Consider the following 144179-nt stretch of genomic DNA (forward strand, 5'->3'; position numbering starts at 1 on the left):
TTTCTTCCTTTCTTTTCTCTCTCCTCTTTACTCTTCTCACCAACTCCTTAATGCATTAAATGAGAAAAGGAGAAACATAATAATTACTATTTATACTTAGAGAATATCTAGTAACCACATGGGTGGGTCACTCAGGTGGGCGGGTTCGCCCGCTTATGATCGCCCACCTGTTGGTCAAAACTTAGCCAAACAATTGAGATTTTGATAGAATTCGACTCTCAGCATGTATCTCACTCTCGGCACGAGATATATAATACGTATACACTTTAGGATACGGTTACGTACCAGCATTACCCATACATGACCTTATGATACGTGCATGTACACGGCTTGGGTACACCCGTCTCCTCTGGCACTGACTTGGACTTGTCTGGCCAACCTGTGTTCAAATTCACCCTTGTCATCATGGTCCATAAGGAACCCGCCTTAACCCTCTCTGGTTCGGGTCCTGCATGATTAAACCTGGTCAACCGTGTAATTAAACTAGGGTTTTAAAAGTAAGGTATCACAATTACTCCCACAGGAAGAGCCTCCTAGTGGAAGTAAGGGGGCTGGTGATTCGGTAGAATTTGTCACCGAATAAAGCGAAGATACGTGGAAACCGAGGGAGGGACGCGTGTCGCCCATCCGATAAAGGGGCAAGGCTCCTAACCATGTGAAGGGAAGGTTCCAGAAGGGACAAGGCTCCTAACCACGTGGAGGGAAGGTTCCAGAAGAGGCAAGGCTCCAAACCACGTGAAGGTAAGATTCCCGAAGGGGGTTTCCGAAACCCTAGGCCCAGCAACCCTATAAGAGGAAACCGAAAAGGGACACCAGGAGGTAGGCCGACACCCACCATTACTCCTGTGAATATACTGTTCCACCGGTCACTAACTGAGGCATCAGAGGACTAATCCCGGAAATACCTCCGGGCCTCTACCTTCTGTGCTTGTGCAAAATTAACTCAGGGGATTTTGGCAGTAACACCACCCATTTTGGTTGCGGCTGGCCACGATGCATCTGTATTAAGCTTGACAGATGGGGCACAAGGGGGAGACCATGGGATCAATGAGATCGCACCAATAAACATCAATTGGGGAGTTCTTTTTCATTTCATTTGGTGGAGATAGAATTCGTTGCTCGTACGATCACCTGGTCATACGAATCAACGATCAACATCTATTCCACTTTATGCCATTACAAAGATAAAGAGGGGTATATCTGAGAAAAAAAAGGACAAAGGTTGGTCATTGACTCCTACGACCAGGTGATCGTACGAGCAGCAGATCCGGTGGGGTCATCATTTTGCCTCCAATGTATTTGGACACAGGGGATCATGCTGCCTCACAGAAACCATTTTTCCCATTTCCTTTTTAATTCACGCACACAAATAGGAAAAGCATTGCTTTCGGACACCCCAACCACACCTTAACCCTTCAATTGTTAACCACGTACATAATAATTTTCCGCCAACCACACCTTAACCCTTCAATTGTTAACCACGTACATAATAATTTTCCCCAACAGCAATTAAAGTATCACAGATCAATATTTTTACGATCTACTGCCTTCTTCCCTCTTGGCTCTCTCCAATATCAGATTTTGCTTCATCTAAAACTATTTTCTCACCTATTTTAGAGTACTTTTATGTACTATACGTCGGTGAAGTAAATAACATTCTGTAGAATCTAAGGTTTAATTAGAACCCCGATCAGATATGGGATCGTCCTCCATTTATTCTGATTAATCAAATCAAAATCAGCCAAACCCCTAGAAAATTGAAATGAGAAAATAAAAAATAGATTTCTATATATATATATTGGAGTTTTTTATTCAAAAATCTTGTAGATATTGCTAAAGCTTATGGAGATAAATTTCGTTGTTTTTAGCTATTCTACTGACTTTAAATGCAAAAGAATCCTACAGTTACCAGAAATGAGAAAGATGGGGTGGAGCCCACATCCTCTACAGAGAGCAATGAGGTGTGGTGAACATCGGATGACTGAGAACATCTGGGCATGTGTCCCAAGAGGCTCCCAGCTATCCGATGCAGTGGCTGCACACGATTTTCACACGTTGCAATGGGTTGGAAATCCTACTTAATCCATTCTGAAGGGACTCAATAGAAACAAGCACTTTTATTATGAAATGTGAAGTAACTGCATATACTTTATTCATACAACATAGTTGGCCTTATTCTTCATCAATGATATCTCATGATCAGAAGTACCACCCTTCAGACCTTCTTAAACTTGACCTTGAATTGTTCATCACTCAAAGCTGCCAAACGTCTGAAACCATTGTTGTCAACGAAAATGGCGATATCCTGGCATTGAGGTCTACAGGTATCACAAACACCAGGACAGAAGAAAAGCTTGTAATCATCATCATGTATCTTAATACTAAACCAATTTGCCAGAGTTTCTCTTCCCGGATTTCCTTCAACCCCACCTGTGGTGACAAATCTATGCCCACTAGACTCATCACTATCCTTGAGCTTCCACACTGTTGATTGTACACAAGTTGTCACAGCAGAGAACTTGATATTCAGATCCATAGACGCTTCAATGATCACTTCACTTGTGTTCACCGGCTTAAACGTTACCGGAATACCGGTAGACGCTTCAAGCTGCTCTTGAACAACATCCAAAGGGCAGCTGGTTGCATTACCTAAGTTGGAGAGAGTAAGCCCACCACCACCTTTCCCACTTATCACAGGCAAGCTGTAGTATTCGACAGCAGATCGGAGTTCTTCACCCGTTGTGTCACGTACGATTTGCGCTACCACCGGCAACTGTTTGATCGTGGAAGTTATAAGAAGCAGCTGAAATAGAAACAGAAGAGTCCTCATTGTGATCTTTAAATCTTGTATGAAGTTACTTGTGAAGATGCATACAGAAGAAAGGCCTCCTATATATATATATATATATATATATAGAGAGAGAGAGAGAGAGAGAGAGAGAGAGAGAGAGAGAGAGAGAGAGAGAGAGAGAGAGAGAGAGAGAGTTCTTCGTATAAGCTAGTCAGAGTGGAAAAATATTTATTGTCACCTAGGTTGCAGGAACTTTTCTGTTACGTGTGTTTCGTGATAAAAAAAAATGAAATAATTCATTCATCCTCTAGTTTGAATACGTTGTTTAGATTTTTGTATTTTCTAAAATATCTTTAAAGATTTTCTTTCTTTGACTGCGAGTTCAAGTAATAGATTAGTTCTTGCTTATAGCAACTAATGGTCATCTAGTGCGCCACAGTTTTTGACCAATAGTAGTGAACACGTGGGAGACTAGTAATTTAGGATAAGTTTCACATAAAGGGTCAAAGTCAAATTTTTTTCATTTTCAAAAGCCTCAAAAGTCAAGATCAAGAAATTATGGCCTTTTGATATCATTTATGGATTTCGTGCCAAACTAGATTGAATTTGATGTCAAGCATATGGCCATCAGATAATGTTATGGAAAAAAGTTATAAAAAATAAAATATTAAAATATTAATAAAAAAAAAAAAAAAAAAAAAAAAAAAAAAAGGAAGAAAAAGAAGAAGAAGAAGAAGAAGAAGAAAGAAAGAAAGTAAAGGTGTTATAAAGGGGTGATCTAATCGTGTTGCGGAGAAGATGATGTAAATAAGAATGCCTCATGGATAAGGGTTTCAATATATAATCGAAACCATTTACTAGAACCGAAATCAATCGGTTATAATCAAATCGAACCGTACTATAGTAAATTGATCCGGTTTTGATTTTATAGGCCATAATTTTGGTTTGGAACTGAACCGAACCAAAAAACCGATGGTTAACCCGCACTTAGTATTAAATACTTAAAGTGTTTTGAATTTCGATGGGTCTCTACGAAAAAAGGGAAAGAAAAAAAAAAAAAAAAAAGCAAAGTACTAACCGAGAAAGGAGCTTCGCTTTTACACAATGGCTCTTCTTGATTTTCTAATTCTAGGATCATAGTTAATTAGTTATAATATGTGTAGTCTTTTACATAGAAAGTATATTGTCCTTGGCAAAATAAATGTATATTGTCTTAATTCTTTGGGAAATTTAATATATGTAGGATTCACACTAGTTATAGGATGCAAACCATTTTCTAAAACGAGACTATTAACCACATGTAAACCGGTTGTGAACCGAATAACAAAAATCGATTAAAAACTGTAGGGGAATTATGTGTCAGAATATTGAGAGAGCAAACCTCAGTGTCGCCTTCTTGATAGGAGAACTTTCAATCTATCACCTGTATGAAATATTCCTGATACCTGTAGCAAAGATTGTTAGAAAAATCAGTGGGTTGAGTCGTGTCACTTGACATTGTCCTTAAGACCATAGATGCCCCTTATGGTGCGACCAGGAATATTGCAAATCGGCCTCTAAGATAAAACAGCCCAATGGCTCCCCCAGTAATTGTGCACTCGACTATTGGACTCCTTCGAATGCTATAGGGTTGTGCTCAAATTAGAAAAAAAAACACCAAGAAATGGACATGTGAAATCCAATGAAACTCAAGAAAATCAAAGCTTGACAACACACACTTGAATGCGTTAAGTGACTTGATCCTGGTTTCAAATGCTAAAGTCTCCCTCTATTTATAAAACAAGTGAGATGAAGAGTAAAGGAGAAGGAATTAAATTGAGACTTGAATGATAGATTATACATCTTCCAAAACTGAAGAATTGATGCCTCAAGAGGCTTCTCATGTAAAGACATAAAGTGACTCAAACGGTTAAAAGAGAATTACCTTAAGGAGCTTTTAGCAACTGTAGAGATTAATAATCATTATGTGGAGAGCCTTAAGGAATCTCCAAAATTGAAGGAAGTACATAATACATCTAGCTTCAACAATAGGCTACATAAATAAACTATCCATTTAAGAAGCAATTAAGGGGAGATGTAAAGAATCTTCAAAAATTGAAGGGGCAAGTGTTTTGAATCTTAATTTTTTTTTTTAAACTTACATTAAAAACCAACAAAAATCATTAAAACCAAAACCGGATGAAAACGATTCTGATTTCACCTTATTCCTATCCAGTGCAGTTTTGGTTTCACCTTATCAAAATGTAAACCGAACTGGAACTAAACCAAATAACCAAAACCTCACCATTTGACACCCCTACTCACGGAGTTGAAGGTTTCCTTTTTCAGTAAGTCAAGGTCAAATTTCAAATGTCAGAAGTAGATATCTTATCCTCACAGTGATTTTTATAGGAAAATTATTAGTTTCATTTATTAAATTACCTATTTGCTCTTTTATTTTTCTTTTAAAAGCTACAAATTTTATGGATATTTTCATAGTTGCTTGCCAAACTTTAAGATATTCTTGATTTTCTGAGTTGGTGTAAGAAAATGTTAAACTAATATGGTGTTGATAAATTCATTTGGTTAGTAGGTTTCATTTTGATACCTCTACATATTTAGTATGAAGAAATCAAAAATAAATAAAGAATGTGATATAGAGAATAATGTTTCAGATAGAATTAAAGTGAGATGGATGAAGTGGGTGAAAACATCCTCTGCCGCGGGTGTGGCGGTGTGGCGAGCATCCGATGGTCAGAACGACATTAGGGCTCATGTCGTTGTCGTCTCGATCATCCGATGCTCGCGGCACCGCCGCACCCGCAGCAAACAATCATCACTCATGAAGTGGAGAGATGAGACCAGAGTATTATGTGATCGACATATTCCTTTAAAACTTAAAGAAAAATTCTATAAGATTGTTGTACGACCAACTCTGATGTATGGGGCATAATGTTAGGCTGTTACTATTAAGAAATGTCATATTACAAAGGTATATGTAGCAGAGATCAGGGCGTTAAGATGGATGTACACAAAACTAGGAAGGATAAAGTATAGATGAACGTGTTATAGCTTATTTGGGAGTTGCAACAATCAATGATAAGCTCTGAGAATGTCATTTAAGGTGGTATGGTCATACTCATCGGATGCCTAGGGATGCCCTAGTAAGGAGAGTGATACGATTCGTATTAAATGAGTTAAAAGAGCTTAGGGCAGACCGAAAATGACCATAGGAGAAGTTGTGAGGAATGACATAAATAGTTTAAATCATATACCAAGTATGACCGCAAATAGAGCCTATTAGAGAGTAAGGATTTATGTATCTAACCCCATTTAGTGGAGATTCTCCGGTCTTGTTGGGCTATCCTCTTACCTCTTACCTCTTACTTTCATCTTTCATTCTTCATCTTTCTTTTCTCTTTTCCATTTTCAATTCTCATCTCATTTATTTTCCCTCTTTTATCATCTCTTCATCCCTTTTTTTTTGTTTAGACTTTAGTTTTTACCTACTTTGCTTGATCCCCATTAAATTGGGATAAGGTTGAATTTATTGTTGTTGTTGTCGTCGTTATAATGGCAGTTTCTTAAATAGATTTAAGATTGGCACCTACACAAGTATGGTCAAAGCTAATGAGAATAATCACTTAGCTCATATTACTTACTGGCCTTGCCAGTGCTCTGACAAGTCAAGTGGCATTTGGCAATATGGAGGGCAACCTTTATGCATTGGAAATTGAAGATGATCATTTTATTAGAGGGAAAATTACCTGATTATCCATTTTTTTATTTTCTTTTACAAAACTATCCACCCCAAAGTTTCAGTTAACAAAAATACCTAAAATCGGGTTGGGGTTTACAAAATTAACCGCTCAATTTTTCAGTTAACAAAAATACTAAAAATCAGGTTTAGATTTACAAAAGTACCCACCCAAAGTCTTAGTTAATAAAAATACATGATTGTATGTGGAAGATGAAGGAGAATCATTGTTTCGGGTAGTTTTGTAAACCCAAACATGATTTTGGGTATTTTCTATAGAGCCCTGCTCTTTAAGCCCGGTTTATTGATCGATTGGTTCGGTTTGGTCTTGCAGGGTCTGAACTGGAATGGATTGATGCCAGTGCCTTGTGGTACATTATGGCAAGGGTGACATCAAATGCGAGGTGACCAGATGAGATTGAGCCGGTACCCGAGATAATCCGCATGCCTATGTTGTGCCCTTGCACATATCACAAGGCCATGTATGAATAGGAAAGATACATTATCGTATTTGAATGATAGGAACTTGATTCACAACACATGGTGAGAGTGAAGTACATGTTACGACTCCATTTTCCTCCAAAATATAGCAAGATTGGCTTATTTGGCTAACTGGTGGGTGTCACTGGTAGGTGCGAGACCCACCAGTGTGACCCACCTGTTAGGGTATTGTGGACCCCAGCATGCCCGGCTTTGATGAGCATGTGAGTCTCGGCCTCCTCGCCGTAATAAGATCTTGTATTTTCGATGATGTCGGCTACCTCTCCCGAAAACGTGGTTTAATGTGATTCGGTCCATAAATGGATAAAACCAAGCGGACCTTTCTCTCTCTCTCTCTCTCTCTTTTATGGTTTTTAGCAAAGTGGGTGAGAGGAGTAAAGAGGAGGGAGAAAAGATGAAGAAGGAGAGAAGGAAGGGGAAAGAGGTTCACCCCTTGGATTTCGGAGCCCCACGTCGCCTTTACATCATCGGAATAGTGTCCGGCAACTTAAGATCTTCATTTTGCAGTAAGTAATATCATGAACCTTGAGATTTGATGAAATCCTCTTTGTATTTGTTTGAATCTAGAGGATAATGGAGTCATTGTGTGATTTCCTTGAAGTATTTGAGGAGGGAAACAAAGATTTTGTGATTATTGAAGTGGCATTTGAGTTTGGGAAGAGGATTCCAAGATTTGGGGTTTTTCCAAGTAAAGGTATAATTTCTTCTCCCAAATCTTGTTGTTGTCTTAGATCCATGATACAATCAAGTAGATGAAACTTAGAATGTGTGAGAAATGATGCGGGAATCACCCTATTGGGGTTCCAAGAGTTGGAATGGAACAAAGAAGGAAAACAACAAAATCCAAGAGAGTCGGTAAGTAAAACCGGTGTGACCCACCAGTCACACCTACCCTCTCGGGTTCTATCGACGGGTAAGACCTGCGGGTGCCTGACCTGTCGATGTGACCTACCAGTCATTCATGCACCTCTGGTTCTACCAGCTGGTAAGATTGGCGGGTTCCTGACCCGGTTGTATGACCCATTGGTCTAGGAAGACTGTATAGATGGATTCTCCTACCCACCTATATGTCCCACCTGTATCTCAAATGAGCTCCAATTGAACTCAAACCCGCCAACTATACACGTCATGTCTATGTCCTACGTCGATTATAATTTCGATTGGGACGCATTTTTAAACCCTTTGTCTGTGCTAGGTTTTGAGAAACTCATCTTCTCACTCTGGATCTTACCTGTACCGCGAGTGCTGATTCTTCTACAAGAATAAGTAAGTGGGGAGAAGACTTTTTTATTCTTAATTTTTGGAGTGTTTTTGGTATCCTTCGCATTTATGGACTATATTGACATACCGATTGCTATGCTCATGCATATGATTGATGAATGAGTGATGCATTAGAATCTTAAATTCTATATGCATTGTTATATGTTGAAATCTTGAGAATGGATTTATCATGTGATGTTTATGATGTCGGCTTGCCGAACATGTGTGGGATTTCTAGATTAAATGTCGTAGTCGGCTTAAAAATAAATGCATTGGTTCACCGTGGAATGGGACACAGAAGAACTATGCAGTTGTATTATCTCATGTAGGAGCATGTGGTTAGGATTTTATATTCCCTCGTGCTACGACCCTTCCCAACAGGGGTTTACATGTTGGGTTATCACTAGGGGGAAGCGTCGGTTGCGGACCGCCGTGGTGGTTAGAAGTACGCCTAGCTAATCATTAGGACAATTGAAAATCTTAGTGATATATTCAGAGGGTCAATCGTACTGTTTTTAATTTCTATTGTGGTTCGGCCACGATTTACTTTTCTGAGTGCTCACTGTGGGCCTTCCCCAACAACCCTATGGGCATATCGTGGGATGGAGAATGTGTCTCGAACCCGGGTCATACGTGCACTGTGGTTGTGAGAAGCACATTACCCATAACCTAGAATGATTGTTTAGGTGGAATAAGATTAAAATGAATCTCACGCATATAGTATCATTTGCTTTGCATTTGCTTGTGTGCGTCTTTCTTTTTATTTACTAAGCTAGTGAGCTCACCCCTCGTGTACACACCTTTTTAGATGATTTTTTAAAATATTCTATAGAGGGACCTGTACTGGGTCCCACTGACGAAATCCCAGTGGGGGATTGGTGAGCTCCTGAAGAATTCGAGCACGGGGTCGGCTGCCCATGTGAGAGTTGTGTTGCAGGGCAGCAGTGACAGATTCTATTGACTGTACTCTTTTTTATTCTTTTGGTATATTTCCCTTTTTGTGCTCTCGATATTTAAATTATTATTTCTTGTGTAAATATCATGCCTGCGAGCCCACATGTAAATATTATGTATAACAATTTGGGTATCAAGAGTATATAGGGAATTACAGTTAATCATTTACGACAAGACTTCCGTTGTTTCATATTATTATATTCTATTGATCACTTGTGGCTTGTTGTACTGTGGTTACTGTATCAGATGATCCTGGTGGTTTGGGTTACCCGAAGGAAATCCAATCACCGGTCCGGTTCTATGTAAATGGGGCGTGACATTTTCGTTGCTGAAACTTTGTGTTTGTAGTTTTGTAAATCCAAACCTGATTTTGAGTAGGTAGTTTTGTACCCAAACTTTATTTTGGATAGGTAGTTTTGTAAACCTAAACCAGATTTTAGGTATTTTGGTTAACTAAAATTTTAAGTGGGTACCAACTCAAAAGTAGATATTCATGTAATTTTCACTTTACTATATTTTGAAATCATTTTGAGTTATTAGAAATGATACATGAGGACTGTGCATGGGCCATGGCCAATGGAGAGTAGTATTTTTTATGGAAAAATTGATTATTTGGTCTTCTGTTTCGTGCAAATCTGTGGCATTTGAATCCAGTCCGCCATTCCATGCAAGTCGAAAAGGTGCCAAACCATCAGCAGGTGAAAATGGGAATTGATCAATGGTCTTGCCTATGGTGAACGGAAAGACTTCACCTTGTTCACCAGTTGGAGTAGTTGGCATGGATTCTAGGGGCCCGTTTGATAACGTTTCTATCGTTTCTGTTTCAAGAAGCGGCAGAAACATAAATTTCCGTTTCTAGAAACAGAAACGGAATTGAAGGTGTTTGATAAGTCATGTTTTTAGAAGTCGATAGTAACCAGTGAAAAAATGGCCACAAGTCGTTTCCAGAAACGGCGAAACAAGTTCAACTTATTTCGCCTGGGTCGTTTCTTGAACCATAAATAAGTAAAAATTTCTATTTCTATTTCTGAAAATAAGTGAAACGAAACAATTTTATCAAACGCTTTTTACTCCGTTTCTGCTGTTTCTGGAAATAGAAACGGCTGAAACGCATTTCTTGAAACGTTATCAAACGGACCCTAGGTTTCGAATCCGTTCTGAGCCTCTGACAAGAATTACAGGGGGGAAAAAAATACTTACTAACCAAAAAAACCCCCCCCCCCCCCCTTTTCAGTAGTCAACATACAACACTCTTGGTAGGATTCAAATCTGTTCTGAAAGCGAAAAAAAAAAGAGAACTGAGTTTCAGAATGCATTCTCGACCTAGAATCGATTTCGAGATTGCATACCAAAGACAATAATCTACACGCAACTCAAGCCCCAAGCCTAGTCCCAGAAGCCAAATATGATATCAGATAGGAAAAGTCTAATTATTAAAGAACGATCACATTAAATTTCCACAATCACACCACTGTATTTATAAAAGGAAACTGTGTAAATAAACTATAAATTCTGCGTTCAATGATACAGGAAGCAGTTGGATCCTGATCTCCTCTCCTGGCTCCACACATCCCTGACACCTCCAAGGAGGGGTGGAGAAAGGAAAACAAATAAAATAGAGAATCTCAAGGTGTTAATATTACAACCAACGTTGTACCACAGAGAGACCACAGACAACAATTACCAAATAAACACTGCAATCCAAAAATGCGGCACCAATTACCCTGTGCAAAAGCAACCCCATCTCTAAGGCCTTACCCAGCCCATCTGCCCAATCATACCCATCCTCAGAAGGTTCTTGTGTTGCTGCTTCTTGAACCTTGCCAGAATGTCCTTTTTCCTCAAATAGCAGCCGTCCAAGCACAAGCGTAACATCGGTCAATAAGATAAGATAAACTGGCTTAGACAGTATGGTGCTCCTTACAAAGTTACTTCCAATTAAAGGAAACCTGAGATGTGATAGAACAACAATAAGGGCTATGCCGATCGAACAATGAAGACGGATTCTTTCAGAAGCAGAGATGGAGGAACTAATTCGGCTAGCAGTGAAAATTCTGGAGTGAAGTCTCTGGGGTTCACTACGTGGTGGTTCAGCATCGACCTTAGAAGTGGACAAATTCTGAGCCTTTGATGACGACAAGGTTATAGATGCTGGTGCTTTGCCGTCGATGTCCAGAGGAACAGTTCTTTGGTAATCAGGACTAGTCTCACATTTCAGCAGCTGAGGATCCATTTTGCTTATTGTGCCAATGGCAGCATGGCTAGCAGATTCATTTCTGATCTCATATTTTGGTGAGTCAGTGCCAGATGCATCTTCTTCACCATGAAAAGGGACTGCAATACCGCAAGGACCAATGAGTGACTGTGGTATATACGATATGTATTGAAGACAATGATGCACTAACAATCAACCATAACAATGGACACATCTTGTAAATACATTGACTAACAACATTTAAGTTTGAAAATTCCTATTACTGAAAAAAAAGTTATACTTGCTTTGGTAGTGCTGACGTGACATCATTACTGCTGTTCCCGGATTTGAAGATTCGCTAGTTATAGGTTCTCAGTGGACATCATTTTTAGTTATTAATGCCATTACTTAGTACAGGTCCATAATGTTGATGACAAGAACAAAAGTTAATGACAAAACGAATTAAGTGGTAAAATGCCTAAAATCATAAAATTTCAAACCTCTCTTTACTGGAAATTATAATTTGTAAGTTGGAAAAAGCAAATATCCCATGCAGTCAATGTTAGTGCCAGGAAACAATATTTCATGAACATTTTTAGCAAAATAAGTATTTCACGTTTCAAGTAACACACAAAAGATGCAACCTTTCCTATTAATATTTAAGAATTTGATGTGCGCATCATGGGCCAATCAAAGGATACAGAAATGGGTTTCCAGGCTCAGGTTCTCATAAGACTTCTTTTTTCTTTTTGTGGGGGTGGGGTGGGGTGGGGTGGGGGAGTGGGAGGGGGTTGGGGAGGGGTTAGGTGTGATGATGTTTGATGGTTTAGCTTTGCTAACATTATGATATTTTCTCCTCCATTTGGAGGTTTTCAAGAAACCTAAGAGATGATATACCAGTCTCCCAAGTTTTTACCACTCAATTGTATAATCCTTAGTGACCTAATTATTCCACCAAGGTAATCTTTGTTCACGATCATTGAAATCACATTATGCTAGTTAAAGTACTTACGGTCCTTGAATTCAAGTGCCTGGGAGAGAAACTTACAGAGAATGGGTTGGGAATGCATTTGAAAATTTTTTAATTTCCTTGGACACCTCTAACGCGAAAATCTATACTGCGTGAATTCATCCCTTTAACTTTATAAAACTTAAATTTCAAATACACATACACGCATGTGTATGCAAAGATAAACTCAAGGGCCATTCCCAAATTTACATTAGATTTCAATTTGGTGCCCTCATGCTGTTGCTCCCACACCAATGCTCTCTCTCACACGCCTTGTGAATTTATATTTAGTCCCAAGGCTTGCATGTTTTTGGGCACAGAAATTGATATCGCAGACTCATTGTAACAGAAGGCTTGACAGACCAGACCAGACCAGACCAAGGCTCAATTTTTTCTTCTTTTCCTTTCTTCTCTTCTGTAACTTCAATAATTCCCCATTTAGTACTTCCATCAATATCTTATATCCTCCCCTGTTATTCCCTAATATTTCCAAGCTCTCTCCCTATTCATTTCATTTCCCTAACCTGAATATCCTATAATTCTCTTTTCCTGCTCCCCCTCCCATTTAGCTTTCGTAAAGAATTTTATGAACAAGTGAAAGGAAAAAAAAACCCTAAAATCAAAATCCTAATTGCTTGGCCTCACCATTTCCTCCTGTACATTGTCAAGAATCCAGCAATTGTATCAACTGATTTCATGAGCCATATGATGGTGGCATGACATTGAAAAGTTTCAATAAGATTGCATCCATTTAAACCTGTTGTTTAATTTCTTTATCTTCAATAGATCTCTTCCCTCAGTTCGAACACATATCTAACATCACAACAATGCAAACCTCATGGAAATCTAAGATTTAACATCCATTCGATATCAAAAAATTTTCAATCAACAGAACAAGAGGAAATGCACACGAACAGAACAGATTTCAAACATTCGTAAAGCAAAGCAAAGGGAATGGAAAACAAAGTACTCTATAGATTCTTTAAATTCTTCAAGGGGGGAGGAAAGAGGGGGAGGGAGAAAAAGATACCAGTGCTTAAAGTTGAACGACGGGATTGTTGTTTCAGATTATCGAAAGAGAAATCCGGTGATGATACTGTGGTGGAATGATGTGGTTCTAATGGTGATGATGATAAATTTTGGATTCTACCACTGATGAGAGCGAGGCGATCAGATCCCCTGTCCACGATTTTTCGTCGTCGGGCGTCCCTGCCACTCGTTGCCATGTCTCTCTGCGTTTCTTTCTTCACCTGATTTGTTGCAATTTCAGGTAATTCTTCGTCCTCTCTCTCTCTCTCTCTGCTTATTTTGTCCCCCCCTCCGCAACCCTATGGGGTCAGTTCGCGGACACGATATACAGTTTCGTAATTTATGCTTCCAATTTTACCCTCTTTGTGTTATTGTTTTCCTCGGTGGTTTCGTTAAAGCCTCAGAGATTTCTCTTTAAGTTGTGAGCCCTGCACGTACGTTTTAGGTGTCAAACTAGGGGTGTCAATCGGTCGGTCTGGCTCGGTTTTGGTCCGGGTTGAGTCGGTTTCGGTATGAAAAAGTTGAAACCAAAATCGAACCAATAAGGAAATTCTGGTTTCGGTTTCGGTTTCGGTGCAGTTTGGTTTCGGTTTGTCTTCAGTTTCTTAAATCAATTTGTAACCAGGTTGGTTTTGGTTGTTGATCCAGTTTGGATTCGAATTTCCATACAAATGTATACAAAACTATGCAAATTTTGATTTTTTTTTAATGAATTTTGGAGTGTTTCGGTTTCTTACCGGTTTGGTTTCAGTTTCGGTCTGGGTTTTAAGCCGGTTTCGGTTTGGTTTCAGGTTCATCCGGTTTCTGATGCCGTTCGGTTTGGTTTTGGGGTTGCAATACTCCAAACCGAACCGAACCAATAAGGCTTCAGTTCGATTTGGTCCGTGTTGTTATCGGTTTGGTCTGATCGATTTTACCGGTTCGGTTTAGGAATTGACACCCCTATGTCAAACACATGTTTCACGTATTGCCATTAAAAATTTTAATTACTATTAAATAGGTAAGGAAGGGTATTTGTGGAAACATAAGGGACAGGTGTTGGCATGTAAGATATACATGTGCACAGGATCTAAGTTGATTGAGAGAGAGTTTCCGAAACTTGTGAAAATCAACTGCAGTCGCTGCATTGGTGCAATGAGTCCCTTGGGGCATATGCCCAAATGCTCTCAATCGTCCGAAGCTCACCGCACCTCACCGCTCACTATAAAAGATGTAAACTCTTCCCATAAGTAGGTGAGTCAATAGATTAATTTGGACCAGTTTTGGTTAGGTTTCAAACATGAACCTCAATAAGATGCATCGGTTTTGGTATGATTTTGGTTTTTTATCAGTTTACCATCGGTTTGGTCTCAATTTACTAAGTAAATATATTCTAGGTCGGTATCGGTTTCTATCAGGTTATATTGGCTTTGGTCTAGTTTTTAAGTTTGGTTCAATGTATTATTGGTTTTAATGTAGTCCAATTCGGTTTCAATCTCCCAAAAGCTCAACATGAAACATGATCCAATAAACTCATATTGATTTCGATTAGTTTCATCAAATGGAGCTAGGTTTTAACACCCCTACCTAAAGGCAGCGTGGCCCCTGCATCAACACAAGGACCAAGGAAGCACACGCATAAGCATTAATAGTAGCGGGATTTCTATTTTTCATGGTGGCGATTCGCCCCTCCCTATATCGGGGTGTAGAGGCCCCGCTGCCTCCTAGGCTTCTTTTTCCTTGATTATTTTTTGGGGCAAAGAATGCTACCGGGTTAAACATCCCTACATCTAGACACAGGGCTGGCAAAAAAGACCATCCTACCCCTTGGTTGGATTCTTGTGCGTCTCCCTGGTTGGTCCCCTACCGAGGCAGTGACCACTTGACCAGGTAACAATTCCCAGGCCTTTTATTTAATTTTTTTTTTTTTTTTTTTGGTAAACACCAAAGCCATAGGTGGCAAAGGTAGCTAATGCTTCAATCCCAAGCCCGCACCGCCTTGACTGACTGGGCTAATTGTTTAAAGACCGGTCTGACCTACTCTGATTATTAAACATGTTGGGCTCAAGTCCGACCCATTTAGTACATAGCGCAAGGGGTAAACCCGGTGGGTGCCCCACCAACCTGGCCAATTTACAAGCACGACTCGACCTGACACTTTAGCCCTACCATTTATATATATATATATATATATATTTTTTTTTTTTTTTTTTTTTTAATAGACTATGATATATATATATATATATTGATATTTTAATTAATTATTGAATGTAATTAAGTGTAATATATTTTCTAAATTATTGATGATTTAATAAAATATATTAAAGTATCTTAAATCTAAGACAGTGAAAAATCATTTAAGACCCGTTTAAGGCTTTATTGGTACATTATCCTGTTTAAGGCCTGATTATAGCCCGATTAGGAGAAGCCTAGTTAAAGCCTGATACAAGATCCACTCTTTCCTTAAATAGGTAGGTCACAATCCAATGCTATAGGCTCCTCAGGCCCAGCTAGGCCCAACCGAGATCCGACTTGACCTGAATGATTGACACTAGGGGTGTCAACCGGTCGGGCCGGTCCGATTTCGATCGGGCTTAATCGGGTTTGAAGACTTTCAAAGGCTACACCGTGTCCGCCCATTTAACTAATCGGGCTTAGTTATTGAGGGCATGGTACACTTTATATTCGATTGGTCGGCCTCGGGCTATAATCGGGTTACCTTAATCGGGCTTTAGTCAGGCCTTAACCGGGCTACGGACATGTTTAATGTTAAATGGGCTTTAACCGGTTTTTAAACGGGCCCTCTTTAAAATGTGCTCTTATATTCCGACCCACTCATACAAGCCCAAAAAAATGAAAATAAATCAATAAATGATACCAAATATAACCATTATTTAAAATGTGAACATGTCTTTACTTTTTAGTTTTTATTCTTTAATTTGGGGGGTAAAATAGGTATTCTACAATCATTAAAGGGTCGAGCCAAGTCAGTGCACAATAGGCCGGACTCGGTCGGGCGTTATTTGGTCGGTCTCGGTCGGGTGCCTGACGGTCCAAGTAGCAAAACCGAGACCGACCATTTATAAACGGGCCGGGCTCAAGCCCGACTCATTTAATAAACGGTCCGGGCCAGGCCGGTCTATAAACGGTCGGTCCCGATCGGTTTAGTCGGGTCGGGCCACGAATTGACACCCCTAATTGACACACCTAAGGTAGGGTTGTCACTGGGGGGCCAAAACCATTAAACCCAATTGGTCTGATCCGGTCTATATATAATTTTTTTAAGAACCAGCACTGAGCCAAAAATAACCGGTTATGAATTATTAAACCGCATTACCAATTAGATCCATTGGACATACCCATGTTATAATGGGCCATTGAGTCTATGGGCCTTAAATTTTATAGATTATTGTCCAAGGGCTCATAGTCCCTCATATATGTCGAGCTTGGTTCAACCAGGACCATTTAAAAAAGAAGAACCGACGTCCTCACCGATTATGCATGGGTTTTGGTCCTAAGACATGGGACTGATCATATGATCAGTTGGTGCTGGTCCTAGGCCCCATGGCACTGGTCGGATTAGAACCAGACCAATGCGAACTAAATCAAACTGACCAAATTGATGGGTGCCCTTTGATTGGGCTAGAAGGAGTATTGTAGAAGATATTACGTGTTTGTGTTTAGGATTTGATGTTGTTGTAAGTTTAGATCCTCTGTAGTAAGCGGTGAGCATCTAGGCACGAACTCAAGGGGCTTTCAGCCACCTGTTGCTCACTGCACTGATGCAGCAGCCGCAAACGATTTTTACACCTTATAAACTGAGCTTTTCTAAGAAGGCAGTTCTCTTCTTTAGATTTCCTTTGATAAATTTGTGTTTTGTTTAAAATAAATAAATAAATGACAGCCCTAGGTAGGGATTTAGGGCTAAGCATAATGAGTTTGTACTGAGTGCTATTATATGGGAGTCGAAATCGTCTACAACAAGCAGTGAGGAGCAGTGAGCATCCAACGGCTGGGATGGCCTGACCATGCACCCAGCCGTTGGATGCTCACTGCACCTCACCGACTCACCGTAAAAGATTTTGACGCATTATATGGAGCAACGTTTAAGTAATTAGTATCGGATTGGCTGTATTAGCTAATCCATATTGGTATAGGTCGGGTCATATCCATATTGGATTAGTTGTATGGTTTAATGTTGTATTTATGTGAAATGACAAGATTTACCTTAATTTGAATATTTAAAAAGTGTGTTATATTGAAAGGGAAAAGACATAGATTGCGATTTTTTTTTTTTTGGTCATCAAAGTTAGTTACAACAAGATTTTCCCTTATAATTAAAATCATTAAATTACAGTTTCATCGTAAATAAGATGAAGGTTTTCCCATCTGCTGGCCTTAGTTACAAGGTTTTTTGACATTAAATTACCAGCCTTGGTTACAATAAGGTTTTTCCATATATATAAAAGGAGAGTATTTCCTGCTGGGGAGTGTTTTTTATGCTCGCAAGAAACATCATATCATTTCCCTTGAAAGGATAAATTTTGGAAGAGGAGAGGAGAGGAGAGGTTGTAAGATTTTCTATTAGGTGGGCTAGCATAGTTAAAGATTTGTTTCCAAAACCGGTTTAGTGGTGTTGACTACAGATGGAGTAAGCAGAAAAAATCCAATATTATTGGTAAGTGATCTCTATGGAGATATTGGATTCTATTAGCACACCTTAATGGTATGAAATATTTATTACTATGTGTGGACCTAAGGTATTGTTTCCTTAATAGGGAGGAAACCCTAATTTTATTGCAGGGTTGGTCCCTACCCTCACCCCTATATATAGTTATCACTGACCCATTAATTGAGGCTAACGACAAAAAACAAAAGGGAAAGAGGATAGACCAGACCAACATTGATCGTGTTGTACGAGGAGCATACAAGAAGACATTGAGGAGTTCTTATTCTTCAGCCATGGATTCAGGTATGCCTAAAATGTGTTTTTGTAGTGTTTGTCATGCATGCTTATCGATCTTCATGAATCGTTCCGGATTTATTTTCTATCAATGGTATCAGAGTCTCGTTCATGAAAAATCGATCGGCTATACCACTAGTAATAAAAATCAATTTATTCTCCTCGAGTCGTTTTGTTTTGAAGAAACGAGAAAAGTAATATATTATATATTATTACTAAAGGACAAAACTTGCAAAGTTAAATTTAAAAAAAAAAAAGTACAGTTCAACTTATTATTATGGTTCAAAGAATTGAACCAAGTGATTTTACTTCATTACCCTTAAGCTTTTAAGTCACAATAATTGGGTTTTATTGGACTTGGGTTGGATCCATATGGTTTGACTTAGTTTTATATTTTATATTTAGAAACTTAATGGGCCAAGCCCATGTCCAGATTTGTTTAAGTGTAATGGGTTTAAAAGCTCATAGGCATTATCTCAAATGGGATGGATTGAACCAACACAATTCAAACCGGCTAAATCAAACCCAATCCAGTGAATCAGTCAATAGGTGAACCAAATTAGATTAGAAATCAAGTTAACACAAACGGATTCGTGATACGGAAGCTATCTCCAAAAGAGAGTATTGTATTACTTTGGGACGAAGAAAGTATTATGTCAAGTTGACTAAAAAAAAAAAAGGAAAGGGGGCTTTAAGAAATTGTTGTTTTGTGATGACTTCATAAGAGGTAAGATTGTAAGGACAAAGCCTTGTCACCAATTTAACTAGAGTACAACGGTAAGAGTTGTATTAATAGATAAATTTTTTAAAAAAAAAAAAAAAGGAGTCTGGTCGTGGGTGACGATAGACCCAGACTTGGTTCTATCAATTCCCATTTTTTTAAATCCTTTAAAGTAATGGGTTGTGGCTTATTTATTTCATAAAAAAAAAGGGTTTTTTGTTTCATTTAAACTGTTATGGGCTTAGACCCATGGGCATGATCTATTGGAATATATATATATATATATATATATGTATCAAATGGGATTTGTAAAGTGGGCTCTCTTATGTTTAAAAATCCCATTCCGTTTAAATTTATGGTTCATACTAAAGTCTTTAAACAGTCATCACTAAGGTATTGTCTTGATTCGAACCAGTTTTGATCTAATTCAAAATGAAATGGTTTATTGACTCTTATGATAGGTATTTATTGTGCCACTTGAGAGGATTGAATACTGTCACACCTGAGATTACAAAATCTATAATCCCGTTATATTTTGTAAGATAAAATTTTGTCCTACTATAGTTGATAGATAAATCAAATATTGTCTATTTAATGATTTATTTATATGGCATAAACTTGTTGTTTTGTGATTTTCTTGAACCAACCTCGGTTATTTTGATGGGTTCTTCAATACTATATTGTCTGTGACATCTGGTCTATAGTCTATTTATGATAAAGGTAATTTTAATGGAAATGCATTGAAATAAATGAGTTTTTTTGGTAATGGACAGTCTTCAAATAATGTCCAATGAAGTTTTTCATATTTAAATCAATTATATTGAGAGCCCCAATGTCATGTGAAAATAAAATACTATTGGTCAGCATAATGCCACTTTATCATGTACTTGGGATGTTGTAGATAATTACTTAACTGGTCAAACGAGTGGGAGGATGTAATTATATATTCTGAAATGTTGTTTATGATTCGACCAGTGGATGTATGTTCAATATACTGGGTTGAATTTAAAACAAGAAAAATGAGACCTATATTTTGTGTTCAATAACTGTTTTGGAACAGCTATAGTGTTTTGTCTTTATTCTATAATGACTTCAGAATTGTATTTCTATTTATGCATGTTTTTTGCATTGGTTTATCATTACTATGATATTAAAAAGTCATTTATGAATGACATAGGCAGAAAATTGATGGCATTTCATGTTTGCATGTCATATTTGGAACATTCTATGATGAATAAATATATTGGAGTTAAATTGGGTGTAAGCTTTCGCACATGTTTAGCTGCAAAACGCATTTCTAGGGAACCATGAAAGGGTGATGTAGATTCCACCAAAGTGACGTATCTTGTTCTTTCATGATTTTCCCTAGGGCAGCATAGTAGATGACATTTGCCTAAAGATGATGTCACCAAAGTTAAAGAAAATGACAGTAACCTAAGGATTCTGATCCCAAAGGTAAGGGGATCTCAAAAGTTATTGTTCTTTTCACAGTTAATACAAGAAAATGAGAGGACCAGTATATTTCTGTCTTAAAGGATAAGGATACAGTTTCAGCTATAACTCTTGAGTGATATAGTCATTACAGTGAATGCACATGAATCTCACCAAGTTAAGCTTTCTTATTGATGTGGTCTATTTAAATCGATTTTTGTGAAGATTTTTGTGGGTAGAGTTGGAATCTTAAAGATTAATATTAATGATGATACCTATACTCATATTTGAGATGTTATGACACAAGATCATCCAACGTTGCTTCTACATGTTGATGGTTTATTAACTATTTTCAGCATTATTTCAATGAAATCGAGTTTTTGAGTCTAATAATTGTATAGACCATAAACAATTTATGCAAATGGAATCAGAAATTGTTTAATTTTGATTTATTGAAATGACTTCTGAAATCTGTTTATACTGTTGACTATTTTGGCCTTGTTTATTCAAGCCAACAGTTAGATCTAGTTCTAATATGAACTGATATTGACTCTTATAAATGGTTCTTTTATTAGGTCATCTAGTCATACTCTCTTATATTAGTGGGGGAATAAATTATTATCCTATTGAGGGTGATAGATGTATCATACATGTTTTATTATGTATACTACACTTGTCGTTTCATAAATTTTAAGTCAATCTGGGATATTTTGATATTTCTTCGATGTTATATTTATCATCCGTGACATCAGATTTCGTCACGAGACACATAATTATGAGTTTTGACACCCATTTATGATTCAAAATATCACAAGTGCATTGTTTAAGTAATATTTCTTCAAATTTATATGTCATATTTGTACTTGTGATAAAGTTCAATTTTATTGAAAATTCATCGAGATAAAACAGATATATTATATTTGAATGATTTAAATGAACTCATTGAAGTTCTAGTGACTTATTGGTATAAAGTCTATGAAGTTGTTTATACTTACTATGGATCTAAGCCAACATTACCTTTATTTATTAAAGATTTATTGTTGTTTTTAGCCTATAAGTTATTTGGTTCATGTGCCCTATTAGCTAATTTTCTTTTGACTTGAAGAAATTATGGGGCTTTATTATGATTGACTTTAAAGTTTATGGACTAATGTTTGTATTAGATATTAAAGTCATTTGGGTTGAAAGTTTATACTTACATACAACTTCGTATATCTAACGAATTATGGATAAAGTAACATATTTCATGTGTTTTTTGTTATCATGAATAAATGTTATGAACTTTCATATTTAGTATGTTATCATTATAGAAAATGTCATATTTAGATTTTTATTTATTTATGGTAATGGCTAGAAGTACAAAACTGTCATACTAAGAATGTATTCACTTTGATAACTGTTAAATTATGATGTTATCATATTGACTATTAGGGTTTATAATAGGTTGTTTTTGTGGGCTTATGTTGAATATTTTATTAATTAAATATTGAAATAGTTTATCTTATTGTTTGCATCTAAAATCTAAACCCACGGGCATTTGGTAGCAATCCAAGTCTATAGATTTTTATAATTTCAGTGATTACGCTTCCACTTAGTGGGCTAGTTACTGAGATTGTGAAATTACTATTGACTATTCAGGATGGGTTGCAGTCGAGGAGACCATATGACGAATGACGTGCTCTTGCCACCACAGGTGAGTCTTCATTTGGTCGGTTTCGCTTGATAGTGTGAGGGTGACATTTGGGCTTCATAGCTTTAGAGGTTCTTGTCTTGCCACCACAGGTGACGGAATCTTCAAAGTGGTGTTGTTTCGAGTGTCTCGCCTTGCATGTGAAAGATTCTACTACGTATTGGGCGACCTTGCCACCACAGGTGTGACCTCGATGACGTCAATCTTTCCCCAGTTTTCTGTTTTCCTACAGTTATTGAAAACAATACTGGGATAAATCTGATTAATAGCCCAATTAGTCAGATTTAATTATATTGTTGGAAAATTTAATATGCCTTCTGTTCTTACATATTGTATATTTTGGTAAATATGTATGATTATGTTTGTCAGCTTTGACTTCTCAGCTATTTTCTGTTAAAAAAATTTGAATGGTTACCAATTTTAAGGAATGGAACTAATCCTTTAATATTTCTCTGGCCATTATGATAATAAATTTTAATCTTAATTGATGAGCCTCCTAAGCCAGTGGTTGTTAATTATGTTCAAGCTAAGGTTCTTTATGAAAATTGGAGGAATCGAATAGGTCTATCTAAAGATCAGTGAGAGTAAACTCATGAATCATAAATTTCTGTAGAACTACATTATTACAAATTGTTGACTCTATATCTAAACCATTGAGGATGTTCTGTGACAACTCCGTTGCGTTTCGTTTCTCTCATAACTATAAAGGTACTTTAAACTCTAAACACATTGACATTAAGTAATTTTTAGTCAAAGAGAAAGTTCAAGAGTCACAGATTACAATGGAACAGATTGCTACAGAAAACATGATTAGAAATCCTCTTACTAAGGGCTTGACTCCAAAAATCTTTCAAGAGCATATCACTAATATGAGACTTGTTAGTTCTTTTGATGTATTTTATTAGTGGGAGCTTTGCTCATATATCCACTTGCATCTGAGTTCAGCATTATTATATTTATGAAACATCATTATTGTTCTCGAGAATATACATGTATTTTATTATGGGCATTTGTTTATGTGTATACACTTATTTATTTGCCTCCTATAGAAAATTGAGGTTATATGTGGTGTATTTACCTCATTCGATATCTGAGGTTCCAGTCAATACACACACATCCAGTCGCTAGCAAAGCCTCGTTTGATTGAGGTCTAGTGCTAGTGTTGTGGGACATCCGAACCCAGTCCCAATGAGCTTCTTTGATTGAAGCTTGAGCATTTGAGAGACGCTTGTAGTTAATGAGACCTTCGGTATCTGTCTCATATGGCTCATTTGGTTTTCAAGCCATGACCAATTTAGAAATAGACATGATGATCACTATTGCATGTTATTTCTATACCACACTTTCATACTGTTCAGCCCAAGTCGGTGATGTTATGAGCACTTTGACGTGTGTGATCTCATATCGCTTTAGATGTGATGATCAATACGGTTGGGTGTTTGTAATTCTCATTTGGACCAAGGCATTTGGTTTAAAATGCATTCCATTCGACACTGTTTTGTTTGTGGTCACATTCAGTTTATCTAAATCGGAGAGTTGTTTTAAATAAATTTTAAAATCTAAAACTTGTGACATATGCTGCCCAAGTGGGAGATTGTAAGATTTCCTATTAGGTGGGCTAGTATAGTCAAAGATTTGTTTCCAAAATCGATTTAGTGGTGTTGACTACAGATGGAGTAAACAGAAAGAATCCAATATTATTGGTAAGTGATCTCTATGGAGATATTGGATTCTATTAGCACACCTTAATGGTATGAAATATTTATTACTATGTATGGACCTAAGGTATTATTTCCTTAATGGGGAGGAAACCTTAATTTTATTGCAGGGTTGGTCCCTACCCTCACCCCTATATATAGTTATCACTGACCCATTAAGTGAGGCTAACGACAAAAAACAAAAGGGAAAGAGGGTAGACCAGACCAACATTGATCGTGTTGTATGAGGAGCATACAAGAAGACATTGAAGAGTTCTTATTCTTCAACCATGGATTCAGGTATACCTAAAATGTGTTTTTGTAGTGTTTGTCGTGCATGCTTATCGATCTTCATGAATCGTTCCGTATTTATTTTCTATTAGAGGTGAGAGCCAGAAATAGAGGTCGGGAACGTAGGGTTTGGTCTCTAACAGAAAACATTGTCCCATGTATAAGCAACCTCTCTCTCTCTCCTCGTATGAAATGACTTTACTACTCTCCTATATACAAAACTGTTCCACCCAAGGGAGGGGAGAGCCAGAAACAAAGGTCGGGAACGTAGGGTTTGATCTCTAACAGAAAACGTTGTCCCATGTATAAGCAACCTCTCTCTCTCCTCATATGAAATGACCTTACTACCCTCCTATATACAAAATTGTTCCACCCAATTGGTGCGGTCGTCTTTGCCTCTTGTTCCTAGAACCTCTCCCTTGTAAATTATCTCTCCTACCCTTCTCAACTTGTTAAAATAAAAGGGAAGATAGCTAGGGTTGACCGGTTGGACATACAACGTTTCTAGCTTCATTGAACCTACCAATATACCCAACGGTCACATTTGGATTTTAGGTTCCACCAAACAAAAAAAATAAAAAATAAAAAAAATTTGGATTTTAGGGTTGGGAATTGGGATAGAATATACTTAAGGCTCACAATCAAGTAGTAAATCAATGGGTCGTGCCAATGTAAGAATATAACATAACATAGCTAACTCAGCTACTCAGGACTTAAATGTGAAAATTGAATGAATTAGGTGAGTGAATACAAAATATGACCCGAAAACTAGTTCTCAAACCCAATCTTATACAACAGAGAGAAGTTTTGACATAGACTTTGTGTTAGGGCAAAGAGAATTTAATTCGGGAGTGTTTTTATTTGGTATTAGGGTTCATTATATATTTATAGTGAGGATTCTTTCTCCACAAGCAATCTAAGAGAGGTATGAGGATAAGCATTGTAACCCTATTTTTCATTGATAGTGCAGCAGGATCTCATATCAACGTAGACTTAGACAATCTAGCTGAACCATGTAAATCAATGTTCATTGTGTGATTGTTTGTTCTCGTCTTCTCATTCTTTTCTACATTGTTTTAGGCCTATGTATCTATAATCACCGTTGATATTGATAATGATTGGCCTAGTTCGATCAAACATTTTTAGAAATAAAAGATTCCATCAAACATTTTTGCCCCTCAAGATATTGTGACAATTTTTTTTTTATTCATCTTCCCCTATCTCAATATCATCAATACTATATCAGACAGATATTGATATCCGATTCCAATATCAAAAAGACACATCTCTTGCCAATTCAAGTTCTGAGATAAAGTCATTGAAACAGTTGGTTCATAATTTCATATGGTTGAGAATATGAGATATAGATGATATGTCACATATAGATCATATGTCACATATAGATCATTCTCCATTTATTTGTTAATGAATAATTTTGCATCAAGTAGTTTGGGATTTTGAATGACTTCATATTCTAATTCCACCTCTTTCATTAAGATCGAGCTTTTGAATTGAACAACTCAATATGATACCAAAGCCACAACCAACAATACCTTAGTAAACAACAACTACCTAGCTTAATTGGTGAGCTATGGTGTGCAAAAAACCCATACTCACCAAGAGGTCTCAAGTTCGAGCCTCCTGACCATTACCTACTTCCCTCCCTACCTACCGAAAATAATAGAAATTTTCGATTCAAATTGATTCTTTGTTTTCTAAGGCAAAGTCCAACCGATTGTCAATCAATTTGGAATATATTGCATTTTCTAGAACTCATCTAAGTATTATATTGGATTATTGTTCACGTAACAATGGAAGATGAGATTTCCAAAAATCAAAATATTTCCAAAAAACAATACCATAGTAAATATAATGATCAAATAAGTGATATAATAATGAAAAGGCAACCGATTGTCAATCAATTTGGAATATATTGCATTTTCTAGAACTCATCTAAATATTATATTGGATTATTGTTCACGTAACAATGGAAGATGAGATTTCCAAAAATCAAGAGATTTCCAAAAAACAATACCGTAGTAAATATAATGATCAAATAAGTGATATAATAATGAAAAGGCTCCAAGATCCCCTAAGTTGCCAGCATTTGCTAAAGTTTAAAATTTGGATTGAACGTAATAGAAATTTCCGATTCAAATTGATATATAATGATCAAATAAGTGATATAATAATGAAAAGGCTCCAAGATCCCCTAAGTTGCCAGCATTTGCTAAAGTTTAAAATTTGGATTGAACGTAATAGAAATTTCCGATTCAAATTGATATATAATGATCAAATAAGTGATATAATAATGAAAAGGCTCCAAGATCCCCTAAGTTGCCAGCATTTGCTAAAGTTTAAAATTTGGATTGAACGTAATAGAAACTTTCGATTCAAATTGAAATCAATCTAGTCGTTACCAAAATAAAAAAGGTAATTTACAATGCCTCCCCCTGGAGAATGCCAATATTATAGGGACACCCCTTTTCTTTTATCAAATTAGACTCGGACCCCCTGCTGTCAGTCTCTGTTAAGTTATGTTGTGAAATGACACTTTAGCCCTTATGAATAAAACACTCTTATTATATTATACCAAAAATACTCATTTATTCACCCTTATCTTTTTTATCACTTTCTCTCATTCCTTCTTTTTTTTCCCTACCTGCGACCTGTGAGTCCGATGAGATCCAAACTACCCGAGCTATTGTTGCCGGCAAGTTGTGCGTGCACTTCCCATCGCTACCATCTTATGTCGTCGATGAAGAGGTTTGGTTATGTTTTTTTTTCCTCTTTTATTCATGTTAGGTCTTCACTTTGTTCCAAGTTCATTTTTAAGGGCAGACTGAGGGATCAAAAGAAACTTGTGGCGCAATTGATTCAGTTTTCTCATTTCAAGGGACAACAACTTTTTTGCATGGTAATCTGACGCCCCCTCTTCTACTTCCTCAAAGGTTGATTCAGTTTTCTCATTTGGTGAATCTCCAGCATTTTCAGAATAATCCTTTACTTTTTCATCATGCAGAGCAGAAGATCCCCGGCCTGGATAAAAATTGACCTTCTGCATATCATTTTCTTCTTCTTGATAGCTGGTATAGCTGGTAACATTTTCTACGTCTAAGCTAGCTCTTTCGTAAACTCTATTGCTGAGAGTAAGTGTTTATGTTGAACTATTGTTTTTTATTTTTTTATTTTTTTGAAATTAAAATAAGATGTAGGGTTCTTGTTGTTTTATGTTTCATGGTAGTGGAAAATCAAACGAGGTTTTCCATTTGAGGTTTTGGAGATTGTTATTGAAATTTCTAATGGTAGTTGATACTTGTTTTTTATTTTTCCTAACTGAGGTTTCTGGTAGGGATGGATTTGGGTTCTCCAGATACGAAATTAGAAGAGATTAATGATGCTCAAAAAGAGGAAGGTTCCTTTTCTGTTGGAAAACTAGACCTTAATCTTGCAGTGACTAGAGAAGAAGGGAGTGATGCTTATGGCCATGAGACAGTTACAGTGGATTTGAATCGGCAGAGGAAGCATGGCTCCCCTTTCTTTCCTGCTAGTGTACGGTGTAAAGACTTAGATTCCTTTTCCATGAAATCCAGTTTGCCTGGGAGGACTGAAATTGAACACGATGAGGTTGGGAAAAAATCTTTTATTCATGATCCGGAGGGCTTGCGGTCTCCATTAAAGGACAAGCATTACCAAGGTGAAACTAGGTCTTTATCTTACAGTCCCTCTGGCAAATCTTCATACCTAGATGACTTTGACATGTTTCCGAATGAAAGAAATGAATATAAAAATAAAAGCATCAAAAGGTTAAGACAAATTACAGTAAAGAACGCCAAAGCTGTTATTTTTTCTTTGGGCGAGCAAGAACACAAGGGTAATTTTGGTACTCCTTTATTTTTAAGGGCAAAATGGGTTTTATAAAAAGAATGAACTGTTGATGTCAGTATTCTTGGTATATTCTGCAACATTGACTGACGACAGGGGATCCAAGTTTAATTTGGTGAAAGATAAAGAGTGTCCCTATAATATTAGCATTCTCCAAGGGTAGCGTTGTAAATTACCCAAAAAAAAAGTTGAATTCCATTAAGTCAGTCTCAATTAACATTGATTCTTTGTTTTCTAATGTGGAGACCAATCAATTGTCAATCAATCCGGGACATATTGCATTTCTTTGAATCAGTCAAGTCGTTACCCAAAAAGAAGGTCCCAATTAACATTGATTCTTTGTTACCTAAGGCGGAGTCCAACCGATTGTCAATCAATTTGGAATATATTGCATTTTTTAGAATTCATCTAAGTATTATATCGGATTATTGTTCACGGAACAATGGAGGATGAGATCTCCAAAAATCAAATGATAAATTTGAATCATTCATTTTTTAAATTTTTTTCTTTTTAATTTAAACTGCCTATTTACTCTGTGATATGAGAGAGTGCACAATTAAGTGGAGACCGTGGCGGTGGGTTGCCCAAATGGTTAGGGTGAATTGGGGATTATGTGGATAGGCGCACAGTCTAAGGTTCGATTCCCCATCTGTGCATCTGTGATTTAAATAGAGACCGTGGTGATGGGCTACTGCATTAGTCTCCCCGAGGATTCCTCAAGGATTAGTCGAGGTGCGAGTAAACTGGCCTGAACACCTTGGTTAAGAAAAAAAAATGAAAGAGTTATAAGAGCGGATAAAAGAGAATATTTGATTGAATTAAACGTTAAAATATGACACGTGGCTAATATAGACTATGCTCCTCCTATTCAATAATTAGAATGAACATATAGTCTATCCACATGGCAGAATAACATTTGAGGGGGAAAAAAAAAAAGACATATCTTTGACAATAATAATTCACCATATTATAAGGAAAAATGGTTTGTGTTTTTACCGCCCAAACCCATGGCGGAAAATGATAGTTCTGTTCCCATGAAATATAAAATAATGCCCTTATTGATTCTTTCTTATACGCTTTCATTGGTCTGTTTGCACACATAAAAGACCACATTTCTGATTCCTCCACACAAAACACTTCCCAAAAGATATAAAAAAATAAGAAAAATGAGAATAGGATGGAGATCCTAAAGAACGACGGAATGATGGGAACATGGAACATGGGCTTCGCAGCCTTCTAGGCGTGTGATAGGTATCAGGCTGGGCCTATTTTCTTCGTCTCAGAGCGCTCTTTCTGCTCATATGGTCTTCACTCCATCCACACCTCTATATATATCTATACTAATCACCAGACGCTCCTCATTCCTTTCCTACTCACAGTGAATAAGCCATCGCTATCTTCCACCCTCGTAGACACAGTACTTAGCTGGAATTGCCACAGAGAGTGAAAGAAAGAGAGAGATGGCGAAGGAGATGAGCAACGGTAGCAGCACAGACTCAAAGAATCATCATGCGAAGATCCCCAAAATCAAGTTCACGAAGCTCTTCATCAATGGAGAATTCGTCGACGCGGTCTCAGGTTCTTCTCTCTTTCCTGCAAACATGATTCTGTCTCTGTTTTTGTTTTAAGATTACACTGTTCTGGAAAATTTCCCCCTTCTCAGGCTCTGCTAACCTGACAGAAGAAGTGAGTGGTGTCCGTTAACTCTTGAAACCAACGGTCAAACTCGTAGATAATCGTTGGATTTGGATCTTCCGTTTCACTCTCCCCACTCCCCTCATTTTTTAAACTTGGAATCGGCATCCGAATTGATAAGGAACGATTCTCAATTTAAATCGGTCAAAATTTTCATTGATCGGAGTTGAATCGTTTGGATAGGTCAGTGTTGATTACGATGCAAATGAACCGATTCACTGATTTTTAGAACCCTGCTCATGGTTTGAGGAATGGGATCGAATCAATATCGACCTTGACCGATACTATATCGATGGATTAGAACGGAGAAAGGGTAAAACAACCAAATTTTTTATTTTTAAAATTAAAACCAGAGGTATTTCTCTCCAATGTAGATCGATCCCATTTCCTGATACCAAGTTCTCAAACATTGACCTTGCTTCACAAATTTTGTGATTTCTAGACTTACCCGAGTTGACCCAAACAAAATCTGATGTCGAACCCGACCATTCAGATTTGCTATGATTTGTAAGTTTTTGATTGGTTCTCTGGTTTCAACTCCATTTATTTGATAGAACGACAGATTATGACTATCTAAAACCTACAGCGGTGAGAGCCTTATGTACTAAGTATGTCTTTGTTAACGATAGACGATTATGATCCAACTTACAATCTATCCATAACTTGACTAAGTACAATCAATAAGATTGAATTAATAACTAATCATTAGATTATTAGTCATTCTAGATCTTGGTTTCAAGGATTGATTACATAAACAATCAAAGAAGATCAAGAAAACGACCCTTTAACATCTCTATTATTGAAGATGGGGAGAGATCCTTCACATGTGCACGTTAAGTATTAGAGGCCAACACTGGATTCCCGCTGATGACATTGCTGAAGGTGGGTTTCTATTTCTTAATGTTACTTAAATTGGCCAAACAAACAGGGCCCATAAACAGTACAGCATAAATATGACTTGATTTCTGATATAAGATCAAACAAATGGCATGGGCCCATATGTTTCCAATGGTTGAAATGGTGAGATCAACCTTCCAAAGTTTAATAAATGTATTACATCATTGGCCATATATATCCAACAAGATTAGATTTGGGATGTGGACCATTTAAAGGGATGCCACAACTATGTTGCAATGGGATTGAAATTTACCTTTTAGTATGGAGCTAATGAAAGTACGTAGATACATTAATATGGGTGAAATTTTTTATTTCATAAGAATTAAGGTGATAATTTTACATATTTTTGTCTTTGAGCACAGAAGCCATGCGATTAAAGTAATTTTCTTTTTTTCTTTTTCATTTTTATTTTTCCTATACACCTGTTGCGTAGGGTTTAGCAACCATTTTAAGGTCCTTAAACAGTTCAACTCCCCTTATTCGGCGAAATCGATTGTACACTTTCCATTTTACGTGATTGTCCCATCCATCCGAAAGTCTAGGTCAAGAAATTCTCTTTATGATCGCTAAAGGAAAACTTAATTGGTCCTTAAAGTAAAGCTCTAAAATACTAAGCTTATGGGTTTCCTCCTATGGAAATTGTACCGTGGATCAAGTTGGAGGGACCCTTTTAGTACCTGAGAAAAAGGGTAGATGTTCCCTACCCATATAGGTACTAATTTGTTAAGTCAATTTTGTCACTTTCATTTCTGCAGGATGGGTGTCAATTTTAGTTTATTTTATTTATTTTTTTATAGAAAAAATTATACTAAAAATTAGAAATAAAAGTTCAACATACATGGGTATTAATTTGTTAAATCAATTCTGTCACTGTCATTTCACCATTTTCAGCCTACTAACATTGATTTAAGACCCCGTTATCAGAAATAAATAAATAAATTGATTTAAGACCCCAAGGGATATCTCAGTTGGCAAAGGGCAAGTCCTCACAATAAAAAGTTCAAATAGTTCAATTCTCCTTGGGCCTATTAAAATAATAATAATAATAATAAATTTAATGTTTGTTTATGAATCAGGAAAAACTTTTGAAACGATAGATCCACGAAATGGAGAAGTAACAGCAAAGATAGCAGAAGGAGATAGAGAAGATGTTGACTTGGCTGTCAAGGCTGCTAGAGAAGCTTTCGACTATGGAAAATGGCCTCGCATGTCCGGCTCTGTAAGATTACCCCCCTCACCATCTCTCTTCCTTTTTTGTTAATATCTTCATTTTTTTTCTTTGACTCTATTAAAACTGCAAATGAGTACTTTAAAGGAAAAAAAATAGGTGAATTATTATAACAGATTGTTATTTTTTCAAATGTCACAAGGCATCTATTATGTTATACGGTTTAAATTAATCACATGTTAAATTTTAATGTTTAATTTAATTAAATAATTTTTATATTGACACATATCCATGTATGTTTATGTATGCATGTGTACTTGTACACTTAGACATTAGCATGCACTCCCTCAATTCTAAGTGGGATAGAACATTTAGATTAAAAAAAAAAAAAAAAAGAGTATTATCAGATATCTGTGATTTTCAAAACATACATTTCATTGTGTGGTGCAAAAAAAAAAAAAAAAACTGATGATGTGACGGGGGGCAAGTTTGGGTATAAAAGGAGAAGAACTCTGCCCATTTGGCATTCCCTTATCTCGACGTGAAAATACCCAACACGCACGGGGCAGCTGTGTTTAGACGTAGGGTACACCAAACGGGCAGAGTTAATTCTTTCTCCCCTTAAAATATTATAGCAAAATGCTGCTCTTTTAATTAGTGTACTTAATTGGGTGGATTATTTGCATACAGGAGAGGGGAAAGATAATGATGAAATATGCTGATCTAATAGAGGAAAATGCAGAAGAACTGGCTGGGTTGGATACTATAAATGCAGGAAAATTGTATAGTTATGGAAAGGTGGCGGACATTCCTACAACAGCAAACACATTCCGTTACTATGCGGGTGCTGCAGACAAAATCCATGGGGAGACATTGAAGATGGCGAGGGAGCTTCAGGGATACACTTTGCGTGAGCCCATTGGTGTGGTAGGCCAAAGTACTCCATGGAACTTCCCTTCTGTAATGTTTGCTATGAAGGTTGCCCCTGCCTTGGCCGCCGGCTGTACCATGGTTGTCAAGCCTGCTGAGCAGACTCCTCTCTCAGCTCTCTTCTATGCCCATCTTTCTAAGCTGGTATTATCATTACTTTGGTTCTCTCTCTCTCTCTCTCTCTCTCATTCATGCGTGGGTGTGCACCCACCGACAGTCCAGGCCATGGGTTTGAAGTGCCCGAGCTTGTATCTGACCAATAAAAGGGTCATTATCCAGTGCTGATCATGCCAGTGCAGGGTTTTGGAAGGGGTGAATTTACAGTTCCTCCCCAGCAAGGTGTTAAATTTTTCATCTTAAAATCAATTGGCTTGAAGTGTGGTCGTCTCTTGTGGGTCTCTCATGGCTCTGTCTTCATGGGTTAAGCAAGGTATCCATCATCGACAGAGACTCAACGTACTCGTTCTGATACCATGTTAAAGTTTCCCTATTAAAACCAATTGGCTTGAAATGAATGGTCTCTTGTGGTTCTTATACAAGATAGTTCAAGTCACCCACAGTTGATTTGGGACTATATCAATAATTGACCCAATATATTGCTCTCAGATCTGGATATGCTCCAATATTACGATCTACCCTAACCACCATGACGCAAAAACTTTGGTCAATTATCTCTCAAAAAGACATAGAGAAAAGGATATAATAGAGAAAAGTCCTCCGTCAATAGTAGGACAGAGGCAACAATGCAGCGTATGGGGAGAGTAATTACTCTTCACCTATGAGGAGGGGATCTAGATTCTATATTTGTATATATGACTTACTTGTGTAAAGCCAATGATGTTTAAGTTTATTAGTTTTGGTTGTTTAATTTATAAGAAAATGATAAGGGAAGGGTATACGATGATAGAATATGGTTTTGTAAATAAAGAACAGAGAGGGCATTTCACTGTGAGAACAGGAAGATAGAATATGATTTTGTAACTAGGGAGCATAGAGGTCATTTCATTGTGAGGACAGAGGTAAGAGAGGATGCTATCATACCCTCCTCTAACGGCTTGTAGGACCTTTTCCCTATTATTTTTGTTAGGAAAATGTTCTCTCTAAGCTGCTAGGAAGGGTACAGTAGCACCCTCGATGTATCTCTCTTTCCTTCTTACATGAAATGACCCCATTGCCTTTCTGTGTATGGCACTATTGTAAAACCCAGATCCATGGGGTTGGAGGGTTCAGAGGGCCAGAGAGGATCCAAATTCACATTTCATTGATGGGCTCCCTTGTGCCGTTTACTAAAAAAGCCTTCTCCCATTTTTGTTTTAGGCTTTATGTACCAAAGGATGATATTCAAATCAAAGTAAATGTCTCTTTTACTGCCGTAATGTGATCTATTTTTTAAAAATAGAGGAATCTGCTCATTTAGCACTCACACAAATTCTAATCAATGGCTACAATTTTCTGTCCCTTATTTATGAATGGTCGAAACTACTGCCTATTATTGCACGATACCCCATGGACACCATTCGAACCCCTTGGTGTAGGAAAACTCGGTCCATTCTAATGTTATATCTTTGTGTTCTCCTCCAATAAATTTCCTAACCACTTCTCTTTGTTATATTAGGCTGGAATTCCTGATGGAGTGCTCAATGTTATAACTGGGTTTGGCCCCACAGCTGGAGCTGCCATTAGCTCTCACATGGACATTGACAAAGTGATCTCTCTTTTCACTTAATAAAGTGTTTAATTATAGTTACCAAATAAACTAAATTCTTTAATTTTGGGTACTTACTCTTAGAAGATATATATCATTTGTTCTTGTAATGGATTCCATTATTCAGGTTAGTTTTACGGGATCCACAGAGGTTGGGCGGTTAGTTATGCAGGCTTCAGCCACAAGCAATTTGAAACCTGTATCACTTGAATTGGGTGGGAAGTCCCCTCTTGTAATTTTCAATGATGCAGACTTGGACATGGCTGTTAATATTGCTTTCTTGGGCATCCTATCTAACAAGGTAATTCACTTTTTTTTTTTTTTTTTTAAGTCATAACTAAGTGGAAAGACATGAACACGCACTCCAAACACATGGGTGTACAATGCGTGAGAGAGTATCTTTTTCCTAGTAAAGTCCTTCAGCTAGTAATAAATCTAGTTCAATAATATTATTCTAGAGATTGAATCAATGTAAATGCAGGGAGAAATCTGTGTAGCAGGATCTCGAGTCTATGTCCAAGATGGAATTTATGATGAATTCGTGAAGAAGGCAGCAGAAAAAGCAAAAACATGGGTGGTTGGGGACCCATTTGATCCTCTTTCTCAACAAGGTCCTCAGGTAAAACTTGACTATTACTGCTGTTGCTTTTACTTCAATGGCTCTTTTGAGACCTCTCCTGGGAGCCTAACAACAAGAAGAAGAAGAAAAAACCTAGTTAATATATTCTAACATTCCACATTGTGTGATCCAGGCTGACAAACAGCAGTTCAAGAAAATCCTTTCATACATTGAACATGGCAAGGGAGAGGGAGCCACCTTGTTAACCGGAGGAAAACCATGTATGGAGAAGGGATATTATATTGAGCCCACAATTTTCACAGATGTGAAGGTAAAAGATTTATTATCTTCGTATGCCTTTTTTTTTTTTTTTTTTTTTTTTTTTTTTTTTGATAAGTAATTTGTACATATTAAAGAAGAGAAAATTTACAGAAAAAGGCAGCCTAGCTCTATCTCCATCTTTGGATTGACCGAAAGAGAGGAGGAGAAGCCCATAGGGAACGAAGCAGGACAACCCTTGCATTACAAGAGAAACCAAGGAGAAACAAATAAACAAATTACAATCTATTGTAAATCTTGAAAACTGAATCCTCCATCACTAAATATTTTAACTCATCATGAAAATCATGAAGCTGAATAATAGTCTCCACCTGAGATGTAGCCATAGATGCCAGGTAATCAGCAGGTTTATTAACCTCCCTCCATATATGCTTGAACTCCTTTCTGGACAAGGTATTAGAGATGGGTAAAATCTTGTTTTTGATAGCTCTATGGCCCCTTAATTTCCCTATTTAGAATATCTATAGCCAATTTAGAATCTGACCAAATTGAGATCTCCATCATGTTGATATCTATGCATAAAGTAATTCCTCTAATGATAGCAAGAAGTTCCAACCAAGAAATATTAGTTTTCTCTCTAAGACCAGTATAAGCCATAATAGGAACCCCCTTCCTGTCCCTGATTATGCCTCGATAAGAAGCTTGGACTTGTTTTTGTATGTCTTCAAATCAGGGTTCTAGGTATTGATATCATATCCCCGATATGTATCGATATTGCAAGAGATTGACATGATATGGATACCCAAACAAAAAAAAAAAACAACCCGTTGCACGAGACTTCCGTTACTGCAGGCTTTAGGTTTATTTTTTTCCTTTTTAATATGCATTTCATTATATACAGGAAGACATGAAAATAGTAAGGGACGAGATATTTGGACCTGTAATGTCTCTCATGAAGTTCAAGTAAGTTTGATATTTCTTTCCCCTTCTGTTCAATCCATATCCAAAAGGAAAATCACTAAAAATTCCTGTTGAAGGCAGCTTCATTCTAAGCCCACACAAAACACCAATTACTAAACTATTTGTGGAACTATTTAGACACCAATGTCTTTTCTATCATGTAATTGTAGGACAATGGAGGAGGCAATTCAGAGAGCCAACAACACTAGGTATGGCCTAGCAGCTGGAATAGTGACTAGAGACTTGAACATTGCTAACACAGTCTCAAGATCAATTCGTGCTGGCATCATTTGGATCAATTGCTACTTAGCTTTTGATAAAGATTGTCCTTTTGGTGGATATAAGATGAGTGGATTTGGAAGGGATAATGGATTGCATTCCCTTGAGAAGTATCTGCAAATCAAGTCTGTAGTAACTCCCATTTACAATTCTCCCTGGCTATGAGTATGTATGTATCTTTGAAACCGGATATATAAAAGGGAACAATAAGCTTTATACAATAAAATAACGTATGGGCTAGACATGCGATGGTGGGGTCAGTATGGGCCCACGGGATTAGATAGGATGAAGGCCTGGATACCTGTCATTAGCAAAATATAAAAGGTAATCTCTTACTGTATTTGTTCCATTATAGTTTTATACATGTTTAATGATGGTTTAGTACTAGAAAGATGATATATTTAACATGAACAAAGCAATAGAGAAGTATAAAAATATTTAACTCCAAGGGGGTAGCTGAGTTGGCAAGGGACCTTTGCCTCAAGAAGCATGTGGTTCTATGTTCGACTCATCTTACCTCCTTGGGGCCACTCACATAAGGTGTTTAGTGTTCTTCATTGCTTTTGGTGAAAGTTGATTGGATGGATTTTGAAATGGAAGACCTTAGATCCTCACCTAATTTGTCTCTAAACCTTAGAAGGAGCCCCTCCATTTCATTTTATATTTACTATAACATACTTAAATTTGTCCCTCAATAAATAACATTACACATTTCACATTTCTCATATAAAATTATTTCAAATGAATGAGAACTTAAAATTGAAATGAAAAATTAAGTTCGTAGCGTATAACTAGGTTTAAAACTTAGCATTGGGTATGAGATCTACCTCCATCGATTCTGATTCAGATTAGATTAGAAATAAATCAAATCAGTTGGTATCTACCTATATATAAGGTTGTGTATGCTTCCTGTATATCGTAAACTAATATTCATTGTGTCTATCTCTCTCTTCAAATCATAATTCATAAAATATCTGTGTATTTTCTTGGAGTTCAAGTTTTCTTTCCTAATTCGGTAATTCCGTATTGTTTGTTCCCAATATAGTTTATACATGTTTGATGATGGTTTAATAATAGACTGATGATAAATTTATGAAAGAAAGAATTAGAATCATAAAATAGATTTAACCCTTTGGTGGATTTTAAAAAGGACGGCCTAATAAACTGTCCTGATTTATTTTTAAAACTTAGAGAGGGTATCTTAATTTGGCTTTTGGTTTTATGCTTACTTTATATTTGTTCCATAATTATTTTTCACATTTCTCATCTCAAAACATTTCAAAATGATTGGGCTTTTAAGTGTTTTCAGTAATATGGCCGAAAAGATCAAAATGGGCATAAAATGAAGTTAGAACTGAAACGAGAAATGAAGCATAGCTTATAGTCAAGTTTTAAAACTTGGAATCATTGGCCTCCACCGATTCTAATTTGGATCAGATTAGAATTTGTTGAGAATAAACCAAATCAGTTGGCATTGACCAAAACCTTTAAAAAATGGAATCAAGGAATAAAATAAAATAAACCAAGTTATATATCATAATACGATCAACCAATGGAAAACAGACATGCATCCCAAAGAGTCGAGGCGACGAGTCACTGACTAGACATAACACGCCATCATCCAATCAGCCAACAACAATCGTGGTTGGTGCTTACTCTACCGACCACCCTCTCGTCATGGTTAAAGACAACCAAACCAAATCTTCAACCTACCTCTCAGGAACGACCAACCCCTCATTTGAAGTTGTCATCTCCTTATAAGCTGACCACAAAACCAGAAATGACCCTCACTACCTTGGCTAGCCCAATTAGCAAAGGGCAACCTCCAACCAGATACCCTCTCTTTAGACTTATTTCTATCGTCCATGTGTCACCCCAATTAGACATCCAATCATCATGAGATGGCGACACCTATTATAATCGCCTCTGGACTCAATCAACCAATGCTGAAAAATCTAACCATGGTTAGATTAGATGGTTATTAAACCTAAAGATAATCATATTTGAATTAACTATTAAAATTATGATTGTGAGATCAGCCACCTTCTCTCACACTGGTGTCACCTAAATGGAAAAATGATAAAATAAAATAAATAATGTCAGAAGTGGGATTTGAACCCACGCCCTCTCACGAGGACCAGAACTTGAGTCTGGCGCCTTAGACCACTCGGCCATCCTGACTTAGATGAATAAATTATCCAAAATTAAATATATTATTATATTAATGAAGTCACTGTTCTTAGGAGGTATAGTCTGCCTAAAAAAAGCGGCGGTAATAAATCTGATCAAATGTTTCCGTTGGTTCCCAATTTCTAATATTTGAAGTTGGATTTAGACAAACACTGGCAAAGACTCACGTGAGAACAAACATATTACTAATATGAAAGTACATTACAGTGTGTTCCAAGTGATAAAAAAATTATGAAAATATCACTGAAATTTAATAATTATTTGTAATGGAAGAGGTTGGGGACATCATTAGTGTATTGTAAGCTAAACATTTTACCTTTGTCTCTCTCTCTTTTCCTTTAAAATGATCCCCTCTCCTTTTTGTATGATATTTCCTTTTGTGTCTACATTGGTGTCTATTCCTCTCTCTTTTTGTTGATTATTCATTTTTTTGTGTGGCACAATTTACCTTGCAAGATTGAGAGGCGTGAAGATCCTCTCTAGTGAGTGTGGTGATACGATGAGCATCGAATGGTCGAGAGGACCTCGGGACACATGCTAGGATGCTCCCAATCATCTGAGCATCACCTCACTGCCGCACTCACAGCAAATAATAATCGCTCGACTGAAAGGCCCTACGGCCGGTGTTGTTTGGTCTTGGTTGGGCTACGTGGCCCCATCTAGGTTGCGTGGCCTAGCTTGGCTGGTCCTGCTAGGCTGCCGGTTGTGCAGCCATGCTGCCAATAGTGAAAATACCTCAAGCCTGCCATGTGTCAAACTATGATTCCACATAATCAAGCCCTATCACCTTAGCATGAGGGTCCCATCCACCATGTTATGTAATTTGTATACACCATATGTATGTCATTCATGCCCTTGCACACATGCGACGTGGACCTCCCACATGTCCAACTGCACATATGTACACATCAATGACAACAGTCATGAATCATGATTGAGCATCACTACCACTACCACTACCATCTATTGACAACAATGAAACTCATATGTTGGTTATATAACAGTTGCGCGTGTTGCTAGTATTATCATTGTTGTCAATACAAGTGTTTCCTTTTTTTAACTACTAAGAGAACATGGCAGCTCAATTGGTTCCCAAGGCTTCAGGTCTGGTGTAATTCCCATCTAATTTTTTGAATCACTCCAAAATGGCTGAATGAAGTAGCACATCAAATGACCAAAATACCCGTGGAAAATGATTTTTAAACCGATTCATATTTTGTGAGTAAGTGTATTTCATTATATAAAAAATATATATATTTGAAAATGATGTCATTTGACCATTACTTTAGGAAAGATTGTATTTATTGACCTTGTGAGGTTCACTTTAAGTTTTGGATAAAATGGTTTCTATTTTTCATTCATTGGAAAGTACTTCTTGAAAGAAGCAATCTAAAAATATCTAGATCACGAAATTTGGACTTATGGGGTGTAAGTTTATGATTTTCAAAGATGTCAAAGGAAAATAAAAGAAATCTGACTGACCCAATCTGGTTTTGCAGCCCTAACCAAATCAAACCGATTGCTTTGTCTTTGTTTTCTCTTCGGATTCCCTTCTAATTTGATTCGGGGATAGGCCAAATTTGATTTTGTTGTGGTGCTCTCTCCATGTATAAACATAAGACTGATATTTGGAAACATATGTGGTGCGTAGTTGTGAACATTTTTCAGTCAAAACTTAAGATAAATATTCCTTCATTAAATACGAAAAAAAATTAATCAATATTAAACAATTTAAATACGAATTTGATAGACGCACTTCCAACAGGCTCAGGTGTTATCCAAAAGGTAGGAGTAGTCAAAATAGGAGGGGACAACTCAAGAAATGATTTTACAAGGTGACTCTCCAAGTTGAATACCCCTATATCATGATAAACATATCTTGGTGGATCATAGGGTCCATAATCCATGTCATCATTAAAACAGATGGAGTTCTGGTTGCAATTTGGAAATTCTTTGGCAGAAAGTGAAATTAAGTGGCTATTTCCCAAAAACAAAATACGATCGCCAATGCTTTCCATTTGGATCCACTTTCGCTTGCTCTCATTTAATTTGCAAACATGGAACTTCATAGTTTTGAAACGGATTGTGTCATAATCATCATAGTTAACATCAAGCCATTTGTAGTGTCTTAAAACTAGTAGTAGTTCCCCTAATGATTCCACCAAATAATACATGTCGCATCTTCTTCCTTCTGGTGGTTGACCAGTGATTGTTAGTGATTATAAATCTAGAATCATTTGAATGACCTACAGTATATAGAATACAAGAATGAATAATAGAAAGAAATCGATCACATAACCATTGAGCGTGAATAAAGTCCCTAAATCAAGGTTGACGCTTGCACCATGAACTATGATGGAAAACCACGTAATATGGGTCATTCTACTGAGATCTTTTGCAGCCTCTTACTCTAGGATCTTCCCTCTATCTCTACACTAGCTTTTGTGAGAAAGCAGTGCTCCCAAAATATTATTATAAGAGTAACGACTACAGGGACCGTCAGTATTCTATATATAATAGAATCTCTAAACCTCTATTCCCACAGTAGAATAGGGCTAGAAGTTTCCTAATTAGAGTGATCCTTATTCTCTTGGGCCCAATAGGTCAATCAGTATCAATTAAGCCCACATAAGAGTTCTAACAATCTCCCACTTGGGCTACACTGATACTGATGTCTTCCCATTGACATCTGGTCAAATAATCCCAAGATTGAATATCACTCAAAACAAACTTTGATCTAATCAATAATCTCTATTGTTGAACAATAGTAGAAAATACACCTCAATATACGGCATATAACTATCTAATGTTACAAACCATAGAAAATTATCAATTCAAATCCCCTAGAAACATAGATATAAGGAATTATATCATAACTGTGATCACATAAGATATGTCCTTCCTTATATGTCCGTTCCTGATCTAAAGATCAACCTACCTTGAAAACCTCACAGGTAGAGAACTTTGATATTAATCAATACTTAGACAAATCCTCCTTTTCTTGTATTAATATCTCACTTTGGCATACAACCTATGGTTAGCAACCACCTCCATGGATTTAGACTAAATACTGTCATAAATCATGAAACTTGGCTAAACACTGTCATTAACTGTGACATGTCAAAGTAAACCACAATAATCATATAATAATATGATGAGAGAGAATAAAAATGAACACTATATTGGAAAGTAAACATCCTCAATATATATTGTGCTCATAATGTGTGATCTAACAAAATAATGCATATTATAATACCACTAAAGATAAGTAAACTCCCACTAAACAAGCATATTAAAATATTCCATCACATCTATGTTAGAAACATGAGTCTTAAAAATTTCCACTGGAAGAGCATTAGTCAAAGGATCAGCAGCCATCTCTTCAGTAATAATATGCTCAACAATGATCTCCCCAGTTTTGACCTTCTCACAAACTAGAAGATATTTAATCTCAATATGTTTGGAGATGCTTGATCTCTTATTATTCTTTGCAAAGAAAATATTAGAAATATTATCACACCACAAATGCAAAGGCTTAGAGATGGAATCTACAACCTTCAGTTTAGATATGAAACTCTTCAACCACACTGCCTGCTTGGTAGCCTAATAAAGTGTGACAAACTCAGCTTGCATAGTGGATGAATTTAAAATAGTTTGTTTGGCACTCTTCTAAGAAATAGCTCCTCCTCCCAGTACAAAAATATATCCAAAGGTAGACTTTCTATCATCAGTACACCCATTGAAGTTTGAGTCAGAATACCCCATAACTTCAAATTTCTCTGATTTACTAAACACTAGTTTGAAGTCCTTTGTCCGCTATAGATAATGCATGACCTTCTTAGCTGTAGTCGAATGAACCAGACCAGCATCAAATTGAAACCTGCCAAGTACACTGATTGTAAAGGCAATGTTAGGGCGAGTATAAACTTGTGTATACATCAGACTTCCAACGGCAAAGGCATAAGGTTTGTCATTCATTAAGTTCATCTAAATATCATTCTTTGGACATTGGTGCTTGTTCAACTTGTCTCCTTTGCTGATGGGTGCTTCACCACCAGAACATTTAGACATGTTAAACCTCTTTAAAACTCTATCAAGATATGCCCGTTGTAATAGCCCAAGTAACCCCCATGGCCTATCACGACTAATCTCAATTCCAAGCACATAACTAGCTTCACCCATGTCCTTCATTTCAAAGTTTCTTAAAGAAAAACCCGGTCTCTATCAATAAGGTCTTGTTGCTGCTAACCAACAGAATGTCATCCACGTAGAGCACAAGAAAGATGAAACTACTCCCCCTGAGCTTCAGATATATGCACTGATCGATTGGATTCTCTACAAAACCAAAAGAAATCATAACTCGATCAAATTTCAAGTACCATTGTCGAGATGCTAGCTTTAACCCATAAAAAGACTTTTTCAACATACAAACAAAGTCCTCTTTACCATTTTCCTCAAAACCTTCTGGTTGTCTCATGTACACCTGCTCTAACACTCTCCATTTAGAAAGGTTGTTTTCACATCCATCTGATGTAACTCTAGGTCAACATGGGCAACAATGGCCATGATAATGTTGAATGAGTCATTTGGTGAGACAGGTGAAGTTTTTCTTGCAATCTATCCCCTCTCACTGAGTAAAACCCTTTGCCACGAGTCTAGCTTTGTAGCGTTCTACTTTACCTTGAGAATCTGTCTTGGTTTTAAAAACTCACTTGGATGCAATAGCCTTACAATCCTTTGGAATTTACACTAATTCCCATACTCCATTGTTGCTAATGAATGACAGTTGTTCCTTCATTGCTTTTACCCATTTGTCTGAATGCTTATGATTAACTGCTTGAAGAAATGTAACAGGGTCTTCTTCTTACCCTATGTCAAACTCACACTCATTCAATTAAGAAACATAATCAGAGTACAGAGAAGGCTTGCGCACTCTAGTAGACCTCTTTACAAGTTCAGGTGGAAGACTGCCAATATCAGCGGTATCAGGAGATGATGGTGGGTCTGCAATAGCAATATCTGTTCCAACTTGCAAATCATATTCAATTGGAATTTGAATGACTATATCATCAGACATGATAGGATTGAGATCAAGAATTGAATTTCTCAACTCAACAAGTGTTATCTCAGGGGTGTCATACTCCCCTTCTTCAAAAGAGAAATTACGAGGTGTTCTAGATTCTTCATTGCATTCAACAAATCTAGCATGAGTGGTCTCTATAATTTTGTGTCCTGGGCCAAGACAATAGAATCTATACCCTTTAGACCTCTCTAGAATGGTCTATATAATTTTGTGTCCTAGGTCAGGACTATAGAATATATACCCTTTAGACCTCTCTGGGTATCTCACAAAATAGCAACTTGTAGTCCTTGAGTCAAAAACTTTTTCTTGAGGGTTAAAGACTTTGGCTTCTGCCTGGCATCCCCACACTTGCAAGTGTCTAAGACTAGGCATTCTGCCACTTTAGAGTTCATAGGGAGTCTTACTCATAGACTTGCTTGGCAATCTATTGAGAAGATAAATAGCAGTTTTAAGTGCCTCTCCCCATAAGGATTTTGGTAAGGTGGTATTGCTCACCATAGAATAGACCATATCTTTCGGAGTACGATTTCTTCTTTTCGCTACTCCATTCTGGTGAGGTGTTCCAGGCATGGAATATTAAGGAGCTATCTCATGTTCTTGTAAGAATTTTACAAAATGACCAAGCAACTACTCAAAAGCACCACTTCTCCCATAATATTCTTCACCCCTATCGGACCTTACCACTTTGATCTTCTTGGAGTGAAAAAGTTTAACTTCAGCTTTAAAAATCTTGAAAATATCTAGAGCACTAGATTTCTCACTGATAAGGAAGACATATCCATATCTTGACCAATCATCAATAAAAAATATGAAATAGCGATGCCCAGTGAGTGTAGGGATAGAAAAAGGTCCACAGATGTCAATGTGAATGAGGTCTAATACTTTAATACTGCGAGTAGCATCTTTTTTCCTGAAAATTGTCATCTTTCCCTTAATGCAATCTATACATGTTTTCATTTCCTGAAAATCAATATTTTCCAATATCCTTTCCTTTACCAATTTTTTCATCCTCTTGGTTGAAATATGACCCAACCTTCTATGCCATAACATAGAGAATTTCTCATCAATCAGAGAGCATTTCACTCCCACATTCAGAACCCATGAAGAATTATAATTCAATCTATAAAGCCCATCAACAAGAGTACCACTACCAATAGAGATTGAATCATGTAATAAGCAAAAGCCAACTTGATTAAAACTAACAGAATAACCATCTAAACAAAGTCTAGAAACTGAAATCAAATTCCTCCTCATAGAGGAAACATAAACAACATCCTTTAAATCAATAAATAAGTCTGAATGAAAAAACAATCTAATAGTTCATATGGCTTTCACTTCAACTCTAGCTCCATTGCCCACGAACACCGTCACTTCATCCTTGCTTGGCACCCTCCTACTTAGGAACCCCTGCAAGGAATGAGTGACGTGAATAGATAATGTAGAATCTAACCACCATGAATCAATTGGTACATTAATCAATCAAGATTCAAAACATACTAAGGATAGATTCATACTATCATCCTTCTTTTTCGCAATGTAGGTCTTCTTCTTAAAACAATCCTTTTTCATGTGTCCTTTGGCCTTGCACCAAAAACACTCTATGCCACTTATGTCTTTTTGTCCCCCAGATTCTTTGAAATTTTACTTTCCCTTCTTGTTCTTCCCTCCTTTAAATGGAGTGAATTTTTCTTTCTTAAAAAACTTCTTGATTCCTTTACTAGATCCCATAGAAAATAAAGTCTTACCTTGAGTAAGATAGGCACTTTCAACTTTGGTCCTATTAATTGTTCCTTCTTCCTGGGTTATCACAGTGATCAATTTATCAAGACCCCATTTATTTTTCAATGTATTATAAGTAGTCTTAAGAGTCTTGTAGCTCTCTGGTAGAGAGTTCAAAGCAATGGTGACCACGAAGTCATCATCAAAGTTAATACTTGTACCTCTGATCTTGTCTCCTAGTGAAATCAGTTCTAGTATATGCTCTCTAGCACTTCCTACTCCATCAAATCTAGCCCCAGTCAATTGGCTTGTGAGGTCGTGAGCCTGTGATTTCTTAGAGCTATCAAACTTAGCTTTTATTGCAGTCAAATACTCAGAAGCAGTGTCCTTTTTAGCAACACTATCCTTGATAGACATAGGCAAAGCACTTTTAATAACAGTCAATGACTTCCTATTTGTAGTGACCCACTTGTCATAATCCCCTATCTCAGTTTGGGTACTGGTTACAGTAGATTCAGCTGGTTTGGTGGTCCTAGTACACAAGTCTAGGTCCTTGAGAATTATGTAGACTTCTAAGTCTTCCATCCATTTATTAAAATTATCCCTAATAAACTTAGGAATATCAAGTACACCAAAACTAGAAGACATCCCATTGAATATTTCAATAAAGAATATTCTATTTAACATACAGACATATATGTAAAAAAATAAGCATGTAACAATTAGCAAAATTAAGCATTACAATGCTCAATCATCAATTACTTTAAGAGTGGCAATCAGAACTACATTCTTGACCTTTGGGTTTGAAACATACTGGTCCACTCAAGTTTCTGCTATTAATGCGCGACTTCTTCCAACTTATGAAAAATTACTGCCATCTTTGGATTGACATTATCTTCTAGATTGAGAAATCCCTATTCTATTTTTACACTTGCTTTAACTTTAACTTCTCTTTGATATTATTCACCTTTGGATGAACATTAGCAACCTTGCTACCAATTATTATTCTCTGTCTTTTCAAACAAAGAAGACCTTTGATTTGTATTCCATTACAATAAGGTTGAATTTTACCACTTTGGTGGATACCATCCAATCTTACTGTAATAGTCTACAAATTCATTCCGGCAGCTAAAAGTGGGATTGTTTAAGCATGAATAAAAAAAAATATTTACAAACAAAAGCATGAACTATTATTACTAAGAATAAATAAGTTCATATTTTGATATGCAAGTAATGTATGAGTTGATTTTCTTTTATTTCTTCCAATTAATAGAAAAATTATGAAGAATCATTAAACACCCATACTTGTAACTTATATAAAACATACCATAAAAGTTGGCCAAAACTAGGTTCATAATATAATAAAACGAAGAGCACAAAAAATTGGACTCAACGTAAAAAATTAGGGTGAAAAATTATTCATTGTTTGCCCATACAAACCATTTAAAGTTGTAAAAAAAAATAGATCAAAATCAATCTAGTTTGCCCAAACCAACCGGTTCGGCCAAGCGTTCTAATCTGGTTCGGGTATATTAGTTTCGGGTCAAATCTGGGTCAAATGGTCAACGACCTGATCAACCTTTGATCGAGTCAAACAGGGTTGATCATGAGTTGACCCGACGATGACTTGCTGCCGTATTTTTTTTTTTAATAAAAAAATTTCTCTCTCCTCCAACAATCGATTTCTAGTGGCATGTGCCATCGCGTCCGAAGGTTTCTAATGATTTGTAGTATACTGTCGCGACCATCTTCTCGTGCTCTACAACTTTTGTGAAGAAAGTTTTTTCATATAGGACCTGTAAGTTAGAGTAAGACAATGATTTTCATAAATTGGAACCCAAACCTTTTTTTTTTTTTTTAATTTCTTGATTCTAGCATCATAGTGTAGGCTCTGATACCAATTGTTAATGATTCTAAATCCTAGAATCATTTGAATGACCTATAGTGTATAAAATACAAGAATGAATAATAGAAAGAAACCGATCACATACCCGTTGAGCGTGAATGAAATCCATAAATCAATGTTGACGCTTGCACCACGAACTATGATGGAGAACCACGTAATATGGGTCCTTCTACTGAGATCTTTTGCAGCCTCTTACTCTGGGATCTTCTCTCTGTCTCTACACTAGCTTTTGTGAGAAAGCAGTGCTCCCAAAATATTATTATGAGAGTAACAGTTGTAAGTACCGTCAGTATTCTATATATAATAGAATCCCTAAACCATATTCCATTCCCACAATATAATAGGGCTAGAAGTTTCCTAATTAGAGTGGTCATTATCCTCTTGTGCCCAATAGGTCAATCAGTATCAGTTAAGCCCACATAAGAGTCCTAACAGTGATTTCCTGACCGATTGGAGGTTCAGAACTGAAGTCATAAGTTACAACAGGTCGGTAGTACTAACAGCATAGAGTAGTCCCTTGTAGAATATAATATCTTCAAAATGAAACCATTGTTCTGATGTTATAGTAGTCCACATATCAATTCCTGACTTCTAGTAAGCGAACGAATACCGATTAGTGACAATGGCCACTACAATATAGTCTGATGTTCTACAATGGTTTGAAGATAGAATTGCCTTGTGGATGTAATGCTTATTGCTTGGATAGTCAAGGTCGAAGCTGTGTTGAGGACAGGAGAATTTGCAAAGGGAAGGAAGCGGGATACATCCTCCTAAGACTGGATTGAATAACTAAATCTCTCCTATGGACTCATCTACTGCAACTAGCCAGCCTTGAGAAGATCCACAACACCACTTTCCATGAATCTCTGGGATGTGGAGCTCATTAATCTTGCGATTTGAAAGATTAAAGAAGGGTCATGTTTTAGTGATGTCATTGGCCGGATGACGCATAAAAAATGGAAGCAAATGAGGACATCAATTACCAATTGTAACTAATCTCCATGAAGAGCAAACGGAGAGAAAACAGAAGCAAAATGAAGATAGTCGGAGAGACAAGTGAACCAATCAAGGATGAGTTCCATGAGTTCAGGTTTAAGTTGGGACCAATCCACAATAGAAGCCATCAATATATATCACAACTCTCAATACCTGCGCGAGAAAATAATGCAATATTATATGATATTGTGAAGAGAAAAAGTACTGAATGAGAAGAGATAAGGTTTTGTCCAGATCACCTGTACAAGGAGATGAACTCCTCTCCTTTGATGTTAGTTTCCACTTATAATAGATTACCTACCCCTCTCCCTTTCATTGGAAAAGGTTGGGTATTCTGCAAGCTAGCGCCCACTATATCTCTTTCTTTTGTTTTTTGAAATGATCCCATACATTTCCTGAATGATACCCATCATGTTACACCGGTGGCGTACTTAACCCTCTCCCTTTTTTTATCATTTAAGTTTTTGAGACAAAAAAGACAAAAAAAAAAAGTGGGACCCATTTTTCCTTCTAATGGATCAAACAAGTTCCCATACAATTCTGATACACACACATGGAATCTAGTTGGAATCCACAACAGGGCTGGATTCTGTGTGTATAGAATGGTGCTCTTAGGAGAACCTAATCTGCACTCCCTTCTACTCGGACTCAAATCCTCTATGGCTGGCAGCGAGTGGCAGTGAGGATCCAACGGCTGGGAGGGTTCTGGCATGCACCCCAGCCAGCCGTCCGATGCTCACTGCCTCCCCACAGAGGATTTTTGTGCCTTCTACTCCTACATCCATCCACAATCCTCTCCCTCTCTCTCCCTGCAAATCCTGCCCTAACTTTGGTCTTCCCCAACCTCACTCTGCCCCGCAACACCGCCCTACCTCCCTCTGGTATTCCTCCCCAACCCCTTTGGATGCCGTTCGCGAAACCAATGATGGGTCCAACGCCAAGTGAAATCATTGAGAAGTAAGGCATGGAAAGTTGGAACACGATGAACTAACGTACCAGATCGAAGAGAGGTGATCTGAATTCTCAAAGGATATCCTCCTACTCGAAGGAGGAGATTTGAGTACTACTCATTATCGCTTATGATTCCTCAAAGCTGTATAATTTCCATTTTTACAATAAGAGTTCTTAAATATAACCAACCATTCATGGGCAAAATATGCTATCGTTGGTAGCCTATTTTAGTTATAAAATTTCCAAAAAGCAGTAAGAAGAGTGAAGTAAATAAAAATACCTCCAGAGGAATTCAAATAATACAAGCAGTGTTGATTTCTCTAGCCAGACAATCACACCTATACACACTTACTGCTCTTCAATGCCTTCAGAGGAACTCAATGAAAGGAAAAAGTTAAGATAGGCAAGAAAAAGAAATAAGGCGTAAAATATGATCAGAGATGGGGGATCGGAGGGGTATATAAGGAGAGGAGGATGATATCTTTAGTTTATATTGGGGTAGGATTTTGAGTTTCAAAAGGACATTGATCGACGATAGGATTTTTAATTTACAATGGAGAGAGGGACAGAGAGAGAAAGGCCCATGATGGGTCGGTACCATATTATATGACCGATACGACCCATATGATCATACGGATACTTTGTACCATGGGAAGAATCGAAAACTAGAAATAAAGAGTTCGTGTTATAAGGAGCTACAACTACTCAATATGCACATGGTTTAATATAAATATTTATATTTGCCCTATCATTTGTGTGAAGATCCTCTACAGTGAGTGCAGCGGTATGGTGAACATCGGATGATCGAGAGGACCTCGGGACATGTGCTCGAATGCTCTCAGTCATCCCATGCTCACCACATCGCCACACTCACTGCAGAGAATAATCGCTCCTATCATTCTGGATAAATGCAATTATGTGAGGAAGGCTTACCCCTACGGATGGCTATGCTGAGATTTTGCTTATATGTGTGCCGGCTATGGATAACTTGACGTTTATCTTGTATTATTTATTTTTTTAATTTAACTTTGTTGCCTATTAGCCAAATAAAATTATATGAAGAAGGCTTGGTTATACATGGGTTTGAGCCTCGGACCTAATTATCTCATCCTGTGTTCAGCTCAAGAGGATCAAGTCTTACCCATGATGTCTCATCTGGCAGGTATTCAATGACGAAAAGCATTCTTTCTAAGAACCATGAGAAATAGAAATAAAAAGAGAAAGAGAAGGTGATCTGATGGTTTGAGCTCGGTCTCTATGACCGGCAGGCCAATAGCTCAGGTTACTGGCCTTCCACTTTCTTTAAGATCAGGTGGATTTTCCACTATTAGGCAAACACCAACAAATACGGAAATAAATAATCCATAGGTCCACACAATATTGAAATTTAATGAGGTTCGCACACTGGTGTAGTGTGCTACATCCTCGGATGAAGAAGAAGAAGTTTCACTATGTAGAATAGAGACTACACCCAAGCAGCCGTGAAAAAACTCTCCCAGCACCCTAGCTCGAAAAAACCCCCAAATTACAATGACTTTGCTCAACAAACATAGACTCACTCCCTCACCACTTAGAAGAGGAGGATGAGAAAGAAAAAATGACTCATCATGAATAGATTTGGCTCACCCAAGTCACGAAGCTTCAAAAAGGACAAGTCGAGTAAAAAAAAACGTGGTTTTCTAATTCACTGTGTGATCCTTGAGTGATGATTTCAAAAAACAACTGTGAGTATACATACGAGTGCACATTGGTCTGATGATGATTCGTGTTCTTGGAAGTCCGTGATGATTAAATAAACCAAGATTTTGTCATGATTGCAATTTTAGAGAGACGTGAAAGCGAAAGCCAATTGGGATTTTAAATGGAATATTGCCGGATGCTTAAGCAACAAGATTCTCATAACCAGCTTATGATTGGTCTGCTAATTGGAGAGGTCCTTATCCTAGCAGGTAGATATTATGGATTTTGGTGTACTAATAGTTGATATCTCTTAGAGATTTAGACTACATATTATTGCATTGGTTTCATGGTGTCGAGCTGTGTGCAAAAGATATGATCAACACATGAATCCAATTCCCATAATGGAGAATATCGGGGAGAAAGTTGTATGTACATGATTTGACAAAATCCGGATCTGGTGGCATATTTTTGTAAATAGTTTACAAAAGATTTTTTAAATATCTTTAAAATAATTTTTATGATCCTAATCAATGCCATAGATTCTTTGTACATGAAATTATGTAGTTTCGGGTGGTAATAGTTATTATTACTATGCCTTGAAGATTGTTACATCGTGTTGTTAAAGTGGAGGGACTCTGTTTAATTAACTAATCTTGGGAGAAAATAAGAGTTATTTTACATTAAATACATTAAAAATTATATTAGAGGTAGATATCTCAATGGGATCCTACCCTCTTCTCTATGTTAGCAATCTGGAACTCTTTAGTAGCATCATGTTTAAATTAGAATTATTGTTTCAAAATATTTCTAAATAGTATAAAGGAGATCAAAGATATATTGTTTATTGAGTGAGTGTTTATTTCTATTTAGGAAATCCAATTTAGAATTATTGTTTCAACAATACAGTTTTTGGGCCAAGGAAGTGAACTCCAATCGAAACCCACGAAACCCCTCTGATCTGTGTCCAAATTTAGGAAACAAAACATGTTTCCCACTCCTTTTTGGGGTGGAGTATGCATTACGACAAGGATAGTCCTTGATGGAGGTTTACACCAATTCAGAACTTCTACAATGCCTAACTTTTGGACTAGATAATACTTTTTGGCTTTTCAAGTGAGGCGAGAAATTTTTTGAATGTATATAACAAGGTGGCCATCGAATGCAAGGTTGTCACAAGTTCTGAACCGATTTCTCATTTTGTAATCATTGCTAAGAGAACATTGTTTCTGACACAACGACGATCAACTGATTATACTTAATTCTTATTTCAACATAAATACATTCTGTTTGTGTGACCCCACCACCACCCCCCCCCAAAAAAAAAAACTTGTTTCCCACAAAACTTGGTATTTATATAGGAAAGGTCCAACCGAAATGGTCAAACCATTTGAAACAGTGGAGATTTCATCGAAACTGGCAGAAACTAGTTACAATTGGGTTTCGGTTAGTGGTTTGATCTGGGTCCGGGTCAGTACAACAAAATTTCGGCCAAAACCTGAGCTTTCGGACCATGAGTGCTTCTCGTAAGACTTCCCTGGCCACTTTTGTCTCATGTTTCAGAAGTTGCATAATTGATTTGCTAGTTGAGCAAGAGGCAAGGCTTCCCTTTTGGGAGATGGATATTTAGCCTGGGCATCATCCAGCCTCCCAAAGCAAAACAAGTTCTTTGTAATCTCCATTATTCTGTTTTTTGGTTGTGCTTTAAGAGTGCAAGTGCTTCTGTTTGTTGTATTGGGGTAAGACAGGTTAAGTCCCCCCCTGTAGTCTCTTTTTGTCTTTTTAATAATATCTTAAGGGCTCCCCCGGTCCCAGATAATATTCGGAGTGAAAAAAAAAAAGAATAGCTCCTCCTTATCACTCTGTTGCGGCACTCAGATCATTGCACACAGTTGAATCATCTAATTATCTTTATTTGACACTATGAAAGCAGACTACACTAGTTTTTCCTGATACTTCATATTTCAATACTCTCAAGTGCTGCATTAGCCTATCTCAATATCCCTGTTTCATTATCACTTTAGAATGAAGACCTAAGAGCACTATATTCAAACACATCATGCATAGATAGTCTCACAATCATCTTAAATATTCAATACTAGTTTTAAATATTACATTCAAATGTTACATGGTTGGCAAAAACAAATTTGTACAAGAATAATTACCTTGCGGCTCCAATCCTTATCAATGTACAAGTATTCTCCTCATGCCAGAAATAATTGAACGTATCTTATCCAAGGGGCATCCATATGAAACCCAAATTCTTCAGGCAGCAAACATCTTTTGTATACATAATGAGAAAGTGATCCCAGCTTAGCAGTTAATGATAGTAATGATCTTTTTCATCATTCTTTCGAACTGGTAATAGTGATGGTTCCAAATACTCCACCAGCTCTGCTCACCGCTCCACATACTATTATATGACTCCCGAAATTACTTCCATCACCACCATCCGTCAGCAACACATAACAAGCACCACCATTCCAGACCTGCAGTATCATTAGTTTCATTTATCTAAATAATTAGAGGGTGTTAATTGCCCCTGCCCCTCTCCTTTTTTATGTTGCCCACAAAAGTGGGAAAAGTAATTGCTGTAGCACCCTGCACGTCTCATCTTTCCATCAGGATTCATGCTATTAATTTGCTTAATTGCATCAGTGTCCACCCATCATACCTTTCATCAACTCTATTGTTGGTCAGCAATACCTGTCTGACTCTGCACAACACCACAAAACATCCTCCATATCCACTGTGAAGCACCACACCTACAGCGTAGCCAGTTTCAGTTTCCAATTAATTGATGGTTGTTGCTTGGCTTCTTTACTTGATGCTGCCCGTGAATGTGAAGAAAGGAATGCGACCAGCACCATGCATGGCTTATCTTCTCACCAGGATATCTATTAAATTTTCTCCGGCTAGCCGAATTGTATCAGTGTCCACCCTGTTATATATACAGTTCAATTTACAGTTCCAATATGTTAAAATCTCATCAAATGTAACATCCAGATTGGTAAGACCACAGAAACTTCAGCCTTCAAGAGTCCCTTGCAAGTTGTGGCCCCAAATCATCACATTAAGTTTCACAAACCCCATTGACAATAAACAATAAGGTAATTCACGTAAATGCATTGGGATAGACTTCCAACTTGAACAGATAATTGTCTGCTTGAAGATTCTGACTAATATGTGACCATGTGAGGAAGCACAAAATATCAGTCATGTCATCCCAGCACTACCCTACAAGTCAAACTATAACATATAAGCAAATATTATGTAAACAGATCAGTAATTAACTGCACAATACAGATCATACCTGAATCAAGACTGTCTTCAGCTTAGCCAAGAAAGTCCAAACACCAAGATATCCAAACTCTAAATGAATTAAGCTGCAGGATGAGAGTAAAAATGAAAAAAAAGAAGAAATTGCTAAGCCTATTTTTCATACAGATGTAATTGAAATGATGAAGTGACATACTATTTAGTCTTCTGGTGATGAATTTTTTTATTAATCAAGTTCTGTCCGGTTGTAACATCACCTAAAATATTTTCAAGCACAAAACGTTGGGACTACACAAAAGTGAACTCATCTGTTCAGCCATTCAACAAAATGTCCATTGCAGTTGAGTCCTATATTGCATGGCTCAGGTATGGGTATTGGACTATCGGGTGAGGTATGGAGACAAGTCCAGAAATGGGTATCATACGTCAAGGGGCGTGTTGATATGCCAAAAGATAACTTATTTTCTTCTTCTTGTTCTTCACAGCTATATCAAAGTGTCTAACTTTCGGTTGTCTGTTCACCTTGACACAAGTACCCTGGTTGTACATGAAGTGTCCAGGTAACAAAGCTTGAACCTCAATTCTGACATTTGAGTAATCATTTTTCTGCTAATACCAGTTACCTTTAGGCTCCGTTTGTTTCAGCTTAAAAGAGCCGGTAAAACAAATTTTACAGTAAAATTGAGTTTTCCGCAGTTTGTTTTTTAATTTGTCGTGGAAAATATTACCAAATCTAATGCTTTTACCGGAAAACACTATTGAAAATTTTACAGCTAAATGGAGGGGTAAAAGAGCCCGTAAAACGCTTCAAGTGATTGCTCGACAATTTTGAGAGTTCGAGAAGGGTGGAATAAGGATGGGCGGCTTTGTCAGCGTCCTTGATCGAATACTAGATCTTCTCATCGTCTTCTTTGTCCTCGTCCCCCTTTGACATTTTCCTCTCATCTCTGCTATCGTCACTTTCGCTCTTGCATAATGCAGCAAATCATTCATCACCTGGTATACACACTTCTGGGATTGATCAACATTGAACCCTGGGCTCTAGAGGAAGGTTTGGATGGCTGTTTGGGGTGGCTGGTGATACCGTAGTTGCAGATCAGCTCTACGAAGAGGCCAGATTTTGGATCAATATATACTAAAACCTCTCTCTCTCTCCAGTAACTTCTCCATGTGACCCTTAACATCTGTCTTGTATTCAACTAACAATCCTACTCCAAATGATAACCAGAAAACAGAGGGGAGAACATAGCGATGGGATCCAAGATCTATGGCAGCCCTCACCATGGGTACAGACGCAGAGGCATGGTTTAACAGGGGGAGGAAGGTACAATAGAGTTGAATTCCTCTTCATCTTTGAAGAAGAAATTACGGATTTCGGATATGTTACTGTTTCTCAGGTCTTCCTAGATGGACTTCTGTTGCAACCAATCTCTCTTTGATTAATGTTGTTTTATTCTACCAATCGCCAGTTCTATTTTACAAGTGGTGTGTGAAGGTAGAAGTTCTGTGTTCATGGGTATTAAGGTGTCTCGATCTCTGGTCATAAGATGCGGACAGTGTGTTCAATGAAATAACTGAACCAATTGCATGTAGTAAGGTGACTCAATCTCTAATTATGAGATGCACACCAGGTTTTTTTATAAAATAACTGAACCAACAGTTAGGGCTATTTGTAACATAAGTAATCACATTGAAAATTTATATACAAATTAGAAACAAACAATGGAAAATTTTCCAGTATGTAAAATTTTACAGCGAAACAAACGGAGCCTTAGGAAATTATAGAGGTACTTCATTTTCTTTATTTCAAACAATAGGTCTTCTAAAAGTTAATCACTAATATTTTCTCAAGCTTTTTGCCTGACTTTGTGAAGGATATGCTGTTTCCATGGAAATACGGTCCAGTCTTTTAATCATTTGATTTCATATATAGAATTTAGATATCACAGATTGTTCGAATATTGAACTAAATAATCCAGCATACTTGGCGATGGACTGAACAGGGTAACCAATTGAACATACAGAAGCTATGCATTCTGGGAAGACATAAAAGAGGAAAATAAAATAGAAAAGGGAAGGAAATCTCAGAGGACTTTAATGCCTAGCCAAACAGATAGTTTCACCAACAAGGAAATAGTTTCTTACATCCATGGTTAGCAGCCTCATGAATTCTAAGATGCTGCTCATAAATAGGCCGATACTTCTCAGGGATATAATCCTTGAATCTGCCAAAAATGATAAACTGAATGAGACCTTGTGGTGATGGAATTATATTTCTTTATTTATATCTTCGATATATCATAATCAAATGTGCATTACAAGAAGGAAAATGAGCACCACTCAGAGAAAAGATGGATCATAAGCTGAAATTTTCTTTTTCTTTTTTTTTTTTTTTTTCTTGATGATTGGTTAGCCAATGAAAATTAACCTTCAAACAACAAAGACAGAAATAACAACTGAAGTAACTCTTGTAGTGTACTGTTAGAATAGGCAATTGAACCACTGAGTGTCGGACCAACACCAATATCAATTCAAGGAACATAGGTCCTCCAAGACACTTGACTGGTGAATAAACCATCCAATCTGAACAATCAAATCATTCCAATCACTCAAACTGCATGGTTTAAGGGAATTTGGTGCCATGAAGTATATCTTGTTTTGGAAATAAATTCAAAGTCACATGCAAATAAGAGCTGAACAATAGCCACCAAGGATTCGAGATAGTGCCTTGCCCATTGCAAACAAGCAACCCAGAATTTATGTACTATACGGTTTTAAGGGGAAAAAATAAAAAATAAAACATTGTTCCAGATTCACAAGGTGTTGGTGATGAAGTTCAGCCTCAAAAGGCCTTTAAGTGGTCAGATCTGATCGTGGAGGACAATTCAACTTTGTTTACTCTTAAGTGGTCCAGTCCGCACAAGCGGAGCCTTGGAAGACATTTGCATCTTATGATAAGGGCCAGATTCCTCTCTCTGGGCAGTAATATTTCTTTCAGTTGAAGATTGATATCAGTCAATAGCCAGGCTGATGGCATGTCCAAAGCAGGATTGGTTACACAGTAATTGGATTTCAGGCCTTTCCCTATTAGATAGTTGCCCATTTTCAGTGTTTCTGTCTTTCGATTCTGTAATTTGTCTTCATCCCAGTAGATTTCTTGGGGGTCCACCCTTCTTGTCGGACATAACACTCGTTTGGACACTGCTGTGCATCCTTTGCATATAAACTAAGCTAAATGTGGTCCTACTCCAAATTGGATGTTTCCAAGCTATCCTATATTTCTTATCAATTGTTTGTTTTGACTTTCTTTATTGACATCCATTACAATACACTTAAGTAAAGACACATGCACATGCTTAACCTTTGTCTCTTAGTTGTTGTTGGTATATACTGTGTTATCTGTATCTCTCCCAAAACTTGTCGTTGCCATGTGCCCGTGCACAACAGCAATTTATTTTCTTTTAGAGAAGGGTTAGGTTACCTCAGTCATTTGGGAACTTTAAAGAGTCCCCATAGTTGTTAATGGTGGGTCCTACATTTTGTTAGTTTTGCTCCTATTTTCTTGTAGATAGACATTTGAGTTGTTTAGTTCCGTAAGTTATTAGTTGGAACGGAATTGTTTATTTAAGGTTGGGAATCAATGAACAAAGACTCATCTTCGGCAAAACTAAACATTAACATGTAAGCGGAGGTTTCAGGTCCATCGAAGCAGTCCAATTTTCTGTTTTCCCTTGATGCAGTAAGCAAAATAAGGAAGAAACCAGAGATTATACCAAGCTAGTATAGAGCCTGAGAATAGATCATCAAGTGCAAAAGTTAGAGCAATATGTGGAATCATGGATGGGTAGCAACTGGCAACAGATCATGGACAAACTTACAGAGTGCTCTAACAGTATATCTGCTTGGAAGGTGGGAGAAAATTCTCAAGCTCCATCCCAAAGCAATGGTGGAACGTCAGGGTTAATGGTCGATCGCAGCACCATGGCTCTCACCATTCTTTAGTCCTTAAATTAGGAAAGTTAGATTTTCCATGTTTATAATGGTAGAGAAGATACAACAAGCTGGTTGTGTTGGGATTAAAATCTTTTTCCAATTCCATGGGACTCCTGAACAACATGTGGCTTTAATGTCATTTCATCTTGAGGGCGATACTCAATTATGATTCCAACTACTTAAACAAGAGAGGGGTGTGGTGGCTTCATGGCAAGAATTTCGAGACGGACTACACTTAAAGTATGGTCCCACTAAATTTTATGATTTCTCTAGTGAGAAAATGAAAACTTCAATGGAATGAAACCGTACGTGACTATCGAACCCAATTCAAGAAACTCTTAGCTAAGGTGGGCCACCTTCCACGAGATAAACAAATTAGTTGTTTCATTGTGCATTAAAGGAAAGCATCAAAGCAGACATTTTAGCTGAGAGACCCGATTCCTTATCAATAGCAATTGGGTTGTCTCGATTGTGTGTATAAAGCTTTGTCCTAGCACCGAGCCTTTGGACTTTAGGGAAAATATATCACCTAATGAGGAAGGAACCTCCAGCCATCCAACCCTTTTGGTCAGAAGGATCTCTCTAGCAAAATTCAGGAATGATGCACAAAGAGCTATGTTACAATTGCAATTAAAAATATTTAACCTTGGACAACAATGCAAAAACTATTAGTAATTGAGGCATGTTTTAAGGGGGGATGTCACATTCATAGCTCTCTCACAACTTACCATGTGCGTTTTGTTAAGATAAAGATTAGGATACCTGAATCATTTGGGAACTTTAAGAATCCACAGTGTTATTAGGGTTGATAGTGGTGGGTCTCTTATTGTTTCTTTGTTGACTTCTCATTTTCTTGTAGGGAGAGAATGGAGTGGTTTAATTCCATTGGAGTTGTAAGTCGGAGTAGGAATTGTTTATTTAAGGTTGGGAATCAATGAATAAATATTATCTTTCACAAAATATTACCTCGAAGCAATCCAATTTTATAGGAAGAAATGTAGATCATACCATACACTTTAGTGTTTTGCCAAAGATAATCTTTAATCATTGATTCCTACCTTTAAATAAACACTCCAATGGAATTAAACCACTTACATAAACTAGGAACTCAACAGCCCCCCATTTAACAGCACTAACAACTATGAGACCCACTACCCACAACAACCCTACAACTATGGAACAACTATGGAACTCTTAAAGTTTCCAATTGACTTGGCAACCTAACCCTTATGTTTAAGAACAAAGCCATTGTACATGCACATGTGGCAAGTTGTGGAAGCTACAGATGTAACATCCCCCTAAATTTTTCCCTCGTCTTTAAGGGCATGATCACGAAACTGCTTCGTCACCCATTACACCGTCCCTATCTTCCTCAAAACAAGCCTCAATCACAAATAGATTTTTTACAATGATGTCCATGGGTCCATGGCTAAATTTTTTATTGCAATTGTAACATAACCATAGTTGTCAAGGCGTCGCATAAGCGCCTTGGCATCCAAGCGCCTTGACAACTGGGGTCGCCTTGCATCCAACCAAGCCCCCTTCAACGGCTTGGGTCGCCTACACACAATGACAACCATGAACATAACCCTTAGCACATCGCTCTTGCAAATCTTCCAGAGACACCCTTTTAACCGAAGAGTTGGATTGTTGAAGGTTTCTTCCTCATAAAGTGAGGCTTTCCTTAAAGTACAAAGGCATATCTTTGCGCTGGGGGCAAATTGAAAGCTTCAAACCCAATTGCTGCCAATACGGAATCATGCCTCCCAGCTAAACCATTGGCTATAATGCTTTCCTTTGGTCCACTAATGAAGCAACTAACTTGTCTATTTTGTGGAAGATGGTCATGGTGCAACTTCACTAGAAATTTCTTGAATTAGGTTTAATAGTCACGTACAGATTCACCATATTGAAGTTTGATTAGTCATCAAAGAGATCATAAAAACTAAATAGAAGCATACCTTAAGTGGAGTCCATCTCAAAATTCTGCTATTAAATTGCACCATTCTCTTGTTTAAGCAGTTGGAATCATAATTGGGTATCGCCCTCAAGATGGATTGACATCAAAGCCACCCGTTTGTCAGGAATCCTATGGAATTGAAATAATTGCTTAACCCAATACAACTAACTCGTTGTATCTTCTTCGCCATTGTAATGAGGAAAATCCAACTTAACCAGTTTAGGGGCAAAAGAATGTTGAGAACTATGTTGTTGCATTCCACCATTAATCCCTTACCTTTCACCATTGCCTCCCGATAGACCTTGCGAATTTACTCCCACCTTCCGAGCAAATAGCCTATCAAAGAGCTATATGAGTCTGTTCATGATCTGTTGTTGGCTGGTCATTAGAGAACTCACATCTTGCTCTAACTTCTCCACCCGATGGTCCATTCCTAGGCTCTAATACCACCTTGGTACGTCTCCATTCTCTTCCCTATTTTATTGACTGCAATCAAGGGGAAAATATAAATTTGGATTGCTTCGAGGGAATCCCAAGCGTCCGGTTACACATAAGTGTTTAATTTTTGCCAAAGGTCCCCTTTACTTACTGATTCCCACCTCTAATAAACACTCCAACGGAATTAAACCACTTACATGAAAATAGGAACTCAATGGCCACAACTAACAACTACAAAACCTACTACCCAAAACAACCCTACAAATATGGAATTCTCAATAAAATTCTTATTTAATAATTAAAAATATAGCCTAAAAAAAGAAAACAATAAACTATTCATAAGTGCCCAGTTTGGAAATATGGAAGCATAACACCAAAATGAAATATTCAAGCAGTTACAGACTTCACTTATTCAATAGGTAGAGAATCTGTTGAGACTGACGCTAATCCCGATACTAGTTCCCTGGACCGATAGGGTCAATTTTGTCCTATCGGCCCAGCACTTTTAGTTAGGGTTACTTCTTTATGTCTTGGGGGTATTCTTGTATTTTCATTATTATCAAATAATATTAAGGTTAGGGAAAACCTGCGATCAAACCATTCTGGTAAGATCGCAGGTCTCTTCTCATCTTTTGGGAGTCTCCTTCGGTTGTACCTCTCTCTTCTCTCTTCTCTTCTTCTTCTCTTCTTTCTTTCTTTTTCTTTTGGTTTGGTTACAAGATATCTGGGATTGTAACATGGTATCAGAGCCTTTGCAATCAAATCAGGATTTTCAGAATCCTCCCCACTAATCTCGGTTTTGCGCTGAAATCTTCTGGTGTGCAGCCACCTATTGCTGCATCTACTATGGATTAAATCACATGGAGTGATTTATTTTGTGTATGGATCATGCTCTATTAGTACTATGCTGAAGATTTGAAGAACTTGAACCGCAGCCATCTTCTTCCTTTTTTATCGAAGTCGGGTCTCTTGGGTGAAAGCCAAATATCCAGTCGTTGTGGTTCAGGTTGGTTTGCTATTTTTCTTGGTATTTTTGGGTGAAGTATTTTTGGGTGAAAACCAGATATCTGCGACTCTATTTGTCTACTTTATTTTTTGTTCTCATGACTAAGACCAAGTCTACTACCTCTGTGACTACTGCATTTGCCTCGGACAATGTCAATGTCCAAATTACTTCTATTAAGCTCAAGGGAAGCTCGAATTACCTATTTTGGGCTCAATCTGTAAAGGTTTACCTTATGGCCAAGGATAAACTTAAGTATACTACTTCTGATTCTCCTTCATCATCTAATAAGGGTTATGATGAATAGATGAAGGAGAATGCTTTGATTTTAATCTGGTTGTGGAATAGTATGGAACCAAATATCGCTGCCAATGTCATATTTCACTCTACTGCAAAGGGAGTATGGGACGATTTGAAGGAAACTTACTCTCAAGAAAAGAACATGACCCGTATCTATGATATTTATGAGAAGTTGTTCCGGTTTCGCCAGTCTGACAGACCTCTTTCAGAGTATTATAGTACTTCTAGGGGAATGGTTGAAGAACTTAATGTTTTTCATCCCTTGACCATAGACATTGACAAATTGAAGGATCAGCGGAATGAGTCTTTCATTTTCAAATTTTTGCTGGTTTGAATAATGATTTTAAGGCAGTGAAGGGCCATTTACTTGCAGGCGATACTGTTCCTACTCTGAATGACACTTAGTTGCGACTTGCGACTGCAGCGTACCACTTCATCAACTAAATCTGATCAGTCTTCCAAAGACAATTCTACCTTCCTTGCCAACCATGGACGTGGACGTGGTCGTGGTGGTGGGGGGGTCGTGGATCGGCTGGTCGAGGTTCTGGTGGACAGCCTTCTGATCGTGAAGCCCGCTAGTGCACTTATTACCGGAAGCCCAATCATACTATAAAGACTTGCTGGGGCAAAACATGGCAAGCCAGAGTGGGCAACCTAGTTAGCCAATCATACAGTGTCAAATGATGGTACTGACACAGACTCTTCCGTTGATGCTAAACCGAGACCTTCAGGAGATTCATCTACCAGTCTACGAGATGACATCAATCAGTTGCTCCGGCGCTTGCACACTCTCGAGGCATCCTCTAATTCATCCAATGGTGAGTCTACATCCGCTGCCACCTTAGCTCATGCAGGTACCTCAGCCCTTCTTACCACTACCTCTACCCCCTGGATCATTGATTTAGGTGCTTCTACCCATATGACTGGTAAGTCATCACTTTTTAAAACATTTTCTTCTAGTACCAGTTCTACATTTGTTATTCTTGCCAATGGTGCTTCTACACCGATTCTCGGCCATGGTATTATATTACCCACATCTTTACTGAAATTATCTTCTGTGTTACATGTTCCACAATTCCCATTCAGTCTTCTTTCTGTGTGCCAGTTAACTAGCTCATTAAATTGCTCAATAACCTTCTTTCCCTCTTACTGTGTTTTTCAGAATCTTCACAAGAGAAAGACGATTGATAGAGAGCGTGAAAAATATGGTTTATATTATCTCAATTGTGGTTCTCCTACTTCTCCTGCTGCTACTGCTATTTGGGATGTGACTCCTTTCCAATGGCACTGTCTTTTAGGACATTTATCTTTAGCTAGGTTGAAACTTTTATTTCCTAGTTTTAAGTCTGTGATTAGGTTAGAATGTGAGGCCTGTGAGTTGGGAAAACATCACCGTGTGTCCTTCCCATCTCGCTCTGTGTCTCGTATTCCGTCTTTATTTTCCTTAGTCCATTCTGATATATGGGATCCTTGCAGAGTTAGTAATAGATTTGGTTTTCGTCATTTTGTGACTTTTGTGAATGATCATTCTCGCCTTACATAACTTTACATGTTAAAGGACATATCTAAATTTTTGTCTATGTTTCAGCAATTCTATAATGAAATAAAAACTCAATTTGGCATTTTGATTAAGATTTTTAGTTCTGAAAATGCTTTAGCATATGCTCAAACTGATATTTTTGATTTTTGTGCCAACCATGGGATGATACACCAAACCAGTTGCTCCTATACCTCACAGCAAAATGGGGTAGCAGAGCGTAAGAACTGGCATCTCCTCGAGGTAGCCAGTGCCTATTATAATTCATATGCATGTTCCTAAGCATTTTTGGTATGATGGGATTTTAACTGCATGTCACTTGATTAATCGCGTGCCATCTTCAGTGCTTTCAGATAGGTCCCCTTTTTCTATTATGTTCCTTACTTTGCCAAGTTTTCCTATTCCTCCCCGAGTCTTTGGTTGTGTGTGTTTTGTCCATAATTTGCATGTGCAAGTAGATAAACTGTCTCCTAGGTCTACTAAGTGCATTTTTTTTAATTATTCACGTACTCAGAAAGGGTATAAGTGCTATGACCCCATTACTCACAGGAACTTTGTTAGTGCCGATGTGACCTTCTTTGAAGGCACATCATTCTTTTCTCCTCAGGTGTCCCAGTCTAGTATGGAGTGGACTTCTCCATCTCCTCCACCCATTCCATCTCATACCCTTCCCTGATGTGCCTAGTGCCAGTGACTCACCTCCTCTACAGGTTTATCAGTGTAAGAATAAGGTTGGACAGCCGAGTGGAGAAACCAATATTCCAAATGATTCACTTCCTCCGCTGCCGCCTTTCTCTGGTGAAGCTCCTCCTTCTCCGCCTAATGACTTACCAATTGCTCAAAGGAATTGTATCCTATTGATAACTTTGTTTCCTTGTCTCATATTCCCTCTCTTATCCATGGTCTTGCCTTGTCACTTTCTACTAACCCTATTCCCTACACCCATAATGAGGTAGTGGTAAGAAGGGCTGAGGTACCTGCATGAGCTAAGGTGGCAGCGGATGTAGACCCACCATCGGATGTAGAGGATGCCTCGAAAGTGTGCAAGTGCCAAAGCAACAGATTGATGTCATCGCACATACTAGTAGATGAATCTCCTGAAAGTCTCAGTTTAGCATCAACAGAAGACACTGTGTCCAACATCTGACACTGCATGATTGGCCCCTGTTTCAGTTGGACATCAAGAATGCCTTCTTGTATGGTGATCTACAGGAAGAGGTGTATATAGAGCAACCTCCTGGTAATGTTGCTCAGGGGGAGAATAAAAGTCGTGTGTGTCGCTTACACAAGGCTATCTATGGACTTAAACAGTCCCCTTGGGCATGGTTTGACAAGTTCAGTACTACCACAATTACTTGTGGATTTTCTCAGTGTTATTCTGATTATTCTGTCTTTGTTCGTCGCAAAGGTGATAAATTGGTTGTCATGGTAGTTTATGTTGATGATATTATACTTACTGGTAATGATGAGGCAAGAATTTCTGAAGTGAAAGCTTCTCTTCAGCAACACTTTCAGACCAAGGACTTGGGTCAACTTCATTATTTTCTTGGGATTGAGGTGATCCGATGCAAGAAAGGGATCAATCTATCTCAAAGGAAATACGTGCTGGACCTTTTATCTTATACTAGTATGCTTGCTTCCAGACCTGTTGATATCCCTATGGATCCTCACCAGAAGTTTGGGGTTGATGATGGCGAACCCCTCCAGGATGTGCATCAATATAGGAGTTTGATCAGCAAGTTGATATATCTTACTGTGACACGTCCGGACATCTCCTATGCTATTGGAGTACTCAATCAGTTCATGTAGTCTCCTCAGAAAGCTCATTGGGAAGCTGTTGTCTGTGCTTTTTGCCACCTGAAGGGTGCTCCTGGAAAGGGGCTGATCTATCGTCCTAATCGGCATATGGAACTAGTTGGTTATTCTGATGCTAATTGGGCCGGTTCTGCTAATGATCGGAGATCTACTACGGGCTATTGTGCATTTTTTAGAGGTAATTTGGTTACTTGGCGTAGTAAGAAACAGACTACCATTGCTCGATCCAGTACAGAAGCAAAATGTAGAGCTATGGCTCATACCACTGCTGAGTTGATGTGGCTACGGTCTTTACTCTTGGAGTTGGGATTTCCCATGACCAAGCCTATGAAGATGTATTGTGACAACCAAACTGCGGTGTACATTGCTAGCAACCCGGTCTTCCACGAGAGGACCAAGCACATAGAGGTGGACTGCCATTTTGTTCGTGATGCTATTCTGAAGAAGCTGATTGAGACCCTTTTGTTCCTTCGTCAGATCAGTGGGCTGATATGTTCATGTTCACTAAGTCTCTGTTTGCTACTAGTTTTCGTAATTGTTGTACCAAGCTAAGCATGGGTAATGTGTATGCTCCAGCTTGAGGGGGAGTGCTGAGACTGACGCTGATCCCGATAGCTAGTTCCCTAGACCGATAGGGTCAATTCTGTCCTATCGGCCCAATACTTTTAGTTAGGGTTACTTCTTTATGTCTTAGGGGTATTCTTGTATTTTCATTCTTATGAAATAATATTAAGGTTAGGGAAAACCTGTGATCAAACCATTCTAGTAAGATCGCAGGTCTCTTCTCATCTTTTAGGAGTCTCCTTCGGTTGTACCTCTCTCTTCTCTCTTCTCTTCTTCTTCTCTTCTTTCTTTGTTTCTTTTCTTTTGGTTTTGGTTAAAAGGTATCTGGGATCGTAACATAATCAAATATAGGACATAACCAAGAAATAAACTTTAGCCTGTATCGGATCATTTGTATCAATTGTCCATCTCACCATACAGTATAGATAAAAGTTAAACAAAATCATCTTTTTGAGATATACAGCACATTTTTGGTTCTATTAGACCAATATACAATGATAGATCACGATACTCTTGATACACGCCTGACAAATATCAAGCAGCCTCAAAGCATGGGATGTTATGATATTTGAAAGCCTAAATTTCACGCCATTTCTTCACTGCTCTTAAAGTTACACCCCTTTAACACCAACACACATGCACATAGATCAGACATGATCTCACCCAATTCAACGATAAAGACTTCAGAGTATCACAGTGATTTGGTTGATAAGAAAATGAAGATTGCTTCCTAATGCGGAATAGACTTGCGAGAGAGACCAACCAGATTGGACTAATATTAGAATTGGGACCCTAAAACTCATTCTAAGTTAGAAAGTAGGGCTGTTCAATTCGGGATTCAATCATGCATTACTTTTCTCCATATTAGTTGTCAAGACATCGCCTAGGCATGCCTTGGTGACAAAGGCGGTCGCCTTATGTTAGTTTTTTTTTTTTTTTTTTTTTTTTTTAACCTATGTATTATGTATTTTGCTTGATTCTTTTTCATTGGCAGGAGTACATATTATAGTACACCCTGCCACATGCAATCAGTCTTATAAGATGGAGAAGTGAGAGTGAATCGCTCATTCAAGCTCAAGGCCTAAGCTGAAACAATAAAGTGAAACCCAAACCAGAAACCCCACTTCTCTCGTGGAGTCACTTTCCTGCCTTTCCGGCTTCTAGAGAGGCTCTTCCAGCTCTGCTGAGTCAGTTTCTTCTTCCTTGCTACCATGTTTACTTTTCTTCTCCTTTTTTTTCTCCTCAATTTCCATATGTTGCCACTGGAATTTTTATTTTTTTTCCATTCTTTCTTATTTCCTTTTCCCCCCATTAATTTCTTAACAATACTGCTGGAAATTATTTTTTCCTCCTTCATCTTTCTTCTCTGTTAAGTGTTACCGATTCTCTCTTCTTCTTTTTTAACATTCTTCTTCTTATTTCCTCTTTTTCCCCACTTAATGTTACTGCTGATCTGCTAACTCTTGGTCTATAACTGTGTATTTGTCTCAGGATTGATACACGAACAACATCTTCATTCTTGACATCTTCAATTTTTTCATTTTCTTGGAAGCATTCTGGGGAAGGTATACTATTCAGCAATGTCTGTGATTCCAGTTTGTTTTTCATTTACGAATGGTGGAATAGATTCATTTATGGGTCTGCAAATGAATGACTGATGAATTGATGATAATACTTATTTTTCTAATCAAGAAAAAACAAAAGCTAGAAGAGAATGCTGATTTGTGTTAGTTGGACGTATGCGGCATTATGAATTTTTTTTCTGCTGCGTTATTCTTTTTAATTCCTGTTGATATCTTTGACGATATTTAATGAAAAAACAGTTGTATTTGGATATATACGGATTTCTTGACACTTCACTCTACTCTTGAGTATCTGACTGGTCACTATTTAAACTTTGAAGATTACTTAAGTTCTGCATTTTGGGTTGATTTTCTGTTTTATATTAAATGTTTTCAGAATTTTATCAGAGTGCATTGGTTTAGTTGGTTTTTGATGACTTGATGTGGCTTAATGTTAATTTTTTATGATATAAATATGTTGTAGCATACTCAATGTTAGAAAAGAGGGGGAAATTAACACTTGGTCACCTCCATATTTGAGCAGATCCCAGTTGCTGTTCTCCGCTCTCTTGATCTCTTATAAACCAAAATTAGATACAAAAGGATGAAGAAATGGCTTCACAGATGGGAGGTCTTTATTTATGATAGCTTTAAGTTTTTGATCATTCATCAACTTATGAGAGAGGAGAGAAGAGCAAGTTCATCAATGAAAGCATGCAGGAAAGAACATGGTAGAAAACAGAGACGCCAGGAAGGTAGATAAATCATATATCTGAGCATCCCTAGCCTTTGATTGGGAGTCATTAGCACTCTGGTTTTTCAATGGGAGTTGAAATCTAATTGGATTTTTCTTCAGATCTTTATTCCATGATGGTAGGGTTACTGTTGTTTCAGATCCATTGGCAATTTGGCATAGGATGAGGCAGTTTGTAGAATCTGCTAGATTGAAGAAGATTTTCAAGATTAAAATGTTATAACCGTTGGATGAAATTGTCAATTAAAAGAGTAAAAATATCTGATGGTATGTAATATCAACTAGGTGAAAGGATATGTTGATGAGACCAAGCAATTTTTGGTCTGTATATGACTGGTAAGGGGACTGTTTCGTATTATTCATCACCAGGCTTCCAGCAATATTTGTCATACCACAATGATGAGGTGCGACAGTAAAGAGTTTTAAGCGGCAACTCAGACTAGAAAATTGTTTTCATACAAAACCATGACAGAAGACTAATTATTATTTAAGAGTTAAGTGCACTACTATCCAGTTCATTTTGTCAGGGGGGTTGAGATTTATGGCAAACTTTAATTGCAGAAGAAATAGCATTTAATACCTTCTAAGAAGAAGAAACCTCCCTGGAGCAGAAAATAAGCTTGCAATAGATTGCAGCACATGATTAATCTTCATCGTTTTGGACTTCAAAGCCTTCATAAAACCCACAAATTCTTTATACTCTACTGCTGAAAGATTTTCTTGAACCTGAAATTATTACAAAAAATTAAAACAGGTTCTTTTCTTCCGTATACAATTCCATGAACATTAGAATGTGCCACCAGATAAATCACTGAACCACAAGAGTTGATTACTTTCTCACAGCAAAGCAAACCATAAAACAAAGATTCCAACATAGACTGCAGATTTGAGCATTTCTAAAGCACTAAGCCAGCTCCATGGCCATTTAGGACCAGCAGGCTGTCACATAGGCTTTGCCTTACAAAGCTAGCAAGTCAAAACTAAACTAAAATGATAAAACAATAAAATAATGTGTAGTACATTAAAAAAAAAAAAAAAAAAAAAACCACGTTCCAAATAAATTAAAACTGAAGTATCCACAAGGGAGATGATTTAACAATTTTGGGTAAAGCTACTTTTGAAGCTTCGGGAACACAAGATAGGGACTTCCATGCCTTTCTATCTCCAGACTCTTTAACACCAAAATGCTAGAGCTGAGTAAAAGTGACCACAAGAAGTTTCTGTTTTACACGCAAAAATGTGAATTCAAATTAATTTGAGGCCAATGAGCTGTTAAAACAATTTACCTGAATCAGAAAATTAGATCCTTTCTTTTCCTCATCAACACAGGACACAGTACTAGAGTTAACACCCTTATGCCTGTCAGGAGAAAACTTAGCAATCTTCTGTGTCATCATGTCATCGTCATTTATCACTAAAGAACCAACTTGGGCATGTTGCAAGTTTCTACTACTTTCATAAGTAACAATTTCTGCTGGTCCACCTACAGAAGGCTGTGATTGTTTTCCATGTTTCTCTATTTTAATGGAAGTGTGGTTTGATTGTGCTGTCTTGACATCATATAAATGCTCACTCAAACGAGAGTTTTCAGAAAATTTTGTTACAGCATAATCTGTTTCCAATATTTTAGGCTTCTTTGAAGAACAAGATTCCATAAGTTCTGCTGTGCTAGGCTTTTCATCCAACGGAGAATCAATGGTCAAATCAATTACTCCACTGTTTTGATAGTGTTGATCTTTTCGCTTGGAAGCCCACAAATTTTTCTCACCATGAGAAAGAACTCCTGAATATTTTATGGCCAAAGGATGAGTTTGCTTGCAAGGAGTAAGAGTTGAGCGGTTAGCAGGAAGAATTGCATCCAACTGGCTCGTGGTGTTGCCTCTACCGGCGGCAGGTACAGAGGATAATGGCTGCTCGGAACAACATCCATCAACTGAAGTTATCTGTAAAGAAGATAGAGCAACTGTCTCCTTTTAGAATTTCATATTAGAAAATATAGATATAAAGAAGAGAGTGTACTTGGATAAAATTAAAACATTACCGAATCGATACAAGGTTTATCCCATAAGAATTTGTCCTGAGGCTGGATGACCTTCACCCCTTTCACATCCCCTATCAGATGCATTGAATATTAACAAGCAGAAGCATAATGAAGACTAAACTCGAACCAGAGACAACCAATTGGAATCTAGCTCAAACATAATCATGGAACAGAGAATATAAACCAGAAACGGAGAAATCTCAGCAGATAGGGTTGAACAGTTCATATTAGGTTCCTATTACAGTCAAAGGTTCTGTTCTGTTTACAAATCATGTATGCCAAATTTTAGCAAAGTCTGATGGCTGGAATGTGAGATATCGAACAATCTAACTGCCATAAAGAATTGTCATAAATTTTAATAGAACTGCAGTAATCTATTACTAGAATCAGATATCAATAACAGCACTTTAAACAGAATGAGATATGAAAAATAGGAACAGAAACTGAAATTAACCACAATAAAAGATCTGAAAATTGATAAAACAGTATAGTCACAGGGTATGGAAGTGAGTGGATCTGACCTTAGCATATGACAGAGATATAGAGAAACAAAGAAAACATGTTAGAAATCCAGCTAAACAGATAAACCCCAAGCTCGAAATACACCAAAGTTTGCGGAAGAATCGATTCTTCCACTAAGGAAACTACCTTAGTCTTCAATTTAGATATCCTCCAAGTACAATGAATCCTTAAAAGGTATGGTCTGAATACACAACCAAAATTCAAAAAATTTGAATGCTTTATTTCTTCTAATCAATGCGAGAGCCTGAAGGTCAGTACATGTATTTATAGCGAACTCCAAAAAGCCTGTGATTGTCTTAATAGAGAGCTTACATCACCAACAAATTTTAAAAAATATATTATTAAAAAATAAAAAAAAAAAAAAAAAAAAAAAAAACCCTTCTAGAAGGCCCATAACTTAACTGACTGATAAATCACATATTCCTACCTCTAACCCAAATTTTAGGTCTATTAAAGTGGCGCATATTATAGTGAAAAGCTCTTGGAACAAAGCCCTAACAAATATATAATCCAACCCAAGGCTTACTTCCAATAAAAATAAAAAACCCCATATTTTCCAAATTACTTGCATCACTATCCCCACAGTTTCATGAGAAAATGGTGCCCCATAACTGCTTCCTACGAACATAATTAAAACAGTGAAGCATACTAAGTAGGCCTAAGGCAGTCTAAATTAACTCTAGAGAAAAGAATATGAAGATCTGCAAACAAATCATATATATAATAGAATTGTAAGGTAAGACGTTGCCCATTGTTTAATAACTTGGCTAGAAGATATACTTAACTGATGCCTCTGTTTGAAGTTTTCAGATCAAATTTCCCTCCATCTCTGAAAAACCGAGTTAGCGTGAAGACTACTTCACCAAAATTAGAGTAACACTGCAAGAGCAGAACAGAAGTAAGTGCAAGGTTTAACTAAGAAAAAAAAGGATAACACCAAAACACACTAGTGCACCTTGACATATGGCCGCAGCCAAAGTGACATTTCACCTTGCCGACCTGGTTGCATGAACCTGTTCAAAGAAAAGAAGATGAAATAGTGTACAAAAAAATTGCAAAAATTGTAGTGTTGAATGGTAGAACAACTGCTCCAATGCAAATCTTATGTAAGTAAATCAAGAGACGCGAACTGCAGAATAGTCTGAATGCAATCAGATGTTAAGAGGCTTTCCCCGTCTACAGATGCTCCAAATATCATTGCTCTAGAAATAGTTCTCTACAGAAAAAAAAAAATCAAAAAATCTAGAAAATTCTAGATGTCCCCATAGTCAACTAAAAGAAGCTCAGTGCACAAATCTTAACCTTTTGGCTCAGAGATTGTGCGTAAATGGAATAGTGCCACAGATAATATATGGTACAGCATTAGAAACTTGAAGTAGTTTATAATTTGCTTGCACTCTCATACAGTTATGAAGTACAGATGGGAGAAGAGGACAGAAGGCTCTGGTTGTGGTTGTTCTGGTGACTGTTCCAAAGTAGATTCCTATTACAACTCCCTTACCAAGGAGGCAGATGAAGAGGAGACCAAAGGTCAAAGGATGTTAGCAGGTTTGGGAGACAAACATTCTGCAAGAGTATCTACATTTGCATGGGGCTGCCCTAAACAAGGTTCTCACATTAGACGATCCTTTTATAATCATTTTTGTTTATGCCAAAATGATTCAGCAGCGCAAACCTTTATGTGTTAAATATATGTTAAGGAAAGTGTTGTCGTACTTGGTTTGGTTGTTTGGTGTGGATACCATTGAATTGTCAAAAACATTTATTCAATGGTCCAAGTGACCAGTCAGTGAAAAAGGGAATGTGTTGTGGAATTCGTTACCATATGCCCAGGTTTGGGTTTGTTGAAGGAAATGTACATGATGACTTTTTGAAGAGAACTTCAGATTTTTCCCCAGAATTTGTGATGATATTTCATAGGTATTTGATTGATTCAACTTTGACATGTAAAGAAATCATTAGCATAGATAGGAATAGCTTCACTTTCGTCTGGGGCTTCCTTGTTAAATGACTGAAATATTTTCCTGACGCTATCGATAGTTGAGTCCTTTGGTAGCTCTTGTATAGTTGTATAGACCTTGAGGGATATTTGAATATTATATCTATCTTGCTCTCTTTTTAAGTTATCTCCCCAGCCCTCTCCCTTGGCATGATGAATCTCTGGAGTACAATGATCCCACCAGTGAGATCGCAGTGATTGTTGATGATATGACTCGGGTTGCAAATTTGGATGACAAACCCTTTCTATATGGGGCCAGTTTGGAGTCAGTGATGGAAAATCATTCCTTCATATTTCAGACTGGCATGCAGCCTCCTTAGTTGGTCTCTCAAGTGGAAGATCCAGAGTTGAAGCATACTGACAAAGTGGTTCATCATGTTGACAATCTAGAGGAAGCACAAAATTTGAAGCAAAAAGAGAGGAGCTTTATTGGGAAGACACTCAAGTATCTGCTTGGCATAGGCCAAAGAGTCACCATATTAAGTTTGCCCCTTATTTTCTTCACTCAAAAGATTGGAAAATCTGATGTCCATTTGGAAGTTCCAAATGTTTTTCTCTTTTTTTGTTCAGAGCCTAGTGCCTCTTGGTAGCATCATTGCCTTGTAATATTTTTTTCCCATTCCTTTAAGGGTTTAATATATAATTTACTCACCCCAAAAATAAAAAATTTATGCCTTCTAATTAATGAAAAGTCAAATCTCAATTTTTTCTGGTTGAAAAGGGGGGGAAAAGATGCAAGGATCTTACAGTAGCAATAATGAAATTCAGGAGTTAGCATGTGTTAGTTTTGCAGGAGCACTTCCTTGGACTAGGCTGAATCTGATTAAAACCCAGACCAAGAACCAGATCCAGATCTGTTTGGGTCTAGTAGGATAAATTAGACATTTATTTTTCTTTATTAGGATGATATGTAATCTTTTATTTATTTTATTTTATTTTCTTTGGTAGGAGATAGCTACGTAAGGAGGTAGTAGTTTCCTAGTTTCTTTTAGTTTCTTATTTGGAGTTGGTTTTTAATTTTTAGGAATTTTAGTTTCTTATATATGCTGTAACTAATAATGAAATTTTTCAGAATTGAGAATGAAATAGTGATTTTGATTAGAAGAAGCCTGTGTGGCTTGTGCCATCCCTTCCCACACTCTCTCATCTCTTCTTTCTCTTCCTTCCCCCTGTGAAACCTATATTCTATCTTCCTTCTTCCTTCTTCCTTCTTCCTTCTTCCTTCTACTTTCTGTTAACATTACCTTACCCTGTCCTAGGTGATAGTGCAGCCCACATGAGTGATTGATGATTGATCTCCTTCGTGCACTATCTATTGGAAATAATATTTGCGGAGTAAATCACCCTTCCGTAGGAGATTCAAACCTCAGTTTCCCTGCCCCAACCAGTCCCCCTCCCCTTTACCCTTTATTCCACTTTATCCCTATTCTTGTTATGCTTCCAAGTTTGTCCCTGAACTATAATTCCTAATACCTTTTATGTCCTCTCTCCTTTACCCACCAAGTAAACCCTTGGAAAATCTGGTTTATTAAAAGTTTGCCACTCCCTTCAAGTGCTTGAACTTTTGTTGAACCGGGTGAGCCCACTGAGAACCCAATTAGGGTTCTGTGACCCGGGTATCGCATCAGTTACTAAGAGAGTAGAAGTAAATGCAACAGTAGGAGCATTATCATTACTATTGAAATGTACTTCAATAGTGGTCACAGGTTTGAGTCGGGAACAGCCTCTCCGCAAAGCTGGGGTAAGGCTGCATACATTATGACACCATCCCCAAACCCCACAGTGGCGGGAACCTCGTGCACTGGGTATGCCCTTTTTGAGTTCCCACATACTCTTGCCACAGAAAGTAAATGAAACAAAACCTTTCATCACATAAGATAATTGCTCCATAATCATTTCTGTGACGAATGATGCGCCCAACAGCCTGATTCACAGCCCGAGATGCCTGTTGTCTGTACCATTCCTCTCCAGTCAAAAACTGCAAATTTAGCACAAAAAAATTATCCTCTTCGAGTATAACCATCATATTCACAAATATTGCCTATATCACATCACTATACACTGAGCAGCTTAACAAGTTGAGAAATATCAGCATTACCTTAAAATTTTTCATTTGTGATTGAACTTGTTGATCCAAGTACTCACGTTTCAGCCGAATCTACAGTACAACATTTAGATGGAAAATTAGGGGGGAAAAAATACATGTATAAAAATGAGAAAAGGCTAGAATTATGAAACCAAACAAATGAACATGCAATAGATATATGTATAAATAATAAACAATTAACCATGAAGCACACCAATAAAGATTAGCACATGTGTGCTGTGTGTATTAGGGCAGTACTTTGCCAACTATTATAGGCCCAGAATTGAAACTACAGACTTAATATCCATCCACTTTCCAAATTCCTTACCACCAGCATGTCACAGTAAAGTAAACCAATAAAAGGATGGTTTCAATGGACCATACTTAAAAAGTAGTGTACAAAGACATTATATTGTACGCATACCTTCTTACTGGATTTAATAAAGTGAATGTTAACAGTTACTGCTTCAAGTCATCGTTTCCAGCTTACGAATTGCAACTCAAAAATTAAAGAAAATAAACTCGTAAGCATGTAAAATATCCGAGAATAAGATAATTCTATCATTATTCAAGTAGTGGCGAATTTTTTTGAACATTAAAAACAACTAGAATTTTAATAGTATCGCAACCTACATAGAGCTATATTACAGTTCATGTCTAACAATCTGAAAGCAAACCTTTGGATCAGTCCTCATGGCGAATGGTATACCAGTGATTACGACAGCTCTCCCAGCATGATCGGCAAAATCTAATCCTTCACTTACCTGACAAACAACAGATTAGAAGGTAAATGATCATAATGCCACAAATAAATAAATAAATAAATAAGGCTATCAACATTCAACAGGGACCATGCAGAATAATTTTGCTTCCAAGTTCATTAGACGCTATTTTCTCTCAGATCTCAAGAACAACAGCGAGAAAGATGCTGAAAATTTTCTGGGTTGGACTTATACCTTGCCGCGGCAGACAGCAAAAAAAACTGCACCAGATGTAGATGCGTCCTTCAATTTAGTCATGAAGTCCTGTAAGAGAACCTTATTTCAGCTAGTCCAAGAGATGAAGATAGGAATGTTGGTTAAAAATATTGAACAAATTGAAGGATCACAAAAAGATGGATATTTGTAAGAATATATCATTTTTACTTCAATTGCAGAAGGGAAGAGTGCAGATTGCCTAGGTTCTACAACAGGTTGCTTGTGTCTGCAGATCCTTTCCCAGATTGTGCTCGAATTTGTGGAGTTTGTATGACCCTATAAAAATGCATCAAGGTTTCTTCAAATATAAGTACAAAGTACAAACAGGTAGGTTTTTATCATGGCTGATATCTTACCATGGTCTTCCAACACCCAATACACTGGTCCAAAAGGTAGTATGATGGAAAGAAAACAAGCAGTCCATCAGGTACAATTCGAGCAAAATTTACTGCAAAAAAGCAATTCATAAAAGATTAGCACTGGAAGAAATTTTAAAGAAAAAAAGTTCCCCAATACATTTCTACCATGTGCCACCTGTTGATACATACCAATAGCATTCCCCAGATCTTGCTTGTATTCTAGAGAATCACGATTTCGATAAGAGGAGTTGAAAGAGCAACCAGATGGACCATTAGATACAACTCCAGCCCAGATTTGATTTGAAGATATAACATGAGGATTCTCCAACTGAACAGGAAATTCTCTAACATGGCAAAAAAAGCAATTCAACTTCAGCAATGGAGATTGTGTGTGTGTGTGTGTGTGTGTGCGTGCGCGCACGCGTGGCAATCGCACATGTTTCTGTTTTTGGGGTGTGTGTGTGTATGAGAGAAAGAGAGAGGGGGGTTATTCGCATAAGCGACCTACAACTTCAACTCCTGCGCAAATGACTCAAGTGGAGATAATGTGCCAGATGTCAAAATGATAGAACCAACACCCAGCTTGGAGAATCTCTCCATTGCCATTCCTGGGTTGAAACACCACCAGCTGAGAATCCTTGATGCCTTGCCTATACACATCACATTCAATGAAAAACAACAAAAGATCAAAGACAATAAAAAGAATAGGATAAAGCATATCAAGCACAACACTTAGAGAAACTGGCAATTCAAACTTCAGATTTATGTGTCACCAATACCTCTAAAGACATCTGTAGTACTCGCTTCTACTTCCTGCACGTGAACCTAAGCCAGCCATGCAGGTGAGAAATTCAGTGTTACTACAACTAAGTCATAACAGTACCATATGTTGAGAGAGGGAAAGAGAGAGAGAATGAGAAAACAACATACATTATGTGACCCAACTTACCTGATAGAATTTGGCATGATCTTTACTCCCATCTCTAAAAATTGTGAAAAGAATATCACCCATACTTTCGAGCCTGCATACAGTGCCATTTGCCTTTTGTGGCCCTCCATCTGCAGTTGCATTTACATGAAAAATTACATTTCATCCACTCTCCATTATGCATCGTCATTAAATATATTCTTACAACTGCAAAATTGATTAAAACATGCCAAAATAGTATAACACCAGCATGTCTCGTGATAAGACTGAACTGATGCGACCACATGAAATGTCTAACATCGTCTAAACTCAGATAATGAACAGCAGATAGGGGAAAATGCCAGGACTGTGAAGGCATTGACAGTCTGAGCTGACCTTCCTCAAGAAGCGATGCAGCTACTTCAATTGTATCAATTAACATACTGGCAGTTTCATATGTGATATTCAGATCAGCAAGCAATTCATAGACATAAGGCCCTGGTCGAGTAAAACCAAACTCCTTGGATTCAATTGGTACTTCAGCAATTCGCTTCTCCAGCTTCAGCAGAAGAGCTGCAAGAATAGCACTACACCGCATTAAGAAATATGACAAACCATTCAAAAAAATTACTAAATAAAGATAAAAAAGATAAGAAAAATATGTTCAACTTTGGTTGCACATACAAAAAGACCTTCTAGGCCAAATAAATGTTCCCATGTTCCTATCTCATTGATATAAATGTACCATGATACAAGAGTCTTATGTTTATGTTGATCAGAATGACACAATTTCCTAATTCCATGAATAACAATAATATTTACAGCAATATCATACGAATTTAGTTATACATACAGAAAAGACCCTTCATGCGAAATTAATGTTGCTGTCCCTACAAGGGTGCAAGTCAAGCCCAAAAAAGCCAAGCATGCCTGGAAATTTCCAGGATTGTGCTGCGATTGGCAGCACACGGCCCAGACCTAGGCTGTGAAATCCAGGCCCAAGCCCAAGCCCAAGCCCAGCCCAGGCTGGGTAGGTTGAGGATTCGGGTTGGGTGCAGCCAACAAAGCCGAGCCTGATTTACATGAACATGTTGACAAAAGCTGTAAATGGCAACCCCTTAGTCTAGGGTTCAAATCTTCTTTTCATCTCTATTTACTATATACAATTAACCACTTTTAGGATGGATTTCTCAGGTCGGGCCAGTTTGGACAGGTCCCGACATGCCGAGCTGGGGATGGGATTTCCTAACCTGAGGTCAGGTCAGGCCAGGCTTAGCTTAGGCTGGGGATAGGTAACTTCAGGATACAAAACCCAACCCAACCCACCTGAGTTGCACACACCTAGTCGACCTTGTAGCATATAAAAGGTTCCATGATAGAAAAAATCTATTGCCTATGTTGGTCACAATGATACAAATTCCAAATTCTTTAATAACAGCAATATCATACTACTTTGCTTATCAGATGTGCTTGGAATGGCAAGCTTGTCAATCATCTCTTAATACATTATCATTTCTCAAGAAAAATTTCCTTATGCTTTTTTTCTCTTTTCTCATTCGTTTGTTTCCTCTCTTTTTTTTCTTATGTATTCAGGAACGGCTCTTTTGTGAATGGCTCTCTTGCGAACGGCTGTTTTGTGACCAAGTGCACCAGCGCAACCACCACCATCTCGGGCACAGGCAACAGCATCAACGGTGAAGGAGGACAAGACTTGTACCAGGGAGTCAGTAGACCTCCTTATTTGCCCCTTCGATCTTACTATTTCCCCTTTCTTGAAAGTTTGAAAATCTATCCTCCACCGAAGCTTGCCGCTGCCTACCCCCACCACTCACGCCAACTCCCTCTCGAATCAACTTCTCATTCTACCCCACGATCTCCTTCTCTGCAAGCCCTCCACTACTAGACCTGAAGGCAATATTCAACCATCAACAAATAAAGCTAAATCTTATGTTCCTTCTAATTAATCAAATCACCCCTTACCTGATTGGAAAATCAGATCACCCCCTAACCTCCTAATAATCACTCCATGTTCCCACCTAGATCTCCCTCACATTTCGACCAGGCCCCCTTGACTATTCCTTTTACAGATTTCTCACCCCACTGATTTTCACAGGATTCTCACCCTCCCTGAGACCTGCTTTTTTCTTATACATCCCACCCAGCCCAGAACCTACCGCCTACACCAGGTCTCTCCTCCGACAAGTTCCCTGCTCTCCTAACTACTCTCCACCTGCCAACTCTTCACCTACAACTCCCTTCCTACAACCCCAACCCTCCACTGGTTCTCGATTTTACCTCATCACTACCGCTATCCTACACACCAGGTACGAGCTGCACTTTCCATTCTTCACCGATCGAGAACATCTGAGAACTGCTACTCCTGCGCCACACCGGACTGTAAGGGAAATTCTTACGCCGCCGCTGTTAGTTCCATATAGTTAGCTTATTTACTTACTGTTATTTTACATTTGATATATTGCAACAACAACCAAAAAAAAACATTCTACATCTTGTTCATTGATTTATGTGCATCTTTCATACTCTACATATCATCTTAGAATAAGTAATTTGAATATTCGACTAGATTAGGCTTTATTGCCTCTTTTATTCTGTTATGTATATATCTATCCTATCAGTACATCAGGTAGGCAGCCGGCACCCTACCTATCTATATTCAGCCAATCCCTCTTTGCATGGAGCATAATCATCTTTTTATTGCCTTTTACTCTTTTCTTATATCATGCCCTCTGGTACTAATCTGGTATGTAAGCGTAGAATTCGATTTGCATCATGGAACTTTGGCTCTCTAACGTGTAAGAGCATGGAGTTGATAGATGTTATGCGGCGAAGACAGATTAATGTCGCATATATTCAAGATACGAGATGGAAGGCTAACAAAGCTAAGGGGTTATATGACTTCAAATTATGGTACTTGGGAGAAGGAGGGGGAGGCAGAGTGGGCATAGTAGTGGATAAAACCTTGGGAATGAAGTGGTGAATGTTAAAAGATTGGGAGATAGGATTCTCACCATTAAACTAGTGTTGGACGGTGAGGTTATCATCATCAGTAGCGTGTGCACACCCCAAGTAGGACTGGATGAGAAAGTAGTACAATTCTAGGAACACAGATATGATTCGGTTCAAGGTTTTGGTCACGGAGAGAAAATTATTATAGGAGGGGACCTTAATGGACATGTGGACAAGGATCGTAAGGGATATGAGGAGGTGCATGGAGGATACAAAATTGGAGAGAGGAATGCAGAGGGGACCTCAGTGTTGGCCTATGCGATACTGTATGACTTTCACATTGTAAATACCTTTTTGGAAAAGAGAGAAAAATATTTAGTTACTTAAAAAAGTGGGCAGCATGCAAATCAAATAGATTTCTTCCTGATCAGAAGATCTGACAGAATGTTGTGTAAAGATTGTAAGGTTATACCTAAGAAAGCCTAACTGCTCAACATCATCTAGTGGTCTTAGATATGTGCCTCAGTACAAGGCAACACAAGAAGGCAAAGCAAATCTACCCTAAGATAAAATGGGGGCAACTACAAGGAGTTATCCTAAAACAATTTACCGATAATGTGGTTTTACAAGGAAAGTGGGATTTTGATGGAGATGCTAGTGAGATGTCGATTGAGATGACGACTTGTATCAAGAAAATGGCTAAAGAAGTTCTAGGGATATCAAAGGGTGCATGCCGAACTCCAAGAGAGCCTTGGTGGTGGGACAACAATATACAGACAGCCATTAAGGCTAAGAAATATTGTTTTAAAACTTGGCAAAGGACTAATGGGGCAGAAGATAAAGTAAGATATTATGCAGCCAAAAAAGAAGGTAGAAGATTGAGAGGAATGCAAGGGCGAAGAAATATGATAACCTCTATGAAAACCTTAATACAAGGAGGAGAAAAAATGGGAAGCCCAGGAGGATCTTACATATTGTTATTGTCTTCTTCTTCTCCGTCAACACAAGGTTCTACTGCTGCTGCAATTACTTACAGGTACCTGAATCCATCTACCTTCTCTGTTCTGCCCAAAACTAGAAGGCTTTAGTAAGTTACTATCTGTACCTGTTCAGACCTATTAAGCCACTGGTTTTGGCTGTCCTTTGCACTGAAGAAGTCTCCCGTACAGAGGGAGACTCAACCAGGTTTCCAGCCCTGTTGGACCATCTGGTCTGAAGCCATACAAAACCTTGGAGTTTTGTCTTTCAGTGATTTCTTCAGCCAACATCTGAGATCGATAGGAATTTACTGGTTTGTATTGGTCCCTATGTTCTCCTATGATATTGTTCATGTTGTAAGTGTGAGACTTATATCAGCCCCTGTTAAGCCCTATTCATCTGTCCACTGATCTGATCAGAGAAACCCTACCTATTGAGATCAATAGCTTTGTCTGTACCCTATTTGGTTTCTCTTCCAGTCTGACTTATTGTGCAACTGTTGGACTGGTTTGTGGATGTTCTCTGATTAAGTATCCTGCAGTTTGGGATTGGGTTTGCTTGTCAACCTAGTTCTACATTAACCAGTTCCCTCTCCACCCAATTCCCCACAACAAGAGAATAGCATTAAGTCGAGACGGGGTTCAGCGAAAAGTGGCAACAAGAAACACGTGTACTTCATTCAATTACCTTTAAGAATAGCAAAATTATCTGGATTAAGGGCTTTATCATTTGATTGTTCAATTGCCTTCTTTGCAATAGAAAGGTCAACGCATTTTTGTGCTTCAGAAATGCAAGCAGACAGAAGGCCAGATGGTATGTCAAAGGATGCTGCATCTGCACATATGCTTTCCTACACTTCAGAGTAAGTAATCCATCATTTAGAGTTTGCCAAAAATTCACATAACAACAAAGGCAAGTTATAACTCCTGCATGGATTCAAACAAATCACTTGTGCGCTTAAAAAATTTTATCAACAAATGACTTTAAAAGTGAACAACAAACAGAATAAAAACCAAAAGGGAGAACTCACCAATGTGGTAAAAAAAAACGTGTCATGAAACCAGCCCGGCCTGGCTGGTCAAACCGGAGCCAGATTTCAGAGCATTCAAGAAAACAATATTTCTGATTAAATCATATATGTCCCCACAATTTTCTACACTTACTTCTGACACCAGATATTCTCATTAATCTAGTTAGAAGAAGAAAAGCAACAAAAGAAAGGATTAGAGAACTGATCCCACTTGTCATGATCCAGACTAAGGATTCCTTACCAAGTTGTGAGCCTCATCAAATATGAGTACACTGTTATGCCACTCCAGACTAAGAGTTTTACAGTTCTTACGATCTATGAGATAGTTGTAAGGAGCAAACAAAATATCAACAATCTTGTGGAGCTCTCTTGAAGTATAGTAAGGGCACCTACAAGGAAGGTTGACATTCAATTAAAGCAAACAGAGTCTACATTAACCACCCTTTACATTGCATGCAACAAAGAGATAGAGATATTGAGAAAACTTACGCCCCATCAGTTCGTCCAATATTAACCAGGTCCTCTATGTCAATAGGGTCATCTCCGAGATTAGGATGACGCTTCACATAATCTACAAAAATTTTAAAAATAAATGGATAACTGAGAGTTAAAAATGTCAAACACAGGGAATGAGTGTGAAGCTAGAATGATCAAATAGTGGAGTTGCTAACAAGAGGTAAAGGACTTACTACTATAAAGAGAGAATAGCCGACATCATTATTAACCTGAAGGCAAATGGAGGAGGATCATAGAACTAATGTACTAATGACCTATGGCTGCTAAAAGTAGCTCTACTCTGCTGATTTTCTACATGTGGCAACATAGACAGTTACCCCTACATGGGCAACCCTATTTCTGCCATGCGGAAGATATGTTATCCAGTCCCCCCATCAAATATTAAGGGAACCCTTTGGATTACCCACATGTCTAATTCCATGGGCCATCTCAATCTCAACCTTATCGACCACCAGCACCATGTATTCAAATTTCTTCCCGGTATTTCAGCAGTTTGAGGAAAGTTGATCTCGTCATTCTTTGTGGATCAGCCATTTGTAAATCTCAATCCTAAGTTCGATCATACAGTCCATTCAGTTTCAGATTTTTTTTCAAATTCCCTAGTGTTGACTTAAATTGACTTGTGGATTGTGTTATATGAAATCATTCTTTTGGTCTTAAATTTTCCACATGTATAGATGGTGATGTCAGTCACATGCCCATATAGTTTGGGTTCCTGTCCATCTGCCAAGTCCAATATTGGATCGCCCAACTACCAGTGGATAGGTGATCCAATCGCAATCTCGACCATCTGAGACTGATCCTGTACCCAACCTGATCCTCAAAACAATGGAAATTGCATCTTATTCAATAAGACCAACACAACTCAGCCTTATCCCCAACTAAATGGGGTCGGCTACATGGATCCATAGAAAACAAAATTGAAAAAGGCTAGACAGGAGTTGAGGAGGGGAGGGACGGGAAGGTGAGAGATGAGAGAAAAAATAATATGTGAGAGAGGGAAGAGGCACAACCCAGAGGTTAGGAAAGACTCAACTAAATGGGGTCCGCTAAATGGGTCATTGCTCTCCAAAAGGTTCTATCTAAGGTCATAGTGGAGACAAGACCAAGGCTATGCATGTCATTCCTCACCACTTCGTCTATGGTCATTTTACACCTGCCCCTAACTCTATTGGCTCCTTCAAATGGGGTTGGCTACATGGATCCGTTTTATCCAATCAGCTCTGTTCAAAACCATACTTGTTACTAGTCCTAAGCTATGCATGTCTTTCTTCACCACTTCTCCTAGAGTCATTTTAGGTCTCTACCCCTTGTTCTTTTAGCTACTTCAATTTGAATCAAATCACCTCTACGTATTGGAGCATTCAAATGCCTCCGTTGCAGATGTCCATGCCACCTCAAACGACTTTCTCGCAACTTATCATGTATTAGAGCATTCCTAAATTAAATCTAATATGTTTATTCTTTATTTCATCTTTTCTAGTTTTACCACTCCATCTCAACATCCTCATTTCAGCTACACTAAGTTTGTTCATATCTCGTCTCTTCATTGCCCAACATTCAACTCCATACATCATTGCTAGTCGTATAATTGTCCTATCCTATAAAATTTTCCTTGGAGTTTTAATGGATTATGTCGATCACACAACACTTTGGATGCAACCCTCCACTTCATCCACCATATTCTAATTCTTTGTGCAACATCATCTTCTATTTCTCCTTTCTTACTTAGATTGAACCTAAGCAACTAAAATTTCCATGTTGCGGTATCTCCCTATCATCAATTTTCATAACCTCACTTTATACTAAAGTTACATACCATATACTCTATTTGTGTTCCACTCATATTAAAAAGAAATGAAATTCAAATTTGCATTTAACCATACTTTTGTTTACAACAGCTCAGCCTTTTCCCAACTAAATGGGGTAGGCTACATGGATCCGTGAGAGGGTTAAAAAAAAAAGGGAACAGCACAGGAACATTCCATCTACAAGCTATCAGCTATATGGATCTGTGCCCCCCAAACAGCTTTGTTAGCAATCATACTAGACTAGAGCCAAGACCAAGCTTCTACATGTATTTCCTTACCACATCATTTATGGTCATTTTAGACCTGCCCCTAGCTCTTTTAGCACCTTCTATATGGATCTGATCACTCCTTCTTGCTGGGCATCCCAAGGCTTCCGTTGAACATGGGCATACCACCTTAAACAACATTCTTGGAGCTTGTCCTGAATCGGTGCAACTCCTAAATCAGCTCTAACCCGATCATTCCTTACTCTATCTCTCCTAGTTTTGCCGCACATCCATCTCAATATCCTCATCACTACTACACTCAACTTATCTTTGCTGCGTTTCTTGACTACCCAACATTCTGCCCTATACATAGAACTTTCCTTAAACTTCAGCGGAATATGTCGATCGCACAACACTCTGGATGCATCTCTCCACTTCATCCATCCTTCTGCCCTATTTTGCCCCTTTTGAAGGTTATTAAATGTTCTTCTCTTTTCTCAAAGCATGTGTACTACTGATAAATCATAAGCCACAAACAAATTTTTATAGTAGTCCTCACCTCATTCCTCCCTATCGGTTCTTCTAGCAAGAAAGAAATCTACTATTTGGCTACTATTTTGCCCCTTTTGAAGGTTATTAAATGTTCTTCTCTTTTCTCAAAGCATGTGTTTGCTATTGATAAAACATAAGCCATAATAAATTTTTAAAACTGTAGTCCTCTCCTCATTCCTACCTCCAAAACCTTATCCTCCATGAATTATTTCATAACCTCTACAATCTCTTCCAACATGTCCATTAATAACTCCCCCTATAATAATCTTTTCTCTTTGAACTAATCTACCCATGTGTTCCCAAATTTGTTTATTAGCATTTTCATCCAATCCTATTTGAGTGCATAAGCACTAATTATTTGATTACCTCTATTCCTAAAAAGAAGTTTGATGGATATTATCCAACACCAATTTTTCAACATCTATAACATTGGTTTTAAATCTTTATCCACTACTACCCCTACCTCACTTCTATTATTTTTATCGCTAGTATACCAAATTTTATAGCCATCTAATTCATTAGCTTTTCTACACTTCAATCTAGTCTCTTGTACACCCCAACTATTCTGAAATCAGTCAAGTCTATCACAGCTCATTTTGATTCCTGCAACAAAAGTAGCTCAATCAAGATTCCCTTAGAAAATATCCCACAAGTACTTGGCAAAGGGAGGAACCAAAAACAAGATGTTTCAAGATAAGAGACCAATTCTAACAAGGGGCTAGACTAACTTCTACCTCTTTCTTGCCCATAGAATGAGTTGAAGCTTCCTTATTTGAGTAGTTTTAAGGTCCCTTTTATGATCTATGACACCTCCCTAGAAGGATTTTCTATCTCCACACCATTCCTCACTTCTTCCAATTTTTTGTCCCACCTGCCCAATTTGTAGCAGGCCCTTGCAAATATCCCTTTTAGGTGGGGAGAAAAATGTATTCCAAACATTCTATTCATATGTCACTGGATGGGAATTAACAACTGATTCCAAAATTCCAGCAGGATCTCTAGCAAGCGTAGTGAAGATCAAAGGTTTTGGTTCTCCATCTACACCATTAATAGAGCCCTTCAGAGACAAGTTAATCACTTGGAGGTAGTTCATGGCCTAATCCAATAAACAGCCAAGTTTAAATAGCACACTCACACACCCTTGCATGAGAACCTTCATTTGGGATCCCAATTACTTTTTTGTTTGTCAATAAAACTCTTAGCTAGTCATGGCATATAATCAAAAGAGGAATTATCACTCCCCCCCCCCCCCTTGAACTATAGCAAAATATCAAGTTCCCCCACTTTTTTTAAAATATTTCACTCCCCTCACCCCAAATCAAAAGATTGTATCAACCAAGACTGGGGGTTAAAAGGAGTTGTTAAGTGACTTCTGTTTTTTTTTCCCGAAATACCCTCATCCCTTTAATCGATCAGAAGTACAAAACCCTTTTGCATCTGCTGCCATCTTCCTCTTCTTCCTTCTTTCTTCTCTCTCCTTGTGCTTTTGCCCCCCACCAACCTCCACCACCACAGAAACTACTTCGGCCGACAAGAGATCCACTATGGATCGAATATCTCCTACAGTGAAAGACCTCACTTGGTTGAAAGATCAAATCCAGAAGAACAATCTACATATGCAACTCAATGTCCTCCACAAGGGCATCAACCCTCAGACTCGTGCTCAACAGCTCGAAGATTTAACTCTCTCTTAATCTTAATGTTCGAGTTCTCAATTTCATTGTTTTGATGTAAATCGGAATCGAACATGAACGTCAAGTTGCAGTAGTGATGAATGTAACCTTACAGTCGTCAGTGGGGCCATTTGTTTCAGATCTAGGGTTTAATCTGTTGGATATGCAGACAAAAAATATCAAAATTCAATTTGTTTTCGATTGTAGTAACTATTTATTTTTTTATTTTGTTCATTGGATGGCGTTTGGGTTTTGTACTTTTGATCGATTAAAGGGATGGGAGTATTTCGGGAATTTAAAGAAAAAAAAAAAGAACAGTCGCTTAACAGCTCCTTTTAACCCCTAGTAATGGTTGATAGAATCTTTTGATTTGGGGGAAGGGGAGTAAAATATTTTAAAAAACGTGGGGGAACTCGATATTTAGCTATAGTTTAGGGGAGGGGAGTGATAATTCCTCTAATCAAAATATCATATTCTATTGAAAGCATCGTGCTCATTGATATTTGCCAAGTTGAGAATCAATTATACCAGAAAGGACTAGAGAGAGAGAATGGCCATTTGATCCCCAAAAATAGGTCCCATCTACAAACATGTTCTACCTCTCAATGACGAGGGAAATCCCACAAAACTAAATAACCAAATAAAAGAAAAGAAACGTAATTTGCAAGCAGATATTTCCATAAACAACCCAAACACAAAATATACACCACTCAAGCAGAAGTACCTGCTACACGAGAATAATGGGTGCATCGCTTTTTGCGGCCCCTACAAAGGGAATGACAAGCATTGGTTTGTGCTCTCCCATGAAGAATACGCACTTCATCATGAATGCACAATTGCTCCCGAGAACCTAATACCACCATTTTCGGCCTGCAAGCTCATGATTAGTAAATGAGTTAAATCTCCAAAATATGGGAGAATTTTTAATGGCTACCAAGTCTATAGGGTAAATCTACAGTGGCACAAGATCAGCACAGTGCAAACAGTATAGGGCTGAAATTTTGTTGACAAACAGGCCCCAAGGACCCCGCTCACATGTCAAGTTTCAGCCAAGATGGAGTTTGCCAAGTGGAAAATAAAGCATTGAAAACTTCAGGACTACCAAAAGGGCGCACCGACTACCGATAAGATGCATGGACACATATGGTAAGCATGCCATAACTGGGGTAGTGAATATGATTGAATCTAAAAAGGGCGTACCCAATGCACAATGCTCCCACCACTGCGGAGTTCGGGGATGAAGTACACAGCCTTACCCTTGCTTCTCAAAGAGGCTGTTTGCCGACAATAATCTGCAACCACTAAGTCGCAATGGAGCAACCTTACTGTTGCGCCGAGTCTGCCCTTGTATAATTGAATCTGAGCCTGAAATCTAACATATGACCAATCCAGACTTTTCTTGGATATTTGAAATTGCCTTATTACCCTTCCACATGACAAAACACTGGTGTTGGTCAAGATATACCCTCTAAACCTCCCAGTCTATAAAAAATTAGCCCATATACCTACAATAATATTGATAAAATGACACCAAAAGCATAACCACTCACTAGAATAATCAAAAAACATAACCTACATTAAGTGTGTGGGGATGTATGTGGGTGGGTGGGATAATTTACAAAAATGACACCAACAAGACAAGCACTCAGGAGAATAACCAACAACATACCCTACATTAAGTGTGTGTGGGGTTGTGAGGAAGAAAAAAGAAACCACAATCAAAAACCTGTGGAGTAACCTTCAATTATGGGAAAAAAAAAAATAGCCAGAATTGCATGGTTGAATTCTTTGAGGAATGAATTCAACGGAAAATATGGCACTTTCATCTTGCAAGATCTTTAAGGCAGTTAGTCTTTTATGCTCTTTTTTCGTTTAACATCAATGTACATAGAAATTTTTCCATGGCTCCATTTCTTTCTGGCAAAAGCTGTGAAATATAAAACTTTTCAGGTAAATCGGTATAAAAAACAGTATTTTGTATAAATCTTTTCCGGTTTTAACGGTTTTAACCGTAAACAAATAAAGCCTACATGAAAATACGCGCGATGTTCTTGCCTTGCATTGATTATTGAAGAGCTCAAGGCACTAATGGTCAAAAGGAACAATTTCCATCCTTTTCCGTATATAAGATCCATTACCATTACCATTACCTAACAAAATAACCAATCTCCATAGAAAACCACGTGTTCTAACACGTAGATAATCACAAAACAAAAGCACCAACAGGAATATTTCAGCATAGATGTTGAAATCCATTAACTATGCCTAACCTGTAATTGGTTCTTTTTAACTCTTGAATTACTTGCTGGAGCTGGCTGTGGGTGCGTGAAGTGTATACGATAGTAGGGAGATTTCTGGTTCCAGATTGCGATTGTGATAGAGGTAAGTCCTTGTCTTCCATATTCTGAGCTTTCCGCGCATTCTTTCCAGTTGAGAAAGGACCCAAACTCTTCCTCCAAGCCAATGTAGCACAGAGAAGACACAGGGTCTTTCCTGTTCCAGTAGGACTCTCCAATAATGCATTGCATTTCTAAAACATTGATAGAAACACATTACAATTTGCACCTCAGAAAGGAAATGCTACATCTATATATATGACAGAAAGCAAATTTCACAAAGCTGCTAATATGTGATCCACATTTCATTTTTTTTGGGTGGTGGGTGGTGTGAGGCAAAATTCACAAAGCTTCTATAGGAAATGCTAAAAACACCAAACCCAGATTGAACGAAAAAACTGAAACCTACCTATTCTACATAATTTACAGTTAACTCACTATGATCTCTCAACATACAATACATTTCTCGGTAATTTAAAAGGAATTAAAAAAACAATCATCAGTTTATACTCAAACGAAATAGATTAAATATTGATATATGCAAAAATAAAAATAAAATAAACGAAATCATTCACAACTTACATCCTGTAACGACTGGATGACTTTCTCCATATAAACTAACTGGCAATCGTAAGCCTCGAAAGGGAAATCAACATCGATCCCTCTGATCTTGTAAGTTGGCATTGTGTTCCGATCAGAAATGCACCGATAGGATTTTCTCTCGCACCAACGCGTGCCCAACCTTCTTCTTCTATAGGGAATATATGACTATGTATTTACCGTTCGAAAACCCTAATAAGAAAGGATTAAGAAAACCACTTCGAAGCTTGCAATTTGCAAGGAACACTTTCCCGCCACGAGGAAGCCCCCTTCTAATTATTTGTTGGAGCAATACGAGTCCACAGACTAGATTCTCTGCGGCGAACGGTGAGGTAAAGTGAACATCCAATGGTTGGAAAGACCCGTCATACACCCCCACCGTATGATGTTCACTACACCGCAGTGGATTTATTTTGCAATACCAGCTTGGTTAAAACGGTATCGATGATTTTGTTCCATGGGGCGCTGAGGCACTCACTGATCAGTACTTCAGTCACTAGTCACTAGTCACTCACTAGTCAACTAGTCACTACAGTTCTTTTGTCAAAGGAAAGATAGAGAGTCATAGGTAAAAATGTCAAAAAAAAAAAAAATGTAGGATTTTAGGGTAGTACCATTTTTGAGTAGTTTTATAAAATCTATACTTGTTTGGAGTAACTTATTTTGAAAAAATGTTTTTTATGGAAAAATGCGGGTGCAGCACCTAAAAACATTGAAAAGCAATAGGGTCTCTTAATTAAACAAAAGATTTCATGGGTAAGTGGCGTACGTGTAGTTACAACAATATCCAAAGATATTTCTGCCAAAACAAAATATCCATAGATATTATTTTTGCTCAATTTTAGGAGAAAACGCTAAGTATATCAAAATTATGAATAGACTACATGAGCTGGAGTGGCAGCGCCGCCTTTAAACCAACTAAGCTAGCGACTTTTTATTTCTTTCTATCTATATTTATTTAGTTTTTCTTTTTACGCTACACAAAATTGATTTGGTAGAAACAACTGTATGCGAGGGAGTCAATCTATTTTAAAAGAATGGAGAAAGTACTTTGCTTGGTTGTATGTCTCCATGCCCAAATATAGGTGGATGCAAAAAGACTATGCTACCCCTTGCCCACATGCCTTTGGACAGTCGTGCAAGTGGAATTAAGTTTTCTTACCCTACAAGATAAGGGCAAAAGAACTTTGTCAGGGAAACACCAGATGCATAGGCCAATGAGAGCATAAGTAGGAGCATTTTCAATGCACATAGGGGTGGGGGCAATGTTGTCATTTTGCACTTGTTGTCTCCAAGCATCCTATGCCAAGTTGTCAGGATTTTTTTTTTTGTAAAATAATAAAATAGTGGGCAAGAGAACTAGGGGTGTCAAAACCTAGCCTGAACTAATAAAACCCGAACTAAACCAAACCGATCCTTATTGGATTGGTTTTGAATTGAGGTAAGTTCGGACCAGCTAAAAATCGGTCCAAACCAAAATGACCAATAACCGAACCAAAACCAAACCAAATAAAACCGTATAAATTGGTGGATTGACTATCCATTTTTTACAATATTAGTGAGAAACATTTTAATGTAAAGGTGAATTGTTATAAATCTTTAAATATTAAATAATGAATAGAGAAATTGATTTATAAATTGTAATAATGCTTCTATTGATTTCCTTGTTCAGTGTACAAAACTAGTTGGATAGTTAAATGAATGATTGGATAATAGGGTTCATTTTGTGATTTTCTTAGTAATTTGTTATCCATTGGTTTCAATATTGGTTAGTTTTCCCTTACAATAATAAACCATGATTTAATCATAAATTTAAGGGTAATTTATAACGTCACCCCCTGAAGAATGCCAATATTAGAGAAACACCCCCTTTCTTTCACCAAATTGGACTCGGACCCCCTACCGTCAGGCAGCGTTACATAATATACCAAGAATGCTGACATCAGCAGCTAATATTTTTTCTAAATACCATTTTGCCCTTCAAAATAATGGAGTACCAAAATTGCCCTTACTGGTTTTATTCCCAAGATCGATTGAGGAGGAAAACCTAACTCACAACTCAACTATGACGAGTCGCATAAGTTATTGAGTAAGAAAATAATGTCAGAGAAGAAGATTTATAGGAACTTTCAGACCGACGGCTGCAACACCTTCTGGTAGCGTCTACGGAGGCTGCGAACTCCCTCCGACGATTACAGGTATGTTATCCTGCCTCCTCGTCTCATTTAACCCTTTTATTGATCATCCCCAAATCGATTTCACAACCCTAACTCACTACTCACTTCTAACGGGTCACGAGTCAGCCTCAATGAGTTGAGAAGAAGAACGGTGGGCTTGCAGATCGGCGGCTGTGAACCCTCTTTCGACGGCGGCTATGGCGGCAAACCCCCTTCAGCGACTACAGGTATCTCTGAAATTTTACCCTTTTATTGATCATCCCCAAATCGATTGATAGGAACAGTTGCTTCTGTTGGCTCTCTTAACTCTGTATCTTAATTCTATTCTCATTACTGGGTATATATGATTGAGACAAATTTTGATAACCTTTTGTATATGAATAACCTTGTATAATGATTAATACATGCACGAATTGCTCATCATATAGCTATCGAATGATTGAGAGCATTTTGTCATATTACACCTGTAGATTTCAGCCATAGATGATTATACAATAGTTTCTTGTCCACAAGCTGCTTCAAAACAGAATTTTCCCTTTTTAAGCCATTGAAAATGATATGTATCTGCCTTATTGGTTCCGACAGTACCATCACTTGTTATGGCTTTTTGAAGCATTTGGTCCCCTCTTCTTTTCCTATTATAATAAATCATTCTTATTCTTGTCTTGCTCCATAGATTGGCTAAAATTGAAATGTGTTTTGGTTGTGCTTTAAGGGTCCCATAGATGTACTAAACTATGCCTCTTGTAAATGGTTTATGAGGCATTATTGGGCTTTGCTCCTTATTTTCCTAATATGTTATCGTTTCCAAAACAATGGTTCCTTGTGCTTTATGCCATATGGGTCCCGACACATGTTCTTATTACTATCTCCATGTTGTAGTGACCTAAACAGAATGACAAATTTCCTTGTGCTTTATGGGTCTCTGTACATATGTTAATATCACTATCTCCATGTTGTAGTGGTCTTTTGAATGTGGAACGGTTCCTATCTATACTTCTACTAATAAATCATTCTTGTATGGTACAACCCATCACTTTAAACTTTATTTTCTTTTTGAAAAAAATAAAAAAAGAAACTCCATGTTAACATATGCTTGTGTTTCAGAGACAACTTTTACTATTAGTTTTCTTGGTAAAAAATTCAGTATGAACTATTTGCTGAATAAGACAAATATGGTGGTTCTTACATTTGGTAAAACTGTGCTATGCTATATTTTGATACGATTTTTCATGTTTATTATAAGAGAAAGTGTGAGAAATATTATGGATTTTACTAATTGCATTGTTATCATTTGTAGGATGGATCCTTACACATTGTATTACCATTACGATGGGAAGGTTGAGCACAAGATTGTTGATAGAGAGAAGTTCAGTTATTTTGAGTTACTATGCGACATCTACAGTACGGTGTTGTCACATATTCCATATGGGAGGTCTATCAAGTTCACTTGTCAAGCTATGCTGCTTGATAGTAGGGATATGATTGATATATGGAACGATGACACACTCATGCAAGTGTTGTCTATTTTTTAAGAGATGAGGTGTATGTGTCAAATGTGAAGGAGTTTGACAATGGTTATGGTGGTCATACCATTAATGACTATCCATTCAAAGTTGTTGGTAGAAACCTTCCAAGCAAAAGACAGAGGAATGAAGTGCAACCTCCTAGCATTGGAATTGGATCATCTGTTCATTATAAAAGTGGTACATCTAGAGTACCAAGACAGACAGTCCAGAGTTCTGGTAGCTCGGGTATTTCTATAGGCAGAACTGGTGCATCCAACATGAGATCAAGCAAACATGGTAGTGGTACAATCCCCGGGATAATTTCAAGTCACGGTGAGAAAGGCAAATCTATTGTAGATGTGGTAGAGGTGATAGATGAAGCAAATGATGTGATTAATACATACTCAGGTGGATGTGAGTATGGTATGTATGACTTAGAAGATGAAGACTGGAAAATGCAAAGTGATGATGGCTTTGAATATATTAGTAAAAGTGGAAGTGAAGAAGAGGTGCACTTTGATGAAGCATCTATTGGAATTGATGACTTATCAGATTACGACTCTGATGAGTTCCATGCACCACAAGTCCATAGGGCAAGAAGTGTGGTTGATGTTGAAGGAAAAGTCCAACTAGAGGATGGTATGATATTTGATGATGTGGACCATTTTATGAGAGAATTAAAAGATTATGCAATCCAAGAGGGTTTTCAGCTTCAGAGAATAAAAAATGAGAGGACAAGGGTAACTATTATTTGTGCTGAAGATGGTTGTCAGTGGAGAATTCATGCATCACCGACTAAAGATAAAATCACTTTAATGATGAAGTCTTTTAATCCTCAGCATACTTGTTCTCAAAGAAAAGACAAAAACTTGGATGCAACATCAAGATGGATTGCTGACAAACTTGGTCCACAACTTACAGCAGATCCTGAGTTGTCTACTAATAGTATCAAAGCCATGTTATAGAAGGATTATAAGCTTCAACAAATTTACAGTCATATTTGGAGGGCACGTCTTCTTGCAAAATAAGTAAATGAGGATAGCCATGCCAAGTCATATTTCAAGCTTCCAAGGTATGGAGAGATGGTTAGGCAAACCAATCCAAGTTCAATGTTCAAGCTTCAATTCATTTCAAGAACTAACATGGCCGACAATCTAGTGTTTAAAAGGTGTTTTGTTTGTTATGAAGCAAGCAAAATAGGGTTTCTTAATGGTTGTAGCCCATTTACTGGGTTGGATGGATGCCATCTAAAGGGAAAGTTTAGAGGGATACTATTGATAGCTATTTCTGTTGACAGGAAAAATGGATTATTTCCACTTGCCTATGCTGTTGTTGAATATGAGTGCAAAGACAGCTGGCTGTGGTTCCTTCAAAATCTGTATACTGCATTGTATTCTACATCATATGACATGGGGTATTTAACTTTCATGTCAGATAAGCAAAAGGTGTCTTCTTATCCATTTCTCTTTAAATTTGTTTACTTCTTTTTTTTTATATCAATTGCTGATTTCTGATATTGCTTTTTTTTTTTCATTCTTATTGGGTGTGTAGGAGTTAACTGATGCAATTAAGGAGGTTTTCCCTGAATCACATACAAGGCATTGCAATAGGCATTTGTATGCAAATTTCAGGAAAGATTATAAAGGTGAGAAGCTAAAAGCTTTATTTTGGACTGCATCAAGGGCTTACAGAGAAATTGAGTGGACAGAGACAATGGCTAAGATCAAGAGTATAAATCAAAAAGCATATGATTTTCTGATGGAAAACCAGCCTAGTTCATGGTCAATATGGGCATTTAATCACCAAACAAAAAGTGATCACATAACCAACAACATGACAAAGTCCTTCAATAACTTGGTAGGCCCGTATAGAGACAAACCCATCTTATATTCAATTGATCAAGTGCGGATAAGTTTGATGGATAAATTACATAAGAGGTTTGAGCAAGCTTGTTCTTACAAGGGGACTTTGACACCAAAGATTAAGAAGAGAATGGATGTGATCCACCAGCATTCAAGATCTTGTGTGGCCCTATCAGTAGGATATAACGAATTTGAGGTGAACGATGGCACATCAAGATTTGTGGTAAACTTGAATACTCGAAAATGTGGGTGTCAAGTATGGGAGGCTACTGGGCTGCCATGTAGACATGCGGCTTGTTGTATTACATTTAAGAGGGAAAACCTATCAGATTACTGTGATAGTTTTTTTTTTATAGGGAAATATCTACAAGCCTATGAGAACATGATACACACACTTCCTAACATATAAGAGTTGGAAGAAACAAGTAGTATGGGAGTGGTGGAGCCTCCACCTCTGAGAAGGGACCTAGGCAAACCGAAAAATGTTAGAAAAAAGGAGGATGGTGAACCAGCAGGAAGTGAGTACAGAAAAAAGTCTACATCAGTAAGATGTGATAAGTGTGGGCTTCAGGGTCATAACAGGAGAACATGTAAAGCGGGTCAAATTTGGAGGAAAAGGGCAAGGAAAGGTAGTATTGTGAAGGTAACCATGATTCATTCTCCAAATACCATTCAGTTATCATCTTATGATATTGTAATCAATCATACTAAATATTAGTGATATATTATACTTCCATAATTACTCAACTATACTTGGATTGTTCTAAATGCTTGTATAGGAGAGTCAAAATGTGGGGGCTAGTGAAGCTGAAGTCAATGTCTCTCAACGGACAAGATCACATAATGCATCAACTGCATTGAATGATAGTGTTCAAGCAAGGAAAACAGGGAAAGCAACAGCAGCTCGGGCAAGAAGACGTGAAAAGGAGGCAATGCAGAAACCAAACAAGAATTAAGTTTGGACAAAGGGGGAGTTTTTTTTTGGAGGGAAATGATGTGTATATTGGCCTTTTGATTTTGGAAATTATCATTACTAGACTGAACAGGTTTTTGAATATGTGTAATTCTGATGTGTATACAGGCCTTTTGATTTTTGTTAAGTACGTGGAATGGACATGTGTATAGGTTTTTTTATTTTCATTTTGGATGTGGAATGAACATGATGGAAAGGTTTTTTGATTTTCATTTATATATGGAATGGAGTAGGTTGGACAAGTTTTTTGATTTTGTTCTTGATGTGGAATGGCCATGTGGGTAAATTTTTTTTTTCTTCATTTGGATGTGGAAGGACCTACCAATTATGGTGCTTTAATTGGTTATTGATTGTAGGCTTATGGCAATGAGCCTAGTCACAGGTCATATTACACATGATTCTGTCAATGCCCCTTCTTCTTGTTTATGTCAATACCCCTTACGCCTTGGATGAAGTTTTCCAACATAAGCATGTTGCTGCCTAAGCTACAGGCGACATAATGTGGGTAATCTAATCCTTTGGATAAAAAATGGTAGCTTGTCTACCTATCCCCCTATTTGTAGATCCATATGTGTCTATTCAAGCTGCCCTTGCTCTTCCCAACCCCCTTGTGGCTCTTTCTCTTTGGAACTGAGAACCTTGAGGATGTATACATGACACTGGATTGGTTCTAATAGGCATGGACAATGAACAAGGTGTCCTTTGTGGTTGAAGTTGCAAGTTTCCTTCCTTATAGCCAGGAGTTCTGGAGGTAATATTGGATCAGTTTGAAAATTGTCTTAATCATGGCTATGTATTCCCAAGATATAGCTTTAGGCAAAAATGCAGACACTAGTTCAAATACATAAATGAAATTGATGGTTGCATGTAATTGAACTTAGATGCTTTGACTGTCATTGCTATTTTTATTTTAAACTTTGTTTCTACATCCTTATGATGAAGTTCTGTTGTGTGCACCATATTTTTTCTGTTTGACACTGTATTCAATAGGGTACCGAGGCATTTCCTGATTTTAACTTGGTCTCAGTTTTTGTCAACCTGAACATAATGAACTGCAACACACATACAAATACAAATCATAATTAGTTAGGGGCTTTAACTCAATTTGAGATATATTAATATTATAATATATTGGGTGATATCTCATTTTCACATGGTATTACCTATCACATTGAGCTTAATGAATGATCAAAACACCCTGTGTAAGTCATGTCCAAAACTAACAATTTTGTGTTATGTTGTTTGTTTCCTACAAAGATTTGTGTTATTCTACTGCACCTGATAGTAGAATAATGGCATTTTTTTTATTAGTGAACAATAGTAATCTCTTTACTGTAATATCCCCAAGCTGATGTCTAAAAACAGTGATCCTCTCATAAGTATATTGAACCTCTACATTGATGTTGACTTCAGGAATTCCCTGTTGGGTTGTGGAATGGAAAGAATGAAAGTGGGTTACATTCTCTGTTACCATGAAACCTTGATAAATCATTCCATCTTCATTTTCTTTATCTGCAAGAACTAGATAAGATGTTGCCATGTGCACCGCCAGCTGAACCTAAGTATCAAATTCGAAAGACGAGCTCTGCCCCTTTATGACTAGTGTGTTTATATGAAAGTTTTGTAGAATTGTGTGCGGTATATTTCCTTGAATGGTTCCACTAAAATCACTGGATAACCTTTTTTTCCAAACCTCCATACATGTTGGGCTACCGTTTTAAATTTATGGGAAGGGCCTTGAAACTTTTCTTCTCAGAGGTGCTTGTTGCTTCTCTGCTATTGTTTCTAGGCAGAGCATATGCAGGTTCGTGGGTCTATCTTCGGCGTCTCGTTGAACAGACAAAATCCCAATAGATAACTAGAGATCAAAATGGGGAAAACAGAGAAGAGAAAAAAAAAAAAAAAAAAAAAAAAAAACAAAACAAAAACAAACAAACATATCTTCTCGCCTGCGACAGAAATTGGCAGCGATGGGAAGCACTACTCGCCGGGGACGAAAGGAAAAGTATTCGCCGGCGACTGTCCTCTCTATCTTGGTTGGAACTCGTCTAAACCCAAGGTCGCAGGTAGGGAGAAGAGGAGAGAAGGAGAGATAAAAGGGTATGGAGGGATATTTTTGGGATAATGAAAAATGTCTAATTTATCAGTTTTTACTCATAAGGGCAAAAACGTCATTTCAAAGCATCATGTAAAGCTAACTTATGGTAGGGGTCCAAGTCCAATTTGGTGAAAGAGAGGGGGTGTCCCTCTAATATTGGCAATCTCCAGGGGGTGACATTGCAAATTACCCTAAACTTAAAGTTTTTTTTTTTTTTTTTGGGGTAGTCAAATGAAGTTTGAATATAATATTTTATTATGGTTTAAACCCAATAATAAACCGCTTTAAACTGCTATTAACTCGATATTGAAAATTGAAATAAATCGAACCAAACCGGATCAAAATCGAAACCGAAAAAAAACCGAAGTTCCTTAACGGGTTGATTATGGTCTCCCTCATCTTAGGCCAAAACCGTTTCAACCCGATCGAAACCGAATTGAACCAACCGATTGACACCACTAAACAGAACGCTAGCTTTTTAGCACAAGTACAATACATGCCATTGCGTGGCCCAATGGAGGGCTCGTAGGGGCAACACGATATTTCCTCACATGTTTTGTATAGGCATAGGTATATGCCATCAGGTAGCATTATTTCTTCATAAAATAAAATAACAATAACAATAATAAGAAAAAAAAAAAAACTATTAAAAAAAAAGGATCACTGTTGTATAGCCCAGCTCAGAATTGAGGCCAGAATGGGCTTTGGATATTAAGCTCAAATTCTATGTTGGGCCATGTGAGAACCAGTCAAAGAACCACCAAATGGCGCCAAAACTTACATTTTTCGTTTTCCCGCGAAACAAATTAGCGCGCGAAAGCACCCGTTTCAGATACTGTGCTGTTAAAACGGCAATGGAGAATGAAGATAGGGCGCCTCGAAACAGTCTCAGATCTCATCTCTCTCTCTCTCTCTCTCTCTCTCTCTCTCCCCCTTGATCTATAGTCGAGTTCTCTATCGTAATGGCTGCCGCAACGTCCCTGAAAAGGAGAACACGAGCTCCAAAGCCCATCTCTCATCTATCACCGACGGGTAGCAGTGATGCGGAACGAGATTACGATGAAACATTTTGCGAGGAATGCCGATCAGGTGATGCGGCTGAGGAGCTTCTCCTCTGCGACAAATGTGATCGAGGGTTTCACCTCTTCTGCCTTCGACCCATCCTGGTTTCTGTCCCAAAAGGGTTGTGGTTCTGCCCACCTTGCTCCAACCAGAAGAAGCCCAAAAGTATGTAAATGTCTGGTTGAGTTTTATTCATATCATATTTCTATAATAATCGATTTTGATCGGTTTTGTTCACTTATTTTTGCAGAGTTTCCTCTAATTCAAACTAAAATTATTGACTTCTTTCGAGTTCAAAGGTCGTCGGATTTGACACAGAAATCCAAAATTGGTAAGGGCCGCATATTGATTTCCATGGCTTCTCCTCTCCCCTGCAGTTATAGAGATTTGATGGGTATTGATTCGTAATTGTTCTTATATCTAGGTATTCAGAGGACACGAAAACGAGCAGGGACTTTAGTGGTGTCAAAGAAAAAGAGAAAGCTATTGCCATTCAAGCCCACTGAGGACCCTGCAAGAAGGTTGGAGCAGATGGCATCTCTGGCCACAGCATTGACAGCAACAAGGACAGAGTTCAGTAACGAGCTAACTTATATGCCCGGCATGGCTCCAAGGTCGGCAAACTACCCATGTATTGAAAAAGGAGGAATGCAGGCAAGAGCAATTTCATTTCTATGTTTTCCTCTATGTGAATATGAGTTAAAACAAAATTTGAAGAACGTGAATAAAATTTAGAGAGATCTTGGTTTTCAGGTTTTGTCTCGGGAAGATACTGAAACCTTAAACCTCTGCAAGAACATGTTGGAAAGAGGAGAATGGCCTCCCCTCATGGTTGTTTTTGATTCTCAAGAAGGGTGAGCAAATCCCAACCCAGTTTTCATTTAATTTAGATGAATTATCTATTTTTTTTGTTTTCACATACTCAAACTGGGGATTCAGTAAACTTGATTGATCGAACAGGTTTACTGTAGAAGCAGACAGATATATAAAAGATTTCACAATAATCACAGAATATACAGGTGATGTTGATTACCTGAGAAATCGTGAAAATGATGATGGCGATAGTATGATGACTCTCATATCTGCTGCTGATCCTTCACAAAGCCTTGTTATATGTCCTGATAAACGTAGTAACATTGCCCGCTTCATCAATGGAATCAACAACCATACACCGTAAGTATTTCTATAAGAGAACCAAGAAATCAAAAAATTGTTTCTGGTAATTGAAGGACTAAAGCTTTATCCCTATGAAACAGGAACGGGAAGAAGAAGCAGAATTTGAAATGCGTGAGATATAATGTCAATGGTGAGTGTAGAGTTTTACTGATAGCAAATAGAGATATATCAAAGGGGGAGAGATTGTACTATGATTATAATGGGCAGGAGCATGAATACCCAACTCAGCATTTTGTCTGAAACTACATTCTTTGATACTAATCCCTTCCCCATGTCTAAGTTGATGGCTTTGGGATAGTTTATTAGCTAATCCTTTCCCATGAAAGATCAAATTGACCTTTGTAAACCAATGACTGCCTCTTCAGAAGTCTAATCTGAGGAGGAAAAAAATATCTTTTTTACCAAAGAAATTTTAGGGATCATATTTGTTTTGAGTCTTGTAATTGCAAAAGCAAGTAAAATTCTTTTTCTGATCTGCTTAATGAGATGTTTTTTATTAATGGATCTTATTTCCTAGAGCAAACATAGTGATTGCAGTCCCCTTTAAGCTTCAAACAAGCAAAAAGAGTATTATTTCTTAATTGATGCACTGTTGAGACATTCGTGTCGGTTGGAGTGAAGGAAGTAAAAATGGCAAAGAAAATCAGTTGTGAAAATTAATGTTGTGTTTGGTATGTAATTTTCAAATAGATTATGTATCACACCCCGTTCACACAAAATCGGACCGGTGATCGAGTTAACTCTGGTTAACCCAAACCTGTCACGATCACCTGATACAGTACCCTACCACAGTATACCCACATATAAGATAAGTGTTCAAAAGTTAGTGGAAGACTTAAATTACTTGTAAATATTCCCAATATATTTGATATCCAAATTGTAGTATATAGCTAAGTACATGTGGACTCGTATCCATGATATTTACACAAAAAGAATAACAATTTACGTATCAAGTACACAAAAGGGGAGGTAATCAAAAGAATCAAAAAGTAAAATCTTGTATGGTATCATTACTGCGGTCAAGTAGCACAGCCATCGCACATGAAATCATTACCGTGCTCATACTCCTCGGGGACCTACCAATCCTCAATGGGAAATTCGATAATGGAGCCCGACTTCTAATCTTCAGGCGGGTGACCTGCAAAATCATCTAAAAGAGGTGTGCACGTGGGGTGAGTTCACTAACTCAATAAGTGAAAAGAAAGATCACACAAACAGCCACATCCATAAGCACTATATGTTATGCAATTCATTTTGAATCTTATCCACTTAAACAACATTACTAAATCTTAGGATATGTGCTACTTACAACTACAGTGCGTGTATGCCCTGAATACGAGCCGTGAACTCCATCTCGTGATACGCCCATAGGGTTGTCGGAGAAGGCCTACCGTGAGAACTCAGAAAAGTAAAGCATGTCGACTGCCGGCTCTCAACATAAAAATAAATGACAGAAAAATAAAGGTGTTGACCCCAGCAATTTAAAAGCAATACGATTGGCCCTATTGAATATACCACTGAGGTTGTCGACTGTCCTAATGACCAGCTGGGCGTATGTTTAATTGCCACAGTGATTCGACAACCGCGATCACTGCTTCCCCCAAGTGATAACTCAACACCTCAACCCCTGTTGGGAAGGGTCGTAGCATAGGGAATGATAATCCTAAACCGCATGCTCCTATATGACAAAGTACGATTACATAGTGCCACCGCGTCCCATACCACGGGCCACCAATGCACTCCTTTCCAAGCCGACTACGGCGTCTAGTCTAATAATGCATCATGCGCAATAATCCAACTGTTCATCACATAAGCACATCAATCATTTAGCATTAATAATGTAAAACACAACAAACATATCATAAATCATTTGTTTAGAATGCACAAGCAATGCGTGCGAACGGCATACGAGGATGACTAATCTACACATAATTTGCATGATGACATGGCTAGTCTAGATATAATTTAATGATGCAAAAACAAGCCTAAAATAAATTCAAATCTCCTCTTTCCACTTACTTGTCGGGTACAAAGCTCACGTTCAGTATGGGTGAGATCTGACGTGAGAAATATAAATTCTAGTGGAACCTATTATAAGCGAATGAGGTTAGCATTTCATCACCTTAGGGTCAAAACTAATGATGTTTCATGTTTAAATCATGTTTAAAATCATAAAAGAAGATTGCCCCCCGTTTTGGGCCCATTTGGGCTCAAAAATCCAACTGGTGGGTTGGATAGCCCGTTGATTCAACCGGTGGGCCCCCTTAGGCGGGCGGGTTCTCCCGCATGTCTTCGCCAGACCTATGGGAACTGAGGTGTTGCCCCAATAAGTGGGCAGCTTCGCCCGTCGGTCTTCGCCCACCTGTGGGTACGAAAACTAGTTTTCTCCTTTGAAACATTCCTCAACGTTGGGAAAACCAAATGGGGCTGTTCCAATCACATTTTTCACACATCTAAGGTCTTATAAGATGATTCTAACCTAGATCTAAGTTAGATCTAAGAATTGAAAAGCAATCTTACCTTCTTTGCTCAAGAACTCTTCCAAAACCCAAAAAAATAACTTCTTAACTCAAGAAATCACCAATGCTTCTCAAATCTTGTAAACACTTCTTTAAACCTCCAAAATCAACACATAGACCATCTATTAAACTTCAGATTCATCATCTCAAGTGGGATTAATAAGATCTCAAGGAACTCTACCCAAATAAAGGGTTCCACTTGGGGTTTGGTGAAAGTTTAAGAAGTATAGCTTTCGCTCACCTCAAATTGTAGGTCTCGTGTTGGGGATCACTTTTCTGGTGCCAGAATGAGAAGATCAAACCTCGGCGTCACTTAAAATCATTTTTTCCTCTTTTTCCTTTCCTTCCTTCTTCTTCGTTCTCTTTTCTTCCTTTCTGTTCTCTCTCTTCTTTACTCTTCTCACCAACTTTTTAATGCATTAAATGAGAAAAAGAAAAAGACACAATAAGTACTATTTATACTAGAGAATATTTAGTAGCCACATGGAGGGGTCACATAGGTGGGCGGGTTCACCTGCCTGTGACCGCCCACCTGTTGGTCAAAACTTAGCCAAACAATTGAGATTTCGATAGAATTCGACTCTCGGCATGTATCTCACTCTCGATACAAGATATATAATACGTATACACTTTAGGATATGGCTACATACCAGCATTACCCGTACATGGCCTTATGATACCTGCATGTACATGGCTTGGGTACACCCGTCTCCTTTGACATTGACTCGGGCTTGTCTGGCCAACCTGTGTTCAAAGTCACCCTTGCCATCATGGTCCATAGGGAACCCGCCTTAACCCTCTCTGGTTTGGGTCCTGTATGGTTAAACCAGGTCAACCATGTAAGTAAACTAGGTTTTAAAAGTAGGGTATCACATTTCCCCCTCTTTTTGAAAATTTCGTCCTCGAAATTGGCGTACCTGATTGTTCGAAAAGATGAGGGTACTTGGCTTGGATTTCATCTTCTTTCTCCCAAGATGCTTCTTCAAGTGAATGATTAGCCCATCGCACCTTTACGAAGGAAATGGAGCGGTTGCGAAGGGTTTTCACTTTTCGGTCCAAGATTTCAGCTGGCTGTTCTCTATAGGTCATATCAGCTTCTAGATGGGTAACACATACGATGGATCGTGAACGTATCGCTTCAGCATGGATACATGGAATACATTATGAATATTTTCTAGCGAAGGTGGAAGAGCAAGCATGTAGGCTACTGAGCTAACCCGAGTCAAAATCTCAAATGGGCTAATGTATCTCGGGCTCAACTTACCCCTTCTTTGGAATCTATGCAACCCTTTAGTGGGAGAAATCTTGAGAGACACCTTTTCTCCTGCTTGAAACTTAATGTCTTTCCTGCGGGCGTCTGCATAGCTCTTCTGACGTGACTGAGCTGCCTTAATCCTTTCTCGAATAACATCGACCTTGTCACATGTCATCTGTATCATTTCAGGTCCTAACATTCGGCATTCCAATACAGAGGAGTTCTACACTTTCTACCATATAATGCCTCATATGGAGCCATCCCAAGTGTAGCTTGATAATTGTTGTTATAGGTAAACTCCATAAGGGGTATATATTCTTCTCAACTACCACACATTTTCATTGCACATGCCCTGAGCATGTCTTCTAATATCTGTATGGTTCGCTTTGATTGACCATCAGTCTGTGGGTGGAAAGCAGTACTCAAGTTCAATTGTGATCCCAAAGCATGCTGGAATCTTTTCCAAAATCTGGAAGTGAACCTTAGGTCCCTATATGACACAATGCTCACTGACACTCCATGCAAGCGCACTATGTTATCCTTATAAAGTTGTGCTAACTTGGCCATAGAGAATTTGGTCTTAATGGGAATGAAATGAGCAGTTTTAGTAAGCCGATCAACTATCACCCAAATCGCATCCATCCCCTTAGGTGTGCGGGGTAGTCCGGTGACAAAGTCTATCGTAATCCTATCCTACTTCCAGTCTAGTATTGGGAATGACTGAAGAGTACCATAAGGTCGATGCCTCTCAGCTTTTACTTTTTGGCATGTAAGGCAAGTCGCCACATATAGGGTTATTGTTGTTTTCATGTTTGGCCACCAGTAGTTTTGTTTGAGGTCCTTATACATCTTTATACTTCCTGGGTGGAGTGAGTACTCAGAGCTATGTGCTTCCTGCACTATCTTGTCTTGTATCTCCAAATCATCGGGCACACACAACCTACCTCGAAATAATAATGCCCCGTCGGTGGCTAAAATGAAATCAGGGTTATTCATTATTTGCTCCTGAATCTTAATTCTGATCCATTGGAACTCAGGATCCAAAGGTTTTTTCATTATCGCCTCTTGCCTAATAGACAGATGCACCTGTAGAGCTGCCAGGGATATAGTTAACCATTTAATGTTTTCTAGTTGATGTTCAAGCTCTAAGGTTGCTCCTTCATATAAGAGGGTTTCATCCATTAGCATCGCCTCTTGTACGAGTTGTGGACTGACTGCTAAGTATGAAAGTGACACAGTTTGTGACTTCTAACTCAACGCATCTGCCACTACATTAGCCTTGCCAATGTCACAGTCATAATCCTTCATGAGCTCGAGCCATCTCCTCTGCCTCATATTCAAATCCCTTTGGGTGAAAAAGTATTTAAGGCTTTTGTGATCACTGTACATCTCGCACTTCTCCCCATACAGATAATGACTCCAAATCTTTAGGGCAAAAATGTCTGTGGCTAGTTCCAAGTCATGAGTGGGGTAGTTCTTCTCATATTCCTTTTGTTGTCGGGATTCATACACTATTACCTTACCGTGTTGCATGAGAACACAACCTAACCCGACCTTAGAAGCATCAGTGTAGATTGTCATTCCACTCGTGCCTTCAGGGATGGTCAACACAGGGGTTGACACCAACCTTTTCTTCAATTCCTGAAAACTCTTCTCACATTCCTCTGTCCATTCAAAATTTACCCCATTTTTGGTTAACTTAGTCATTGGTGCTGAGATCGGAGCAAAATTCTCAATGAAGCGCTGGTAGTACCCAGCTAAACCTAAGAAACTTCTAATTTCTATAACATTTTTAAGGTTTTTCCACTCTACTACCACTTTCACCTTATCAGGATCCACCTCGATTCCATCCTTAGACACTACGTGTCCAAGGAATCCAACTTGCTTAAGCCAAAATTCACACTTACTGTATTTGGCAAACAATTGTTGTTCTCTCAGCCTCTGTAATATCATTCTCAGGTGTTGAGTATGCTCCTCTTCTGTCTTAGAGTAGATCAAGATGTCATCAATAAAACTAATTACCCATTTATCAAGGACATCATGAAATACTCAATTCATTAAATCTATAAATGTTGTCGGTGTATTGGTTAACCCAAAAGATAACACTACGAACTCATAGTGACCATACCGAGTCTTGAAAGCTGTCTTGGGTATGTCACAACTCTTTATCTTGAGCTGATAATAGCCTGATCTAAGGTCTATCTTTGAAAATACATTTGCACCTTGTAGTTGGTCAAACAAATCATCAATGCGTGACAATGGATACCGGTTTAATGGTTAGCTTATTCAATTCTCGATAATCGATGCATATACACAAGCTGCCATCCTTCTTCTTGACAAACAATACAGGGGCACCCCAAGGTGAAACACTTAGGCGAATAAACTCCTTCTCCAATAATTCTTGCAACTACATCTGTAACTCCCTCAATTCGGCTGGTGCCATCCTGTATGGAGCTTTTGACACTGAAGCTGATCCAGGAATCAAGTCTGTGGCAAATTCTAACTCTCTATCAGGCGGTAGATGCATCATATCATCTGGAAAGACGTCGAGAAATTCTTTAACCACCTCTACCTCTTTTAGAGGTATAACCTTTGCATCAATATCAAGTACCGATGCTAAGTAACCCTGACGTCCACTTTCCAACAACTTAACCGCTTGAAAAGTGGAGATGAGGAATTTTCTAGCCCGTTTTTTTTATCTGCTTGGTATACCAGTTCTTTCCCTTCATCATTTGTCACCTTAATTAATTTTTCGGCATACATCACATTTGCTCGATGGGTCGACAACCAATCCATGCCCAGTATAACGTCAAAATTCTGCATGTTGAATTTGATGAGTTGTGCATTCAATTTCTTTCCATTGATTTCAACTGGGCATGGCCCATACACCTCCTTCAACTGTATAAATTTGCCATTAGGCATACTAACAATCATCTCATGATCTAGCATCCTGGGCGACATACCAAGTTTCTCAGCAAATCTCTTAGATATGAACGAATGTGTAGCTCCTGAATCAAACAAGACATAGGCTGGTTTACCCAATATAGATAGAACACCTAGTGCAACAATGCATATAAGTGTAGCAGGTCATCAAAATTCAGTATAAGGAAAATCTTAAATTAAAATGTACCTGCTACCACTTCTATGCTAGCCTCAGCTTCCTCAGCTGATAAGGCATACATTCTTCTTTGCGGTTGATTCCCCCGAGTTAAGGGAGGTTTGTACACAGAGGGCTGACTTGATGGTAAGGCTGGTCTGACTCGACAATCTTTGGCATAATGCCCATATGAGTGGCAATTAAAGCAGCGAATCTGTGACGCCGAAACTGGGGCAGGGCCCCTTTGTACTTGGCCTGATGTAGATGGGGGACGGGGTGGCCTCGTGACTGTAGGCATCGTACTACTGTTCAGGCGAAAAGATGTAGAGCCCGAACCACTAGCTAGTCGAGGAAGGTAGCCAGATGGCCTATAGGGCTGTCTATATGCAGACCCTGAACTATATGACCCACGGTATACCTTGGATGAGTTGCCCACATCCGGAAATGGATTTGTCCTCTTCCACAATCCAGGTGTGAGGGATTGCTCTCCCTTCTGCTTATCTTCCATGGTTTTAGCTTTTTGCACAATCTGGCCATAATCTGTCAAATCTAAGACCTCGAGCACTGACCCAATAGATGCTTTTAATCCCTTCAGAAACCTTGCAGCCTTTTCTTCAGTTGACCTCATATGCCTAGGGGCAAAATAGAACAAGCTTTCAAATTGTTGTTGATACTCAAGGATAATCTTATTCCCTTGAGTCAAGGCCATGAATTCCTTCTCTTTACGGCCTCTGAAGCTACGAGGGTAATGGTTGGCCAAAAACAACTCCTTGAACTGCTCCCATGTGGGTTCTGGATGTGCGGCAAACAATATAGGCTTAGAGGCTTGCCACCAAGAGTTGGCTTCATTCTTGAGTTGCAGCCCTGCACAAATAAGCTTCTGTGCCTTAGTGCACTCAACTACCTCAAAGATCTTTTCCAGCTCTTGGATCCACTGGTCCGGCTCTTGAGGATCACTCTCCACCTTAGAGAATACAGGTGGCAAGTTCCTCTTGAAAGATTCCACTACCCTTGTCGTATTATTCGTCGATGGATAATTAGGTGCATATGCCGGATAGTAAGGGCACGGAGGGGGCACCATATATGGAGGAGTGCTGAGTGGCGGAATTTGAGGTGTGCCTCTGTCTTGTGATCCCATACCAGACCCTACAGGTGGGTCTTGTGGAGTAATTATCCGAGGATGTTGACCGGGTTGAAGAAGGTCAAAATGTTGCTGTATAGCAACCATAAATGCCTGCTACTGCTGGAGCATTTGTTGCTAGAAGGCTTGCTGTGACTACTGAACTATGGTCGCAACATCACCCAGAGTGATGACAGGTGGAGGATCCGGAAGTGTGGTCAAAGGTGGGTCCCTTTGAGCCACATCCTAGTTAGGGGTTTCTTGAGGTTGTGGAAGTGGGGTTTGCCCCACAGAGCGGGACCTTCGAGGGTTTGGTGGTCGACCGATAGGACGAGGACCACGTGAGGTTCCTCGAGCATTGCTATCGGATTTAGTGCGTACTATCGTGTCCTTGCACCTGGTTTATATCGTACACAAAACATTGGTTAAGTGCCTTAGAATTTACATAAGCACATAATCATATGCCAAAACACATGGTATTGTAGTGTATGACGTTTTGCATCCAGTCACAGCTTAGCCCCGAGAGTACTGTGCTACCGCTTCGACAAGTAGGACGGCGATCCTGCTTGATTTTATTATTATTTTTTTTGTTAATAATGTATTATTATTATCTTATTTATTATTATTATTATTATCATTATTATACATATATATATATATATTTTTTTTTTCTTCCAACAGGCGGGTGACAACCGATGGGCGGCTCGGGTCGGGCTCGTCAGTCCAACCCGAGGCTGAAGATAAAGGGGCTTTTAAGCCTCTTTCAACCCTCATTTCTCCCATTTTCTACCTTGGCTCAACTCAGGTTAGAGGGTTACTTGGCACATCCACTCACGATTTCACTCAACAATTCCACGGATTTTGGAAGATCCAAGTGCCTTTCACTCTCAAGTAAGTCTCTTCTCCATTTCTCTTCTTGAAACATATATTTTGGGTGTTGAATCCATTTATACTTCCCAAAACTTGATTTTTTTCATGTTTCTTTCCATAGAATAATCATTCCATGAGAATATGATGCTTCCTTTGTGACTCATTCATAGCTTTGGGCTTTACTACCCAATCTATGAGAAAAAATCCCAAACCGTGCCCTAATTTCTCCAATTTGGGTTTTTCTTCTATCTCTACCCTTTTCTCCCCAGCTAACAACTCAAATGGGATTTCTAATCCTTGATTTGCACTTACATTGTTGGAAAGATCATGGAAACTTGTATATGCTTGCAATCACATCTCTTTTCTATGAAAATCCATCTCTTTTGTGTTAGGTTTCTTGAAAATTTTTTTTTGGGGTTTCTATGATTCTCTTCACTTCATTCCATACTTGTGAACAACTTTGAATCACTTATCATTAATTGTTGGTGGAATGATATTTGACTTACACTTTGAATCCATACTTGTGAACAATTTTGAATCTCTCTCATTCCTTGCACCTCAATGTTATAATAGAATTTTTTTTTTTTTTTGCATATTCTTGATTGTATAATGATTGGTATTACTATCATTGACATGTAAGCTTCAAGTTCTACACTTTTATGGGATTTTCATTCTCTTGGATTGAACTTGCACATTGAAATTGGGGTTTTCCATCATTTGACACTAATTACTCCACTTGAGGAAATTCTTATGAGGCTTTCCATCACTTCTCACTTGCCATGCTTTATACTCCTTTGTTACTCTTCTATTTTGGAATATGCTAGTGGATGCCATGTTTGGGGATTTCCTCCTATTCATTTATTCATGGCTTAACCACCCCTCTTTTTATAATGATCCACGTTATGTATTTAGGTGCATTACATGTGCTTGCTCACCCACCTGTTTACGTCCTTTGTCATGCAACATTCTTACTTATCATTATTTCTTCTCTTTTCTTACTAGGATGTTTTCTCTCAAGGGTAAGGAACCCGCATTCTCTTCCAATAGACGTAGGGCCACAACTTCAAAACGGAAGGGTGTAGGGACTAGTTCCCCACGCTTCGTACAAGGCAACAAGGACATGCCCCCATAGATCCTCTAGACTATGATGAGGGACTCTTCCGGAGTTTGAGGGCAGAAACGAATTGGCAGACCTTTCTAAAGAAGTCTGTGATGATAGAGAAAACCGTGGTAACTTGTGATTTCAACAAGATTCAACTGCAAGAGAGGTTTACTGCACTGGGTTGGCAGTCCATCCTTAACATTGACCGCTCATGCTATGAATACTTGATTCGAAGATTTTATTGTAATTTAGAGGTCTCTTACCAGTATGGGGAGTACTCAATCACCAGCATAGTAAAGGGGGTGAACATTCGTTTGACTGTGGACACTCTTGCCAGTATTTTAGATATGTCATCAATTCTATAGCCCCCCACGGAGTAAGCCCGTGGGTCCATCTTTAAGTTTAGAGATGCAGGACTACATTTACGAGACCATTAGTGGCTGCAAGGTGCATTCGGATTCTGAGACGACATTCAACCCGGAGGCTCATGTATTTGCTTGCTTAGTTCAGTTTAATTTGCTCCCTAGAGGAGGTCATAGGAACCAAGTGGGCTTCATGGCAGCCTACATAGCCTTTTGCATCTACAAGGCCTTGGAGGGAGGTGCCGAGCATTTATACTTGCCCTACATTATACTTAAGACTATGGAGCATCATGCCACACATCCTGAGGATGGAGGTTTCCCATATGGTAGGACCCTCACTAGGGTTTTCGAGTTCTTTGGGGTGGATTTGAGTGATGAGGAGGGAAAGACCCCAACGGACAAATTTAGCAAGGAAAACCTACGTAGGATGGGTCTCCAAGCTCTTATGGATGTACCTCAGAGGGCAGGAGCTCAAGGAGGTAGGGACAGGGGGAATGTCCACAGGGAGGTTGTCCACATGGAGAAAGAGGAGAATAGTGAGGAGGATTAAGATTATGTTCCTCAATTCGAGGAGGAGGACTTTCTAGACGAGGATATCCTCGAGGAGGTGCCTCTTGATTCGAGAGATGTTGATCCTGACTTTAGTAGGGCTGCAGACCTACAGCATAGAGCCTCACCACCTAAGAGTGACACATTTGACTTTGAGAGCATGATGACCAGCATGAGGGCCTTAAAAGATGGGCAAGATCAGCTTTTGAGAAGACTAGATGAGAGTGCTTCTAGAGAGAAAAATATCTTAGACATGCAGGCTACATTAGAGAATTTCTTCCTAAGATTGAGCGAGGATTTAGACACAATGGTCAATGCCATTTCAACGGACTTTACCCGACTCCGGGGGGATGTGCAACTAGTGAATGTGAGGTTTGATTACTACGATCGCAGCTTAAATTTAAATCGAGGCCTAGGAGGGATGGAGTAGTAGAGCTAGATGATGATGAGGGTCTCTAAGGACTTAGCTTGCCTATCCTAATCAGCTTTTGCTTGTCTCTATTGTTTATGTGTTTATGGTGGACTATATATATATTTTTTCTTTTTGTACTTTTCTCTGTAATTTGGACTTGCTAATATGGTGTTCTGATGTTGTTGGTGACTTTTAATTAGTTTTGTATGCTTGATAAACTTATTGTAATTTGGTTGTAACAACGTTAGTTAGCCTTTGTTGATTATGCTTATTCATATATGTAGTTAGAAAATCTTGTTTTAGCGTTGTTATGCTGTCAAAATTTTGTTAAATCCGTACTCGATGGGTTATGAAATCAAATAACTAATCTTTTATTTACTCTAAGCAAACTTTCTCTAATGTATGCCATGAATGCAATAATTAAATGCATCCCTTCTTTTTTTTTGTATTTTTTTTTTAATATTTACCTAATCTCATTTCCTATTATAGATTCTATGGGTTTATATGGTATGCTATGAGTGGATAGAGCATCACGCTCTAATACCACCGGTGTCACACCCCATTCACACAGAATCGAACTGGTAACCGAGTTAACTCCGATTAACCCAAACCTGTCAGGATCATCTAATACAGTACCCCACCATAGCATACTCACATCTAAGATAAGTGTTCAAAAATTCAGTGGAAGACTTAAATTACCTGTAAATATCCTCAATATACTTGATACCCAAATTGTAGTATATAGCTAAGTACATGTGGGCCCGCAGGCATGATATTTACACAAAAAGAATAACAATTTACGTATCAAGTACACAAAAGGGAAGGTCATCAAAAGAATAAAAAATAAAATCATGTACGGTGTCATTACTGTTGTCCCGTAGCACAACGCTCGCACATGTACTCATGATCTTTAGGTGGGTGACCTGCAAAATCATTTAAAAGAGGTGTTCACGTGGGGTGAGCTCACTAGCTCAGTAAGTGAAATGAAAGATCACACAAACAGCCACATCTATATGCACTATATGCTATGCAATTCATTTTGAATCTTATCCACCTAAACAACATTACTAAGTCTTAGGTTATGTGCTACGTACAACCACAGTGCGCGTATGCCCTGGGTACGAGCCGTGAAGTCCATCCCGCGATACGCCCGTAGGGTTGTCAGAGAAGGCCCACCGTGAGTACTCAGAAAAGTAAAGCATGCCGACTACCGGTTCTCAATATAAAAGTAAATGACAGAAAAGTAAAGGTGCTGATCCCAGCAATTTAAAAGTAGTACGATTGGCCCTCTTGAATATACCACTGAGGTTGTCGACTGTCCTAATGACCAACTGGGCGTATGTTTAACTGCCACAGTGACTAGACAACCGCGATCACTGCTTCCCCCAAGTGATAACTCAACACCTCAACCCCTGTTGGGAAGGGTCGTAGCATAGGGAATGATAATCCTAAACCGCATGCTCCTATATGACAAAGTACGATTACATAGTGCCACCGCGTCCCATACCATGGGCCACCAATACACTCGTTTCCAAGCCGACTACGACGTCTAGTCTAATAATGCATCATGCACAGTAATCCAACCGTTCATCACATAAGCACATCAATCATTTAGCATTAATAATGTAAAACACAACAAACATATCATAAATCATTTGTTTAGAATGCACAAGCAATGCGTGCGAACGGCATACGAGGATGACTAATCTACACATAATTTGCATGATGACATGGCTAGTCTAGATATAATTTAATGATGCAAAAACAAGCCTAAAATAAATTCAAATCTCCTCTTTCCACTTACTTGTCGGGTACAAAGCTCACGTTCGATACGGGTGAGATCTAGCGTGAGAAATGTAAATTCTAGTGGAACCTATCATAAGCGAATGAGGTTAGCATTTCACCACCTTGGAGTCTAAACTAATGATGTTTGATGTTTAAAATTATAAAAGAAGGTTATCCGCCCATTTTGGGCCCATTCGGGCTCAAAAATCCAACTGGTGGGCCAGACAGCCCACCTGTCTTCGCCCACCGGTCTTCACAGGCGGGTCGGATAGCCCGCCGGTTCAACCGGTGGGCTCCCTCAGGTGGACAAGTTCGTCCGTCGGTCTTCGCCCACCTGTGGGAACTGAGGTGCTGCCCCAACAGGCGGGAGGCTTCGTCCACCTGTGGGGGCGAAAACTAGTTTTCTCCTTTGAAACATTCTTCAACATTGGGAAAACCAAATGGGGTTGTTCCAATCACATTTTCCACACATCTAAGGTCTTATAAGATGATTCTAACCTAGATCTATGTTAGATTTAAGGATTGAAAAGCATTCTTACCTTCTTTGCTCAAGAACTCTTCCAAAACCCCAAAATCAGCTCTTAATTCAAGAAATCACCAATGCTTCTCAAATCTTGTAAACACTTCTTTAAACCTTCAAAATCAACACATAGACCATCTATTAAACCTTAGATTCATCATCTCAAGTGGGATTAACAAGATTTCAAGGAACTCTACCCAAATCAAGGGTTCCACTTGGGGTTTGGTGAAAGTTTAAGAACTATAGCTTTCGCTCACCTCAAATTGTAGGTCTCGTGTTGGGGATCACTTTTCCAGTGCCGGAATGAGAAGACCAAACCTCGGCGTCGCTTAAAATCATTTCTTCCTCTTTTTCCTTTCCTTCCTTCTTCTTCGTTCTCTTTTCTTCCTTTCTTTTCTCTCTCTTCTTTACTCTTCTCACCAACACTTAAATGCTTTAAATGAAAAAAAAAAAGACACAATAAGTACTATTTATACTAGAGAATATCTAGTAGCCACATGGGTGGGTCACACAGGTGGGCGGGTTCGCCCGCCTATGATCGCCCACCTGTTGGTCAAAACTTAGCCAAACAATTGAGATTTCGATGGAATTCGACTCTCGACATGTATCTCACTCTCGGTATGAGAAATATAATACGTATACACTTTAAGATACGGCTACATACCAGCATTACCCGTACATGGCCTTATGATACATGCATGTACACGGCTTGGGTACACCCGTCTCCTTTGGCACTGACTCGGACTTATCTGGCCAACTTGTGTTCAAAGTCACCTTTGCCATCATGGTCCGTAGGGAAACTACCTTAACCCTCTCTGGTTCGGGTCTTGCATGGTTAAATCGGGTCAACCGTGTAAGTAAACCAGGTTTTAAAAGTAGGGTATTACATTATGGGTCTAGTATGCATTATGAGATCGGATTCTTTTCTATTTTATTGTTTTATAATGTGATTTAGAGTTGGAATATATTTGGAGAATGCATATCAAACACAAATAAACCAATTAAGATCAACCCATTGGTTATGAAGTGGTACAGTCTTAGTCTGGGTTTTAAAGTTTGGTAAATAATCTGTCAGCCATCGATGGATCCCAATTCCCCTTCCTTTGAAAGGGATTTAGAAAGCCATCTATTTTGATGTTATTTCTAGACTTAGATCTTTGTATACCGGCCGGTTTGTGACATCCCAAGGAATAAGCACATTATTGTCTCCTCGGGCCTCTGTGTCACTACCTCCCCCCCCCCCAAATTAATCGATGTTCCCTTAGGCTAGATTGTTAGGGGCTTTGCCCCTTTTGGGCACCTTGGTTTTGCTCCTTTTTGGTCTCCCCCCCTTCCCTCTCACATTTTTTTCCCTTGTATATTCTTTCTCTTCTTGACAATGAATTATTTATTCATCAAAAACAAAAAAAAAATCTCCCCTCCAGTCCAACGGAATAAATCCAAATACAAAATAATTGTTCAGATAGACCAATTAACCAAGGCAGAGACCAACTGACCATTTAATTAATGGTTTCAATCTGTCTGTTGAGAACTAATCTATCTGGGTTACCAGGCTAGGGTTTTACATCAGGATCCTCTCCAATGCTCCAATGTGCATTGGGTGGACTTGGGGATGCGTGCCGTTGGGACGCTTGGTGCATTGGAGAGGATCTGGATCCAGGTCGTACAGCTAAACCTGAACTGGTTAAATTGGACTGAACCAACCTGAAATGAAACAAAGTGTATTGGATATTTGGATCGGCTTCAGATTGAGATATTGTGAAACCATACCTAAACTGATAAGAAAACAATACCAACTCAAAAAAAAAACACTGTTTTTTCAGAAGTATATTTATATGGAAAATGGAACCCAATATCAAATTGATAAGAGAAACCAAAATCATATTGAACCGAAACTAAATGTTCCCTTATTGATTTGATTTCAGATTCACCCATTTACACACTGAAACCAATGAAACTGAGCCAAACCAGCCGCTTGACACCCCTAGTTAGATTGACCAAACATGTAAGCACCAACCAATTGAAACCCCTAATATGGCATTGGATGCCATAGAGGGGTAAAAGTTTCTAGACATTATCTGCAATGACAAGTCTTGTCTTGGTAAGAAAAATGCTTAGCATCCAATTCATGAAGATATTTGACATTGAGTTGAACCGGACATTGTATTTAAAAAAAAAGTTACATCAAAGAATTAAATACTCATTTCAACTATTTTCAAGGATATGCATAATATTTCAAGTTTCGGCTATATCCCTAGTTGGAGACAAAGAACATGGAACATTTCCTCGAGATCCACTTGACAATGATATAAAAGGTGGCTATCTTTATAGACACAAATAAAGCATAGGTTAATCTGTAACTATTACAGCACCGCTGGATAGAGTCTTGACTCTCGTGTAGTTCCATGAGTAATAAATTGTTGGCTCATAAAATTCCGGAGCCATTTAGAGTTAAAAGAGTGAAAATTATCTGCATCTGTTGCACTAGTACAGTGAGCATCAGGTGGTAAAAGCCCTTGGGGTGCGTGTTCAGATGCTCTCAACCAGCTGATACCCACTGTTCATTGTAGAAGATGTGTGACCAAAGAGTGTGAAAATCGTTTGGAGCTGAATTCTTCTTCCTCACCCTCAAAGATAAAGTTTATTTGAACTTCAAACAAACAACTAATAAAAAAAGAGGGTTCCGTGGAGAAAGTCTTGCCAGTACTAAGTCATTCATTTGGGATTTAGTGAAGTTAGTAAAGAAACTCGTTCCTAAACCATTATGTATGCTATTGTTCCAGCCAAAAAGAGACATTAAAGGAAGGATCAAGAACGCCATAAATCTTAGGAGCTAGATCAGCTCCTGTTGAACAAGTAAGATTTTTTTTTCCCCCTTTTTTTGGTAAAAATGATCAAGCAAGAATTGCCTCAACAAAATGGATGGAATTGGACCTAAAAAATTCATTCAGGTTTGTTATAAATTGGTATCAATGGGGACATAAAGATAAGAGTAGGGGTGCAATAGAGTCGGGTTGGGCTGGGCTTCTTAAAACCCTAGCCCAACCCTGAGTCCCCTTAACTGGGCTCAAACCTGTCCTGAACTTGACTTAGGGCTACAAAACTTCAACCCAGGCCAAACCCTTCAGGGTTCAACCCAACCCTTATCTGCCCAGATTGGCCTTGATTTTTCAGGGTTGGGCCGGGATGACCCTGACCCTGATTGACCCTGGTTTGCCATCAAGGGCCAGGTATACCCTGATCCTAACCATGCAAAATATGAAATAAATAAAAAAATAAAAAGTATTCATAATAAAAAGGTGATAAGAAAAAAACACAAAGTCACCAATGACTTGTCATGAGGAGAACATCCTAAAGCAAACATTCAAACAATACAAATAACTCCAACTATTATGGTAAACAAAGAGGAGATCGTCCTAAGAAAGTAAATAATCCAAAAAATTGCAATTCTTTGTCATGATAAACAAAGAGATCATCTTAATAAGGCAAACAATCCGAATATCTCAAAAGTCTTGTCATGTTAAATAAAGAGGAGAACATCATCAGAAAACAAAAAATCCAACGTCAACATTAGGAGCAAAAACTAGGGCAAGGTCAGGCCAAAATTAGGGCAAAAAATCAGGGTAAAAAAAAATCAGAGTTGGGTTCAAGGCGAGGTTCAAGGCGGGTTGGGTGGGCCAAAGACATCAACCCTTACCCACCCTTACCCTGACTCAGGGTTGGGCTGGCCCTTAAGGCCAAAATTTTTGGGTCGATACTTGTACGGGATCAGGGTGGACCAAGGGTGGATTTGGGCAATCAGGGCCAAACTTGCACCCCCAGATAAGAGAGTTAACTATAAAGAAATGATAGGTTAAAATCATGTTGTTCATTGGGAATTGAAGAGGAGAGAATGAGCAGACATCGAATGCATACACAGAGTAAATGCAACATAGTTGAGGTCAACAATACATAGATCAAATTTCCACTCCACAGGATGATGAAACTATGATAATAAACCTTTGGAAAGAGGAGAATAACAGAAAGACTTAACAAATATACAATGTAGTATTGGCGTGTGGTACTTCCATCTTCCTTGCAACATTCACTTCATTGCTACCAGTATGTGCCTCTTGGTCCACTGGTTATCTAGTCCGGTAACACCTTAACTGACGAGTTGCATAGAGGACAATCAAGGCATCACATTGGCACTCACTAGATAGGGGCATATCCATGGTTTTAAGTATCGGTGCGTATCGTGCCGTATCGGCCGATACGTATCCGTATCGGTAGGCATCGGCACGATACATACCGATACGTATCTTGAAAATTTTAAAACCCTTATGTATCGATACGTATCCTACGATACGCACCGATACACCACCGATACACACCGATACTCACCGATACGTATCGATACTCTATGAAAAATTCAAAATTGAAGTGAAATGTACGTTTCGGTATGTATCGATACGTATCGGTATGTATCGACCGATACACCCCGATACGTACCAATACGGTCATAAAATGGTCAAAATGGGTAATTTTTTAGAAAAACATAATTTTTTGAGGTGTTTTTGTTCCAAAGTTGCTGCCAACCATTTTTCTCTCTAACTAAAGTGGAAATCAAGGTTGGGAACAAAGATTTTATATTTATGGGACAATTACAAACCTTGAATTCTTAGTACGATACTCTCAATTTACTGTTTATGCATAATACATGTTATATATAACTTTTTTTAACTATTTTTTTATGCAAATGTGTATAAAAAAGTGTTTCCTATACATTTATGTACGTATCTTTAGCGTATCTTAGCGTATCTCCGATACGATACGATACCCTCCGATACGTATCTTAATTTTGGCCGACCGATACGATGACCGATACCGATACTTTAATCCTTGGGCATATCAGATGTATATTTTGTACGAATTGTCCTACCCTTTTCTTATCATGTCACATAACATTAGAAATGAATATCAAAACAGATGAGTGTCAGGGATTCCAATACTATCTGCAACGTCAAGTATTGTTACAGGTGAGAAAAGCATTACATTTTACCAAAAGAAAAGCATTACATTATAGCACTGAAACTTCTTTACAGATCAGCAGACAGATTTCAAATTATCAGCCATATCCCTAGGTATTACCAATCCCCTCCCCCACCCCCCCCCCCCCCCCCCAAAAAAAAGTCTAAGCAATAGCTTGACGCACGTATGGTTGGTTGTCTGGTGATTGTGAACCATCAATATTACCTTCTTCAACCATCACCAATGAATTCTTACAAGGAAGCAAAAAATTTCATCCAGTACATAACATCTTATTGCCCAGATGTTCAGACATGTTTAAGTCTTCCGAGTCTGAAATAATATGAGGTTCAAAAATGGTGTCACAGGGTGGTCTCTGCTTCATGTCTACATCACTTCCTAGCATCAAGCCAGGAGAACTGGTCCCAGATATTCTCCTACTGCGGCGCAATCCTACAACTTCAGTTAAACCATTTCGTTTCTGAGAATTCCGTTTCACACCATTTCCAGGGCCAAGTTTTTTGCTTTCCTTCTCAGATGTGCCTAAGTTGTCACCAATGTCATCATCGTCAACCTCATTCTTGCTATCATAATCGTCATCGCTTTCACTGCTACCATTACCAGTTCCTATGAGCCGAATCTCATCAGTGACACTTCCTTCAGGATCACTGCCAATTTCCTGCTCATGCCTTTTATCCCCAGTGGGATCTCCCCTAATCATAAATCAATTCCACAATAAGTTACAAGACTTTTGTAACAAATAAAAGATGGAAAATACTATTTTTAGAGCAAGGGACACCAAATAAGCCACAATTGAAAGGGGAGGGGAGGAGGGGGGGGGGGGGGGGGGGGGGGGGGGGGGGGGCGTAGATGAAATAACAATGGATGCATCAAGGAAACAGCAATAACTCTGTTCCAATGGTGTTGATTTTTAAAATGCTCGTGGATGAGAACCGTGGCAAGAACTCATTGAGACTCGGAAAATTTGCTGTCCAACAGAATGCTTGAAAGATAAGATTCCAAGTAACCAAGACAATTGGAGACATTCAGAAGGGTTGAAAGATAAGATTCCAAGTAACCGACAAAACATTAAAGAAATTTTTTTTTTATTCAAAACACTTGCTGCCTCGCTTGATAAAGACATTTGAAAGGTCAACAGAGTTTCAAAACAGCGAATACCTTAGGGCCCATTTGTTTTCAGGGGTTTCAGTGGAGGTGAGAATGAAATGGGTGGGAGAGTTGTTAAGACTTTCCCAAAAACACATGGGAAAGAAAAGTGTTTGGTTGGCAGTGGTTGAAAGATCCCAGACAACCTCTGCAACTCAAGTTTTCCTTATCTGCTGACATGTTCTCCACCCCACCCTTTCCTAAGTCCCTCCAAATTGGTAGGACTACACCGTTCAGGGAATCTTGCAACAGCTCTATTTGCTCCTATCCTGCCAAGATTTCTGCTCCAGTAGAACTCCGCCTAATCTCTGGCTATGCTGCCTAGAAAAGCAAAATAGGGAGGAGAGCTCTTCCCAACAACAACATAGGGATTAACAGCTAAGCAAATCGGGCAACAGAAGATGATAGGGCCAATCACCACCACAAGGGAAGGAACATTCTGGTCATTCACCCCATCTGGTTGGAATGAACCTTCCCAGCCAACCAAACAAGGCGTTGGAATGCTACAGTAAGTTTCCTCCTGCTTTACCATTCTGGTCATTCACCCCATCAGCATGTGGAGCCCATCTCCACAACTATCCCACCCCACACTCCCCTCTATCCAAACAGGAGGCCCTAAGAGACCAAGAACATCTCTTCATATCTCAATAGGTTGGAACGAAATTCAGGCAAAGAAGCCAAAGGAATCAAATTTATGTAGAATTTCCGATCATAAGAAAAGTGTTACTTCGATTAAATTACAATTCTGCAATTTAAAGGGTTAATTACTTTTAAAAAGTCAAAAGGGTTCCAGAATAGCGAACTCCTAAAGAGACCAAGAATATCGCTTCATCCAAAAGGTTGGAAGGGAACTCCAGAAAATAAGCCAAAGGAAATGAATTGCTACAGAATTTGCAATTTTAAGCAGAGCTTTTACTTGGATAAAATTACAGTTTTCCATGGTCAAAGGTTAGGCATTTATAGTTTTACTAGCTTTTTCTAAGAAAAATCTCATCTTAGATTTGTGGGGCTTCGCATCTACCGTGCTAGCTTTGAAGTCCAACAGAGGGCAGTAGTAAGATTTCTTTCGGTTTTCTACATAAATGAGGAGCAACCACAACATCTAACAAGAAAGCAGAGTCACTTTATACTCCGAATAAATTTTTTGAAAAAAAATTTAAAATAATATATATATATATATATAATTTCTGCCCAAAAAATGTCACACTGGAAAGGGGAAGGAAAATAGAAAAGCCATTGCGAGTGGCTGCTTGTAAATTGAAAAGCAAAGAGAACAGTAAAATGGAGAGGAGCAACGAAGGGTCTTACTTTATCACCTCTAGAGCCTCGTCAATAGACCTGTCATATTCATCTGTAGATCAACCAAATTTAAGGTTAGCTTCTTCGGAAAAGTAAAAATGAAATTAACAAAACAGGGAAAAGGGGGGGTGGTCAATGCGAGAAACAAAAAATGGAAGCAAAGAAACATAAACAAAAAAAATAAAAATTAAATACTCTATATTTCTGTTCTTTATATTATCCTAATTTACTTCCAATTGAAGATTGACTGCTTCATACAATTATTTCACATCAGTTCATATCAGTAGAAGTTTTCCTAAAAATGGCCTCCAATATCATGCCTGTTAAAACAGTTGACTGATAACAAATACAGCTATATTTTGTTGGTTAACAACACTGGGAATCAAGACTTGATCTTTATCATGGTCTAAAGTATCGGTATGTATCGTAACATATTGGCCGATATGTATCAGTATCAGCTCTTACCAATATGATACTATCGACACGATACATGAAAATTTGAAAATCCTTTTGTATCGATATGTATCCTACGATACAACCGATACGCACTGATACGATACGATACGATACGATACGCACCGATACTCTATAAAAAATTAAAAATCGAGGTGAAATGTACATTTTGGTATGTATTGGTGTGTATCGATATGTATCCTTATGTATTGACCGATATATACCGATACGGTATGATATGTATCGATACAGTGCGCTACAGTCATCTAATGGCCAAGATGGGTCATTTTTTAAGCAAAACAATTTTTGAGGGGTTTTTGTTCCAAAGTAGCTGCCAATCATTTTTCTCTCTAACTAAATCAAGGTTGGGAACAAAGATTTTACATTTATGAGACAAGAACAAACCTTGAATTCTTAATGCGAGACTCTCAATTTAGTGTTTATGCATAATACGTATTATATATAGCTTTTTTTAACTTCTCTTCTTATGCAAAAGTGTTTATGCATAATACATGTTATCCATTTATGTGTGTATCTTAGCATATCTCTGATACGATACGATACCCTCTTATATATATATATATATATCTTAATTTTGGCCAACCGATACGGCAACCGATACTGATACTTTAATCCTTGATCTTTACTTAGTACAGATCATCTCCCCACCCCCCAAAAAAAAGTTTGAGACCCCATGTATAATAAGCAAGTGCACATGCAATACATAAAAATTTAGTGCTCAGACAACCATCTGGCATAAAAAATTTCCTTGTTAGGGCACGTGACATGACAATTGATTACAACAGAGATTTTCCGGTCCTTGAGATATGCAGCACAAAGAGAAATTTTTTATTTACTTTAGTTCAAAAAAAAATCCCATAGACATAGTGAGGTATAGTCCAAACTACAGTGGCACTCAACACTAAAAACAGTCCAGGCTCTCTGGTAACAGCTGCTCAACCAAGATAGGCTCTCAACTTTTGTTCATGGTCCTCGCCACTCTATAAAAAATCCCTCAAGAAAACTTTCTCTTATAAAGCTGATTTGACCCTAAAAACTTTCTTCTATAAATAAGCTGATGTAAGACAAAAGAGGGTAAAAACATTAGTTAACGGACAAGACAAACTGGCCAAATTACAGAACACACAATGACAGCAGCTTCTCCACATTTTACCATCCTGATGACAATATTTATAAATGTCATGAACAGTAGGCAGGATTAGTGTTTTGGCAGTTGTTATGGGAGGGCTAGTGTCATCAAACCTAAAGAAATAGAATTTATGGATAAACACAGTAAATGTAAGTGATTGAAAGATGTAGCCACTTCCATACAATCTCCTCGAAATCTTCTAAAACAAACAATAAACACCAAAATAGAAACTAACTTCTTAATACCGTATAGGACTCAAATCCCTAATAAACAGCGTTTATAGGATTGTCCCATTATAGTAGTAAACCCAAAAATATTAAGTCCATAATCCATGTAAACCATTAGGCACTCAATTAAGCCTAACTTAAACAAAACTTAAGCCATAGGTCAATTGGACCCAATAAACTAACAATAACTCAACCATATTCCAACTAAACGGAGTTGGCTACATGGATCCTTACCATCCAACAACTAAACCCTAACATCTTTTTTTTTTAGAACCACTTTCTAATTTTCCATGATTCTAACTTTATCCTAGAAAAGTCCCTCTTCAAAATTATTTACACTTTTGTCCTAGATTCTATTATACCTTTAAAAAAGAGTACAAACAACAACTCAGCATTATCTCAACTAAATGGGGTCGGCTACATAGATCATTGCCCTCCAACCAGACCTATTTGTGATCATGCTTAATACAAGGCCTAAGCTATGCATGTCTTTCCTTACCGCTTATCTCAGAGTCATCTTAGGTCTGCCCTTGGCTCTTTTAGCTCCTCCAATGTGAATCAAATCACTCCTCCATAGTGGAGTGTCTAAAGGCCCCTATTGTACATGGCTATGTTACCTTAAACAACTTTCTCACAGCTTATCATGTATAAGAGCTACTTCCCAAATCAGCTATAATTTGATCATTTCTTACTTCATCCTTCCTATTTTTACCACACATCTATCTCAACATCCTCATCTTAGCTACATTGAATTTATCTACATGATGTTTCTTAATTGCCCAACACTATGTGCCACAAACATTGCCTATCGATGTTTGTCCTGTAAAGTTTTATTTTTCAAGTTTGTAATGAAACAGTCAGAAACCAGTATCTGCATAGTAAAGAGGGAAAATGATGGAAGAGAGGATGTGTTGGACCACGATAGACTCAACTTGTATTATCATGGTTTGTCCATGTTTACCAAAGCCAACTACTCTTAATAGGAATCCTACTAAGAGTCTATGTCGAATTGCAAGATGAGAAAAACTAAGTAAACTAACAAAGCCAACCTATAGCACGATAGGGACACTCACCCAATCATGAGTAATTGTTACACCTAATGTGCACCACACTCCCCCCTCAAGCTGGAGTGTATAAATCAAAAGGCTCCAGCTGAGAACAACAAGAATAAACACTAAAAGCAGAACTAGTCTTGAACATAGATGTCGGTAAGCACAGAGAACTTCATCCTAGTAGTAATATCAACTCAGCACACCAATAATCAGCAGCAATAATAGACGACAACTTCGTGTTGAATAAAACCAGCCAGCAATGAACAAAATATGTAGAAGAGAACGCCAACTGCAATAAAAAAAAATATCATAGCAGCAACATCATAAGCCCTTCCTAAGGAAGGCAGGTAGAGTAAGTAGTAATTTCTAAGAGTGTCAATTTGGCCCAGCCAACCCGAGTCCGCCTTGAACTCGGGCAGTGCCTGGGCTGAGATTTTCAGCCCATAAGGTGGGATTGGGCTAGGATTTTTAGCCCGTATCTTAATACTCCCCCCTCTATATCACCTTTTTATTTATAGTTGAGCTCAAATACCTAAAAAATTACTTAACAGAATCTCACTCTCATCAATTTTCACCAACTCAACCTCATCCTAGTGTAACTAAAGTTACACACCATATACTTTGTATTCGTTTTACTTATCTTAAGAACGTTTGATTCCAAGGTTGATCTGCATAACTCCAACTTGGCTTTAATCCTTGCTTTTGTCTCATCCACCAAAACAATGGCATCAGAAAAAGCTAAACACTAAAAACCCCCATTTTGAATGTCGTTGATTTAATCATCCATGATAAGAGCAAACAAATATGGGCTTAAAGTTTATCCTTGATGTAACCCAATTGTAATCGAGATTTCACTACCCTAACACCCTAAAGTTCTTACACTATCACCACACCATCATGGATATCTTAATTATATCAACATATTTACTTAAAACACTTCTCTTCTCTAGTACTTACCAGATTTAACTCTCTAGGGACTCTATCATAAGCTTTTTCTAGATAAATAAAGACCATATGGAGATCCTTCTTGTAATCTCTAAATCCTTCCACGAGTCTCCTAAGTGATGGCAAAATAGTAATAAATTAATACCACATAATGCAATCAGGGGTTCCAGTAGCTTCTGTCATGGTCTTGTGGATCTTTCTACCATAAAACCAAATTGGTCTTTCATAGTAGTAGTTTCAATTACTCTCCTATAACTTCATAATATGACATCAGTTTTATGCCTCTATAGTTATTACAACTCTGATTATCACCTTTATTTTTATAAATCGGAACCACAAAGCTTTTCCTCCATTCTTTTAGCATTTTCCTTATGCTCATACTCTTATTAAATAGCTTGGTTAGGCAATATAAACCACATAATCCTAAGCTCTTCCATACTTCTATTGGGACCCCATTTGAATCAAGTGCCTTACCTACTTTCATCATCCTTCAAACTTCTTTTACTTCAAGCACCCTAATATTTTTTTATATATATCTAAGACATATGGTGTCTTGATGAGTTGTAAAAATAATTTTCCATCACTCCTTAATGTCCAAATCACTTGCTAATGCTTTAATGCTTTATCATGATATCATCCTCACTTTTAATGCATCTAATATGGTCAAAATATCTACTCTTCCTTTCCCTCATTTTTGGCTATCTTATAGATAGCTATTTCCCTATCCATTGTGCTCAAATTATTATAGAGATCCTCATATTTCTTCAGCCTTGCTTTCCCATAATATTTTTACCTTCATTTCTAGCAACTTTATAACATTTTAAATCCTCTACATCCTTTAGCCTTAATGCCTACTTCAAAAACATCATCCCACCACCAAGTCTCCCTAGATGAATGACGTTTTCATTTTGATTTTCCTAGGACATAATTAGCATCCTTCTTAATACAAGTAGTCATCACATTCCACATAGTATTAGTGTTTCCATCAAAGTCCCACCTTCCTTCTTTGGTGTCGACTGCCTACCTGACGCATCAACCTCCTTTATCTGGACTAGGGAGCAGTAGCAAAAACACTGGTGGAGTTTAGACCCAATAAACTAAACCAAACCCAAAACAACAGGCCCATCTTCCCTTGTTACTGGAATTCTGCATCATAAGGACTTCCTCCAAAGTGTACTTTTCTATCCTCAAAGAGATTTTGATTATTTTTAAGTCGTTAACACAGTGAAAAATCACTATCCAAATTATTCAAACCTTGTGCCACCTACCATTTATCACTTACTCCTCAATTTGGAATAACCACATGGGCACATAAGTTTGAAGAGTGATCGTAACAGAATATAGGTCGGCCCTAGGTGAGAATAAACATAACAAGAAGCGATGAAATTCAAGTTTATACACTTTTAGGTTATCAAATCATTTTTATAACTCATAACCAGATCATGCAATGCATAAAACAAATAAAATAAGTTGCATCATACCAAATGTGTAATTGACAGGTCTACGAACACGAGAGGTACGAGTATTCATCATTCCAAAAGAATTAAAATGACCACTCTGGAGCAATGCTTTCTCACTTTGTCGTTTCAGTGTCCTTTCTTTCTTCTGTGACGAAGCAGAATAAATAAGTTCCAAAATAAATCCATGCTAATGTCAAAACAATCACACTTCATAACGAATATGATAAGAAAGAAGAAATAAGTTCACAGCCTTTGATGCCGAGAGGAAAATCAAATCCTACTCAGCAAAAAATGCTAACAACAAACCTTTTGGAGCTTTTCCAGAATAGGTAAAATTTCTTTTTCAACTATCTTCCCAACATTAGATTCAACCACAACTTCACTGGAACAGAGTTTATCCTGACAATCCCAGAAAAAAGGTTTAACCAAACACAGGTTAAACCAAAAAAATAGAGGGGATTTTTTTTTTTTTATATGTGGAGGGGGGGGAGGGGGGGAGTAGAAGATACAGAAGAGTTGCCTCACTGATATCTCACGAAATTCATCAAGATTTGTTGCCAGTGTTTCCCATTGAAAACCAGTAGTTGCTGGTGCTAAGTGTCCTTTCTCCTGTGAGCTTTGGTTGTATTCAACATTTTTCACTTCTTTGTATAACCTATAACCAATTACTGAATCTCCATCATACCTAACGAGAATATGGAAGCCTAATTAGTATCGAGATTTTTCATTAAAAGATCTACAAAAAAATCCAAAATATTACCAGTAAGTAGTTCCATTTCCATCTCCATCAATTCTATCTTTACGGAAAGTAGAAAGCTCTCTTCCATCTTTCAGTTCGTCGTTAATATAAGTCAATATATCATCATGCTGTGAATAACAAAATGGTTTTTCACTTTTTACACAGTAGCAATAAACAAAAGATAATATTAATGATATGAAGAATAATACTTAAATAAAAGAAAAGCAATAATCCTCCTACATATAAACAGATTGGATCAGACTCACAGGAAAATACAAAAGGGGGAAAAATGTTAAACTTACAATAAGACGAATTTCACAGAGTGCTTTCAGGATCACCAGACGAACAGTTGGATCAATTTCCTTGTATTTAGATATCTCTTCTCTGCAAAAGCACCAGCAACAGAAACTTTTTGTGTCTCAAGAACTAGAAAACGTAGCACAGAAGTAAAAAGTCACCAGATATGAGAAGTATTGTATACCCATGGGATACAAGGAGTGGAATCCCCCCTTCAGCGACCTACACCAAAATGCTGTTCTAATTAGACAAAAATAGCCCTATTTACAAGAAGAAGGGGGGTGGGGGGCAGAAATCCACACAATGATTTGCTGAAGCAGTGCCTTAGAACACCTACCGTTGACCACCACACTTTAAGTTTCTTACAAAGTTCTGTAACCCAAACATCAGGGTCAGTCAATTTTTTGCTGACAGGTGGTATCCCCTGGAAAATATAGATGTCAAATCAAACAGTATCTATGGGCAGAAGAAACAGGATAACGAACTAACCAAACAACGAAACACAACAAGGAAAGAATAACCAACTAAGAAGTACAAAAATATGGAAACACACATCAATCAACCTTCAAAAGCAAAATGTGGAGCCGAGCGAGAGTGCCGTTGGGCGTAATGAGGGCTGTCTCGATTTCTTCCGCTGAAAACTCCAACTTGCTACCAATGATGGGCTGGAAAACCTGCCAAAGTGATCATCCCAGCATTAAAATACGAACTTCAAAGACAAATCAACATTATAGAAAGCATGTGTTAATTGAATAGATTGGTGTGAGAGGATGGAGAGGAGAAGAAGAAAGCATGATCTTACTTTGAAGAAGTTAAGAACAGAAGCCAATTCCCATCGTTCCCTAAGATGAAGACGAGCAAGCTGTGGTTCCGAAGGATGAAAAACTGAATCCATTGATGATCTTCCAGCCGAAATACCCTCCTCTTCTTCATCGATCACATGAATTGTTGGACTCTCCCTCCCGTGCCTTCTCGCCATTGTTTGAAACCTCAAAAAGTGACAGAAAGTGCAGTTCTTTCCTATGTTGCAGCAAGAATCGTTAACAGTTAACCAGAAGCTTGAGAAGTTGGAGGGAGACGAAACGAGAAAAGGAAAAAATAGCTTCTCCGGAGTTCAGAAAGACGGAGAAAGGACGGAAGTGACAGCTTATATAAATGAAAAATCTCCCGCCTAAAATTGAAACAAGATTTCAACCGGGGTTAACCGCCTAGGGTTGGATTTCAGGATCATCTCTAGCTCTTTTGTGTGTTTTCATTCTCTAATCTCTTTTCCTTCGCTTTTAACCAAACACACTCGTTGAAATGTTGAGTTAAACAGCACAACCAGCAGCCTCTCCAAAGAGTCCAATCGCTCGGCCCAATGGTTGGACCAAGATAGTCATATCATATGTTGGTCAGATGGGCTTATCCTTCAGGGAAAAAAAACGTATGCAATTCAGATCTGGTACAATTCCGTGAAATACCACTTTCAAGGGGTGACACGTGTATTAATACCAATACAATGGTCCAGATCTGATTTAAATGACTCTTCACTGATTTAAGGTTTTATTAGTTGTACCAGATATTGACTATTGTATTGGTATCAATACACTTGTCACCCTCTGAAGGTGGTATTTCACGGAATTGCACCATATCAGAACTGCAGACGATTTTAACCCATCCTTCAGCCGAACAACAATTGGAACTTGGTACTTGGTAGTACCCAAGAATATGCGTCGGCCCAAAACTATGAAGGGTCAATTTAACCATGCCAACTTTCCCTAGTATTAAATAACAGGGACAGGGATTTATACACTAGCAAAGTGTGTGTGTGTGTGTGAGAGGAAAACGAGACAGATAGAGAGATAGTTAATTATGAATTCAAAAAAAAAAAATTTAATAATAATAATGAAAACAAAAGGTTAGTTAATTATGAACAAATCCCAACCACTTAACAATATCAAATAATAAACTTTAGGGCAGGGAAGATATTGTTCATGCAACCCTAGTTTATCGCAATTGCAATATAAAGAATGTGCGCCATTGATTAGATATTAAAATTGTTTCCAAAACCTTTATAGATCAAAAATATTAATACAAATTAATATTTTCAAAACCTCTAATAGATAATTTACAAAACATGTTATCGGATTCGGATTTTGATCAATCATGTATATATAATCTCTCTCCTAATATTTTTCTTGTGAAGGAAATGGATTCTTTGTTAAGTGTCTTTTTCATTCACATTTTGTCGAGTGTTTCTTTGATTAGTGTGACGACCATATGAACAAAATGTCCAATACCATCATTAGTCGTTAACAACTTTACAAACAATCACAATCCATTAATATCATGTAAAATAAATAATATTAAACAATATAATAATTGATTGGATGAACATTTTGATCAACCCCTTTCAAAGTGCTTTCATCTCATCTGGAACAAAATTTGACAGTGTTTATGTTGCTCGCAAATATTCTTTATCAAATGCGTATGTCCAAAGGAAAAATCAATTTCTTTTTTTGTTTTGGTGGAAAGGAAAAATCAATTTCATGACACTTAAGATTGGTCTTTGCAAAGCCTATAATAAGGTCGAATGGTCCTTTTTTGAACATACCTTCCTAAAGTGGGGTTTGATTATAAATGAGTTATCATTGGTAAAGTCACCCTTTAGTGTGGTCTTGGACAAGGTTGTCCCCTCCACATGCATCTTTTCATTACTTGTTAGTAAACCTTGTCTCCTACCAAAAAAAAGTTAGTAAACCTTGTCTAATTACCTACTCCAAGATGAGCTATCCAAGCACCTCCTCTCCAATTCATAAGCTCACAATTATTGTTTAATTTTTTATGTGAGCACGACACTTTTATATTTTCAAAATCTAACGGTTGTGAAATTTTTTTGGAATTCAAACCCATTTTAACTCCTCAAATGCCTCAAACTTCCACAACTATGGTAAATTTTGAAAATAGACAAATGTCACACACACAAAAAACATTGGGCAAGAATTGAAGAAGAGTCGTATCTACTATCAAATCAAAATTTTGCAATTCATACTAACTCATTTGAGCCAAATGTCTCCCACCTCCTTTTTTTTTATTTTTTATGATTGTATAGTTTTATCTTAAGCCCAAGGGCTATTATCAATATGCCTCAAGATTTCTACAAGGTTTCGGGACAAAAGCCCAACACGAATATATCCAGTGTTCCTTTCAACCGAAATGTGGCCCCTGCAATTGGGATCGAGGTTTCCTCCATATCGAGGTTTAATGTGATGCCCATTTATGAAAAATATTTAGGCCTATGCACTTATTTTGATTGATATAAACAATCATTATTTATCAATGTCATTGATCGAGCTCAATCAAAACTAGTTGGGTGAAAGAGAGTCTCTGATCTCTGGTGGGTAAGGAGGCCCTTTCAAAATCAATTGCTATAGGCAATCCTCACTACCCCATTTCCATGTATAATAACCTGAAGAAATTACTTATTAGGGTGGAAAGACAAATCAATATAGGGGTCTTTTGGGTTATTTGGGATTAGATTTGTAGCAATAAATCTTTAAGTGGCCTCGATTTCGATGACCTTAAGAGCTTCAACTTGGCCCTTCTAACTCACTAGTGCTAGGGCTTTATGGGGCTTTATTGCCAATGACGAGGCCCTGTGGGACAAAGTCCCCGAAGGGAAGTACATACCCTCTGTCTCCCCTTAGCATTCTTATTATCGGGCATGAAGAAGTCTCGTGAAAGGTAGATCTTTGTTGTTGAATGGATTATGTTGAAATGTTGGTGATGGCAAATCGACTTCCCATCTGTGTTTTTATGCTTGGGTCCGTCATTTGCTGGGGGCAAGTTACCTAGTATTTACCCTCCCAAACAACTCCACCTATTGGAGGACCCTATCCTTAATCCACAAAGACAATATAACATTCCCCTTATCTAATGCTCCTTCTAGGTTACCCAAACCATCTTTAAACTCCTATCCATATACCCCACCCCCCACCCCCGGCTTGATAGTTGGTTAGGGACATACAATGGTTTATTCATAGTTAAACATGCCTATTATGTTGCTCTAAATATTAGTAAGCAAGTGGTGCTAATCATACAGGTTCGACATCCACTTATGGTTTTTGGAAGCCCTCGTGGAACTTGAAAATATTACCTAAAATAAGAATGTTTTTATGGTTAAATGCCACTGTTGTTAACCAACGGTTCCAAATCCCACTCAATGGATAAAAATAGGTTAGGTATGAAATGCTTGTCTAATTCTTTACTTCATCCAAGGACCTCCTGCTCATTATGTGGCTTATGATTTTCAGTTTTCAAATCTCTTGTCAGAATTTATGGTCACTTTTACTGTGATGGCTTAGAATTCAAGAGTCTGGGAAAGGAAGGAAATGAGCTATCATCTCAACGATTCATTGCGGCCAAATGCAAGACCAATTGGAGTATTTCAAAAACAATTTTGGAGGCTAAAGATGTTTGGGATGCCCTACTTTTTGGCTCAAAGTCTCACACATTACAATCGTCTTGATTTGCCAACCTTTGTTTAGGTTGTAAATGCATTACATCATCTTTGGACTAGGCTGTGACGGCCTTACTTGATGATATTCTGTTAATATCTAAATATTTTGTTGCCATTGTTTTTTGTTTCTTTCCTAGGTATCTGTATAAAGAAGCCCACTTCTTAGTTGGGGGCTCTGAATTTTTTCCTTTCTAAATCCCGGTGGATCCCTCCCCCCTTTTTGTAAATTTGTCCTTCCTGTGGAGGAGATTCTCTCTTGTCGATTTTAGTTAATAAAATGTCAATCTCTTGTCCAAAAAATATTTGATTAACAAACAAGCCATTACATCACAAATGTTTTAAAACTAGATTTAGGAGATTGGATAAATATTCATTCATTGGAGATTATGATGTTGTAACTTTTTCTATGATAAATTACAAAACGGGAGAAAATCAAGGTGAAAAATCCACGCATCTTGAAAATGCAAATTTGGCATGTAGTCATGATTTATACCACGTGTCAATCCAATCAAATATCCTCTCGTGAAATAACATCTTTTTTGTATGTCCATACACACTGTATTACACAAAGTCACTCTTTTAGATCACCATTATAGAATCTTTTATGGCTTTGTATTTTCAAAGCTATGACACTTTATCATATGATACTCAAAGTTAACATGTGAATAAGAGACTAAAGGTTTACCCTCAAATTTTGAATCCCATCTAGTATATTATATGGCAATTGTTGGCACTAACCTTTTGAATAGTAGGAACTTTATACATTATCGGTAGTATACGTACCCTCACACTCTCCCCTCATGACATATCTTGATACTATCTCTCATTTTTTATCACGTGTATTTAATAGGATGGTGCTCCTTATTGGAGATCCTTTACCATATTAAACATATGAATAACCCTATAGTGTTTAAAATACAAGAATCATCAACCAATCATAAAAGATTAATCATGGGTGTAGTACCTAAACCAAGAACAATAAAGTACTCCAATCTTAAAATATATAACCATATAGATTTACCATTTACATAATAAACAATGGGACATTCATGACATGAACCATAAATGGGAATAAAAAAGTACCTGTGTAAGTTTAGAAGCCCCATGAGCATAGATCATGAACATCTGTCCTATGTGGTTAAACGTTACTCACATGAAGATGACAATGACAAACTACGCAAATATAGTCCTATTGAGATCTTTTGCAGCCTCTTACTCTAGGATTTCCTCTATTTTTGTGCACTTGCTCTTGTGAGAAAGCCTTGCTCCCAAAACCAATAAGACATTAAGTAATAGCTGCAGGGACCGTCAGTATTCTATTTATAATAGAATTCCTAAAACCCTATTCCACTCTCACAATGGAAAGAGCTAGGAGTTTCCTAATTGCTTAGGCCCAATGGATTAATCGGTATTAATTAAGTCCACATAAAAATCCTAACAATCTCCCACTTGGGCTATACTGATATTGATGTCTTTCCATTGACACCTGACCAAATAATCCCAAGACTGAACACCACTAAAACAAACTTTGATTCAATCAATAATCTCTACTGTTGAACAATAGTAAAAAATACACCTCAATATACGGCATATAACTATCTAATGTTACAAACAATAGAAAACTATCAATCCAAATCGCCTGGAAACATATATATATATATATAAGTAATTGATATCATACATGTGATCGCATGAAATATAAATTTCCTTATAGGTCATTTATTGATCTAAATATCAGCCTACCTTGAAAACCTCATAGGTAGTAAACTTTGATATTAATCGACACTTAGGCAAACCGTCATTTTCTTGAATTAATGTCTTACTTTGGCATACCGCCATGGCTAACCACCACTTCCATAGATTTAGGTTAAATACCACCATAAATCACAAATTCTGACGAAATATCGTCAATTACTTTAACTTATTGTTAATTACTTTGACTAAGAACTGTTAATAAAACTTAGTAGACACCCCCTTTAAACTTTGACTTTTACCATCTTTAAACTTTGGTTGTCACCACCATGATATATTGGTTAAATGAAATCATAAAACTCCCAATAACCAAGCATATCAAAAAACTCAATAACACCAATGTCATAAAACATGGCTCTTGAGCACTTTGTCGATAAACTTATATGAAGTGTATTTTTAATGTGTTTCCTACACAATCAGGGTCAACACAAACAAATGAAGTATAAATGTACATAAATAATTTAGATAACAGAATTCAAGATAAAATCAATTCAAAATTACTCCAAAGTCATTGTAAACTTCTTATTTCCCTTCAGTTATGCTTTGATCAACAACAATACCTGTTTGGGTTCCCTGCGAGCTAAACCAGATTAAGTAACCCTAAAAATCTCAGGTATGAAACAAACACACTAAATAACCGGGCTAGAAAATTTAATATGTACATCAAGCAAATAAACTACACAATAAATGCATATCTAGCAGATAAAACACACAAGAGTCACAACCATAACTACATTTTTATCCTTTGGGCTAATAATGCACTGGTCCTCTTGTAAATCCAAATTTACTGTGAAAATACAATTACTTTTATCATATATGGGCTTAGAAACCTCTAAGTTATAGTCATTTCCATATATATATTTTCTTTAATTTAGGTGACATCGCCTTTGGGCAAATGTCACCAACTTTGCTGCGCTTGAAAAAACTATGAAAGAATAATATGTCTCACTTTGGTGGATTCCACCAAATCCTTTCATAGCTTTATAGAAATATACTGTGCAGTATAAAATGTGCAGAAGCTCACACCCAGTTTAATTCTAACATATTTGTCCATCATATGGTATTTCAAACAAAACATACAAGTACAAAACGACATGAATATGAATTTACTATATATTTCAGCCATAAATAATTCTTCAATATCAAGATAATAATAAATCAATGCAAAACTCAAAATAGTTATTTTGCATGAAAAACAATATAGTACACTAAATTTATTCTCCCACTACCAACCTAGTATACTGACCTTCTAGTAGTAACATCCTCCCACTAGCAACCTAATATACCAAATTTATCCTCCCACTTGGTTCGACCAGCCATAAATTAACCATTTATTAGAGAACATAATTCATTAAATGTGACATGCATATAAACTTGTTCACATAAGCCAAAAAACAAAAGAAAACTAAACATTTATCAATTAATGTTCATAAATAGATTTTCAAAGAACAATGATAGTGTTTAAGAATTTGGTATTGGATTGATCAAAATTGATACTAATCCAATCTAATCAATCCGAATCGATCAAATCGGAATACAAAAATAATACATTAAATAAACTTATAACCTATGGTCATAGTCATGAAACACTCATCCACCCTATTGCCATTGATCAACTGTCCAAGACCTTTTAGGGCAAAAATCTTTGCTTTAAAAGCATAATACCAAACTATTGATTTGGTTTTACTAGTTTATAAAACTAGGTCTTTGAGGCATATGTAGACCTCCATATTCTCAAGCCACTTTTAAAGACATTCAGTTTAGTGGTTTAACTCAATGAATAATAATTCATTCAATATTTAATTAATGCATGTAACATCAATAAAATTAAACTAATATTACATCATTAACCATTAAACATAACCAGAGTGTCAACTGAACTACATTCTCAACCTACATTCTCAACCTTTGGGTATGGAATGCACTAGTCCACTCAAAAACTACAATGACCGTGGGAGCGCTTCAACTTAAAAAATTACTGTCACTTTTAGATGAATAGCAACTTCTAGGTTAAGGTCTGCCTAGAGTACACTTACATTTATGCTTATCTTTAATAATGTCGCATTTGGGCAAGCATTACCTACTTCTTGTCATTAATTTTCTATGTTTTTGAAAATAAGACAAAACCTTTTGAGTTGCAAATCTATTGCAGTAATCTTAGATTTTACCACTTTGGTGGGTTTCATTAATTCCATTGCAATAGCTTACAACTACACATGACAACTTAAATTTGTGGATTATTTAAACATGAAATAAATATCATTTAAGTGTAAAATAATAAGTATGTAACTAATAGCAAAATAAACATTATAATGCTCAATTATCAATTACTTAAAGAAAGTCAATCGGAACTACATTCCTGACCTTTGGGTCTGAAACATACGTCCACTCAAGTTTTTGTTATTACTGCGAGACTTCTTATAACTTTTGAAAAGTACCACACATCTTTGGATGGACAGCATCTTCTAGGTTGATAAATCCCTATTATGTTTTTCACTTGTTTTAACTTTAACTTTTATTTGATAATATCACATTTGGGTGAACATTAGCAACTTTGCTACCAACTATTGTTCTCTGTATTTTCAAACAAAGAAGACATTTGATTTATATTATATTATAATAAAGTTGAATTTTACCACTTTGGTAGTTTCCATCAAATCTTACTGCAATAGTCTACAAATTAATTCCGGCAGCTAAAAGTGGGATTGTTTAAGCAAGAATAAAAAAAAATATTCATAAACAAAAGCATGAGCTATCATTACCAAGAATAAACAAGTTTATATTATGATATTCAAGTAATGTATGAGTTGGTTTTATTTTATTTCTTTCAATTAATAGGAAAATTATGAAGAATTATTCAACACCCATACTTGTAACTTATACAAAATAGATCATAAAAGTTGACCAAAACTAAGCTCATAATATATCAAAACGAAGAGCACAAAAAACTGGACTCAACGCAAAAAACCAGAGTGAAAAATTCTTCATCGTTTGCCCGTACGAGCCATTTGAAGTTGTCGAAAAAAATATCAAAATCAATATAATTTGCCCAAACCAACCGGTCTGGCCAAGCGGTCTAATCCGATACAAACATATTAATTCCGGGTAAAAAATCCGAGTCAAACTTGGTTGTATTCGGGTTGGGTATTTAGGCCAAAATTTAGGTTAAATGGTCAACCTTTGACCGAGTCAAACAAGTTGGTCATGAGTTGACCCACTACACTTTCGGGTCAACTCGGTAGCGTGTCCGAGTTGACTCGGCGATGACTCGTCGCCTTTTTTTAAAATAAATTCTTTTTTCTCTCTCCTTCGATAGTTGATTTTCAGCGACACATGCCGGTGCGTCCGGAGATTTTTGGTGACTTGCGGTATACCGTCGCGACCGTTTTCTACAACTTTTCTGAAGAAATTTTTTCGATCCAGAACCTTTAAGTGATAATAAAATTACGATTTCCATGATTTGGGATACAAACCCTATACAAAATATTTTTTTTATATTTTTATTTTTATTGATTCTAACACTATAAGACTTAGCTCTGATACCAATTGTTAGAGATCCTTTACCATATTAAACATATAAATAACCCTATAGTTTTTATAATACAATAATCATCAACCAATCATAAAAGATTAATCCTGGGTGTAGTCTCTAAACCAAGAACAATAAAGTACTCCCATTTGGGAATAGAGAAGTACCTGTGTAAGTTTAGAAGTCCCATGAGCATAAATCATGAACCTCTGTCCCATGTACAATGACGAACTACGCAAGTGGAGTCTTTCTACTGAGATATTCTGTAGCCTCTTACTCTAGGGAGCCTCTTACTTTAGGGTTTCTTCTATTTCTGTGCACTTACTCTTGTGAGAAAGTCGTGCTCCCAAAACCAATAAGGCATTAAGTAATGACTGCAGGGACCGTCAATATTCTATTTATAATAGAATCCCTAAAACTCTATTCTACTCTCATAATGGAAAGAGCTAGGAGTTTCATAATTATAGTGAATCTATTATTGCTTGGGCCCAATTGATCAATCGGTATCAGTTAAGCCCACATAAAAATCCTAACACTCCTCTATAGCATCGGCATGTCTTAAGGTGTCAAAACCGGATGAGTATTGCCAAACCACCTTGCCGCCTCGTAGAGTATCATGATCTCCTTTAATACATAAATCTATATATATCTTTTCTCAAATATTTTTCTATCATTTATATATATATTAAAAAAAAAAAAAAGATATATTCTGTTTCCAAATGAATACCTGACTAGACGTGAAAGACAATATAAATTGCAACAGGTCTATGGAAAACCCCTTAAGGAAAAAAAAAAAAAAAAACAGAAGAAAAAATCACATAAAGCTTTACATGCACCACAAGAATAATATTGTATCGGGACTAAAATATTATTCTAAACTGTTGATGGAATTTGGTGAGGACTGGAAACGTCTGGACGAAACGAGTTAGTTCAACCCAAAACTTTTGTCCTTCCATGTAGTTTTGATGGTCCAAAGGTCAAGTTAAGCGGGCTACACGTGGATTCATGATGTGAGTATGTGACTCGATTAAACACAATCAGACGCTCCAGAGGCTTACTTGGTCCAGTTCTATAATATCGACGTAACACCCAGTCAATCAGAGCTCATTTATTTACCGTCGGATATCATTATACGGTGAGACCCGGGATAGGAACGAAATCTACGGTAAAAATCTTAGGTCTGCGATCAGTATTTATGTTTTTTCGCATACCTAAGTAAAGCATACCATCCAGAGTTCTCGAGCACTACTACCGTGTACGGTCTACGGTGTAACCTTCTAATCTCTAGGGTTCTCTACGGCCAGGGAGAATCCAAATTAATTGCTTTGAGCTTTTACGGTAATGAGGTTTCTTTTCATGGAGAGAAATTTTCTGGAGGATTCTAGAAGAAGAGATCCTTAATATTGAACTCGCTTGCCTCTGATGTTAGCTACCCACACCTGAAAATCTCTCCAACGCATACAAGAGTTCCGCGAAGACTCACAGGTATATTCAGATACGAGCCCTAATTTTCGCAATTTCTACTCTACAAATCATATGCTCTGAGACGGGTTAGCTTTGCAGATCTGTAACTTTTTCAGTGCTTCTGAAATTTAAACTGTTTCGTTCAGTCTAAGGTGTTCATGTAGTGCATGCTAGTATTTTGTTTCCATCCCTCTCCGTTACAGATTTTTCAATCATTCTGCTCTATATTCAGTTTGTTTAAAACACTAGAACCTTGATGTGAGTCATTGCCAATAGTCTGTGTAGGTTTATGATCAGATTAGGTTTTTGTTTACTTTTGTTCAATTTTGTATTCGAAATGTTACTCTTTACGTGGATCATGCTGTGTTTCATGTTCTTCCCTGTTTTGGATTGTGACTAATTTATTTTCTTGTACTGTTGTCTAGATCGTTGATTATTCGCCGGGAGTGACCAATTTGTCAAACGGGCTGGTTTTTTTCTGGCAAAATGAGCGTTGTCGGTTTTGATTTGGGTAACGAAAGCTGCATTGTCGCTGTTGCTCGGCAGAGAGGCATTGACGTTGTTCTTAACGATGAATCGAAACGGGAAACTCCTGCTATCGTCTGCTTTGGTGAGAAGCAGCGGTTCATTGGAACCGCTGGGGCAGCTTCCACGATGATGAACCCTAAAAACTCGATCTCTCAGATAAAGCGTTTGATCGGAAGGCAGTTTTCTGATCCAGAGTTTCAACGTGATATTAAATCATTGCCTTTCACCGTCACAGAAGGGCCGGATGGTTATCCATTAATTCACGCTCGATACCTTGGAGAAACAAGGGTCTTTACGCCAACGCAGCTTTTAGGTATGGTACTGTCGAATCTGAAGAGCATAGCAGAGAAGAATCTAAATACGGCAGTAGTGGACTGTTGTATTGGAATTCCGGTGTATTTCACGGATCTTCAAAGAAGAGCCGTTTTGGATGCTGCTACAATAGCGGGTTTGCATCCGTTACGTCTAATGCATGAGACGACAGCCACAGCCTTGGCTTATGGAATATACAAGACCGATTTGCCGGAGAACGACCAATTAAATGTTGCATTTGTTGACATTGGCCACGCATCAATGCAAGTATGCATTGCAGGATTCAAGAAAGGCCAGCTGAAGGTTCTCTCACATGCATTTGACCGATCACTTGGAGGTAGAGATTTTGATGAAGCTTTGTTCCAGCACTTTGCAGCAAAGTTCAAGGAAGAGTACAAAATTGATGTTTACCAAAATGCACGGGCTTGCCTTAGGCTACGTGCTGCACTTGAGAAGCTGAAGAAGGTACTCAGTGCAAATCCAGAGGCACCATTGAACATAGAGTGCTTAATGGATGAAAAGGATGTTAGAGGCTTCATCAAAAGGGAGGAGTTTGAGCAGCTGAGTGTTCCAATTTTGGAGCGTGTGAAGGTGCCTTTACAAAAGGCTCTTGCAGATGCTGGAATAACTGTTGACAATGTCTATGCAGTGGAGGTGGTTGGTTCAGGGTCGCGTGTTCCTGCAATCATTAAAATATTGACTGAATTCTTTGGAAAGGAACCAAGGCGTACTATGAATGCCAGTGAATGTGTTGCCCGGGGTTGTGCACTTGAATGTGCGATTCTGAGTCCAACATTCAAAGTGCGGGAGTTTCAGGTAATATCTTCTTCTATGTTTATTACTTTCATTTCATTTGCTTTTTTATCGAGTTTGTTGATTTATCTAATCCCAATACTTAGAAGGTCAAAACAAATCTAGGGATTTCCTAAGAACTTAAGAATTCTACTGAAGATCCTTGAAATAAATTGACTTTTCTATTGAGGACACTTTTTCAAATTAAGTTGAGAAATGATTGCACAAGGGCCAGGGTTGAGAAATTCAGAATGCTAGTGAAGGTCCTGTCCATGAGAGAGAGAGAGAGAGAGAGAGAGAGAGAGAGAGATGTCTTAGTGGGTGGCTGAGGAATAGGTAATTCCCCTAATGAATATGGAAGATTGAGAGAGATGGAGATGGGGTACTTTCCTAATAAAGGAGTATAGAGGGGAAGAGATAATGGTGGTGAATTAATTTGGTCTCCTGAAGTAAATGGTTGATGCTTTTAAGTTTCCAGTATAAAGGTTGTGATCTATTGTGCTTGTCATCTGCACCTTCACTTAAAACAGCTTGTAGTAATTATGTCTAGTAAGTTCAGGCCTTTGACCTATCTGTTCTCTATGTGATTGGAAATTCATTGCAGTGTGTCTCTAAGTCCATCCATAGTTCAGGCCTTTGACCTATCTGTTGGCTTATGGCACACTAAGTCTGGTTGTTTGTCCAATCTCCATTTCTTTTGGCAATAGATTCTTAACTGTGTTTAAGAAATGTATAAACTGCTACACAAATTGTACACATTGTTAGATACTAGTTTTCAAATATTCCGACTTTTTTGGCTATTTCTGTTGCAGTTGTATGCTTGTTACAATTTGTTAATGATGGTGTTGAGTCATGAGTGATTTGTTTCATTTGAGATTACAAGTGGATCTGCTTTGATTTACTTTTATTCTTACATGTTAATTTAAGTAATTTGACGTTATTAAGCAAGCTAGTGTAGATTTTTTACTGGCATGCCATTCTTGTTATTAAGTCTTCTGTTTTTGTCTCTTCAGGTTAATGATATCTTTCCCTTCCCAACTGCATTGTCATGGAAAGGGTCTGCTCCTGATTCACAAAATGGTGCCACAGATCATCAACAAAGTACCATTGTCTTCCCCAAGGGAAATCCAATACCCAGTGTCAAGGCCTTGACATTTTATAGATCAGGAACATTTACAGTTGATGTTTACTATTCCGGTGTGAGCGAATTGCAGGCACCAGCAAAGATCAGCACTTACACGGTAACTGTCTGCTAATGGGGTTCAATTATAGACTTTAAGCTTTATAACGTGTGTGCAAATTCTCAGTTATATTCTGAATGTTCTCAGATTGGTCCATTCCAATCTGCAAAAGGTGAACGTGCAAAAGTGAAAGTGAAAGTTCGCTTGAATGTGCATGGCATTGTGTCTGTTGAGTCCGCAACAGTAAGTACTGAACGCAATAGTCCCTTAATTCAACTTCCATTTGTTGGCATTTTCTCTAGTTCATGGTAATCTTTATTTCAGCTTCTGGAGGAAGAAGATGTTGAGCTTCCAGTTGTAAAGGAGCCAGCAAAGGAGGCTACAAAGATGGAGACTGATGAGGCTCCTGCTGATGGTGCACCTGCTGGTGCAGGTGAAAGTGATGCAAACATGCAAGATGCAAAAGGTGCAACTGATGGATCGGGTGTTGAAAATGGTGTTCCTGGGTCTGGGGATAAGCCTGTGCAGATGGAAACGGATGCAAAGGTTGGTTATTCTTTTCCTGTTATGCCTATGCCTTTTTATTCCCCTTGGTCTCCCCCCCCCCTCCATATTTTCTGCTTGGAATTGGTTCAATTTAGGACCCAGTTTGGATGGGGTCCATTTGCTTTTTTTGAACTGTTTTTAAAATTATCTATACCTTACAATTAGCAGTTGATTTGAACCTTAAAGAGGCTAATTTTCGTCATGTGTAATGTGACATGCATGGGATAATCAGTGGTAAAGCTGATTCTGCTTCACTACACCTTTGGTGGCTGATAACTGCACAGTTAACAAGCTATACAGGGCATTCTTTGGCTGGTTAACTGTGTATTTATTTACAGTATTTTAGCTGGTTTATGGTTCTCTAGATGGGTAATGTAGAAATCTAGAGCTTGGCTGGTGCAGCCATATAAGGGAACAAGACAGTGATACAGTTTCATTGACTTGGCTGGACTGGAACAACCCTCTCTGGAGGCCTAAGCTGAGATGCAACTGAGCCAAACCAGTTTCCTGGTCTAAAGGGATTTGGTGGTCGATACAAGGATGCAATATTTAGTTTATTTTATTTAGGTGGGTGGATTATGTAGGCATTGTTTTGGTAGGTTGCTAGTTTGAGTTATTCTGTAGTTTTAGTTTCCAATTTTATATCTTAAGGGAGCTTCTTTATATTCATGTAATACGTTCGGAGAGCAATAGAGAATGAATTGAGAATATGGAGTTTGGGTTTTATCTCACAGGTGTGTTGTGTGCATGTACTGTTGGTTATCTCTTCTATCTTCTTCCTCTTTTCTTCGATTCATCTTTTTGTTCTTCTTCCCTTCAATTGGTACGCTTTACCTTCCTCTGTTCCTTTTCTTCCTTACCTGACCTCTATCTTATCCTTTTCTATTCCTTCCCTGCTGTTAACAGGACATTAGAGTTGGGAGAGATTTTCTCAATCTCCCTCATTCCTTCTTTTTAATATTTTCAGCGTGGGTGTATCTAACGGACTTGACCCTAGCCCTATTTAGTTTGCCCTGAAACCAACCCTGCTGCATGAACCAAGCCTGTAACCATTGCTGAATTCAGTTCTACCAAGATATCCAGTTTCAGGAGTTGGTCCCTGTACTGATGCTTACCTGATGATGTCTGTATGATCTGGAATCAAGATAGCAAGGGATTATGAACATGCTCGATTTTTAAGGTCAAAAGCCAACTTTAGTTGGGAGATCTAATTCGAGTTTCATTTCTGGATATCTTTCTTATCTTTTAAATTCTGGGTTGTGAGTGGCTGGAACCAAGGGGTTCAGAGCATAGTTGCCACCGCCAAGGCGAACCAAGCCGGTAGAATGTTGTCTAAACGTTTAGGCAACAAGTCGCCCGCCTAGGCGTTGCCAAGGCGCCTAATTCACCCAAGTGGTTTTCCCCCCCTCTTTTTTGACATTATTTACGATGCTACATATAC

General features: G+C 37.9%; 8 protein-coding genes and 1 non-coding gene across 14 annotated transcripts in view; 4 read left to right on the forward strand and 5 right to left on the reverse strand.

Annotated features, from left to right (window-relative positions):
- Positions 1 to 1909: 1909 nt before the first annotated feature.
- On the reverse strand, positions 1910 to 2830 carry LOC122062404 (kunitz trypsin inhibitor 5-like; the record flags this gene model as incomplete). Its single annotated transcript, XM_042626022.1, has 2 exons — positions 2222 to 2830; positions 1910 to 2074 (listed from the first exon to the last, which is right to left on the reverse strand). Coding segments are annotated over exons 1-2 (774 nt in total), but the record flags the coding sequence as incomplete, so codon positions are not given.
- A 7888-nt stretch (positions 2831 to 10718) lies between these two features.
- Positions 10719 to 13766, reverse strand: LOC122062395. The gene is made up of 2 exons (XM_042626010.1): positions 13476 to 13766; positions 10719 to 11576 (listed from the first exon to the last, which is right to left on the reverse strand). The coding sequence occupies exons 1-2, from the start codon at positions 13669 to 13671 to the stop codon at positions 10882 to 10884; spliced, it is 891 nt and encodes a 296-aa protein (XP_042481944.1). The 5' UTR covers positions 13672 to 13766; the 3' UTR covers positions 10719 to 10881.
- A 15480-nt stretch (positions 13767 to 29246) lies between these two features.
- Positions 29247 to 36952, forward strand: LOC122062397 (aldehyde dehydrogenase family 2 member C4). Of its 2 annotated transcripts, XM_042626013.1 has the most exons (10): positions 29247 to 29382; positions 29511 to 29709; positions 31800 to 31942; positions 32582 to 32965; positions 34437 to 34526; positions 34654 to 34827; positions 35008 to 35145; positions 35279 to 35416; positions 36266 to 36327; positions 36495 to 36952. In XM_042626013.1, exons 2-10 carry the CDS (start codon positions 29592 to 29594, stop codon positions 36766 to 36768), a joined length of 1521 nt encoding a protein of 506 aa, XP_042481947.1. In that variant the 5' UTR covers positions 29247 to 29382; positions 29511 to 29591; the 3' UTR covers positions 36769 to 36952. The 2 variants fall into 2 exon arrangements, with proteins under 2 accessions (XP_042481947.1, XP_042481946.1); XM_042626012.1 differs by lacking the exon at positions 29247 to 29382 and having other exon boundaries at positions 29391 to 29709.
- Positions 36953 to 38700: 1748 nt separating this feature from the next.
- On the reverse strand, positions 38701 to 38784 carry TRNAL-CAA. The gene has a single exon. It is a non-coding gene; the product is annotated as a tRNA-Leu (tRNA).
- A 14401-nt stretch (positions 38785 to 53185) lies between these two features.
- On the reverse strand, positions 53186 to 90278 carry LOC122062400 (regulator of telomere elongation helicase 1 homolog). Of its 3 annotated transcripts, none has more exons than XM_042626017.1 (25): positions 89873 to 90278; positions 89225 to 89484; positions 87679 to 87824; positions 82686 to 82767; positions 82438 to 82585; positions 81854 to 82016; positions 77618 to 77794; positions 77264 to 77373; positions 77094 to 77139; positions 76823 to 76964; positions 76504 to 76658; positions 76312 to 76403; positions 76124 to 76231; positions 75935 to 76003; positions 75656 to 75742; positions 74991 to 75050; positions 74755 to 74870; positions 71849 to 71906; positions 71679 to 71772; positions 70372 to 70442; positions 69617 to 70273; positions 68911 to 69056; positions 56550 to 56629; positions 54439 to 54511; positions 53186 to 54066 (listed from the first exon to the last, which is right to left on the reverse strand). In XM_042626017.1, the coding sequence occupies exons 1-24, from the start codon at positions 89972 to 89974 to the stop codon at positions 54507 to 54509; spliced, it is 3174 nt and encodes a 1057-aa protein (XP_042481951.1). In that variant the 5' UTR covers positions 89975 to 90278; the 3' UTR covers positions 53186 to 54066; positions 54439 to 54506. The 3 variants fall into 3 exon arrangements, with proteins under 3 accessions (XP_042481951.1, XP_042481950.1, XP_042481949.1); XM_042626016.1 differs by having other exon boundaries at positions 53186 to 54357; XM_042626015.1 differs by having other exon boundaries at positions 53186 to 54362; positions 89873 to 90277.
- A 4439-nt stretch (positions 90279 to 94717) lies between these two features.
- Positions 94718 to 96393, forward strand: LOC122062405. Its single transcript, XM_042626023.1, has 3 exons — positions 94718 to 95020; positions 95127 to 95693; positions 96217 to 96393. The coding sequence occupies exons 1-3, from the start codon at positions 94718 to 94720 to the stop codon at positions 96391 to 96393; spliced, it is 1047 nt and encodes a 348-aa protein (XP_042481957.1).
- A 2977-nt stretch (positions 96394 to 99370) lies between these two features.
- Positions 99371 to 101246, forward strand: LOC122062406 (histone-lysine N-methyltransferase ATXR6). The gene is made up of 6 exons (XM_042626024.1): positions 99371 to 99735; positions 99821 to 99901; positions 99995 to 100224; positions 100324 to 100424; positions 100531 to 100743; positions 100827 to 101246. The coding sequence occupies exons 1-6, from the start codon at positions 99471 to 99473 to the stop codon at positions 100984 to 100986; spliced, it is 1050 nt and encodes a 349-aa protein (XP_042481958.1). The 5' UTR covers positions 99371 to 99470; the 3' UTR covers positions 100987 to 101246.
- Positions 101247 to 119238: 17992 nt separating this feature from the next.
- On the reverse strand, positions 119239 to 129400 carry LOC122062394 (DDT domain-containing protein DDR4). 2 transcript variants are annotated; one of them, XM_042626008.1, is made up of 11 exons: positions 128936 to 129400; positions 128697 to 128807; positions 128471 to 128557; positions 128318 to 128355; positions 128139 to 128220; positions 127858 to 127964; positions 127623 to 127782; positions 127404 to 127496; positions 127119 to 127239; positions 121820 to 121862; positions 119239 to 120057 (listed from the first exon to the last, which is right to left on the reverse strand). In XM_042626008.1, exons 1-11 carry the CDS (start codon positions 129110 to 129112, stop codon positions 119619 to 119621), a joined length of 1458 nt encoding a protein of 485 aa, XP_042481942.1. In that variant the 5' UTR covers positions 129113 to 129400; the 3' UTR covers positions 119239 to 119618. The 2 variants fall into 2 exon arrangements, with proteins under 2 accessions (XP_042481942.1, XP_042481941.1); XM_042626007.1 differs by having other exon boundaries at positions 127119 to 127242.
- A 9756-nt stretch (positions 129401 to 139156) lies between these two features.
- The window catches only part of LOC122062402 (heat shock 70 kDa protein 15-like), a 9813-nt gene continuing 4790 nt past the window's right edge, over positions 139157 to 144179 (forward strand). Inside the window, exons 1-5 of one of the 2 annotated variants that reach the window (XM_042626019.1) lie at positions 139157 to 139465; positions 139805 to 141035; positions 142025 to 142252; positions 142340 to 142435; positions 142517 to 142738. In XM_042626019.1, the coding sequence (XP_042481953.1) occupies positions 139866 to 141035; positions 142025 to 142252; positions 142340 to 142435; positions 142517 to 142738 (1716 nt within the window). In that variant the 5' untranslated portion in view covers positions 139157 to 139465; positions 139805 to 139865. The remainder of the gene's footprint in view (positions 139466 to 139804; positions 141036 to 142024; positions 142253 to 142339; positions 142436 to 142516; positions 142739 to 144179) is intronic. The other variant, XM_042626018.1, reaches the window with a different exon arrangement.

Source organism: Macadamia integrifolia, unplaced genomic scaffold (assembly GCF_013358625.1).
Source record: "Macadamia integrifolia cultivar HAES 741 unplaced genomic scaffold, SCU_Mint_v3 scaffold1019, whole genome shotgun sequence".
Classification (NCBI taxonomy): Eukaryota; Viridiplantae; Streptophyta; class Magnoliopsida; order Proteales; family Proteaceae; genus Macadamia; species Macadamia integrifolia.

Excerpts from the sequence above, each read along its gene's own strand:
- LOC122062405 (XM_042626023.1), top strand. The coding sequence starts at position 94,718 with ATGGCCGACAATCTAGTGTTTAAAAGGTGTTTTGTTTGTTATGAAGCA. Across the intron at positions 95,021-95,126 it reads TCATGTCAGATAAGCAAAAG|GAGTTAACTGATGCAATTAA; the intron begins GTGTCTTCTTAT and ends TTGGGTGTGTAG. Across the intron at positions 95,694-96,216 it reads CTCGAAAATGTGGGTGTCAA|GAGAGTCAAAATGTGGGGGC; the intron begins GTATGGGAGGCT and ends ATGCTTGTATAG.
- LOC122062394 (XM_042626007.1), bottom strand. The coding sequence starts at position 129,112 with ATGGCGAGAAGGCACGGGAGGGAGAGTCCAACAATTCATGTGATCGAT. Across the intron at positions 128,808-128,935 it reads CTGTTCTTAACTTCTTCAAA|GTTTTCCAGCCCATCATTGG; the intron begins GTAAGATCATGC and ends TCACTTTGGCAG. Across the intron at positions 128,558-128,696 it reads TCCACATTTTGCTTTTGAAG|GGGATACCACCTGTCAGCAA; the intron begins GTTGATTGATGT and ends TATATTTTCCAG.
- LOC122062400 (XM_042626017.1), bottom strand. The coding sequence starts at position 89,974 with ATGCCAACTTACAAGATCAGAGGGATCGATGTTGATTTCCCTTTCGAG. Across the intron at positions 89,485-89,872 it reads TCATCCAGTCGTTACAGGAT|AAATGCAATGCATTATTGGA; the intron begins GTAAGTTGTGAA and ends TCAATGTTTTAG. Across the intron at positions 76,232-76,311 it reads TTGGGTGTTGGAAGACCATG|GGTCATACAAACTCCACAAA; the intron begins GTAAGATATCAG and ends GCATTTTTATAG.
- LOC122062395 (XM_042626010.1), bottom strand. The coding sequence starts at position 13,671 with ATGGCAACGAGTGGCAGGGACGCCCGACGACGAAAAATCGTGGACAGG. Across the intron at positions 11,577-13,475 it reads TCGTTCAACTTTAAGCACTG|TCCCTTTTCATGGTGAAGAA; the intron begins GTATCTTTTTCT and ends GCGGTATTGCAG.
- LOC122062406 (XM_042626024.1), top strand. The coding sequence starts at position 99,471 with ATGGCTGCCGCAACGTCCCTGAAAAGGAGAACACGAGCTCCAAAGCCC. Across the intron at positions 99,902-99,994 it reads GACACAGAAATCCAAAATTG|GTATTCAGAGGACACGAAAA; the intron begins GTAAGGGCCGCA and ends TCTTATATCTAG. Across the intron at positions 100,225-100,323 it reads TTGAAAAAGGAGGAATGCAG|GTTTTGTCTCGGGAAGATAC; the intron begins GCAAGAGCAATT and ends CTTGGTTTTCAG.
- LOC122062397 (XM_042626013.1), top strand. The coding sequence starts at position 29,592 with ATGGCGAAGGAGATGAGCAACGGTAGCAGCACAGACTCAAAGAATCAT. Across the intron at positions 34,527-34,653 it reads CTCACATGGACATTGACAAA|GTTAGTTTTACGGGATCCAC; the intron begins GTGATCTCTCTT and ends TCCATTATTCAG. Across the intron at positions 36,328-36,494 it reads ATGTCTCTCATGAAGTTCAA|GACAATGGAGGAGGCAATTC; the intron begins GTAAGTTTGATA and ends ATGTAATTGTAG.